Genomic DNA, 144179 nt, shown 5'->3' with positions numbered 1-144179 from the left:
ACTGTGTATAAAAAGGAAATTAATCTCAATTAGTCCTGCACACTGGGAGAAGTCTGTTCATTAAGGATAAGCTGACAAGTACGGATGTTATAACACCAGGGGCAGCTTGTGTGATGTCATTCTAGCATTCCGCTGCAAGTCTCTGATGTCTGACCTGTTCCTGTTAATAGATTCCTGCATCACACTCTCTAGAAGTCTATAACATTCTGAATTTACCTTAACTAGGAGGATGCAAAGCCGTCACTTCAGATATAGGAAGCTTTAGGCTGTTATGCATTGGCCTTCCCCACATTCCAAAGTAATACGAGCTAGACAAGCTCTACCAACCATAATTTGAAAACTTCCACTTAAATCCCAGGGTTACAATTAGTGAACCCACCTTGCAGTTAGTATTTGGCATTTGCACATCTGGGGTGTGGAGTCTAATGAGCATCTAATTTTTGCCACGAACCCCCTACAAGGAGGCAATGGGCTTCGCTGCAGGACACCAACAAGTCACAGCTCCCCAGGGTAATCCCACTAGGTAGTAGCTGATCATGTGACCATAGGACAAGACACAATGAGTAGCACTGGTTCAGCTAAGTAATATAGGCCACAGGTTTAATCGCATCACAATTCCATGAACCATCATCACGCCCCCCCCCATCCTTGCCCCTTGGACCTCGTCTTCGGGATTTCTAGTAAGGGAAGTAAAAAAATTAGAAATATATGCTCTCTGCTCACTACAGGTACCATGTGACTGTGGTTGCCATGGTAGTCCAGCATCATAAATCATTAACAGCAGCCTGAATAAATTAAACCAGGGAAAATGGTAAATACTAACATAGCCTGCAACAGTGTTTTATGTTAAACTGCTTTTTTTCATGGGATTGCTGCTTTAAAAACATAAATGTATGGTGGTATCATGTTTAAATAACTTTAAGCAGTTCAAAGCTAGATATAATGTTATATGAAATAAGTAATATCCAATTGCTATTTTCTAGAAAATATATTGGTAATGTCAGAATTCATAACAGTAGGCAAAGCGCAGAGCTCTGCAATAACGGCTTAGCCTGTGATTCCAGGAACCCAGGATTATAGTGATACAGAACGGATTATACCGAATGTGCAGTGCTACTGTCATCCTGAATGTAGATTCCTGTTGTCACCAGATTTGTAACTGATTGCTGACATTCTGTGCATCACTGAGCCACTCATAGAACGGCTGATGTGAGATGCAAGCTGAGTGCTACAGAACGGCACAGGGGATGGAGACAAGTGTGTCCAAACTGCAATATTTTTAAGAGGAAATTTTAAGAATATTCTACTTGTCAAAATGCTTTACAGTAGAATGCTCAATTAATATATTGTTTTCATTTATTGAATTTGTGTTATTTGCTTTTCATGTCTATAGCACAATATCGAGCAAAGGGTTAAGTGAGATTCAGCAACCATACATTATCTTCTATACATTTTTCACCCCACTCCTAAGTGGGGTGAAAAGCAGTTTCCTATAAGCTGCAAAGCTTTAAAACATGAGGACCTAGAAAATACATCCCTTACCTAGTCCATGTGAGATGTACCATGACAAACGTGTAATCCTGCCTGATTGTATCCCGGTGCAATAAGAGGAGGATTTCTATCCGCACAATGTACCTTATAGAGCTGGAAATGTTCATATTACAATGCGGCTCATGCTGAGCGGTTTCATCTGCACAAGCTGAATTTATCACACTGCTTTTATAGAATGAAAGACGTGAGGAGTCGCTGAAAAGAATGAAAGCTCTTTGATCCATTCTTAGGTCAAGTCACCAGGCATTATGTATGGACACCTCACTGGAAACCGAAAATAAAGGAGTTACCAACTTAGTATTTAAAACTATTATGGAACTCCTGCCATTTCAGTATTGAAGTATAGATTTCTTCTATTTACTGTTTACATATTCCGTCCTTACACCCTAAATGTTGGCTGAATGAATTCCTGAACTCCCAAGAGAACAGGTTGAGGTCCGCGCACCTCAGTGAACATTAAGTGGGGAGGGATGTGATGACCCAATTAGCATCAATATGCGCACTTGCCCCACCCACCTGATGAAGCAAGTGACATCATCAAGTCAAACCCACCTCCTGTATTCACATGTCCCCTGCACATCTCCCGGTGGATTCATCTCACTCCCTCGTCAGTATTTCCTGGCTGATGAACAAAATGGGTTTGAAACATGTACAGTGGGGGGGGGGGGGGGGGGGATGGGCTTGGAAAGTTGCTTCTCGTCCCCCACCAAATCCTATGCACTCTCCTCCTGTGCCTAATGGAAAATCCAGCCCACGGAAAGCCACTGAAAATACCATATCAGACCTGGAGACGTCCAATGTTTCCTAACACATAAATTTCTGCCACATTTTATACAAAACTTTTGCAGTGAGATTACTACCTTTAGATTGTAAGCTCCCATGAGCAGGACCCTCTTTTCCTCATGTCCTCCTCTGTTGCCTGTGCCATCGGCTCACCAGCTTCATTTTTGTACCTCGGCAGTAGACCCTGCCCTTGGTTCTCCTTTTCCTTCCCATCTGCGTCACTGCTCTGTCCCTGTTAGTAGCGCCTCATCGCTGGGCTCAGGTCAGCCTATTTCACTCCCTAACTTTCCTCTTCCCCTTTCCTTGCTTCTATGCTTCCTGGTACTCACCTATACCGCTTTGTCTCAGCTGAGTTGTCTTTTAATTGCACTCTTTTTGTAATGCCGTGTTTTGTACATGCTCTATGCACGGCACCGAAGACCTTTGTGGTACCATAGAAATAAAGCATAGTACTAACAATACCTGCTTTTTACTTCTTTTTATTCAGCAAAATGTGGACTTTTCCTTGGTAGGTAGAAGACAAACCTCTGGGCATGGTTACAAATAGACTGCAAAATTGTAAGGCTGCAGTCACATGTAGCAAATGAGAGTTTTTCCTGCAGTAACTAATACAAACTAGACTGACACTATTATGTGTGTAATGAGCACTGGAACTCACTCCCACCCTGGCCCTTGTTGAGCCTGTAATTGGCCAGGATCTATCAATGTCGCTGCTAAATAACGGAGCATTAATCACAGAGTACAAGGACGTACTGAAGTTCTGGTCTGTTGCGGGTCTCCTGAGGCCCGTTGTGACCTAAAACAATTCGGACTTTATCCACTACATTTACCAGAGCACTGAAAGGAGATGTCGTTAGTGGAGAAGCGGTCAGGACTTTAAAGGAAAAAATGTTCCCTGTTTACAAGCGCCGCTTATGATCATGTTCAATGATGTCCAGGAGACAGCGGCCAAGTTATTGAGAGACTGAGCTCTCTTGTAGTTTTCAAGAAAACCTTTTCCCAGGTAATTGAAAGTCCTGAGTAGCTGCCATACAGAGTGATCGCTTGAACTTCTCTCCCCAAGGATGCTCAACACCATTATCATCGCACCTTTTGGATTAATCTGACCAAAGACACTACCGCTATTGCCTGTATTGGGGTGGGGGCAGGGGACAGGGAAAAATAATCTAATACTGAGCCAATACCACACTCCCAAACACAGGGTGAGGACTGTAGTAGTTTTACTTATCAGATAAAGGTCAGAATCAATGGCTCTGGCTGTGTCCAGGAACCCTCAACACCACCCTCAACACTATTTCACTTTGAGGAGCCAATGAATGATTAAGAATGTAGTAATATTCACAATAGAGAAGGATCACACGATAGGCAACCTAAACTACAATTTAACCTGAGTGCTATCAGCTGCAATAAATAATGTCCACCTGCAATAAGGACACAGGTCTAAAGGAGCTGACTAAGTAGAGGTCCTTATCGGGCTTGTAGAAGAACACTATCATTGCATCAGACATATTCTTGGGTAGTGATCATGAATCTAGGGCAGGATTGTAAGAATGTAATAGGTGGGTAATTGGTATTTTTAGAAAAGATTTATAAATCTCCACTGGGATTCCATTGTTCCCAGGGGCCTTTACCCACAGAGAAAGATGTTATCTACAGCCAAGAGGACACAGCCTTTCCCTTGGGGATAGATTTATCAAACATTGTAAATAGGAACAGAGGAGGTGTTGCCAATAGCAACCAATCAGATTCTATCTATAATTTTCTAGAATCTACTCAAGACATGATAGGTAGAATCTGATTGGTTACTAGGGGCAACACCTTCACTTGTCCTTTTTTAGAAGGTTTGATAAATGTCCTCCATTAGTGTTTAAAGATATTGGGAGAATATAATTCAGAGTGAAAATGAGAGAATTGGTAGTAAAAGTCTTGCGACTGGTTGAAACAATGGTAGATATAGATGGGGGTGAATGCATAACCCCCGAGGGACAAGCCAGATTACCATAATGGTCCCTTTACTTATAGACAGAAGTTCTGATAAGGAAAACGTTGTCCTTGGCAGTGTCCTGTAACAGAACTGACTTTGCCCTCTTACTCTGAAGTCATTCGGGTCATTCTGGGAGGTGGGGATGGGGGAGGGGAGGGGGGGGGGAGAATCCACCAGACAGTTGGCATCTGCATCGAAAACTTCTGCCTTTATGGCATCATCCGACTCCAGAATGAATGCCCAAGGACAAGACCTCCTTGTGTATGCTTTAAAATCTTTCCATATGACTCCTGTGGTGCATCGAAAAATAAAAAAAGGTGTCCCATCTCTATAGGGGGGTCGATCCCCTCTGTGACACCCAACTGTTTGTAGAGCAAGAGTGGGGAATGATCGGACACTGACCTACCCAGGTGGTTATATTGCCCAGCTCTTGGCGCCCAAGAACAACATCAGAGCAATTCTCCAGAGAACTCTTTATGTTGTAGAGTGACAAAAGAATATCTCTGTCAATCAGTTTATGTACAGCGGCTATGGTTAAAGCACCCTATGGGGTACAGGGGAGAATGTTGGCGCTCTCAGGATTATACAAAGCGTCAGTCAGAAATAAGAAAGCATTTCCCAGACATAGGAGAACCACATTTTACTGAACAAGACAACAAGGCTTTGTTGTCTTCCCATTTTTTTTTCAAAAATGTCCCTTACTGAAAAACTTAGATAAAGTGTAATTATAATTCATTAGAAATTAAACAATGAACTTGCTACGCTCCGATTATGGCGCCGTGGGCTACCTGGCATGGCTCCTGGGATGTCATTAACAAGCGCCAACGTTACTGTGTCATTAGAATGAAACAAAACCGCCCAGGCAATTGTCATCAAGCAGGAGGACAATTATGTAAAGTCTTCTAGGGACTGAGAGGTGATGGATGATGTGGGACGGTGCCATCCACGGTGTTTATGATCAGGAGAGTAATCTGCTGGGAAAAAAAGATTTTTGCTGCGAAATCTGCAATTAGAGAATGGAAATGTATCATCTATCACGGAATTCATCCTGGTGTTTACTCCTCTCAGCTGTGGTTTCTACCCGCTTTCCCCTTGCCACATTATCTGTGTTTCATGCCCATGTAAGGGAACAAGCAGCACGGATATTAGTTGAGAGCTGGTACACGACACCGAACACAGGGCATATGAAGGTGGCACAGACATGGCAGAAGATGGGAACAGATGGAAAACTGTTTGGTTCATTGACTACCCTCCTGCTTAGTAGTTAGAGTCAATATCTGAGTATCGGGGTCTCGCCACTCAATAACTTCTGTTAGATCATCATCATCACCATTTATTTATATAGCGCCACTAATTCCGCAGCGCTGTGCAGAGAACTCACATCAGTCCCTGCCCCATTGGGGCTTACAGTCTAAAATCCCTAACACACACACACACACACACACACACACACACACACACACACAGACAGACAGACAGACTAGGGGTCAATTTGTTAGCAGCCAATTAACCTACCAGTATGTTTTTGGAGTGTGGGAGGAGACCGGAGCACCCGGAGGAAACCCACACAAACACAGGGAGAACATACAAACTCCACACAGATAAGGCCATGGTTGGAAAATTGAACTCATGAACCCAGTGCTGTGAGGCAGAAGTGGTAACCACTTAGCCACCATGCTGCCCAAACGTTTCAATCCCTTTAGAGGTCCAACCTAGGGGCTGGCTGGACTGGGGGCTGGCTGGCACCTGCGCACCGTGCCAGTTCCATATTGGGCTGCCTTGGGTGGGCTACCTGCATTTATTTCCCTTAAAATATACCTAATAGGCTACCGGGCTGAGTCTCGACTCCCAGGGCTAAACTTTGACAGCCAGCTCCCGTTCCAGCCCCTACATCCTAGAACTATATTCCCAGAGAGAGAACCCCACCACCTACCTCCTTTCCTTGGCAAATTACTGGTACCTGTAACAGTCAAAGTTATTGTCAACTTCATCGTCAATATCAAATAAAAATAATAAAAAATCAGGTGGAAAAGGAGCAGACTGGAAAAAATAAGAAACATATAAGTGCTTTGGGGTCTGTGCAATATGATTGCACAATGAAGGTTTAATTCTCAGTATCTGTTTTTTCTCTATTTATAGACAACTGTATAGTAGAGGCTGTGTGGTGGCGACAAGGGGCATTGTTGTGGTGACATGAAGACGTGATATGGTGAAAACGGGGTAGTGTAACCTAACATTTGGCAAGAGAACATGTTTGCATCCCTGGTTACAAGCTGCATTAGCTCTAACCAAATATACTGTATAGTTACAAATGCTCATTTAAACAGGTGACAGATTTGTGGGTACAGGAAAAGACCTGTTTCAGTAGAGAATTAAGAAGAGTCTCAGTCCTGCTGACCAACATTGGTACGTTCTGGTGTCTGACTGTGGCTAGTCCGCATTGGTTGAAGGCAAAACCCCGGGGTTAGAACTGGAGTTTGTTTTAAGCTCCCCAAATATCACACTTAGACCTGGCTCCACTGTAAACATTCTTGTACCGCGTCTGTACGAGTGACTGCAGCTGTCAGAACGTTCAACTCATTGCACGCTGCACAGACACATCGCTGAGCACAAAACACATGTAATTACACGGGACTCTTCTGGAAAAGGTCTGAAAACCCCCTCTTGTGGTTGAACTAATACTATCCCTCTGCCGGATATAAAATGCACAATCTATACAAAAACCAGAGAGTCTGCAGCTGGAGAATTGTACATGAAACCATCAGGCTCTATTAACAGCCAGTAATGCATTTATATTACAGCTCTGACATTAAGAGACTGATGATGAACATTAAAAGCACCAGCACCAATATTTAATATTATACAGTTTTCTCTAATAACTTATAAGGTGAAAAAGCTGTACGAAATGACGGTACTTGTGCTGGGAGTACCGATGATCCAGTCCAAAGATGGATACTTTAGATACAATTCAACAAACCGGTTCAAGAAAACCTTTTTTAAGAATTCGAGCATCACTAATTGTTACAATATCATTGTCCAATGCCCAGTTTTCTGGAGCACTAAGAGTTAACTTACACAGCATACATGCCTACTCTCCCGGAATGTCTGGGAGACTCCCGAATTCCGGGTAGGTCTCCCGGACTCCAGAGAGAGCTGGCAATTCTCCCGCATCTGCTCACTTTCTAGTGAAGTGGGCAGATTTCAAGCCTCTATGATGCGATTCTCCGTGAATCGCATAATTTTGGTCCGCCCCCTGTGGTAAAATTACGCATTTGCATCATTACGTCTCGGAGGCGGGGCCAAAATTATGCAATTCCTGGAGCCCCGCCCCCTCACCATACCAAGACTCCCGGAGGCCAATCTTCAAAGGTTGGCAACTATGACTTACCGCATCACCACGCCACTCTAAGGGGGACATACGCAAGCGTGATCCGGCTAGCCAGTTCACGCGTGGACAGTGGGACTGAAAACCCTTGATGTAGAGGGTATAGGGATTCTCACGTTATGATGATTATGCTCGTTTTTTTGTTGGTTTTTTTTTGTAATGTCGCTTCTGTACATAAAAGTTATCACTTTTTCTAAGGGTAAGTGTTTTTAGCCAAAAGAGTAAAAATTATGTACTACAAAAATAATCTATATGTATACGTTCTCTCACAATCTAAAGATACGTCTGCTGATGAATACAGATCTAGGTCCGCTCTGCTCCAACAGACAAGACACTGCAGGATACGTCCAATACCAATGTGGAATATCAAGTCACAAAAAAATGTACATTTAAAAAAAAATATTAAATTAATGTCACTTATTAATAATATAGTCATTAATGGCAAAACATTTAAAAAAAGTTTTTTCAATAAAGTACATTTCTTAGGCTGTTAATGTCTACTGTACATAAAGTGCATTTTTACAGTTGATACACATCCATCATCACTAGTAATCGGCACTTACACCAGACCTGTAGCTGGCAACAGAAAATCACGTACCTTAGAGATGCCCAAAACTTGTATCAGACGGTGCTGTGTGCGCTCCAGCTTGGCCCTTACTGTACACTGACTACGTGCATACGTCCAGTACCCTCCTTGATTTGCCCTTTAAATTGTAGGGTGTAGTAAGGATCTTTTGCGCTCAAAGATGAATTGGATATTTAAAGCGGAATACAGCACGAGTCGGCATAAACGTGCTTTAATAAATCAGGCCCACAATGTTTATTTTCAAACTAATTAATAAATAAATGGGGTAAAAAAAAGCATAATCCATACATGAGAATACTCTATTTTTACTGAAACAATATGTAATATTTGAGTATAATGTTTCTTTACAGGAATAATCCCCAGTGCACAGCGTTTATATAGACTTTGGAATCCATAAGTAAACAGTAAAATGTTGCTGCCAGGAATAACGGAGAAAAATCCACAACATACCAGACACACAAAGGAAAATGCTTCGTAGGAAACGCAATGTTTAGTTTCAGCTGAACCCATATAATTTAGGATCATTTCCCCCCCCCCCCTCATGCTGTGGTGACATAAAAACCTATAATTTCCATTCTAAAATCATGCATGGACGTATTTCACGGCGAGTATAGATCACAGCGCTGAGCTGCAGGAATCTGTCCTCTCGGGTGTACCTGGGTGTAATCCAGTTAAGGGGACAGTCTACGCTGGATTCTAACCCACCCACTCCTCAAACCTCAATACAAGAATAAGAAACATATCTGATGTGATATATATGTCCATATGAATGAGAAAAGAACAATAAAAAGAAACATTTGAGTTTAAGAAAAATGGTACAGAAATAACAGTCTTTGTACAATCCTGCTCCTTCCTGACGGCTAGCACATCTTACTGACGCATCTGCCTCAAAACTTTTCCTGAGCTGAAAATATATAGGTAGCATCAACATCAAAAGTCAGGGGTTAACAACGAGATACAAATCAAAGTTTGGACATTTTCACTGTGTTCCATAGATGGCCACAGTTTTGTATCACTGCCAGAATTTAAATTTCAAACTTAAAGCCAACAAAGGGTGCAAAATTTTATGGCCATCTGTAGATGAGAAAAATTGGGGTGAACTTTTGTGCATGTTTAGGGGCTAGATTTACTAAGCTGCGGGTTTGAAAAAGTGGGGATGTTGCCTATAGCAACCAATCAGATTCTAGCTTTCATTTATTTAGTGCTTACTACAAAATGACAGCTATAATCGGATTGGTTGCTATAGGCAACATCCCCACTTTTTCAAACCCGCTGCTTAGTAAATCTAGCCCTAGATCTATTTAAGGACGTGGAAGGTGCAAAGTTTTGCAGTTAAATGCAGAATATTTTGTGGAACAGATTTTCTTTTCTTTAATTTGTAGTCTGCCTGGAGGAGCAGTAATGGTTCTCCGTAGACCCCACAGAATTGTGCATGGGTACTATTTCCCACACCTTCAGTATGTTTGATGATTAATTGCAAAATCTATAGAAACCATTGAAAAAATCCTTCAGAAGTATGAATATTATTTTGTTTAGAGCATTTTTCACAAAAGGTAACAAGTCAGTTCACTTAACCAACGAGATAAAACCTCTCTGGTAGAATGTTCATAATATATAATGCTCACATCTGAAATCTCAACAATGGAGAGCAACGATCCACCCAGGGTGTCCATGCTCTGCTCTTCTGAGTACATGCGTGTGTGCCGGCGTATGCGCAGTGAACGTCACCACACTTCTGTCGGGCCTTTAGCAGGACGACCTCCAGAATGGATGGAGCCAGTTCTAGGGGTGGCTCCTTACACTTACCCGGAGCAGCAATATTATGATGCCCTATGTCAAACGAACACAATTTGAGATGTTTTACTGTAATTGAAAACAGAGCGAGGGAAATCGTTCTCTACCTGGCCACTCTGTGACCCTAACTCCAGCTGTCGCAATGTGCGAATTTGGCAGCTCATATAAAATCTTAAAATGGTATTTACTAAGTGCATGCATCCCTATTACATAAACTGTGCTGCCCTGAGAACTGGTTATTTGTATTGAGTAAAATAAATTGTATGACGATAAATATAGCGGAGAGAGCGACATATTTCTTTCTCCGTATGTGGCTCCTTGCGCCCCCTCGATAGGGGAGGGGGCTTTACAGCCACTGGGGATGTGTCTGGAGGAGATGGGTCAAAGGTAGGGGGCGCACCCCTGGTAGTTAGATTCATCATTGCCTGGCAGTGTGTGTGCAGATCTCTCCTCTATGTGCCAAAAATTCACCCCTGTTCTAAAACAGAGCACTGCAGCTCTCTACATGTCGGCACATGGAGCCAAAACAACCAGAACTGTAAAACGATGCCTCTAGTTGCCTGTGCGGTAATTACAGCCCTGATTATATTTGTGAAGCTTTTCCGCCAAGAGACGTAGATGCCTTAAGCTGGGTACAGACCTATGCAATTATTGTGCAGATCACATGATTCACAAACGTTTGTTCAGATATTGTGTGTACTCTCATCATGTTTTATCGTACTAAAACACATCGCAATCTTGTCATTTGGTTCTCTAAACTTCCTAAAAATCACCATCAACGATGGAATGATGTCAGGTAAATGTGGCAGTGTGTACGGACTCACAGCCAGCAGTGTAGGCAGATATCTGTACAGTGTTCAGATATTTTCAGCAGATGGTTATGAGAGATGAAGATCACAGATCTGAAGGTAAATTGTGTAGGTGTGTGCACATGAATCGAAATGATAATCAGGACTTTCATTCATTGCTGAAATCGTTACAGAAATCGCATATGAAGTAAGATTGTTTAGATGTGTACCCAGCTTTAGTGGGGAACTCAATTGGCCTGCGCACTATTACCGTTATTACGATAATAGTGCACGTAATTACCGTTATTACGGTAGTTTGAACACCGGCTTTTTGCTCGCAGCTCCGTGAGCTACCAGCAGAAACCCGGGTTAATATTACCGTAATAATGGCAATATGTTTAACGCTGCGGTACTTCAGGGGGAGTTGAATTCCCCCCTTAGTGTCACATATACAGTAGACGTAGTCAGGCTGCTCGCTGCTTGAGGATAATGACAATTGTAGTTAAATAGCTGACGTCTGCTAACTTCTACTTGGTTTTAGTTTCAAGGACTGAACAAAATATATTTTATTAAATACAGCTCCTAATCTCTGCCACCATTGTGTAGCTCTATGTGGACACAGCGTTGTATAAAGAACATACAAACGATCCTCTGACTTCTCTAGCCGTGACTGACAGAAGATTTCATCGCTAGTTCATAGGCTATAAACATACTGCACTTACCGTGTTCAAATATAGTGTCAGGAGCGTGTTCAGGGCATGACCTGCCCAGGGGAGCACTAATGGTTCTCTGCAGCCTCCGACATCTCCCCGATTCTCCATATCCCTTCCGGCTGAGGGTTGGGTAGACCTACAGGAATCACAAAGGGATTGTGAGACATTTGGCTTCTTATGGGTTAAACTCAAATACAAGAATGACCATCACATTACCCCGGGGGTGGCTCAGTGTGACCTTTCCACAATACAGAGAGGAATTAACGTTTTGTCACTTATTTTATTGCAGACTTTGCATCAGACGGTGAAGGATAAGATATGTACATCTTAACTGAAATGTATTTTTCTTATGTTTATGTAATATTATGACAACTTATATACATAGAAATGGCAATAAAAAATATTTTTACTAAACAACAAATCATATGGAGCTTAACCAGAAAATATACTGTAAGGTGAGGCTGAGGATGGGTAAACTGTAACACGTTGTCTTTTCATGACTGTTAGAACAGAACTAGTGAATAAGAACATTATTTTTCAAAAAAATGCCCTCTGCATGGTGCCATATTTATGTAACAGTTCCTCCCATTAATGAATCCTAGACTTGGATCATTATAGGACCACCTCAACCTCTACGGGCCTGAGTCCTTAAGAAGAGCAAAGCATAAAAAAGGAGTAATTAATAACTTATATAAACTGAGGACATCGCCTTTAGGAGGCACTGTGCTAGATTGTAAGCTCTTGCACCCAACCCACAGACTTGCCACAATATATATATGCACTATAGCAGCGGATTGATAAATAGTGGGTAATATTTGTGGATAGAGGTGACCTCACTGACTGTGGTGTCTGTTGCAGGCGATCCTGATAACGGGCTCGGATGTTGCGGCTGAATTTTGGTCATTGTATCGTTTATCTTCATCATCATCACATTTCCCATATCGATATGGATGTCCATCAAGGTGAGGAGCCGATTTCACACTAATATAGACATTACACGTACTTCCCGTATGACTACACGCTAAGGTACACAACATGCCTCCAACACGCGCAGAGTTAAACATATGTGGACCTGAGTCATTAAGGAGAGCAAAGCATAAAAAAGGAGTAACTTTGCACCTGGGCAAAACTATGTTGCATTGGAGGGGGGAGGTAAATTTAAAATGTGTGGACAGATTTATAGTTGGGGTAGGGCAGGTCCTAGATCAACTATAAAATTCAGTGTAAAAATAAAACTATTAAGTATTTGTGTGCTACATGGAAAAACAGTCAATATTTATCTTATGTGCAAAATAATAAACTAATTTGCACCCCTTGTATTGTAACATGGTTTGTCCCGGAGAACATTTATTCCTTTTTTTGCCATACTTTTAAATAATGACTCAAGTCCTACATTTATTTATTACACTTAAAAGACAAAGCAAAAAATAAAACATGCGCCAGATACAGAACATAATCTGAAAAGCAGGGTCCTCAGGAGGGGGGTCTGGAATTACCTGCCCCCCTCTTACCTGCGATTCCTGTAGCGTAGTGCTAGTGTCATCACTGCTCCGCCCCACCTGAGAGTAGGAATCATGGCCGCTCACAGCCAGTATAAGGTGAGACTGTAGAAATTATGTAAACCACTATGAAATACCCATTTATTAATTTCCCATGCAAGAATAGATGGAGTTTATTTCCACCCAATTCTCATAAAATCTGGCCTATATACAGGGGCGGGCTGGTCCGGTGGGCATCGGCCCCCCAAGCCGCTCAGTCCAACCGCTGTTAGGGTCGCCCCCCCCTCCTCAGCAATATTTCTTATTTATTTTATTCCGGCCGCATCACGACATGTGATGGGACCGTCATCAATGGCGCAGCCGCATCGCGTGTCACGCGATGCGGCCGCCTGTGCGCCCCCCGGGCTTAAACGTGCCAGCCCGCGCCTGCCTATATATAACCCTCTCTTCATAGATCCAGGCCTTTATACAACCCACTCCTCATAGAGGCAGGTCTATATATCACCTCTTCCTCATAGAACCCGGCCTAAATACAACCCTCTCTTCATAGATCCAGGCCTATATACAATCCAAACTTCATAGATCCAGGCCAATATACAACCCAATCTTCATAGATCCAGGCCTATATACAACCCCTTCTTCATAGATCCAGGCCTATATACAACCCCCTCTTCATAGATCCGGGCCTATATACAACCCCCTCTTCATAGATCCGGGCCTATATACAACCCCCTCTTCATAGATCCGGGCCTGTATACAACCCAATGACATAGAATCAGTCTTATTTACCATTCATTTATGTTAATTTATGTTTTAATGTACATGCTATTCATTAGTACATAATAGTTTTGCAACATGTGATCATGTTGTTGTTTTCTTTTGTTTTAGCGGGGTGATATCATGTTTTTTGGCAGGACCCCAAACCCTTGATCGAAGGCTTGGTAAACACTACAGAAAATTTCTCCCGATGCGATATCGTTAACAATTTTACCAACGACTGAAAGTCCCGATCAGCAGCCGTTTCATGTGTACACACTGTCCATGGTTTACAAGATTTACCTTCAGATCTGTGCTCTTCACCTGTCATAACCATGAAAAGATGGTGACTCGGTAAACTCTATGGAGATCTGCCTACACTGCTGGTCCATCGTTGCTTTTTAGTCCGTTTATAAAATCAAATCAAATACCATATGCTTTGGAATGATAATCGTTCATCGTTGGAGTGTACACACTAAAGAGACATCGGGCCAAACGGTCGTTTATCGTGTGATTGGCCAGATAATCGTGTGAAAAACTTGTGGTGTGTACCCAGCATTAGTTAAATTATGACTATTTTGCATCTAAAGAATAACAAAACTAAATAGCCAACTTGTTATTCACTTTTCAAATTGTGAGGCCTTTTGACTTTGAAATTTTAACAAATGCGTCATCCGCAGAGGTTAACGCTGTCTGCGCCACAGAGGCCACCGCAGAACAATGATAGTTAATGACGCATCCCCCCCTTGCAGCTCTGGAAGTTAAATCTGATTTTAAAGAGCAATTACGAACTTAAATAGTGTTATCAAAAATATAATAGAGAAGTAATGAGTTCTGACAAGTGGAACTGTGGTCATTAGCTGTTCAAAAAGCGACCTTGATCTCTTAAACCCCCCCTTAGGGAGACGGCTCATGTAAAAATAATATTTCTTTTAACCCGCTCTTATTATGGGAGATCGGAATCTGCCTGATGTGGACTGAAACGAGTGCGCTGCAGGTATAAGCAAAAGTAGCGACTACTTCAATTGATGCTTGAATTCCGGTGACCACAAGTGTAGTTTAGTATAAAAATATCAAATGACGCATATCCTACAAAGGTGCTGGATCTCAGGAGGGCTGACTTTGTAGAGATGGGAATATATGGATGAGATTCTTTGGTAGGAGGAAGGCTTTTGCAGGAATAATAGTAAAAACTAAAGATGACATTTCTAAAAGCAATAGATCTTTGTGCCAGGCACAATATCAAAACTACAAAATAAAAAAAGACGATCTGGTTCTCAAAGGAGTATGACCAAAAAGATAGAAATATTGTCAGGCTCAAGGGAATAAAGATAAAGTAATATAACTGGGTAAGCAGAAAGACAGCACAAAATGGCATTTACTGAGGAGGAAAGGGATCTAGTAGAAACAAACTGAGTTATATACTGGAAGTAACAAGGTTTCCCCCGGCAGCACAGAGTATATCAGGAGATGAGTGATATGTTAGTGAGGACAGAGCTGCATGTTACAGGGGCAGTGACATGATGTGAGGAGGGGAATGGAGGCAGCAGGAAGCCACAGACTGAGAGTTATTTAGTGGAAGGAGCAGGGTATCCAGCAGCACAGAGTATATCAGGAGATGAGTGATGTGTTAGTGAGGACAGAGCTGCATGTTACAGGGGCAGTGACATGATGTGAGGAGGGGAATGGAGGCAGCAGGAAGCCACAGACTGAGAGTTATTTAGTGGAAGGAGCAGGGTATCCAGCAGCACAGAGTATATCAGGAGATGAGTGATGTGTTAGTGAGGACAGAGCTGCATGTTACAGGGGCAGTGACATGATGTGAGGAGGGGAATGGAGGCAGCAGGAAGCCACAGACAGAGTTATATAGTGGAAGGAGCAGGGTATCCAGCAGCACAGAGTATATCAGGAGATGAGTGATGTGTTAGTGGGCATAGGGTTGCATGTGACAGGGGCAGTGACATGATGTGAGGAGGGGAATGGAGGCAGCAGGAAGTCACAGACTGAGAGTTATATAGTGGAAGGAGCAGGGTCTCCAGCAGCACAGAGTATATCAGGAGATGAGTGATGTGTTAGTGAGGACAGGGCTGCATGTGACAGAGGCAGTGACATGATGTGAGAAGTCGAATGGAGGCAGCAGGAAGTCACAGACTGAGAGTTATATAGTGGAAGGAGCAGGATCCCCAGCAGCACAGAGCATTGATGTTAGGCTCCGGTCACACAGATGTGGGAAAGTTATGGTGCCAAATGTACCTCTGTATAAGACAAAGTTCATACATTAAACAGTATCAAGCAGAGAGTTCTTAGTAAAGCAAGATCATCCAAAACCCTAGGACCAAATTCCTCCTTATTTATCTTTATACAGAATTGGCGTTTATCCACTTAGAGTAACATAACATTTAAGGTGGGCACGGTGAGATAAACAGCCCTACAACCCCACCCAATAATATTACAATGTGTCTCCTACATTATAAGATGTGTAGGGCATTTCGTTGTATCAAAACATCCCTGGCTAAGCTCCTACACTTTTAAATTCTCCAGACACTAGAGAATACAGTGGGTGAGGATTTCTACGAGTCTGTACAAGTTCAGAGGCTGTATATATCTCATCACAGAGGGATGAGAAGGTAACCCTATCAATGACATTCACAGAAATACACAGGTACATGGATAACTCACAAAACATCCCATTCATAACATGAGAGCGACATGATAAATATTCTATCATTAACGTATGGAAAGGTTCATTCCGTATGCATCACTTTAAAGAAAAAAAAACATTTATCTTTACACATCTGTATTTGTTATATCCATTATGTTTGTTCTTTTTCCCTTTATAAGCATTTTCTTTTACCAGGACTCTGGTAATACAGAGTATATCTTTATATATATAGAGAGAGAGAGAGCAATATTGTGAGCATTTAAATCCCCCGTGTGCCTGGAACAGCTGTTTCCCCATGTGTAGCCCCCACTCCTTACAGCGAGGAGCCCCTCTCAGAATCGCCCTGTGGTGATCAGCGCCAACTGTCGGATTTTATGTTCTTTCTATTTCAGCTTTGTGCACATTATAACTTTTATAAGAAGAGGCAAACCAAAAGGTATGTTATATAAACTGCCTCGTAAAACAGTTTTCTCATATTACCTATGGCTGGAACGCTCGCTGCGCCTGGATAGACTAAAGTATCAGTTTATCTTTGTTTTCACCCAAGTGTACATTATGGTGACATAATTCCAGTAATTCTTTATTACAAAAGTAACAAATACAATAGCGAATCCTTTGTTGGGTGTTTTTTTTTACTCTCCCTGCGGTTTCCGCTGCACTATTACCACATATTCTGATTCCTGACTCAGAATTAGAGTTTATCGACTATAATAGAGAAATCACACTTAGGGGGGAATTCAATTATTACCGTAATAGCGGTAATAGTGCGCAAGCCGCGCTACTTTTTCAAGTAACGCGGCTTGTGCACTATTACCGCTATTACGATCATAGTGCGCATTATTACGGTACACTTAACGCCGGCTTTCTGTTCGCAGCTGAAATTCAGGTTAGAAATACCGCAAAAACGGTAATAGTTTTAATGCCGCGTTACTTTTGCAAGTAACGTGGCTAACTGGATTCCCCCTTAGGGGCCTATGTAATAATTACCGGCTTTTTGCCCCATAAGTATCATCTGTCGTTGCAATGATTACACATGACCCTTTGGTGCAATTTACTTATAAAGTCGGGACAGCGCGTCCGATAGGTAAAACTTGGACAGCGCGTCCGATGGGTAAAACTTGGACAGCGCGTCCGATGGGTAAAACTTGGACAGCGCGTCCGATGGGTAAAACTTGGACAGCGCGTCCGATGGGTAAAACTTGGACAGCGCGTCCGATGGGTAAAACTTGGACAGCGCGTCCGATGGGTAAAACTTGGACAGCGCGTCCGATAGGTAAAACTTGGACAGCGCGTCCGATAGGTAAAACTTGGACAGCGCTGGTATAGAAAAAAAATCTGTTTCAGGTGGCAGGAGAGTCTGAGGACACCCGAGACCCAGAGCAATATATATTAAATAATAGCAATATATAAATGTACAATGGCACATGCAGTTAATATGACTATGTACTGCTAGGAATCAGGAGATCAGTAGATCATGGTAACAAGATCTGGGTTTGTAAATTACTCTGAGGTTTGGAGGTAGAAAACAACAAGCAGAGAACTTCTTTTATATTAAAAATTTCAAGATAATGTGGACTGTAGCTACTAAGACCCAATCGCAAAATGCTTAGCGATGTCTGACAATTTAGTGCCATTGTTTAAAGAACAAACTCCAATTTTCAGACCAGAGGAGGTCATTAAAAAAACAGGAATAAAGGTACAAATGCGGTCATGTGGATCTTTCGGTCTCGAGTCCTCAGGTTCTACAATCTACAAGTGCGTTCTACCATATCAGGTGCCGGTGCTTCAAGTCCTCATCACCGCCCGTACATCATTACAGGTCTTCTGCACGAGTCACCCCGTAATCACAATGTAATTACGCAGCGGTAATTGAGACACCAGGTTGACGTCCTTTATGTGTGGTTGAGAACAGTAACGTGGTTTTCGTAGAGTACAAAGTATCCGCTACAATGGGCGACAATTCCGAGAAAAAATAAAAATCTATTTTCAAAGACAATGTCGGAAAATACTCTGTGTAATTATCAGCTCCAGAGTTTGGAACGAGGCAGCTGAAGACATATTAGGAAATACAATGGCGTTATCCAGAAACAAGACGTTTATAGAAAGACCCCTGCCCCTGCAGATTGAATGTACTTTGCTGAAATACAGTCTAAACATTTTTATTTTCTACCTGAATAACAAAACAAAAAAAAGTGTAATTTAATCACAGATGCAAAATATCCACCGCTTGACAGCTAAAATATTCACGTTGTTGCTGATTTCACTTTGAAGAACAAAGAAAAGGTTTTACAATAAAACTTTTTACATTTCCATCTTGTTGCATGAAACTAATAAGCACAATATTAACAATATTTAGCCTGCAGATAATAACACAACGTGTGCAACAAAATACCGAGAATGGGGGCTTTGCGTGATCAGTGTGGAAAGACAAGATTGCAATTATTTATTCAAATGAGGTGCGTGCCTGGTTTGATTTCTACACCATCCCTGAGATCTGTTCTCATCCTATACTTTGAAAATAAGATGCATTTTGCAGCTTTCAGTGGCACCTTTTTGTGGAAATGCTTTATACTACCGTCCCCTAACTTGAGCTAGCCGGCAATTCGTAACCGTGACAAGTGACCCTTCAGAGCAATTTACTAATAATGTCATGTCGGGACGGCGCGTCCAATAGGAGGTCCCGGCTATGACTGTTTTGTACTGAACACTCCGGGTTCTGATCAGAGTCTTTACTACACATGCACATATGCTGTTGCCATTTGCGGAAAAAAGCGCAGAGAAGAGCAGCTACGTTGCCCGAGAGGGATCCGAAGATCCCTCTTCTGCGATGTTCTCCTCTAACGCCATATTTAGAAAAGCTAAGCTTTTCGGAGCTTTATAAACTTGCCCATTGAGTATTATGGGGACTGCGGTTAATGCAGTGATTTGCCTAATGTAGGAGTTATCTTCGATATCTCCTGCATGAGGTTTTTATTAAATGAATATTTTACTTAAAAATGCCTAAACCATACGGAAAAAGCAATTTCCACATGGTTCAGGGCTGTATAAATAGGCCCCTAACACTTTAGGGGAGTATGGTGGCTGTAGCGCAGTAACCTTTAGTTGCCTTGGAGATCTTTTTTTTCCAAATCCCCAGCAATAAGTAGCTATTTATCACCACGGTGGCGGTATGTTAATAAATAGACAAACGGTGTAAGATCAATACACCTGCACTATGGGTGCGCTGACAGTAATACGTCAGTCTCTGTTCTCCATTAAGAGGAGATATCTAACAATGAGCTATCGGATTGCAGCACACATCACTCTGCGGGAGGGAATTTTCTCATATTACTGACACTGGGTCACTTCAGAAATATTTTCTTTTATGTGGAATTGTTAGCTGTGCATCACCCACCTACACATTACACTGGCTGCTTTGGTCGTCAAAATCGTACTGCAGCGCCTAATGAGTAATATTTCAGCAGAAGATTTGCCGATTCTTTTATTAGTCCTGAATGCTGACTGACACACCGACACAGACATAAAGACTCACACAAACACATATACGTGTCTCACGCACAACAGAACGACGCAGACAGGCGCAGTGTTCCCATCAAATGCTTTTACCGGCATACTATTATATTTGTGACTATTATATTTGTGACTGCAAACCTGGTCCCTTATGTATGTAATAATTATCCAGCAGGACATGATGTCCGGGCCTCAGCTAACTACTAATATTCAGGTCGCGTCGGCCTCAGCTGGATAATGGCTGACTCCAGGTGTAAACGTCAGCTGGGTATATTCATCCTAATTATTGTTTATTGTTCACTTATCCAAGGAGAAAATGTGTGGAAAAGCATTGTCTGTGTCATGTGTTATGCCCATGAATGCACCGAAGCCAGCGGCCATTATGTTCATTGTTCTGAGGAGACATTATTCAGGTGCTGACCCCCCCCCCCCCCAGCACGCCCTGGACTGTATATAATATTACATATCACTAATAACTGTACTTACAAAGAAGTGTCAGCTCTTAAGATGCAGAACTGGTGCTTGTACTTGTCTTTTTTCGATGCAAAGCAAACTCCAGTGGTTATAAGTCCTAATTCTGACTAGTTTACAGTCTCCTAGCTAACAGAAATGCTCTGTACAGATTACTGGCTTCACATAGAGGGGTGTATCCGGTGAAGCTGCAGTTAGATTAAAAAAAACTGACATGCTTGCTTTGCCGTTTGAGCTTTTTATCATACGTCAGCAGCCTTTTAGTTGTAGCCTGAGAGCGCTGTACCTTGCTGTGTGGGAGGGGAGATGTAAATTGGCATTAAAAGAGGGGGTATTTTTCACCTGGGTCACAAATGATTCAAACAACGGCAGTGCCTCAAACTTTATATTTACTATTAGGTTGTCAAGGAAAAAGTCCACTGAACCTATTTTACATCATACGCAATTAGAAAATCTCAAAATTTAGGTTTGTTTAATATTTATCCTTTAAAGTGTGCTTATTATCATCTTTATTACTATTATTATTACTATAATGGATAACCAATCTGTGAGACCTACATTATACTAATGGCCGCATATAATTCCAGATATGAATATTGTGTCTTTAATAATCGCACGGCTGACTAGCTGAACACATTTTCGCCATTTTCATTAGAGTGGAACTGCAAAATGATAAGTAGATGACGAACATTGACTAATTCACTAATTCCCACAGTACAATATAGCCTGCAAATGACTGTAGTTAAATGAGAGAAAAAACATATATAATTGCAGGACTAGGCACACAGAGAACGGTGCTCAGACCTTGTATTATACACTCATTAACTAGTGATTCTTACCTAAATGTTCAATTACTGAGAAGAACATCAGGCGTCTCCTGTGTCAGGGTAGGAACGAGATCTTCTAAACTAGACAGCAATTAATGAACGGGAGTTTTACCTTCATAACGCGACATGTCATATGTGAGCAGACTTTGTACCACGTACTTGGATGATATGATCCACCATATGTGTTAGATTGCAAGCTCTTCAGACCAAAAGCCGCTTTTCTGTCATGTGATGAAATCTCAGCATTAAATGGGCAACACTTACAAGAAAATGGACTGTGAAAAAATGCTGACAAGTGTGACAAATTTATATCCAAAACTGTAACTTTCTTAACCAAATTTTGCAACTGTTTTTCCATTTCTTGCAGGAAAATTGCTCAGCGTTCAGATTTATTCACCCCAATTTAATATCTCTAATATTCCCAATGCCCCGATTTCAGAAATGTCTCTCACTGCACCTGACCGTATTTACATAGATTAGATTGTAAGCTCCGAAGAACAGGGCGCTATCTCCTCTTGTCTTATTGTCCGTTTCCACCTCGCACACCTGTGCATTCTTGTATTGTGCCTCCTGCATGTCCTGTTCCACACATGTTTGTTACATACCTTACCTATTACATCATATGTACAATATTATGCTTAATTGCATGCATTCATGCTACCTGAATGTCCTATAGTTTGCTTGTTGGACCTCTACATCCTTGTTTTTGGATGCCCCCCACTGTCTGGCACTGTAGAATTTTGAGGCACTCTATAAATAAACAATAATAATTTTAATATTTATATATAGATGAGATATGGTGCCCCCTTGTGGAAGCTGTAAGATATCACAAGTCACAATGGCAATTTATCACTACGCCACCTCTAATATTGAGGGCTCGTCTCTATGTACAAGCTGTGAGCAAACTTATCTGTCCCCCGTTATATTTTCTGACCCTATGGACCCAACACGCCCCAATTAGGGCACAACATGCCTACAATGACATTGCCAATGAACCACTTGCTAATAAAAAATGGGAATCATTTACTAAAGTGAGTGAAAGCTCACACGGCACAGTAACCCAGAGCAACACATCTCACCTGCACAAACTGATTGGTTGCTAGTGGTTACTGCACCTATGTTAGTAAATTGAGCCTAATGTTGATCTCTGCAGACTTATTAACAACTTACAGAAACCCTACAAAGTGTTGGAAAAGTGTAATATTATATAAAAGTATTCTCTAATATTTACATTACATGCAAAGTTAGGGTTAGCAGACCTCTAAGCATACACAGTCCCACAATCTGCTTTTTGGGGTTTCCTGGTTGATTGATATGCAGTATATTCAATTAGGAATCTGTAGGTTTGGGGTCCTAGGGCAATGACGCACTGACACACAATAACTAGAAAAAACAAAAACTAAAAAATAAGCAATAATAACCTGCACAGAAAACTACGCCACTGAGGTCAGTATACGCTAGTGTACTCCACTGAGGTCAGTATACGCTAGTGTACTCCACTGAGGTCAGTATACGCTAGTGTACTCCACTGAGGTCAGTATACGCTAGTGTACTCCACTAAGGTCGGTGTACGCTAGTGTACTCCACTGAGGTCAGTATACGCTAGTGTACTCCACTGAGGTCAGTATACGCTAGTGTACTCCACTGAGGTCAGTGTAGACCCTGTCCCTATTTCCCCGCGTGTAATGTTTGGAAGTAACAGAATTACTATAAGACTATTTGCTGGTCTTTGAAGTGGCGAACCAATGAACAGAAGTGTAATCTGATCGCTGTCTGCAATGAAAATATTATGATCACTGCAGCTCAGATGCCTCCGAAAAAAAGGAGATTTGTACATTCCAGCTCTGCATTGAGTATAGTGAATTATATAACAACTTAAATACATAACTAATAATAAGGCAGCTTGTATGGGGACCAAGATTAATAGAAATATAGGTTCAGAAAGTTACGTCAACTCTACAACCTCTGTCTGTGAAGTCAGGTTTAACCCTCCACAGTCTTCTATGTCATCTATCACTATCTAAAAATAAAATGTTGTTAACACGGCTGCAGGAACAGAGGTAGGAAAGCTGCGGATGTCCAGATGTTGTAGAACTACAAATCCCAGCATGACATGCTGAGTCCCACGACAGCTAGAGAGCTTCAGGTTGCCTAGTTTTGAGCTAGAGGGTTAAATCACTGCAAATTAGTGATGACATATCTATAAATAAGTTACAACACAGAACAGAGAATGCAGGCAGCAGATGATTAGTAGATTGTTACCTGGAAACAGGTAAGTAGATAAAGGCACTTACCTGCTGTGAAATCATAGCCCCCCCGAGCGACTGTGGCTCTCAGATCGCTGAGTGATGAGCTCTGAAAGGATTCAGCCACTGGAAGGATACAATGTTTGTGTCATTACGCTACACTGGATGCAGAACAGCTTATTACTACATAATGCAGACGCAATGGCCACTGAGAACAGTCGCTGACTAGGAGCCTGGCTGACATTTGGAAGAATGTTCAGACCTTCTGCACCACCGAGACTCATACACTGATTCCTGCTCAGCCCTGCTGCAAATTACACCCCTTACAGTGGATGAATAGCACGGCTGCTGCACAGAATCATGTCGCTCACTCTCATTCTGCTTCTTACTAATTGTGGCCACTTAACTGCCTGACCCCCGGGCATGTATCACCAGTTAGATTACCAACCATGCACAATATCTTTTACTGACAGCTAACATTTTATACCAAAATATTATCATGCTATACCAAAACTTGTCCCTTAAAGGGGGCTCAGGAATTGTAAGTAAGGGGTTAACCCCCACCACCACCCCCCATTTTGTTTTATCTGTCAGTAATCTTACAGCTGGCAACACTAATGGTTATTTGGTGTTATCCGCCCTCTAAACATCCAATTTATTTGAAATATAGTAAGTAAACAAATAAGTATAATATTTCTGGAAAATATTCCATGCCAGGTTCAGGTAATCTGTTGTTTTCCAGAAGTTGTGGAACTACAAGTTCCACCATGCCCTGATAGTAACTGGATGCTTATAAAGAAAAAAAAAGCAAATAAACCATTAAGGCAGAAAGCTAGCAGAAGTCACTGTCTGCAGCTGTGTGGGCATTACGATGTATATATGTGATTAATAATGTATGAGGGCATCTGTGTGGTGCCAGGAGAGATGGATGGTCCTAAAAATAAATCTCTGCAGAATAATATAGAAAACGTGCCTGAAAGTGTCTCTCCGGACATTGAGAAGGGGGTTGTGACAGATGACAGACAATGGGGTACATAGCAGAAGATAGGGGGTACAGTTGTGGCAGATAACATACATTGGGGTACATAGTACAAGATAAGGGGTACAGTTGTGGCAGAGGAAGGGAACAGAGAATAAACACAATGTACAGGTGGAGCAGTAGTTATCCCAAACAGCCCCAATAACTTCCGCTTATCCTGAGCCAACTCATCTAATTTTTTAAACTGGTCACAAATTGTTTGGGATGACTACTGTACTATCTATTAGCTGTAATCTGTGTGCTGAGGTGTTTGGACATTAGGGGGTATATTAAATTAAGCGTGAAATGCCTCCGGAACAGACCCGAAGGCAGATCGCGCTGCTGCAACACCGCGGATTTCCGTTCGCATTCCATAGAGTTTGCGAAAGGAAATCCGCAATATTGCGGTACCGTAATAACAAAAAAATGTGCAGCCGCGCGTAGCCGCAATGTTGTGGCTCAATTGAATATGCCCCTAAGGATGAGCTGTAATCTGTGTGCTGAGGTGTTTGGACAATAAGGGGCGTACTCAATTGTCGGCGGAAACGCCAAAAATCCCGCGGTCTGCGCACTCTTACCGTTATTACGGTTAGAGTGCGTGGAAAAACGTTAATATGGTAATTTTCTTGCTGGATTTAAGCTCGCGGCTCCCTGAGCCGCGAGCTGAAATCCAGGTAACTATTACTGTATTAACGGTAATAGTTTTTCCGCGGCGCGGAAAACAAACAATTGAATCTGCCCGGCCAGGGCTTAGGGAGTCGCAGGTAAAGATCTAGCGTTGTAATTACCATATTAACGGTTATTATGCGCAGTTTTACCGTATTAACGTTAAAACTGCTAACGCCGCGTTATTCCTGGCAGAATTGAATTGGCCCCTAAAAATAAGCTGTAAGTGTCTTTGGGCATTTATACATAAAGCAGTATCATAGACAATACATTGGATCTGAAATGGACCTGTCACCAATACACAGTGGAGGCAGCTATTTGTGGGCTGAGACAGTATGCAGACTATTAAATGGCATCACTGAGACAATGACTAATATTCATGAGGCACTGACTGATATTTAGGATGCACCGGCTAATATTCGTGAGGCACTGACTGATATTCATGAGGCACTGACTGATATTCATGAGGGAACAACTGATATTCATGGGGCACTGCCTAATATTCATGAGGCACTGACTAATATTCATGAGGCACTTACTAATATTCAGGAGTCACTGGCTAATATTAATGAGGCACTTACTAATATTTGTGAGGCACTGACTAATATTTGTGAGGGAACAACTGATATTCATGAGGTACTAACTATTATTCATGAGGCACTGACTTCATGAGCAACTGACTAATATTCATGAGGGAACAACTGATATCAATGAGGCACTGACTAATATTCACGAGGCACTGACTAATATTAATGAGGCCATGACTGATATATAGGAGGCACTGCCTAATATTCATGAGTGGCTGACTAATATTCATGAGGCACTGACTGATATTCATGAAGCACTGACTAATATTAAAAAGGCACTGGCTGATATTAATGAGGCACTGGCTAATATTAATGAGGCACTGACTAATATTCATGAGAAAACAGCTTATATTAATGAGGCACTGACTAATATTCATGAGGGAACAACTGATATTCATGAGGCACTGCCTAATATTCATGAGGCACTGCCTAATATTCATGAGGCACTGACTGATATTTAGGAGGCAGACTGATATTTAGGTATTTAGGGGGCACTGACTGATATTCATGAGGCACCGACTGATATTAATGAGGCAATGACTGATATTTAGGAGGCGCCGACTGATATTAATGAGGCACTGACTAATATTAATGAGGCGCTGACTGATATTAATGAGGCACTGACTATATTCATAAGACACTGACTGGTATTCATGAGGCACTGACTAATATTCATGAGGAAACAGCTTATATTCGTGAGGCGCCAACTGATATTTAGGAGGCGCCGACTGATATTTAGGAGGCACTGACTGATATTTAGGAGGTACCTACTGACTGATATTTAGGAGGCACTGACTGACATTTAGGAGGCACTGACTGACATTTAGGAGGCACTGACTGGCATTTAGGAGGCACTGACTGGCATTTAGGAGGCACTGACTGGCATTTAGGAGGCACTGACTGACATTTAGGAGGCACTGACTGACATTTAGGAGGCACTGACTGACATTTAGGAGACACTGACTGACATTTAGGAGGCACTGACTGATATTTAGGAGGCACTGACTGGTATTTAGGAGGCACTGACTGATATTTAGGAGGTACTCACTGACTGATATTTAGGAGGTACTCACTGACTGATATTTAGGAGGTACTGACTGATATTTAGGAGGCACTGACTGACATTTAGGAGACACTGACTGACATTTAGGAGGCACTGACTGACATTTAGGAGGCACTGACTGGCATTTAGGAGGCACTGACTGGCATTTAGGAGGCACTGACTGGCATTTAGGAGGCACTGACTGGCATTTAGGAGGCACTGACTGACATTTAGGAGACACTGACTGACATTTAGGAGGCACTGACTGACATTTAGGAGGCGCTGACTGATATTTAGGAGGCACTGACTGATATTTAGGAGGCACTGACTGATATTTAGGAGGCACTCACTGACTGATATTTAGGAGGCACTGACTGACATTTAGGAGGCACTGACTGACATTTAGGAGGCACTGACTGACATTTAGGAGGCACTGACTGGCATTTAGGAGGCACTGACTGGCATTTAGGAGGCACTGACTGGCATTTAGGAGGCACTGACTGACATTTAGGAGGCACTGACTGACATTTAGGAGGCACTGACTGACATTTAGGAGGTGCTGACTGATATTTAGGAGGCACTCACTGACTGGTATTTAGGAGGTACTCACTGACTGGTATTTAGGAGGTACTCACTGACTGGTATTTAGGAGGTACTCACTGACTGGTATTTAGGAGGTACTCACTGACTGGTATTTAGGAGGTACTCACTGACTGGTATTTAGGAGGTACTCACTGACTGGTATTTAGGAGGCACTGACTGATATTCATGAGGCACTGACTGATATTCATGAGGCAATGACTGATATTCATGAGGCACTTACTGATATTCATGAGACACTGGCTAATATTAATGAGGCACTGGCTAATATTAATGAGGCACTGACTAATATTCATGAGGCACTGACTAATATTCATGAGGAAACAGCTTATATTAATGAGGCACTGACTAATATTCATGAGGCACTGACTAATAATAATGAGGCACTGACTAATAGTAATGAGGCGCTGGCTAATATTCATGAGGAAACAACTGATATTAATGAGGCGCTGACTAATATTCATGAGGCACTGACTGATATTTAGGAGGCACTGACTGACATTTAGGAGGCACTGACTGACATTTAGGAGGCACTGACTGACATTTAGGAGGCACTGACTGACATTTAGGAGGCACTGACTGGCATTTAGGAGGCACTGACTGGCATTTAGGAGGCACTGACTGGCATTTAGGAGGCACTGACTGACATTTAGGAGACACTGACTGACATTTAGGAGGCACTGACTGACATTTAGGAGGTGCTGACTGATATTTAGGAGGCACTCACTGACTGGTATTTAGGAGGTACTCACTGACTGGTATTTAGGAGGTACTCACTGACTGGTATTTAGGAGGTACTCACTGACTGGTATTTAGGAGGTACTCACTGACTGGTATTTAGGAGGTACTCACTGACTGGTATTTAGGAGGTACTCACTGACTGGTATTTAGGAGGCACTGACTGATATTCATGAGGCACTGACTGATATTCATGAGGCAATGACTGATATTCATGAGGCAATGACTGATATTCATGAGGCAATGACTGACATTTAGGAGGCACTGACTGATATTCATGAGACACTGGCTAATATTAATGAGGCACTGGCTAATATTAATGCGGCTCTGGCTAATATTAATGAGGCACTGACTAATATTCATGAGGCACTGACTAATATTCATGAGGAAACAGCTTATATTAATGAGGCACTGACTAATATTCATGAGGCACTGACTAATAATAATGAGGCACTGACTAATAGTAATGAGGCGCTGGCTAATATTCATGAGGAAACAACTGATATTAATGAGGCGCTGACTAATATTCATGAGGCACTGACTGACATTTAGGAGGCACTGACTGACATTTAGGAGGCACTGACTGGCATTTAGGAGGCACTGACTGACATTTAGGAGGCACTGACTGGCATTTAGGAGGCACTGACTGGCATTTAGGAGGCACTGACTGACATTTAGGAGGCACTGACTGACATTTAGGAGGCGCTGACGGATATTTAGGAGGCACTGACTGATATTTAGGAGGCACTGACTGATATTTAGGAGGCACTGACTGATATTTAGGATGTACTCACTGACTGGAATTTAGGAGGTACTCACTGACTGGTATTTAGGAGGTACTCACTGACTGGTATTTAGGAGGTACTCACTGACTGGTATTTAGGAGGTACTCACTGACTGGTATTTAGGAGGTACTCACTGACTGGTATTTAGGAGGTACTCACTGACTGGTATTTAGGAGGCACTGACTGATATTTAAGAGGTACTCACTGACTGATATTCATGAGGCACTGACTGATATTCATGAGGCAATGACTGATATTCATGAGGCAATGACTGACATTTAGGAGGCACTGACTGATATTCATGAGACACTGGCTAATATTAATGAGGCACTGGCTAATATTAATGCGGCTCTGTCTAATATTAATGAGGCACTAATATTCATGAGGCACTGACTAATATTCATGAGGAAACCGCTTATATTAATGAGGCACTGACTAATATTCATGAGGCACTGACTAATAATAATGAGGCACTGACTAATAGTAATGAGGCGCTGGCTAATATTCATGAGGAAACAACTGATATTAATGAGGCGCTGACTAATATTCATGAGGCACTGACTGATATTTAGGAGGCACTGACTGATATTCACGAGGCACTGACTGATATTCACGAGGCACTGACTGCTATTCACGAGGCACTGACTTATATTCATGAGGCACTGACTGATATTCATGAGGCTCTGCCTAATATTAATGAGGCACTGACTAATATTAATGAGGCACTGACTAATATTTAGGGTGCACCAGCTAATATTCTTGAGGCACTGACTGATATTCACGAGGCACTGACTGATATTCATGAGGCACTGACTGATATTCATGTGGGAACAGCTTATATTAATGAGGCACTGACTAATATTTGCGAGGTGCTGATTGATATTCATGAGGCACTGACTGATATTATTGAGGCGCTCACTAATATTCATGAGGAAACAACTGATATTAATGAGGCACTGACTAATATTCATGAGGCGCTGACTGATATTCTTGAGGAAATTACTGATATTTAGGAGGCACTTCCTAATATTCATGAGGCACTGACTGATATTAATGAGGCACTGATTAATATTCATGAGGGGACAACTGATATTAATGAGGCACTGAATAATATTAATGAGGCTCTGACTGATATTAATGAGGCACTAGCTAATATTAATGAGGCACTGGCTAATATTAATGCGGCTCTGGCTAATATTAATGAGGCACTGACTAATATTCATGAGGAAACAGCTTATATTATTGAGGCACTAACTAATATTCATGAGGCACTGACTAATAATAATGAGGCGCTGACTAATATTCATCAGGAAACAACTGATATTAATGAGGCGCTGACTAATATTCATGAGGCACTGACTGATATTTAGGAGGCACTGACTGATATTCATGAGGCACTGACTGATATTAATGAGGCAATGACTGATATTTAGGAGGCTCTGCCTAATATTTAGGAGGCTCTGCCTAATATTAATGAGGCACTGACTAATATTAATAAGGCACTGACTAATATTTAGGGTGCACCAGTTAATATTCTTGAGGCACTGACTGATATTCATGAGGCACTGACTGATATTCATGTGGGGACAGCTTATATTAATGAGGCACTGACTAATATTTGCGAGGCGCTGACTGATATTCATGAGGCACTGACGGATATTATTGAGGCGCTCACTAATATTCATGAGGAAACAACTGATATTAATGAGGCACTGACTAATATTCATGAGGCGCTGACTGATTTTCTTGCGGAAATTACTGATATTTAGGAGGCACTGCCTAATATTCAAGAGGCACTGACTGATATTAATGAGGCACTGACTAATATTCATGAGGGTACAACTGATATTAATGAGGCACTTAATAATATTAATGAGGCACTGACTGATATTTAGGAGGCTCTGCCTAATATTAAGGAGGCTCTGCCTAATATTAATGAGGCACTGACTAATATTAACGAGGCACTGACTAATATTTAGGGTGCGCCAGCTAATATTCTTGAGGTACTGACTGATATTCATGAGGCACTGACTAATATTAATGAGGCAATGACTGATATTTAGGAGGCTCTGCCTAATATTAATGAGGCACTGACTAATATTTAGGGTGCACCAGCTAATATTCTTGAGGCACTAACTGATATTCATGAGGCACTGACTGATATTCATGAGGCACTGACTGATATTCATGAGGCGCTGACTGATATTTAGGAGGCTCTGACTAATATTAATGAGGCTCTGACTGATATTCATGAGACACTAGCTAATATTAATGAGGCACTGGCTAATATTAATGCGGCTCTGGCTAATATTAATGAGGCACTGACTAATATTCATGAGGGAACAGCTTATATTAATGAGGCACTGACTAATATTCATGAGGCACTGACTAATAATAATGAGGCACTGACTAATAGTATTGAGGCGCTGGCTAATATTCATGAGGCACTGACTGATTATTAGTAGGCACTGACAGATATTTAGGAGGCACTGACTGATATTTAGGAGGCACTCACTGACTGATATTCATGAGGCACTGAATGATATTCATGAGGCACTGACTGATATTCATGAGGCACTGACTAATATTAATGAGGCAATGACTGATATTTAGGAGGCTCTGCCTAATATTAATGAGGCACTGACTAATATTAATGAGGCACTGACTAATATTTAGGGTGCACCAGCTAATATTCTTGAGGCACTGACTGATTTTCATGAGGCACTGACTGATATTCATGAGGCACTGACTGATATTCATGAGGGAACAGCTTATATTAATGAGGCACTGACTAATATTTGCGAGGCGCTGACTGATATTCATGAGGCACTGACTGATATTATTGAGGCGCTCACTAATATTCATGAGGAAACAACTGATATTAATGAGGCACTGACTAATATTCATGAGGCGCTGACTGATATTCTTGAGGAAATTACTGATATTTAGGAGGTACTCACTCACTGATAATTAGGAGGCGCTGACTGATATTAATGAGGCTCTGACTAATATTCATGAGGGTACAACTGATATTAATGAGGCACTGACTGATATCTAGGAGGCTCTGCCTAATATTAATGAGGCTCTGCCTAATATTAATGAGGCACTGACTAATATTAATGAGGCACTGACTAATATTTAGGGTGCACCAGCTAATATTCTTGAGGCACTGACTGATATTCATGAGGCACTGACTAATATTAATGAGGCATCGACTGCTATTTAGGAGGCACTGACTAATATTCATGAGGCACTGACTAATATTCATGAGGCACTGACTAATATTCATGAGGCACTGACTAATATTAATGAGGCACTGACTGATATTAATGAGGCACTGACTAATATTTAGGGTGCACCAGCTAATATTCTTGAGGCGCTGACTGATATTAATGAGGCTCTGACTAATATTAATGAGGCTCTAATATTAATGAGGCACTGCCTAATATTAATGAGGCACTGACTAATATTTAGGGTGCACCAGCTAATATTCTTGAGGCACTGACTGATATTAATGAGGCTCTGACTAATATTAATGAGGCTCTGACTGATATTAATGAGGCTCTGACTGATATTCATGAGGCACTGACTGATATTTAGGAGGCTCTGCCTAATATTAATGAGGCACTGCCTAATATTAATGAGGCACTGCCTAATATTAATGAGGCACTGCCTAATATTAATGAGGCACTGACTAATATTTAGGGTGCACCAGCTAATATTCTTGAGGCACTGACTGATATTAATGAGGCTCTGACTAATATTAATGAGGCTCTAATATTAATGAGGCTCTGACTGATATTAATGAGGCACTGACTGATATTCATGAGACACTAGCTAATATTAATGAGGCACTGGCTAATATTAATGCGGCTCTGGCTAATATTAATGAGGCACTGACTAATATTCATGAGGAAACATCTTATATTAATGAGGCACTGACTAATATTCATGAGGCACTGACTAATAATAATGAGGCACTGACTAATAGTAATGAGGCGCTGGCTAATATTCATGAGGAAACAACTGATATTAATGAGGCGCTGACTAATATTCATGAGGCACTGACTGATTATTAGTAGGCACTGACTGATATTTAGGAGACAATGACTGATATTTAGGAGGCACTCACTGACTGATATTCATGAGGCACTCACTGACTGATATTCATGAGGCACTCACTGATATTCATGAGGCACTGACTATTATTAATGAGGCAATGACTGATATTCATGAGGCTCTGCCTAATATTAATGAGGCACTGACTAATATTTAGGGTGCACCAGCTAATATTCTTGAGGCACTGACTGATATTCATGAGGCACTGACTGATATTCATGTGGGAACAGCTTATATTAATGAGGCACTGACTAATATTTGTGAGGCACTGACTGATATTCATGAGGCACTGACTGATATTCATGAGGCAATGACTGATATTTAGGAGGCGCTGACTGATATTAATGAGGCTCTGACTAATATTAATGAGGCACTGACTGATATTCATGAGACACTAGCTAATATTAATGAGGCACTGGCTAATATTAATGCGGCTCTGGCTAATATTAATGAGGCACTGGCTAATATTAATGAGGCACTAACTAATATTCGTGAGGAAACAGCTTATATTAATGAGGCACTGACTAATAATAATGAGGCACTGACTAATAGTAATGAGGCGCTGGCTAATATTCATGAGGAAACAACTGATATTAATGAGGCGCTGACTGATATTTAGTAGGCACTGACTGATATTTAGGAGGCACTGACTGATATTCATGAGGCACTCACTGACTGATATTCATGAGGCACTGACTAATATTAATGAGGCAATGACTGATATTTAGGAGGCTCTGCCTAATATTAATGAGGCACTGACTAATATTAATGAGGCACTGACTAATATTTAGGGTGCACCAGCTAATATTCTTGAGGCACTGACTGATATTCATGAGGCACTGACTGATATTCATGTGGGAACAGCTTATATTAATGAGGCAGAGACTAATATTTGCGAGGCGCTGACTGATATTCATGAGGCACTGACTGATATTATTGAGGCGCTCACTAATATTCATGAGGAAACAACTGATATTAATGAGGCACTGACTAATATTCATGAGGCGCTGACTGATATTCTTGAGGAAATTACTGATATTTAGGAGGCACTGCCTGATATTTAGGAGGCACTGCCTAATATTCATGAGGCACTGCCTAATATTAATGAGGCACTGACTGATATTTAGGAGGCACTGCTTAATACTCATGAGGCACTGACTGATATTCATGAGGGTACAACTGATATTAATGAGGCACTGACTGATATTAATGAGGCGCTGACTGATATTTAGGAGGCACTGCCTAATATTCATGAGGCACTGCCTAATATTAATGAGGCACTGACTGCTATTTAGGAGTCAATGGCTGATATTTAGGAGGCACTGACTGATATTTAGGAGGCACTGACTGATATTTAGGAGGCACTCACTGACTGATATTTAGGAGGTACTCACTGACTGATATTTAGGAGGTACTCACTGACTGATATTTAGGAGGTACTCACTGACTGTTATTTCGGAGGTACTGACTGACTGATATTTCGGAGGTACTCACTGACTGATATTTAGGAGGCACTCACTGATATTTAGGAGGTACTCACTGACTGATATTTCGGAGGCACTGACTGATATTTAGGAGGTACTCACTGACTGATATTTAGGAGGCACTCACTGATATTTAGGAGGCACTGACTGACTGATATTTAGGAGGTACTGACTGATATTTAGGAGGTACTCACTGACTGATATTTAGGAGGTACTCACTGACTGATATTTAGGAGGCACTCACTGACTGATATTTAGGAGGCACTCACTGACTGATATTTAGGAGGTACTCACTGACTGATATTTAGGAGGTACTGACTGATATTTAGGAGGCACTGACTGACTGATATTTAGGAGGTACTCAATGACTGATATTTAGGAGGCACTGACTGACTGATATTTAGGAGGCACACACTGACTGATATTTAGGAGGTACTGACTGATATTTAGGAGGTACTCACTGACTGATATTTAGGAGGTACTCACTGACTGATATTTAGGAGGTACTGACTGATATTTAGGAGGTACTCACTGACTGATATTTAGGAGGTACTGACTGATATTTAGGAGGTACTCACTGACTGATATTTAGGAGGTACTCACTGACTGATATTTAGGAGGCACTCACTGACTGATATTTAGGAGGTACTCACTGACTGTTATTTCGGAGGTACTGACTGACTGATATTTCGGAGGTGCTGACTGATATTTCGGAGGCACTGACTGATATTTAGGAGGTACTCACTGACTGATATTTAGGAGGCACTCACTGATATTTAGGAGGCACTGACTGACTGATATTTAGGAGGTACTCACTGACTGATATTTAGGAGGCACTCACTGACTGATATTTAGGAGGTACTCACTGACTGATATTTAGGAGGTACTCACTGACTGTTATTTCGGAGGTACTGACTGACTGATATTTCGGAGGTGCTGACTGATATTTCGGAGGCACTGACTGATATTTAGGAGGTACTCACTGACTGATATTTAGGAGGCACTCACTGATATTTAGGAGGCACTGACTGACTGATATTTAGGAGGTACTCACTGACTGATATTTAGGAGGCACTCACTGACTGATATTTAGGAGGCACTCACTGACTGATATTTAGGAGGTACTGACTGATATTTAGGAGGCACTGACTGACTGATATTTAGGAGGTACTCAATGACTGATATTTAGGAGGCACTCACTGACTGATATTTAGGAGGCACTCACTGACTGATATTTAGGAGGTACTGACTGATATTTAGGAGGTACTCACTGACTGATATTTAGGAGGTACTCACTGACTGATATTTAGGAGGTACTGACTGATATTTAGGAGGTACTCACTGACTGATATTTAGGAGGTACTGACTGATATTTAGGAGGTACTCACTGACTGATATTTAGGAGGTACTCACTGACTGATATTTAGGAGGCACTCACTGACTGATATTTAGGAGGCACTGACTGATATTTAGGAGGCACTCACTGACTGATATTTAGGAGGTACTGACTGATATTTAGGAGGCACTGACTGATATTTAGGAGGTACTCACTGACTGATATTTAGGAGGCACTCACTGACTGATATTTCGGAGGCACTGACTGACTGATATTTAGGAGGCACTGACTGATATTTAGGAGGCACTCACTGACTGATATTTAGGAGGCACTCACTGACTGATATTTAGGAGGCACTCACTGACTGATATTTAGGAGGTACTCACTGACTGATATTTAGGAGGCACTCACTGACTGATATTTAGGAGGCACTGACTGATATTTAGGAGGTACTCACTGACTGATATTTAGGAGGCACTGACTGATATTTAGGAGGCACTGACTGATATTTAGGAGGTACTCACTGACTGATATTTAGGAGGTACTGACTGATATTTAGGAGGCACTGACTGATATTTAGGAGGTACTCACTGACTGATATTTAGGAGGCACTCACTGACTGATATTTAGGAGGTACTGACTGATATTTAGGACGCACTGACTGACATGTAGGAGGCACTGACATGTAGGAGGCACTCACTCACTGACATGTAGGAAGCAGTATGTCTATGAGATGCTCCATCCTAGTAGATCTATAGACTAGTACAGCCTCATGAATAAAGGACATAATAGGATCTACCTGCATCTCCTACACGAGGACTTTCTGCCGCCCTCGGGCTCTGTTATCTCCAAGCCGCCCCGGAGCAGCCGATAACACTGATTGTAGAGTCACGTGTCATCCACTGGGGGCAGCACTGAGCTGAGCAGCATTGGCCCCTCCCAGCTCCTGTCCCGCCTGAGGCAGGGGGCGTGGTCTGACATGTCTCCCTGTGTCACACCTGGCAGTCACAGTACAGGTGAGTCTCCTTCAGGTACCTGTGTGTCAGGTGTGTGTGTACCCCTGCAGGTACCTGTGTGTGAGGTGTGTGCTCCTGCAGGTACCTGTGTGTGAGGTGTGTGCTCCTGCAGGTAGCTGTGTGTGAGGTGTGTGTGTACCCCTGCAGGTACCTGTGTGTGAGGTGTGTGCTCCTGCAGGTACCTGTGTGTGAGGTGTGTGTGTACCCCTGCAGGTACCTGTGTGTGAGGTGTGTACCCCTGCAGGTACCTGTGTGTGAGGTGTGTGCTCCTGCAGGTACCTGTGTGTGAGGTGTGTGCTCCTGCAGGTACCTGTGTGTGAGGTGTGTGCTCCTGCAGGTAGCTGTGTGTGAGGTGTGTGCTCCTGCAGGTACCTGTGTGTGAGGTGTGTGCTCCTGCAGGTACCTGTGTGTGAGGTGTGTGTGTACCCCTGCAGGTACCTGTGTGTGAGGTGTGTGTGTACCCCTGCAGGTACCTGTATGTGAGGTGTGTGTGTACCCCTGCAGGTACCTGTGTGTGAGGTGTGTGTGTACCCCTGCAGGTACCAGGTGTGTGAGGTGTGTGTGTACCCCTGCAGGTACCTGTGTGTGAGGTGTGTGTGTACCCCTGCAGGTACCTGTGTGTGAGGTGTGTGTGTACCCCTGCAGGTACCTGTGTGTGAGGTGTGTGTGTACCCCTGCAGGTACCTGTGTGTGAGGTGTGTGCTCCTGCAGGTACCTGTGTGTGAGGTGTGTACCCCTGCAGGTACCTGTGTGTGAGGTGTGTGCTCCTGCAGGTACCTGTGTGTGAGGTGTGTGCTCCTGCAGGTACCTGTGTGTGAGGTGTGTGCTCCTGCAGGTACCTGTGTGTGAGGTGTGTGCTCCTGCAGGTACCTGTGTGTGAGGTGTGTGCTCCTGCAGGTACCTGTGTGTGAGGTGTGTGCTCCTGCAGGTACCTGTGTGTGAGGTGTGTGCTCCTGCAGGTACCTGTGTGTGAGGTGTGTGCTCCTGCAGGTACCAGGTGTGTGAGGTGTGTGCTCCTGCAGGTACCTGTGTGTGAGGTGTGTGCTCCTGCAGGTACCAGGTGTGTGAGGTGTGTGCTCCTGCAGGTACCTGTGTGTGAGGTGTGTGCCCCTGCAGGTACCAGGTGTGTGCTCCTGCAGGTACCAGGTGTGTGAGGTGTGTGCTCCTGCAGGTACCAGGTGTGTGAGGTGTGTGCTCCTGCAGGTACCAGGTGTGTGAGGTGTGTGCTCCTGCAGGTACCAGGTGTGTGTGCTCCGCCTCATCCAGAGGTCATGGACAAGGTTCACACAGTAGTTGTATCATTTTGCATTTCTGATCAATTATTGCCTCAGATGGTTTGTTAAATTGCCTGAGTCTGTCAGTATTAAGGGTCCTACTTGGCCATTCATCAATAGCTAAAAACATGTCACAGCTCTTGCTAGAATATTATACACCTGAAGTTGCTCCTCAACTTTGGAAGTTTCACAACTGTACAATAATCTGGAGTCTAATCAAAACAGGAACTTTTGATTATTGTACAAGTGTAAAAAGCAGAAATATATATTAATTCTTATAATAGCATTCCTGACCTTTAGAAAGAAGATAATTACACACACACACACACACACACACACGTATGTGTATGTGTGTGTGTGTATGTGTATATATATATATATATATATATATATATATATAAGAAATCCCAGCTCTAGCTCTATATTTACGGTAGATTGCAGGGACTTTGTTATAGATAAATGACTATGATTCACCACTTATAGCATCTTTTATCATAAACTTTCTTTTGTTACACCAGATGTATATTCATTCTTAGGCTTTGTGCCTTTTTTCGTATAATCTTCCTACAGCCTTGGCAATTCTTGCGATGGTAGAAACCTTTCCATTCCTCAATCCACATTTTCTTATTGTCCTGGTCCAATGCAAGATGACTACTTATTAATTTTCTAAGCAGATTAGATCTTTTTCTATGTGTTTTTTTAATATGATGTTTGCTTTTTGGCAATAAATAGTTGTTATAGCCCACTGGATTCCCGTCATATTATACACGGAGAGCCACACCTTTGGCAAGCAAACGACATACAGACTGCGCTTGCGGATTGCCATTTCGGCTATTGTAAGTGGCGACCATTTGAGACCTACAGACATCCGTATTATGGGGCTTATTCGTCATAATGCAGAGATAAAAAAAATGATTTTATATAGCTGCCTATCGTGGCACTAACATAAAATCGCGTATTGACGCAATATGTCAAGAATATAATGCTGGGGCAGTTCTCTTCTGTTGATTTATAGTCTATAAAACGGGCAGCATGGTGGCTAAGAGGTTAGCACTTCTGCCTTACAGCACTGGGGTAATGAGTTCAATTCCCGATCATGGCCTTATCTGTGTGGAGTTTGTATGTTCTCCCCTTGTTTGTGTGGGTTTCCTCTGGGTGCTCCGCTTTTCTCCTACACTCCAGAAAAACAAAAACATACTAGTAGGTTAATTGGCTGCTATCAAAATTGACTCTGATTAGTCTCTGTGTGTGTATGTTAGGGAATTTAGACTGTAAGCTCCAATGGGGCAGGGACTGATGTGAGTTCTCTGTACAGCGCTGCGGAATCAGTGGTGCTATGTAAATAAATGGTGATGATGATATCTTAGAGCAAGATAGTTAATTTTCACTATTACAATTTCTGTCCGTATATTTTATCTACTTATGTATAGTTTTATAACTTGTGTATACTTTATATTTCGTACTTTTATCTTATGATTTCAACGGTGCCTAAACTTTGCTTCAGGTTCTTAATAAAATGCGAATTGATTAAAAAAAAAAAAATCACGTTACCATTTCTGTAGCTGCAAAAGAAAATAAATTTGTTTTTTAATTCCTGTCCTCGGTGACACCATTTTATCAAATGTTCTGGTATACAGGACTATAAATAATCATAATGACAAAAACACACTCAGACAGCCTTAAAGAGCTAGCGTACAAGGCACTTATGTAAAATTGTTAGTCCATTAACATTTGCAACCTGTGCGCGGCGCCAATTTCTGATAATTTGTCAGCCGGCAAAGTTCACACAGCAGAGGATATTGTTCCAAAATTGCCTTAAATTTAGCTGCCGTGAGCCATTAAGATATATTTTACATAACTATACATATTGGCGTAGTTTGAGTTCTGGTAAAAGGCTGCAGAGTTGATAACTGACGTTTCAAGCATAAAAGTGGATTATTAGCTAGTGGCGTTAATGGCATCTGGAAATTAAAGTTTATTACTGCATGTTTTAGGGAGAGAAGTGGTGATATCACTAATAGTAACAAGAAAAACATTCATAAGTTAATATTTTCCGTAAGAGTGCTTCCAGAAATGGCAAATGGTTAAAATAACATTTAATATAAGTCCGCTGGCGGCTGCATAGTGGTTATAAGGTGGATTTATACTTTAGGAAATGGCTCAAGTCCCAAAATGCCCACAAGGCAACCTTGACACGCGCCCAGGGACTGGGACTGATGTAGGGACTTACTGACAGGTTGCAGGATTTTCAGCGCGGATTTTGTCGTGTCTAATCGGGATTTGTGAAGTATTAAAAAGACACAGTGTATTTTTCTATAATGATCTTCACTTTTCCACACTCCACCGTCTTCCATGTTTGATAGTGTTGGAGCCAGGGTGTGGGAGGGATATATAGTTATATGATATATATTCAACAACGTGCAAAATTAGCCTGATACAATAGACAGGAGAAATATTTTAGTAGGCAGTTTAACATGCATCCTCTGAGCTCTCACCAGAAAGTGAAAAAGATCACTATGACAAGTTCTATAACTATACTCACAGCAGGACATCTGTCATTTTTATTATTCTTTTTCATTTCTTTTTCTTTCTTTTTTTTAAAAAAAAAACAAACAAACGAGAACTAGCCAAATATATTAAGAAGTAAAATTTTAAGATTATTTTACATGAAATTGCTGCCACTAGGTGGCGATTTCCTGTACTGATAATTCTTTGCCGTTCTGCAAGGATTGAAAACCCTAAAGAGTCTACGAAGGGGGCAGCAAAGTGGCTTAGTGGTTAGCACTTCTTCCTCACAGCTCTGGGGTCATGAGTTCGATTCCCAACTGTGTGGAGTTTGTATGTTCTCCCCGTGTCGGCGTGGGTTTCCTCCCACACTCCAAAAACATACTAGTCATACTTTGTCACGTCCCTCCATGCTCCCTTACCCACCTAAAAGGATCTATAAGTCATACTTCCATGACAATGGCGGGAGATTGGGAAGGAGATGTCTGCAGGAAGCAGTGTATTTGGCAGGAGACGGCACATGTTCTGATTAGGCATGTTGTGTATATTTGTAGTTTCAGCTATGACACGTGTTGTACTATCCATAGTATGCACCCCCTCCAAAATCTGACCAGAACCCTTCTGGTCCTATGCCACCGATTCACTAGGGTCACTTACCGTTTTAACTTAAAATATATATATATATATATATATATATATATATATATATATATATATATATATACCGTGCGCGGGGGGAAACTGTGCGGAGGTGGTGCCCGGGGGTAGACCGTGCGGAGGTGGTGCCCGGGGGTAGACCGTGCGGAGGTGGTGCGAGGGGTAGAACGTGCGGAGGTGGTGCCCGGGGGATACCGTGCGGAGGTGGTGCCCGGGGGGATACCGTGCGGAGGTGGTGCCCGGGGGAAGACCGTGCGGAGGTGGTGCCCGGGGGAAGACCGTGCAAAGGTGGTGCCCGGGGGGAGACCGTGCGGAGGTGGTGCGCAGGGTGGGACCGTACAGAGGGGGGCATGGGATAGACTGTGCAGTGTTGTGTGTGGATGAATTTGTGCAGAGGTGTGAGTGGTTAGGATTATGCAGAGGTGTGAGGGGAGATGTGCGGTGCTGTGTGTGGGAGTATAGCAAGCGTAGTGTATGACTGTCGGTGAAAGGATACATGAAAGGTGTGTGAATGGTCAGTAACAATAGTTGAAGCCTTGGCGTGACGTTACTGCTCACATGGAGATGTTTGAAAAAGTGACATTGAGTAAATTTAAACTTTTTAGACAGAGGGTTTAAGGATTTATATGTTTACCACCATTCAAATGTTGTTCACCGAACCATGAGCACCTGCTAAGGATAAGAATATGGGGCCTGATTCATTAAGGATCTTAAATGAAGAGGTATATTATTTCAGTCTCCTGGACAAAACCATGTTACAATGCAAGGGGTGCAAACTAGTTTTCTGTTTTGCACATAAGTTAAATACTGACTGTTTTTTCATGTAGCGCACAAATACTTGATAGCTTATTTGTACACTGAAATTTAAAATTGATATTTGTGCGCTACATGAAAAAACAGTCGGTATTTAACTTATGTGCAAAACAGAAAACTAGTTTGCACCCCTAGCATTGTAACATGGTTTTGTCCAGGGAACTGAAATAATATACCTCTTCATTTAAGATCCTTAATGAATCAGGCCCATGAACTCTATTATCACACAGAGCTTCACTCACCGAACGTTTGCTTTGTCTTGGCGCACGCTGACATGCGATCTCGGCTGAACCTGGTGTAACTTAAACTTCCTTGCTCGGAATGGAATCCTTTGACAGGAAACCGTATGCTACAATCACAGTACAACAGACTACATCAGTATGGTGCAGAGCTGCATCATTAAAAATAATGTCATTTAGCGCAGTCTGCAAAAGAAAACTTTGAGGGCCACTGGCTGGCATATAATGGGAGGACTGAGAAACCCGAACAGAGGAAGGAACCCAAGATGTGTTTGTTATAGCGTGTAACACGTGTGTCAAATGGTGCTGATATGTTATTACAGATGGGTGTCTCTTTCTTTCATTAAATGTGTCCTTTTATCTCATTACTGAGATTAAGGGTAACGTGCGGCCCTTTTGTAGGTTAGAGTGTATCAGTTTGCTCATCACTGCATTAATATATAATAAAATCTTCTTTCTGAAATTGTCCAATTGGCATTTCATCTTTCATTATACTTTTATACTCCAATGGGCAAAAGGAAACAAACAAACAAATTGTAAAGAGCATATTCAGGAAAACACAAATCATTGCACACAATCGACGGTAACTCGTATAATGAATTGAATGTCTCTCTTTGTATAAGGAAATAATATGGACTCAGAAAGTAATTTCTCTGCTCCCGTTGAGAGTGAGAAAGCGGAGGAGGCACTGAATGTGATAAAGGTAAAAATGTCCCAATTTCTGTACTGCAGTATTTTCATGCACAGAAACGGAACTGAACATTCTCTGTTGGGTCATTTACAGGGATGAGCGAAATTTTCACTGCTTCACATAGAATGCTCAGCTATAGTAACTTGGGGGCTATTGTTCATGACCCCCTCAATGTCTGGGTGCCATTTGTCAGGAGACCCCAAGTGTCAGTGTGTCATTGTTCTAAGACTCCAAGGGGCATATTCAATTCCGATCCGCGGGATCGCGCCGGAACGGGCCGCGAACCTAATCCGCGGTACCGCAATAACGTGGATTTTCGTTTGCAGCCCACGGGGCTGCGTACGAAAATCTGCGTTATTGCAGTACCGTATTACCGGCAGTAGTGCGCATTTTCCGCGGTAACGCGCGTTACCGCGGATCGGGATCGGAATTGAATATGCCCCCAAGTGTCAGTGTGCCGATGTTCATGGACCCCAAGTGTCAGTGTGCCGATGTTCATGGACCCCAAGAGTCAGTGTGCCGATGTTCATGGACCCCAAGTGTCAGTGTGCCGATGTTCATGGACCCCAAGTGTCAGTGTGTCATTGTAAATGAACCCCAAGTGTCAGTGTGCCGATGTTCATGGACCCCAAGTGTCAGTGTGCCGATGTTCATGGACCCCAAGTGTCAGTGTGTCATTGTAAATGAACCCCAAGTGTCAGTGTGCCGATGTTCATGGACCCCAAGAGTCAGTGTGCCGATGTTCATGGACCCCAAGTGTCAGTGTGCCGATGTTCATGGACCCCAAGTGTCAGGGTGTCATTGTAAATGAACCCCAAGTGTCAGTGTGCCGATGTTCATGGACCCCAAGAGTCAGTGTGCCGATGTTCATGGACCCCAAGTGTCAGTGTGCCATTGTTCATGGACCCCAAGAGTCAGGGTGTCATTGTAAATGAACCCCAAGTGTCAGTGTGTCCTTGTTCAGGGACCCCAAGTGTCAGTGTGCCGATGTTCAAGGACCCCAAGTGTCAGTGTGCCGATGTTCAAGGACCCCAAGTGTCAGTGTGCCATTGTTCATGAACCCCAAGTATCAATGCGTCATTGTTCATGGACCCCAAGTGTCAGTGTGTCCTTGTTCATGGACCCCAAGTGTCAGTGTGTCCTTGTTCATGTACCTAAAGTGTCAGTGTGTCCTTGTTCATGGACCTAAAGTGTCAGTGTGTCCTTGTTCATGGACCCCAAGTGTCAGGGTGTCATAGTTCTGGGACCCCAAGTGTCAGTGTGTCATTGTTCTGTGATCCCAAGTGTCAGTGTATCATAGTTCTGGAACCCCAAGTGTCAGGGTGTCATAGTTCTGGGACCCCAAGTGTCAGTGTGCCATTGTTCATGGACCCCAGGTGTCAGTGTGCCATTGTTCATGGACCCCAAGTGTCGGGGTGCTGATGTTCTGAGACTTCAAAAGAGACAGTTACTAACAGAATGTATGGCAAATCTTGCAATTAGGGGATCCAAAATATAGGTATCCCCCCCCATACTCAGCAGGTTCCCACTCTCCACTTTACATGAGCATTTTTACATACTGGGACAATTTATCTAACATATCCTCTCTGGTCAATCGTTTTGTGTTATACGGCTATTCTTTGAAGTTTTCGCACATTAAGGTGTAGATTCAATTCGGCACGAAACGTCCTCGGAGACACCTCACGTCGATTTTATGACAGGAGTCGCCACTCATTTTCAGACGCACGGAAAAATGAGCCGTGATGCCGGCAATGTGCAGAGCCTAACATCGCGGTGATGTCTACGGGCCACATCACCGGCAATTGAATCTCCCCCTAAGACAAATCTTCCCTCCTCCCTTGATTTAGAGAAGATGGGAGTTTGTCTGTGCACGTGCGAAAGTTACATGATGTTTTTTAGTATCGGATCAGCTTTTATATTACGTTTAGTGCTCCTTGTAGAGTACAAATGCTCTCTAGCTGCTGCAAATGATGCGACTGAAACTCAGCGAACTTACGGGGAACCAAGGACTTGAATAATACGAATCTGCGTCGGAACTCGCTTAATTTATATTGTCTGTGTTACTCTGCCCCTTCCCTCCACCGTTCAGCCTCTCAAGCTTTAAACAGCCGTGTCATTTGCGTTCAGACATGCATTGCGTGTAAGGTCCGTTTCAGGGCATGCGCTGAGCCATTACATGCAAGATACAACTCTGTCACAGGTCCTTTTCCGTCCAGCTATAGTTAGTAAATAAAAGGGATTTATTGGTGTATTAATTAACTGCCTTGTGCGGCATTCTACAGAGACTTCACTAGTTCCTAGGGGATTGATATGCTTCATGATCGTGAATATTGGTTTGGCCAGCGAAATCTCTGAAGTTTCCTCTGGATGGCGCTGCTGAGTAAATGGCTTAGTGTGTGTGTGTTGGATTGTGGCTTGCCGCCTCTATTTCCAGCCAAGGGAACATCAGGATGGGATATTGGTTTGGATCTGTAAAAACTGTCTGTTACCAACAAAAATATTTAGCTGGATGCGGGATGGGATTTAATAATAGTCGTTGGAAAGGAGCCTGTAGCAGATCTGGCAGCAGTGACATATTGGAAGGAATGAGTTTAAGTAAGCTGAATATTTGCAGTTTGCTACACTACATCAACCTCCAAATGAGGTTTCTGCATGGTATTGCCCAGAGCCAGTCACTGGGAGCTGGTGCCAGACGCATTTCATATGAAGATCTGTATTTCTTCTGTTTTCAGCAATAGCAAGCTCTGTATACCAGGGGATAGACCAAAGAGCTTATAATCTAATACGCAGCGGTTTCATGTTTCAGCTTATGTTTATTACTTACTGCCTAGTGCACTATGTAAGTGGGGGAAAAAAATCCTGAGTTTTTCTAAGCTCCCAATGCTCCAGAACACACACACACAATAGCCCACTCTATATGCTAATGTGAGGACTTGGCGTAAGACATGTCCCTCATTCTGTGCTGTCCACTCTGCCATCTACAGAACGCCCCATTTTATGAACAATCTACTTGAGTGATTCAAATCTGCCACCTGTCTAAGGCAGTGATGGGCAAACTAATACACTTTGGAGACTACGTGGTATGACCCTCTGACCTTCAAAAGGGCCACACATTACCCTTAATCTCAGTAATAAATTAAACCAATACATTTAATCAGAAAACGAGACACCTCCCGAGGGTACCAGCCCCTACCCTATTGGGTAGGCACCAGACCGTGCACTGTTTTTGCCCCCTTAAGACTAAACATGACAATGTTAAGTGAAGACAGAGGAGTCGGCAGTAGACCGAAGAAGAAGTTGAGATGAGCCCCAAGATAAGGGGTATTTCAGGGCTTGGAGATAACTGAGAGGTGGGAGATAACCAAGGGATGGGGGGTACACAGGCACTGTAATCTAGTATATCACGGGGGTGCTGGCATAATATATAATATGTTATTGAATTCTTTATTATACAGAAGAGAATGTTACTATATACATCCCTGTCTTGAAAGCAATGCACAGTTTAATCATCAAGAAATATTTAAAAAAAAAAAAAAAGTTAATAAAAAAAAATATAAAAGAAAAGCAAAAGGCCGAGACATTTCCAAATTTTTATAGTGTAAATTAATCCTTTAAAATATCACCTATTCACTTATGTCTGCACAAGTTAGGGGGCACGTTAAATTAAGAGGATTAAGGCAATGAAGGATTTGTGCCTACAGGCTCTGTGTCGTATAACTATTAAATATTCAAGTTCGGGAACGATCCCTTGATTTACTGTAAATGCAGTTACTAGGTACTGCATGGTTCATTCAATAATGTTTTGTGGAGGGTTATTGTTACCATTTTTGCTTTAAAGACGCTCTTAATTTTGATGTTATTCTTTAAAAAATATTTCTTATGTTGGATCGACCAGGCCACTTTTTTTAATGATGCAAGGGGCAAGTGCGCTATTAATCTAGTGGTGAGAGTAAAGACTAGTCATTTAACAGTGGGTGGGAGATATTCATTTATTGGTGAGGGCAATTTATTTGATGGTCGAGGCTACTTAATTTAATAGGGGGGTGTGACTGGATCACTTATAAATAACTTATGGTATAAATTTATTTAAAGGATATAGCGCAGGGTGCTTATTTATATAATTGCAAATGTACTTATTTTTGATATTGTGTGTATTTTGGGTAAAGGAAATATCTTTATTTCTGAGACCAGGGGAGGAAATTCGTTTTTTTTAACTTTGCTAGAGGAAATGCATTATGTCTGATGTATATACCTCATGCAAAAAGCCTTTGTTGATTAAGTCTTTTGTGTATTATGGTAGGGAAATTACCTGTTTAGGGTTTTGTAACTTTTCTTTGGGAATGTGTATTCTGCAACTGTCTGAAGAAAGGACCCATGTTAATCTCGTGTTAATTAGACCTTTTAATGTGTGAGGGTCCAGCACCTGAAGGTACAGGAAGGTTTAATTAGACTTGCTGTTAGATTTATTGTGTCTAAAATAAGATGCAGGAAATCACAGCACGTTTTAGGATATCACAGATAAGTGTAAATATTGCTAGCTTTGCATTGCATGTAAATCCATGTTTGGGTAAACATACTGCATCCTGATACTAAAAATAACTCCGATCTCAGGGGGCTGGCTTGCTGTGTGAGGATGGTCCAAAACTGTATAAAAAAAGCACTGTTTTGTATTGAAAATTGTTCTTCTTGTTTCATCTGGCCTGCTCACTGGTACCTTCAACCAGGGTGAGCAAATAAACATCACTTGCTTCAAACACCTGCTTGGAAACTTCTCTTTCCCTGTGACCTCAGATTAGACCCAACTCTAATCCTTTCCTGGCTGTTTTGAGGTTTGGACCCAGCTTTCCGGAACCACCACTCTGCCCGCTACCCAGCAGCTCTGGCCAGTGTGGTAGGCCAGGGGGGACCCATCCACAGCAACCCTGATCCATAGGAAGAGATCAGGAGTACCAGCCCAGGTACACCAGTTACAGTAGCAGGGTCAGTTCCCCAGAAGAAACCCGGTACTGGATGCCGGTAAGGAGTCCAGTGGTGGCAGCATTTGTAAGCCCCTCCTACTGTGGTAAGAGGGCACTTTTGGGATACCGAAAGGAAACGGTGGCAAAGTAAGCCCAGCCGGTTCCCAGCAACATCAGACAGGGTGCATAGGCGGTCCATCCTGTCACAGTTGGGGTCACCGTAGTGCATATTAATTATATTTGGGTTGATGGGACTATTTATTTAATTCCGGAGGGAGGTGTTGGGGGTTAATAATTTCTGCCTAAAAGGGACCTCTGTCCTGTAAGTGCGTTATAAATAGGAAAATCAGGGGGACAAAAAGCGTGTTGGTCCCCCAGATTTTACCAATACCAGCACTAGGCTTTGCCAGCCAAGGGTCTTCCTGCCATCGTGCCAAACCAGCCTTTGTCCTGTCAGCATGGGGCTGGATTCCTTAGGAGTTACACCCCCCCAGGTATGAAGAGAACATGCAGACTCCACACAGATGGGGCCCTGGTTGGAGTTTAACTCATGACCCCAATGCTGTGAGGCAACAATGCTAACCACTGTGCCAACATTGTGTTTTGTGATCATAAACCAATTCTATCTAAAAGAAGACGTTTTTTTGTTTGTTGGCAAATATCTCTGACACCCCTGCACCGATTGGGATGAAACCAACGCGAGGAGATCCAGTTGGATCCTGGCCAGGTTTTAGGGGGGTTATGGTCCCGGTCAGACCTCCCGTTGGTATACGCTGAGCAGAACTTTCACCCAGGAAGCTTGTTATGGGCATTTCACTAGATGGATTTGGATGAAAATTTCACAGACTGGTAACATTGGATCCAAGAAGACAAACTAGGGGGTTGAGGTTCCAGTGGGACCTTGGTGGGCGCTGACCAGAACGTTGACTTGGGCAGCCATTTCTGGGCCTTCCACTGGATAGATTTGGATGACATCTAATGTAAAAACGAAAACTACACCGGGCAGCCACCTCATGGGTGTGTTGGAAGAGCTAATGACTTTTAAAATGTTGACAGTTACATCCAACTCATTTATAATATAATAACCTGAACATTTAAATCCGGGCAGCTCCGGGTGCATCTAGTGTGTGTGTGCATATATATATATATATATATATATATATATATATATATATATATATATATATATATATATATATATATATAAATAAAAAGATGGATGACATACTAACACACTATCATATATTTGATATGAATGATAAATATACAAATAATATACTGCAATTGAGGAATGTAAATGACCGTATGTTCCGTGTTTTGTGTAAAATTGATCTGTGCATGACTAAAACCGGACCATAGACCAGTGAATACAGCAACGTCCAGTTGATCTTCGAGTGCAAAGGTCCCTTACTACAGCCTACAAATACAGGGGCCGGAATGTGGATGAGGAAGGGGCGAATACCCATAGTCAGTGTACAGTAAGGGCGTGCCAATCTTGAGCACACGCAGAAGCGTCCAATTCAAGTTTTGAGCATCTCTCAGGTACGTGTTTCTTAGTCGTCTCACTTGCAGCAGCTACAGGTCAGGTGTAAGTGCTGATTACCAGTGATGACGGCTGTGTATACAGCTAGAACATGTGTTTGTATCAGGAGCAACTGTAAAAATGCATTTTATGTACAGTAGACATTGACATCCTAATAACTGTATGTTATGAAAAAACTGAAAACATTTTTTAAAAAAATGTTTTGTCACTAATGACTAAATTATTAACAGGTTCAACATTAATTGAATTTTTCTTTTTCTGTGCGTTCTTTTGGGACTTTATATTCCACATATGTATTGGACGTATCCTGCAGTGTATTGTCTGTTAGAGCAGAGCGGACCTAGACCTGTATTCATCACCAGACGTATCTTCACGTCCGATCCTAGTTGAGCTCCGGCGTGCGTATGTTCTATTTACGTGCGTTTTAAAAAGAAAAAGGCAAATTACGTTTGTTTTGCGTACCTTAATGAATCAGGCCCTGTATTATCATAATTATGTTCTCTTTACAAACAACACTAATCAGATCTTTGTATCCACATCTGTTAGTTGCAGTCAACACAAGAATTCAAATGAGTCTAAATAAAACAAGGTTTTCATTGCTGCGCTCCGTGACCCTCAATGTTCGAGGGTCTTACATAGAGATTTGGCCATCTTAGACTTTGCAGGAATACATTGGCTTCATCCCCAGGATCGCCGCATCCCTGCAATGAAGATCAGAGACATTGTCTGTGTTTAATACACAGCGTCAGGAGAGCAGATAACACCATATGTCTTGTCTCATTAATGATGCCATTTGTATGTCCTGGCGCATTGCAGAGGAAATATCACCGCAATTAGCGTCTGCTTGCAGACATAGGGTTTTATGTGGTTGGCGAGTGACATGAAGGCGATGCTTAGATTAATTTGGAAACATTTAGGGGCATTTTGTGGCTGCGGACGGCCTTTTTCAATAAATACTTAAATAGGCTGCTTGAAAGGGACAATATTCCCTGTTATTTGTAGTTCAGGGGTAAAAATAACTGGACAAAACATTTTCTATCCTTTGTTCTCTAAATCATTGTTATATTAGTGCTCCCTTATGGTTGAATTACAGCCCTTAGCAATGCTGTTCAAACACAACTTCTTTCAGTTATGAGTTATTGTGTTATCTATGCTCCAGGTTGATTGTTAATGCTGGGCAGTTGGGTGTGTGTGGATATATATATATATATATATATATATATATATATATATATATAAATAAATTTTACCTTGCCTGTTTGGCCTTCATAAGTATTTACCCAGAATCCCGCTGTATTATAAATGTTTCAAGTTGATAGGTCTATAATAATTAGGCTGAAGCATATGACTGCGAGGGAACTGTACCCAGCCACAGTCTTCCCCACGGTGCGGGTTGTAGATTATTATTATTTATATAGCGCCACTAATTCCGCAGCACTGTACAGAGAACTCACTCACATCAGTCCCTGCCCCATTGGGCTTACAGTCTAAATTCCCTAACACACACAGACTAGGGTCAGTTTGTTAGCAGCCAGTAAACCTACCAGTATGTTTTTGGAGTGTGGGAGAAAACCAGAGCACCCGGAGGAAACACACGCAAAGAACATACAAACTCCACACAGATACGGAATTGAACTCTTGACCCCAGTGCTGTAAGGCAGAAGTGCTAACCACTTAGCCACCGTGCTGCCTAATCTTCAGCTGTGATTAATACTTCTCAATTTCAGAATTCTTTCACACAATTGACAGTGAATCGTGTTCCTAGTCCTAGCTTGACACAAGCTATCAATACACCGCTATACTTGGCAATATCTACATAAGTTCCATGTAATTATTTTCGGATTATTATCTGTGACATAGGTCTTTTAAATGTACCTGATGTATGCTGCCCTGTAATATCGTATATAAATGTCCCCGGGGTATGCTACGTAGTAGTAATATAAATAATTACAACATTACATCACTATTTGTAGCTATGAATAGATCCTGTGACATTGTACCGAGCAGAGGCTGCAGCCTGCAGTCCAGCCAACAGGTGGCAGCATTCAGCAAACTAAAACTTTCGCTCCAAACTTTTCCTGTGCTGTGCAGTTCGAAAGGGTTAAAGGAATACAGGAGATGGAAATATTGCTTTGTATAAGTAGTTTTTAGGTAAATGTGCATGACATTACATCAGAGTTAGCACCTCGTTGTCACAACGTTATATAGGTATATATAGTTATTTTAGCAAAAACAAATTATTATTAGTAGTAGGTTTATTGTAATGGTATAGTTAGTGAAATGTCGGGACACGTTATTGTATAGGCAGAACTTTATACAATACAGCACCGCTGCGGACGCTTCTTTGACAGCGCCGCGGCTGCTGTATAGTACAGTGCCGCTATGTGGGGCACTTCGTTAGCGGAGGGGAGGGGCTTCTGGAGAGCCAGAAAATCCCCCCCCCCCCCCCTGATGGCAGCTGGTCCTTTTGTGGCATGGCTGAAATGCAGTGGAAATGTTGATTTTGGTATAAAGTTCGTTGTCATGGCAAAGACAGACTTTGAAATTAATTGCAATTCATCTGATCACTCTTCATGACATTCTGGAGTATATGCAAATTGCCTATAAAAACTATATAAAAACTGAGGAAGCAGACTTTGTGTAAAATTATATTTGTGTCATTCTCAAATCTTTTATGTCATGGGATTGGATAGCAGTGTTCTGTATTGCTTAGAACTCACCAGCAGCAGTGACCTGTATTCCAGGCTGTGGGACATTCCGAACTATTTTTGGATGGATGGAGCAGGGATTCCGCAGAGTTGTTGACATTCCCATAACTTGGGTGTTACAACAGAAACGCACTCCTCCGGACTTTAACACTGTGAATGCTGTGCAAAGCATTTGTTATATGGTTTTATGGTGTTATTAAGCGGTCTAGTCCAGCCGCACTGTGCATGCCAGCAATACATACATACATATACACACACACACACTGAGAAAGCCGGTAAACCGGACGATGTATCCGTTGTGTCTTCTATGATCCCGTTTTTCTTCCCCAGCATCCACATCAACTTTCGGCCCTTTCAGATTTGGATACACATGTATGTATGCGTACGGCCACATGTGACAGAGATCAGGTTGGATCTCCCTAAGTACGGGCACTTTACGTGATGTTGCTGAACGTCATGTACGAGATCGTGTAATTAAAATTATTGTAATAATTGTAAACTAATAAGGCCAAATCGTTCTCATCTGCATCCAAGGATTTGTAAGATTTATTCGACCATAAGACAACAGCGTGAAGGGAAACTCTGCTGCATCAATGTTTAAATGTATTAGATTTGTTTACTTGGAAAAAATGCAATGGTAATGATACTGTGACATACCAGTGCTAACAGCTAGGGGGTGCCATTCCCCACTGGATATTTTGATTTTTACTTGCCATAAATAATTTTTCAGTTAATGTTAATCTTCTGCTACATGAAACTGACCTGTGAATTTTTGTTAACTGTTGGCAAATAATAACAAGCAGACCCAGCCTCCCCCCCCACGCCCCGCCCCGCCCCAACCTCTCTTTCCTCTGTTACAAACCCCTTAGTATGACAGTGATTCCATATTTCCATTGCAGGAGACGGCAGGTTCTTTCCTCGTCTTATTACTTATTTTGTTCCTGCTAACAATTTAAATTACTGGTAGAAGCTACATGACCTCTGGTATAGCTGTCTACTTTCCTGGAATCTCCTAGAGGCTCCTGAATTAGGGGCAGCACGATGGCTCAGTGGTTAGCACTTCTGACTCACAGCGCTGGGGTCATGAGTTCGATTGCCGACCATGGCCTTATCTGTGTGGAGTTTGTATGTTCTCCCCGTGTTTGCGTGGGTTTCCTCCCACACTCCAAAAACATACTGGTACAGTGGTTCCCATACTTTTGCAGTCCGCAGCACCCTATGTGTCTCCATAATTTGTGCAAGGCGCCCCTCCAAAATAATTACAGAGCAGTCCCGTATTATAAAGTAGTTGGGTCAAAAAACGTAAAAAGTATTTAGGTCAGGACAGAAATACTTATTTAGTTATATGCAAAGATACACATAAATCTAAGGGAAAATAATATTTTTGTATTTTTTTTTTCAATTATATTTCTGTCAAAGAATAATTTACAGCTAATTCACTCTGTGCCCCTGCGTCATCATCCACACACACTCTGTGCCCCTGCGTCATCATCCACACACTCTGTGCCCCTCCATTATCATCCACACACTCTGTGCCCCTGCGTCATCATCCACACACACTCTGTGCCCCTGCGTCATCATCCACACTCTGTGCCCCTGCGTCATCATCCACACACACTCTGTGCCCCTGCGTCATCATCCACACACACTCTGTGCCCCTGCGTCATCATCCACACACTCTGTGCCCCTCCATTATCATCCACACACTCTGTGCCCCTCCATTATCATCCACACACTCTGTGCCCCTGCGTCATCATCCACACACTCTGTGCCCCTCCATTATCATCCACACACTCTGTGCCCCTGCGTCATCATCCACACACTCTGTGCCCCTCCATTATCATCCACACACTCTGTGCCCCTGCGTCATCATCCACACACTCTGTGCCCCTCCATTATCATCCACACACTCTGTGCCCCTGCGTCATCATCCACACACACTCTGTGCCCCTGCGTCATCATCCACACACACTCTGTGCCCCTGGGTCATCATCCACACTCTGTGCCCCTGCGTCATCATCCACACACACTCTGTGCCCCTGGGTCATCATCCACACTCTGTGCCCTCTCTGCATCATCATCCACTCTCTGTGCCCCCTCTGCATCCACTCTCTGTGCCCCATCTGCATCCTCACCCTGCCCCCTCCTTCATTGTTTTGCCCCTCCATTGCTTTTTCCTATCACCATTCCCCTCCGTTTCTTTACTTACAATACTTGACCTTCTTTCTTCTATTTTTTCTGTCTTTTCTTCTATCTTACCAATTTGGCAGTGCCTGGGATCCAGCATCCTCTCTCCTCCTCTGTCCTGAATTTTGGACGTGATGACATCACGCCCAACATTCAATGAGGAGGGAGGATGATGTTGGGTCCCGGGCGCCGTCGGATTGGTAAGTTGTTTTTTTTTGAGGGGGGTTTCGTCCCCTGGCTACGGCACCCCTGTGACAGCGCTGCAGCACCCCTGGGAGCCGCGGCGCACATTTTGGGAACATAGGCACTAGTAGGTTAATTGGCTGCTATCAAATTGACCTTAGTCTCTATCGGTCTGTGTCTGTGTATGTTAGGGAATTTAGACTGTAAGCTCAAATGGGGCAGGGTCTTATCTGAGTGAGTTCTCTGTACAGCGCTGTGGACTTAGTGGCGCTATATAAATAGCTGATGATGATGATTAGGAGGAGACCTAATGAAACGACATTGCAAGCTGCGCCATCGAGCCCTGCCCATCTGATCTACTCTTTTCCAAGCTCGTGTCTGGATTTCCCAGAATCAAGGTAGGAACAGCAGGCGAGTGTGGTCTATGGGAGGGGGTATGTTAGGGCCACGGAGCTCTAAAGCGAGTAAAAAAATATTGAACATGGGGCTGTTCAGATGACTGTGTTTTTCTGTCTGTTATAGGTATCGTAGTATTAATGAAAGCTTGACCAGCCCAATGTACTGGCGGGAGCATGCTCAGTGAGCGCCTAAGATACGTCCTGTGACATCATCACACCGACAGCTTTTAAGCTTTCAATTCACATGAGCTTAGTATGACAGCCAACAGGACAGCCCACACCAACGACCAAAATAAATAAAGCGCAAGAAATATTAACCGGAAGTGATAATCAGAGAGGGAGGGACAACGTTTTATTGTTGATTTGTCATGAATGACATGTGTCTTAATAACTACGTTGCAGTTAGACCTTTATTCCTACTTGGCACATCCACTTTAACATTTGTGATATTTAATTAAGTACAGCACATCCTGTATTTTATAACAGATCCATTTGGTGTCAGCTGTGGTGCTCTCCTTGTCACACATTATATAACCTGCTATCTGTGACTGTTGCTTAATAGCTCATTAGGCTGCAGTGGAAAAACTGTAGCTGATTACGACAGGTTATTAGCCGGGCTGCACCCATATGAATGTCAGTCGCTATCAGTATATTATCATACTGCAATGCGGTCACTGTCAATACGACCAGATATTGCTGGTATAATTACTTACACTTGAAATGTCAGAAAATAGATTCTGTAGCATTTGTTTGTAATAATTTTGTGTTTCGCTGCTTACTTTCTAGAATAACCTGTTTCACTTACCAAACATTTCTCTGGTCTACATACTTTTGTCACTTGACACAATCAGGGAAGGCGAAACAGAACCCTGAGGATTTCTTCAAGGCTGTAATATCCCATGTTTCTTCTTCTCGATGGCTTCCCTTTAGGTGCGCCATGTTACCTGATCGTCTTTTTTCGACTTACTGAACCATGGCTACTGTTGCAGCCTGTTACACACAAACATATCGCGCATCTCACTAGTTTCGCTCCGTGTGGTTCACTGGAGTCAGAGGAGATGCTTCCTATCGGGTAGAGAGACCTGATGATCTGACACCCATTAAACGGAGGAGGGCCCTTATATAGGGAACTGGCTGCAGATAATCCAATCACTGCGGAGCAGAGGTTTTGAAGGTTCCCAGGGAAGCGCATACCACTAGGCAAGATGGCGTCAGATGACAGGGAAATGCCAGACTGAACAGCAGATAGCGGTAACCAAGGGAAACCAAAGCACACAGTAAACCACACGAAGTGAAACTGGTGAAATGCGTGATAAAACTCTTCACTAAGAAGCTTCACTAAGTTGTGTGTGTTGCAACAACAGGTGAAGGAGCCACCTCTGATTCTCTCTGAGTCTCCTGTGTGTGTCCAGTGAGAAGAGGAGACAGAGCCTCTGGTGACACAGTATGGCTCTCCTGTCCAGTGAGAAGAGGATACAGAGCCTCTGGTGACACAGTATGGCTCTCCTGTCCAGTGAGAAGAGGATACAGAGCCTCTGGTGACACATTATGGCTCTCCTGTCCAGTGAGAAGAGGAGACAGAGCCTCTGGTGACGGACTATGGCTCTCCTGTCCAGTAAGAAGAGGAGTCGGAGCCTCTGGTGACACACTATGGCTCTCCTGTCCAGTGAGAAGAGGATACAGAGCCTCTGGTGACACAGTATGGCTCTCCTGTCCAGTGAGAAGAGGATACAGAGCCTCTGGTGACACATTATGGCTCTCCTGTCCAGTGAGAAGAGGATACAGAGCCTCTGGTGACACAGTATGGCTCTCCTGTCCAGTGAGAAGAGGATACAGAGCCTCTGGTGACACACTATGGCTCTCCTGTCCAGTGAGAAGAGGATACAGAGCCTCTGGTGACACACTATGGCTCTCCTGTCCAGTAAGAAGAGGAGACGGAGCCTCTGGTGACGGACTATGGCTCTCCTGTCCAGTAAGAAGAGGAGTCGGAGCCTCTGGTGACACACTATGGCTCTCCTGTCCAGTGAGAAGAAGAGACAGAGCCTCTGGTGACGGACCATGGCACTCCTGTCCAGTGAGAAGAGGAGACAGAGCCTTTGGTGACACATTATGGCTCTCCTATCCAGTGAGAAGAGGAGACGAAGCCTCTGGTGACACACTATGGCTCTCCTGTCCAGTAAGAAGAAGAGACGGAGCCTGTGGTGATGGACTATGGCTCTCCTGTCCAGTAAGAAGAGGAGACGGAGCCTTTGGTGACACATTATGGCTCTCCTGTCCAGTGAGAAGAGGAGACGAAGCCTCTGGTGACACACTATGGCTCTCCTGTCCAGTGAGAAGAGGAGACGGAGCCTCTGGTGATGGACTATGGCTCTCCTGTCCAGTAAGAAGAGGAGATGGAGCCTATGGTGACGGACTGTGGCTCTCCTGTCCAGTAAGAGCAGTAGACGGGGCCTTTGTGTATCTCTGTCTCTTTGTTTTTCTGTCCCTCTCTTTCCCTCCTCTTTGTGTATCTGTCTAATTCTGTGTGGGTTGTCTATGATGGGTGTATGATGTCCTTTATTGTACTTATGTCTCAATAAAAATATTTTGTTTAAAATATTTTTTATTCAAAACCAATGAAGTGATTTCCATGTGTTTTGGATGATAGACCTCACCGCGCTCTGTGGGTTTTACACTCATTTTAGATATATTACAAGCAAAATGAGCTGAGTGATTTCTCGCCTTCACATTAACAGTATAGGGTGTTCTGCTCGTTCTTTTTCCAACTCAGCACTGAACTCTTCATTTGCTAATACATATTTTTCCATTTATTAATTAGATTGGGTTCCTGCTTAATGCAATAAAGACACACTTCAAGTATCGCGTGCCTTAGTATGCACTAAAAGGCGGGAGGCGTGAATATCCTGTAAAGATATGGCATTGCGCCATAAATATACCAGGCAGGAACTAACGAGTGGGACAGGTCAGTTCATTAATATTAGTGATGACAACTGTCTAAAGCTTTACAACCTAATGATGAAGAGAATATCCGCAGCGCTGAATGACGACTTGTCCTCTAATTCTCCCTGGTCTGCCTGTATGTTTATCATTTATAACGTAATCTCTTCCGAACAGGGAACTTGCTCTTATCACAGATGCAGGAATTTCCTTTTGCTGTGCTCTTATATAAATAGACTTACATATACAAGCAGGGTTCATTAGTACATGCAATCTGAAAGCAACTTGCATTTTAAAAAAGACATGCGCAATTTGCACACACGTCTGCCGGTATTCAGGTACAAGTGGATCCGAAGAAACGGTTCCATTTCAATACGGGTTTAAGTACGCTGTGGCTCTACGTTACTGCGTATGCAGACAGAACACACTGCAGGATATGCACAATGCATATGTGTAGTATAAAGTCACATCTGGACGAATAGAAAAATAAGATTAAATACATTAACACATCTTTATACTATAATCATTAATACATTTAAAAGCAAGATTCATTTTTTTATCATTTTATTTTATCATGAAATACATATATCAGGATGTTATTAATGCCTACTGTACATAAAATGCATTTTTACGGTTTTTCTAAATTGCAAACACATGTTGTAGCATGTATACACAGCCTTCATCACTATCAATCGGCACTTACACCCGACCTGTAGCTGGTGCAAGTGATAGGACAGAAAATCACGTACCGTAGAGATCCCCAGAGCACTAACTTTTTCAGCAATTTGTGCTACAGTAGCTCTTCTGTGGGATTGGACTAGACGGGTTAGCCTTCACTCCCCATGCACATTAATGAGCCATAAGCCCCCATGATCCTGTCACCAGTTGTCCTTTCTTGGACCACTTTTGGTAGGTACTAACCAGTGCATACCGGGAGCACACCACAAGACCTGACATCTTTTAGATGCTCTGACCCAGTCGTTTAGCCAATGCGATTTGTCCCTTGTCAAAGTCTCTCAGATCCTTCCGCTTGCCCATTTCTCCTGCATCCAACACATCAACTTCAAGAACTGACTTCTTGCTCACTTGCTGCCTAATATATCCCACCCAGGACAGGTGCCATTGTAAAGAGATAATCAGTGTTATTCACTTCACTTGTCAGTGGTTTTAATGTTGTGGCTGATTGGTGTAAATATAAATATATATATATATATATATATATACACACACACACACACACTGTATATACTGTACGCACAGTATAGTATCCGAGCAGTGACTGAGGGAGGAGGCCAGGACTGATAAGGAGTGTAGCAGTGAGAGGACTGGTAAGAACAGGAGGAGGAGATCTGGGACTGGTAAGAACTGGGGGAGGAGATCTGGGACTGGTAAGAACTGTGGGAGGAGATCTGTTCCAGGGAGTGTCGCTCTCGTGAATGTTATGAGCAGTATTGAGGATTTACATTCTGCTCCAGCAGAAGCCGTCAAGTTAGTGTTGAGTCCTCGCATCATGGCTGAGAATCGGGAGGGTGAGATGAAGGGTCGTCGGATCACAGACAACACTGGTAACTTAGATAAGAATTGCTGCAATGTGGATCCTGTTTCTTTGTCTGTGCTGTAACTCAGGGACATTGTCTAACTTACATGGCAGCGGTCATACTGTCTGTCTAACATACATGTCAGCGGTCATACTGTCCGTCTAACATACATGTCAGCGGTCATACTGTCTGTCTAACATACATGGCAGCGGTCATACTGTCCGTCTAACATACATGTCAGCGGTCATACTGTCCATCTAACATACATGGCAGCGGTCATACTGTCCGTCTAACATACGTGTCAGCGGTCATACTGTCCATCTAACATACATGGCAGCGGTCATACTGTCCATCTAACATACATGGCAGCGGTCATACTGTCCGTCTAACATACATGGCAGCGGTCATACTGTCCGTCTAACATACATGGCAGCGGTCATACTGTCCGTCTAACATACATGTCAGCGATCATACTGTCTGTCTAACATACATGTCAGCGGTCATACTGTCCGTCTAACCTACATGGCAGCGGTCATACTATCCATCTAACATACATGGCAGCGGTCATACTGTCCGTCTAACTTACATGGCAGCGGTCATACTGTCCGTCTAACTTACATGGCAGCGGTCATACTGTCCATCTAACATACATGGCAGCGGTCATACTGTCCGTCTAACATACATGGCAGCGGTCATACTGTCCGTCTAACATACATGTCAGCGATCATACTGTCCGTCTAACATACATGGCAGCGGTCATACTGTCCGTCTAACATACATGGCAGCGGTCATACTCTCCGTCTAACGTACATGGCAGCGGTCATACTGTCCGTCTAACGTACATGGCAGCGGTCATACTGTCCGTCTAACGTACATGGCAGCGGTCATACTGTCCGTCTAACGTACATGGCAGCGGTCATACTGTCCGTCTAACGTAGATGGCAGCGGTCATACTGTCCGTCTAACGTACAGGGCAGCGGTCATACTATCCGTCTAACGTACATGGCAGCAGTCATACTGTCTAACATACATGGCAGCGGTCATACTGTCCGTCTAACATACATGGCAGCGGTCATACTGTCTAACATACATGGCAGCGGTCATACTGTCCATCTAACATACAGGTCAGGCAGATCATTACTTATTCGATGGATGGGTTCAAGTTGATATTTCTCATGAACATAACAAGTTTTAAAGCAGGTTTGTGTACCCTGTTGCTCTCCAGCTCTTGTGGAACTACAAGTTCCAGCACACCCAGGCTGGCGGAGAGTGCAGTTATTTCTAGTTCCTGGAGAGCCCCCTTTAAAGGGTGTGAGAATTCTTGCAGCTGCCGGAGTCAGAGACATTAGTGTCCTGGAGTCGTGTAAAGATTCTCTGTACCGTTAACTATTATAGTATTGAAAAGTGATTTTCACTCTTGTCTAAGTCTGTGCACTGTAGGGAACTGCGTTCATGGAATTAAACAGGGAGTGTGTGAAATAGATCCCCTCCATCCTGTTTATCTCCTCTGGTTAATAATACCCTCATTTACAATCCTATCGGTTGAGTTTAACCTCTTGTCTGCCTTCTCCGTATTGCAAGATGTGTTTAGTTCTGCTGGACCCTACAACCTTATCTCACAGCTTCTCCGAGCAGCTTAACTCTGTGAGACCCCTAAGTAAAAAATTAACTTGTTCAACGGTATTTATCAGATATGTGGTAGACTCTGTCCTCTGTCTGTCTGTCTAGAACTGAATATGTTAATATGTTTTATTTTATTGACTGAATACTCCATGATAACCGGGAATTACATTTCAGTGTATTTTGCAGCTAATGGACACGATCCGTAAGATTTTTCTCCTAGTTACTATGAGGAGCTCTGCAGTACAGGTGGCAAAGAAAGGAGTCATTGGTTTAGATGCAATTAAGTAGATTTTCGTCATGGTGCTCCAAAAATAACTTATCCAGATAATACATCCCTGTAATTATCACTATTAACATTAATCGTTGGGACCTTCTTTAGATACATTGTTTGTATCACGTTTGAGCACGGTGGCTCAGTGGTTAGCACTTCTGCCTCACATAACTGGGGTCATGAGTTTCAATTTCTGACCATGGCCTCATCTGTGTGGAGTTTGTATGTTCTCCCCTTGTTTCCTTGGGTTTCCTCCGGGTGCTCTGGTTTCCTCCCACACTCCAAAGACATACTAGTAGGTTTATTGACTGCTATCAAAATTTATCCTAGTCTCTGTGTCTGTGTGTATTAGGGAATTTAGACTGTAAGCCCCAATGGGGCAGGGACTGATGTGAGTTAGTTCTCTGTACAGCGCTGCAGAATCAGAGGCGCTATATAAATAAATGATGATGATGATATCTATAAAACACTTTAAAAATGTGCCATGCACAGCCTAGAGTGTATACCAAATGTCCGACGGATCGAGCGGGCACGTGGCCTGTTATCAGTGATGGGTACAAAGCACCTGGGCCTAGACATGCCTTCAGGGCTTTGAGGCACCACGGTGTTGGATTATAATGGGGTGGTGTCCATTTGGACTCTGGGTAGGGAGGAGAAAACAGCTTCCTAGGCTTTTGTGCGTTGGCGGGGCGTGCAGTCTTGAGATGGGCGACAAGTTGCCACGGCGGGGCCTGAATTTCTATTTAGCTGTACATTATCTGCGGCTCTCTCGAACTATTGTTGAACTACAGGTCTCAGCATGCCCTGCCAGCCTCTGTTTGTGACCTACAGTACAATGGGAAATAATGTCTGTTTGTTGACATGCACTGACGAGTGCGTGTACTTTTGTGTTTCATTGTGTCACGAGCGAGCTGAGATGTTTGCCGTGTATCTGTGTGTAAATAGATGAACCATGCGACAGTCTGTTTGTTTCTAACATACTGGTCACAACAGAACCACCTCCGCCTCCCCACGAGGTACGAAGCATCTTCTACCGCTGGGCTATGTAATTATCTTGTTTTGGCCGGGATCCGCTCCTGGCTGAGCAGTCGGATTTAATAAGGTTTTTCAGGAATAACAGAATTCCGCCATGTACATATGGAGGGCAGTGGGGGAGGTTGTTCTTTTTTCTTTACTATACTTAATGAAGTGTACGGTCTGCACCTATAATCTATACTCGCCAACTTTCCTTTCCAGGCCCATAGTGGGCTACCTTGGACTGGGTCAGTGGGCTACCATGCAATTTTTGTTTCCCCTCTAGAATGCTGCTGAGCCGAGTCTTGTGGCTGTTCCAAATTTAAAGGTATCCAACCAAATTCTCAAGAATTTTAAACAGCAGCATAATGTCAAGCTCCTTAGTGTCTATATTGGAGGTAACTCCTGATATACTAAACACAGTATTTTTTTTTTTATTCCATATATGCGGACAGCTAATCAAGCCCAGTCCTCTTAATGCTAAAAGTAATTATTTGCGTTCCGCCGTTCTGTACGCTTAATGTAACGCCTATTCTGCATCTATGGAGGTGAGCGGAACCGTCAAAGCTGACCCGCATAATATCCATCTTATTCCGCACTAGACCAGGGCCTTTCACGCGTTTTACCGGCATAATTTGGCCTTAAGTTTTGTACCTGAATACATTACACAGCAGAATGAATGGACCACCGATGTTCCAACTCTATCCATAGAGTATTAACTCAGTGAAACGTGAATTTATAAATACAGCTCGTAACAGCGTTCTGTCAAATGGACAAAGGATGGTGGCTCAGTGGTTAGCACTTCTGTCTCACAGCACTGGGGTCATGAGTTCAATTCCCGACCATGGCCTTATCTGTGAGAAGTTTGTATGTTCTCCCTGTGTTTGCATGGGTTTCCTCCCACACTCCAAAAAACATACTGGTAGGTATGGCTGCTATCAAACTGACCCTAGTCTGTCTGTGTCTCTGATCTAACCCCACAAACACTATTAATTCTTGAGCGTGAATGTTTTAGAAAATAAGCATTTAAAAGAAAAAAAAAAGTTATGTGACAATACAATTCTGAAATAGGTTGTGTAAATGTAGTCCAAAAATATACTGTTAGATTAATTTGCTGCTATTGAATTGCCCTTAGTCTCCCTCGGTCTGTGTGTGTGTGTGTATGTTAGGGAATTTAGACTGTAAGCCCCAATGGGGCAGGGACTGATGTGAGTGAGTTCTCTGTACAGCGCTGCGGGATTAGTGGCGCTATATAAACAAATGATAATAATAATAGTAAAAGCAAAGGCAGAAATCAAAGGTTATATTGAAGAAATCAAATTTTTGTGCCGAGAAAGTTGATTCATGCAAAATGTTTCAGCGTTGTTTAATCATTGTGTGTATGGATTACTTAATAAGCTAATTTCAGTTTTTTTCCTACTTCCTCTATTGTGACATAGTTTGAGGCTTACGGGAAGCAGGTATGAAACCCAAGTACCAGTATTAGGTGAAATCCGCCCTCCTGAGTAGCATAATGTCCCTGCACGTTCGTACTGTGGTTGTGCAAGGTGGGGGTTGTTTACGCAACAAGCACGTCTTATAATCACCGTAAGAGGAGCTGCAGCTTCCGTTTCACTACTTTACCAAACCAAAGATTTGAGATTATAAGGTTGAAGTTCCTTCTAAAATGGAAACATTTTGGGGTATATTTAAGAAAGCACGGTAGTGCACTATCGTGCACTTACCGTGTAAATTAGGCCAGGATGTGCAAATTTATTAAAGGTGCATCGCAGCAGATATCATGGATATCTGCTGCTTTACACTCCTGATCGTTTTTGCGAGCAGTCACCATTCAACAGAATGGTGACTGCTCCTGGCCGCAATCTAACAAGTCCCGAAAAAATATTTTTTTCTGGAACTTGTTGTGTTAATGTACCAGCTGAAGCTGGCGTACATCATAGGAATTACTTGTAAAACTTGTGTTCTTCGGTATGTCCAGCTCTGCTCCGGAGAGCAGAGCTGGACAGCGCATGCGCAGGGAGTGATCTTGTGATCCCTCCCTCTCACAGCCTCAAGCTCTCCGGTCGGCACATGCGCAGTAGCATGAAGAAGATAAAGTAAGCCGAAGAGGAGGAGATCGGGAGACAGCGCGACCGAAGATGCAGTGGTGAGTGTGGGTTTTTTTATCACAGAAACAGCAGTTTTTCGGAACTGCTGTTTCTGTGATCCATTTTTAATAAATTTGAGAAATACATCAATCCTTATCCATGCGATAAGGATTGATAAGTATTTCTCGTTTTGCCCGATACATGATAAATGTGCCCCTTTATCCGTTAACCTCCATGAACGGTCTGTGAAATCATCTCATTTGCAGGGGCTCTAAGATTTGTAATAATCTTACACACTTACATATAGGTAACAGGGGCATTTACGAACTGCAAAAATGGAAAACGCAGCGCAAATTCTCTCGCCGGACATCGGGTTTGATCCCTTGTCCGATATAACGGGATGTATTCTGCGCCTTGTAGTTGTACTTCTGCGGAGAAGCAATTCCTGTGGCAGTAAGATTTGCTGGCTTTCGCCTACGAAGGCTTCCCTGTGTAACAGATATCACACCGTTACTTGCTCCGCCGCTATACCTGTTCTGTTAACGCTGCGTTGGCTGAGTCCAGGCGATATAAGATTCGTAATAACCATGTAAAGGATAAAGATGGTCTATACGTTGGTCAACAAGTTAATGAGCTGAACAAAGCTGACATATGACTGCGGTTTATTACACATGTGTCCAGATTTACTCGGATGATCTGGTAACACTCGCCATGGCAATCAACGTGATCCAAGTGCTGCAATAAAGGCTGCTCCACCTGTTCATCTCCTAAGGGCTAAGGGGGTCTGTACATGTCTGTGTAAATAATGAAATATTCTAATTATCGAACGTTAATATCCAGGGTTGGGTAAATACTGTATTTTCCTTTAAGCAGATTCACTACAGACGTGTTCTGTGTTTTGTGTCATGACAAATTAAACTGTTGAATGGACAGATTGCAGCCCTGCACGGATTTACCTCTCTGCAAAACCTTTGTCTTCATCCTGTGATGTCAATACATAACATATTATACCATTGTCTTGTCGATTGTAGGGAGTTTTAACCCCTCCAGTGCTGTTTAGTTTTGTCTTCTGTCAGCTGATTTTCAGGTTCTTCTATATATATATATATATTTAAGACTCCTGGGGGTATATTTACTAAACTGCGGGTTTGAAAAAGTGGAGATGTTGCCTATAGCAACCAATCAGAATTTAGATGTCATTTTTAGAAGCTAGACTCTGATTGGTTGCTATAGGCAACATCTCCACTTTTTCAGTCCAGCAGCTTAGTAAATATACCCACTTGGTGCTTGGTTCAATATTTATGTTTAAAAATTAAATCAAAAGTATACATTTATAAAAATGGGTTCTTGAAAATAAAACAGAAATGTCGGTTTATTCTTAAAATAAGAATCATCTTCTAAGGCCAACTCCTACTCTCGGCGGGAAGAAAAACTTTTTTTCTGTCGTAAGGCTGCGTCATTCCAGTGTAAACCTCACAGGACGGTTTGTAAATGTAAAAACAAGGCTAAATGGAACATTTTAAGACCCATTTATAAAAAGTACATAACATTTTTTAAGTTGTGATACCTTCGCTCTGCTATCACACCCACGTGTCATCGCCAAATCGGGCACTTAAGGATTGTTAGGAAACCTTGTGTTCCGCGCCCGCGCCGCGGTCCCGTTTTCCTGGCTACAAGCCGCACAAAAACCCAACAACATATGCACAGTCTACAATATAAATGTTATTAATGGATTTGTTATTACAGATCTATGAAGGAGAGGGACAGTGGAAGAAATAAAGGGACAGGGAGCTTGGGTCCAAAATATGGCCCAGAAAAGGGACCTGTGAGATATTTTCCATAACGATCTTTATCAGAAGCGCAGCTGTAATAATAGGAATACGTCCGTTCCTATCACCAGGATATGCCTAATAATCTTGGTGGACTTTCAGTTATGGATACAGTAACATCGCTGTCTCTTACTAAATATGTTTCTTAGAAACTGTGATCTCCAAACGGCCACTTTGTTCCTCTGCGAGGCTGACGTCTCTTCCCGTAATCTAGATTTCCCAGACGACGGAGCTTTGTTTGTTCCAATCAACAAAATAAACGCCCGCCTGGAATTCTAATTGAAGTCGAGCAGGCGCCCTGGGAATATAATGCTCATTAGAGGCCTTGATACAATTTGCATTCTAATTCTGAGTAATGTTTAATTGTGAGCATGACAGGAAATCGAGTCTGCTTAGTGCCGCTGTCACTTCCATTTTGTTTCTGTAGCAGGAGAAGATTAGTTGCATACTCGGTACAGAGGAGGCCTCTGGGAGGTGAACAGACTGTTTGTGTCGGTTTCTGCATGACCTGAATATTCAAGTGTTGCTGTCACCTACTCACCTTATCTCAGCCATAATCACCTGAACACAACCTCTCAACCCACAGAAAAGTGCCTCGTGCCTCAATATTGCCCATACTTGCCAACTCTCCCTGAATGTCAGGGAGACTCCCTGAAATCGGGGTGATCTCCCTCAATCCCTAAAGAGTCTGGCATTCTCCCTGATGCTGAGCAAGACGTGGTTGACTTCGCCATCTGTGGCATTATGAAACAGTTCAGAAATTGTGTCCTATGTCCATGTATTGATGCCTATGGAGGTGGCCATTTTCATGGAGACCAAGATTTAACCAAAACCTGACAGGTAAGACAACATGACTTCAGTAATAAAGACAGAAATGTAAAAGACACTTCAGTCTCTAGAGATCTATTAGCTACTTTTCTTCAACGCATAGTTGCCTACTCTCCGGGAGACTCCCGCAATTCTGGGAGACCTCCCAGTTCTCGTCCCGCAATAGATAAGTGGTGGGGGGCGGGGCTTATTGCGGAAAATATCGCGTCATCTTAGCACCGCCATCTGCTGTATTTGGCCAAAATTGTGACAATCGTTTAGGGGCGGAGACAAAATGATGCGATTCATCAAGCCCCGCCCCCGCATACCCACCTCCCCGGGATCTTGGAAAAGTTGGCAAGTATGATATTGCCACTAGTTCCTAGTGAGTTGGTGGGATGACATCTAGGCTGTAGTAAGTGTCCTTGGCGTCCTTAGATGCAGTGAACATTGCTGCGTTTAGTGGCGTATGACCTGGTTGTAGGTATGTGCAGAATGGTTTTGCGTGCTCAAAGTCGGCAGATACGTGTCTTAATAAATCAGGCCCATTGTTTTATTGCACCCTCCCCAACTATTTCCTTGCTTCTGTATAAATGTAGCACTGTCTACAATAACATATACTATATACTAGGATGTGACTCTCCCGCTAGCCACATCCTGTGCACTTTGCTTCTGTACAGTTCCAGCTAGTGATTACGGCTGTGTATGCAGCTACAATACGTGTGTGCGTGCAGTCAGGAGCAACTGTTAAAATGTATTTTAAGTACAGTAGACATTAGCAGTCGATAAATATATTTTATGGGGAAAATGTATGTTTTAATGTTTTGTCAATAGTGACTATATTATTAACAGGTGACATTAATTGCATTTTTTTTTCCCTGTGCGTTCTTTTGGGACTTTATATTCCACATATGTATTGGACGCATCCTGCAGTGTATTGTCTGTTAGAGCAGAGTGGACCTAGACCCGTATTCCATACTTGTCAACTTTTTCTCGTTTGCTTCACAGAGATCCTGGGGGAGGTGGGAAAGAGGGGGCGGGGCTTGACAAATTGCATAATTTTGCCCCTCCCCCCTAAACGATTGTCACAATTTGTGGCCAATTACAGCAGGGGGCGGGGCTAAGATGACAATATTTGCATCATTAAACCCTGCCCCCCTCCCCCGCTACTTATCTACTGCGGAGGTGAGAACCGGGAGGTTGCCCAGCTCTCTCGGGAGGTCTCCCAGAAATGCGGGAGTCTCATGGACATTCCGGAAGAGTAGACAACTATGCGTTGAAGAAAAGCAGCTAATGAATCTCTAGAGACTGAAGTGTCTTTTACATTTCTGTCTCCATTACTGAAGTCATGTTGTCTTACCTGTCAGTCTTTGATTAAATCTTGGTCTCCATGAAAATGGCCACCTCCATAGGCATCAATACATGGACATAGGACACAATTTCTGAACTGTGTCATCATGCCACAGATGGCGAAGCCAACCACGTCTTGTACTGGCTCAGCATCAGGGAGAATGCCGGACTCTTCAGGGAGTGAGGGACATCACCCCTAGTTCAGGGAGTCTCCCTGACATTCAGGGAGAGTTGGCAAGTATGCCGTATTCATCACCAGACGTATCTTCACATCCGCTCCTTGTTACATACGGGCGTGCGTATACACGATATATTTGCGTTTAACAAAAAATGCAATTTCCGTTTGTTTTGCGTCCCTCAATGAATGAGACCCTGTATTACTACCCCATGGAGAGTCATAGTAATACTACACGTATATCTTACAGCTCAGCTTGCTGTCCATGTTATTCTGTTACTAGATACGATAAGCTGCTGTGTGCGGGTCCCTATCAGTTCCGTATAGTAAGATACCATTATGCTCCATAAACAAACATTTGTCGTTTAGTGCCAAGTAATGAGGCGTGAAGTATGGCGTCGTCGCTTTGGTTCTGCCCGGTGCTTACACTTTATGTGATTTGTAATGACATTTTATGGTGCGTTCAGTTATACATTATTTCAGGTAAACAGCCGGACATCAATCACATTTTCTGGGGTGTTTCTGTATGTTGCAAACTGAGCTCAGGAATTGTGTATGTTGCAGATACATTTCACAATTGAGGTTACGACAACTGCACGTTTGCTAATCGTTTTGTGAATTGGAGGTCTTGCAGAGTTTCTTAAGGGTGAATATATGAAATATTGCAATACTATGTATCCATGATCTGAAGGACGGGAACTGAGACTGTTATCTTCAGCTGAACTATGACCGTCTTGTAAATGATACAATATATTACATCCTTACATCCGTTAGAACTTTCAGAACCTTAAAAAAAACTGAGCAAGTCCATAACAATTATATCATTAAAAATAAATTAATATCCTTTAAACATTAACACTTCCAGTATGTCTGAGAATAGCGATAATGCTGCTTATTCCCTCTTCTTTTTTCATCATCATCATTTATTTATATAGCGCCACTAATTCCGTAGCGCTGTACAGAGAACTCACATCAATCCCTGCCCCATTGGAGCTTACAGTCTAAATTCCCTAACACAGACACACACAGACAGACACAGATTAGGGTCAATTTTTATAGCAGCCAATTAACCTACCAGTATGTTTTTGGAGTGTGGGAGGAAACCGGAGCACCCGGAGGAAACCCACGCAAACACGGGGAGAACATACAAACTCCACACAGATAAGGCCATGGGAATCGAACTCATGACCCCAGTGCTGTGAGGCAGAAGTGCTAACCACTACGCTCTATACATACATATATATAGATATATAGATAGATATATATATAGATATATATATATATATATATATATATATATATTCACCAAAGCTGTTTAGGACACCTCTGGTTGCTATAGCTTACAGTACCTTTGTGCACACAGTGCCGTGTGATTAGAACCTGCCTAGTATGTGTACATATTTGTGCTGTAGTGACTGCATTACCTGCCCAACACCTCATCATTTCCAGTGGAATTGTAAACATTGCTTGTTCCACTCACTGATTATTGTGTAACACGGAACAATGAAGGGACAATATTTGCTGTTGGAAACACTTTTGTCATCCTCATGTGCTGGGGGAAAGCCCTGATACAGTGACCTGTCAGTCACCTGAGGCAGCCTTCTGAGGTCAAAAAGAACTGACTCAGACGTGATTTTGTGACACAGGAAATTCTGGCATCTCGTAAAGGAATGTGTCTCCACTGTCCTCTAAACAGCACAATTTCTCCGTGTCTTGCAGGGTATAACTCCAGCAGTGATTGTTCACTTATTAATATATTATATACACACCAATGCAATATTGGCCCGAACGGTCGTTTATCGGTAGATTGATCCGATAGTTGGCTGATAAACCTGCAGTGTGCACCCACCTTACTAACATGGTGCACAGGGGAATCCAACGACATTCCTGGGCTCCACATTGACACCTAGCTAAGATCCCAGCGACACCGCTATAGCCTCCCGGGGCCCCGTTCTGCTCTTTTGCGAGGCCTTGGTTATTTTTAGGAGAACAAAAGGGGGTGGATTAGTGTTTCTGAATCAATTCCTGGGGGAATTTGCAAACCATCATGTTATGTGGGTACCTCGATTTGGACAGTGGAAATGTTTAAAGTTTATATGTAACCTTTATGTATACAGCCGGGTGTAAAAACCCTACAAATCACTGTACCCTGCAAGCAGGAGCCAGTACAAGCAGTGTCTTTTCATATTGAATCAATCTAGAGGAGGGGTTTCCCAGCAGCTGTCATCCCCCTTCCTATGCCTTTTGTCTCCTGTATTCTAGGTATTAACGAGGAAGAAGATAGATCTGTAGGTACATTCTCTTTGCACAAAATAGGGCAACCAGATCCTGAAAATATAATAAATGAAAAGTACACAAATATATATTTTTATACTATTTTAAGGCTAAGGGCCAATCCTACTTCAGTTAGACATTGAACTCTTGTGTCAGTTTGGGACATTCTTCCATTGTGATCGTAGATAAGATATGGGGGGGTCTGTGGAGGGGTATTATCAGCAATAAAGCATTTACTAATGCACAGAACACAATGGCTATAAATGGCTGTTTGATTGCTGTGCAGTAAAACCCTTATTGGTACATTTTCTTGCCCACTAACTGCGCCATTCTAGAGCTGGATGTTGTGGAACTGATTTGTGGCTCTGCCAGTTTCACTCTATTGTTCTGTTACAGGAAGGAACAGTGTTTAAAATGTGAAAGAAATGTTATATATTTGGAAGAAATGTTAGATGTATTATATTGTACTGTAGGGCCCAGTGTAATTGTTTCCAGAGTTTGTGTTATATACTGGACAGAGCAGCATAAAGCCTTTGTCAACGTGAAGCCCGTGCCTGGATGCTGGACAGTGCAGCCTGAAGCCCATGCCTGGATGCTGGACAGTGCAGCCTGAAGCCCGTGCCTGGATGCTGGACAGTGCAGCCTGAAGCCCATGCCTGGATGCTGGACAGTGCAGCCTGAAGCCCGTGCCTGGATGCTGGACAGTGCAGCCTGAAGCCCGTGCCTGGATGCTGGACAGTGCAGCCTGAAGCCCGTACCTGGATGCTGGACAGTGCAGCCTGAAGCCCGTGCCTGGATGCTGGACAGTGCAGCCTGAAGCCCGTGCCTGGATGCTGGACAGTGCAGCCTGAAGCCCGTGCCTGGATGCTGGACAGTGCAGCCTGAAGCCCGTGCCTGGATGCTGGACAGTGCAGCCTGAAGCCCGTGCCTGGATGCTGGACAGTGCAGCCTGAAGCCCGTGCCTGGATGCTGGACAGTGCAGCCTGAAGCCCGTGCCTGGATGCTGGACAGTGCAGCCTGAAGCCCGTGCCTGGATGCTGGACAGTGCAGCCTGAAGCCCGTGCCTGGATGCTGGACAGTGCAGCCTGAAGCCTGTGCCTGGATACTGGACAGTGCAGCCTGAAGCCCGTGCCTGGATGCTGGACAGTGCAGCCTGAAGCCTGTGCCTGGATACTGGACAGTGCAGCCTGAAGCCTGGATGCTGGACAGTGCAGGGTGAAGCTCGTGCCTGGATGCTGGACAGTGCAGCCTGAAGCCTGTGCCTGGATGCTGGACAGTGCAGCAGAAAGATGATTTGATATACATTTGTGCAGAGCACTGCACAATACAACAGGTTTGCCTTTGCCTATTGCTCCGGCATTGGGGATTACTTCCATCAGTCACGTCTCAGCTTGTTGCCTGTTTACACCTCGTCCCAAGACACAAACCATAGATACAGCAAAACAAGCCGGGGATCCTGCCCTCAGATCTGGTCTGTACATGAGCACAAACCTCCGGAGACCCTCTACCTGCACCTGTCTGGGCACCAGCAGCTGTCTCCTAGTTGGCCTGGTATAAACTAATAATTTTAATTATCCATCTTGCCGTATGAAACCCGTGGGATTCTGGATGTGGTCACACGCTGCAACTGCTGTATTGGCTCCCAAATCTACATGTCTGTTTGCGGCACAAGCCAGAGGAAAGTGACCCTAGGTCCGTATGACCCACCTATCTTCACTTATCTGGGGTTGGTCCACATTGGACGACAGTCACCATTGCAGGTGGTGATTAAGAATGATACAGGATCTTGTGTCACACATTATATTAGATGGTTGTGTATAAGAAACATCTGTGAGACTTAGTTCTGCTCCAGTTGTGTGAGTTCTACTATCCCCTCCAGCTTGTTACTACGTCTTCTAAAGTTTGGGTGGAAAATACCAGGTACGTAACGTTCCCCATCCTGGTATCTGAACGTCCTGGATATATCCTGATATTGGGCACCCAATCTTGCTTCATCTATGGCTCGACTGCACTTTATGGGTTGTGTGTCCTATGTTAATTAGCTGGCTGCAGGCGGTACTCTTTACACATTGCCTCTCATATCACTTCTCTATAAAATATTGTATTTATGTTGTCTGTATTTCTCCATAACTATATCACATCGGGGCCTCCTTAATCCTCATTTTCATTGAAACAGACACAAATCTAAGTATAATGCAAATGTATTAACACTGCATCGCAGCGGATATCATAACGCAGATATCATAGATATCTGCTGCTTTGCATTTTGTTTCGAAATATTGAGCAGTCCCCTTAGATGTCTATGGGGACTGTCACAATTTAACAAGTAATGAAAGTCCATTTACACATACGCTAATTACGTCAGTTCAGGCACATACAGCTCACGCTGCCGTACATTACTGTATGTGTAATTTTTCAGGTTTGCTGTATGGGGAGAGCATTGTGGTAGAGGGATCTTCTGATCCCTCACCACATCTTACTGCTCTCCTCTCCAGTCACTAGCGCTAAAGGTGGGCACTGCGATACTGACCATACAGGAGAGGGGTCTTCGCATGAACAGCAGTTTTCCATGACTGCTGTTTCTGTGGAAGTTTTTTAATAAATACACACGATCTTTCGAACCTTGTCTTTGCAATAAGGATTGAAAGGGTTCCTCTTAAAAAAGCAACCACGAATAAATAGGGACCATTGGGGCATATTTAATAAAGCACGATAGTGCTTTTAACGGGTAATTAAAGTCCCACAGTGTCCTCCGCAAATTTATTAAGGGGGCATCGCAGCAGATATCGTGGATATCTGCTGCTTTGCATTCCTCTTCGTTTTTGGGAGCAGTCACCATTCAACAGAATGGTGACTGCTCCTGGCCGCAATCTAACAAGTCCCGAAAAAACATTTTTTTCGGGAACTTGTCATGTTAATGTACCAGCTGAAGCTGGCGTACATCATCCGAATTGAGGAAATCTAATGCTGTCAGCTCTGCTCCGGAGAGCAGAGCTGGACAGCGCATGTGTGGAGGGATCACATGATCCCTCCCTGTCACTCACTGCTCTCTCTCTGCAACTATCGTTGCAGAGACAGAGAGGGGATCTGTGTACTGGACATGCGCAATTGAAGAGTGAAGAGAAGACCCGGAGACAGCGCTTCCGAAGAGAGGGGTAAGTATGTTTTTTTTTATCACTGAAACAGCAGTTTTTCGGAACTGCTGTTTCTGTGCAGGGCTGTACATAAATGTGAGAAGTAGTTCAATCCTTATCATTGCGATAAGGATTGAAAACTACTTTTCACTTTATGTGAATAATGATAAATATGCCCCATTGTCTCTTATTGATTTGAATGTAAAAGTCTTGATGAGGTGGACAGTGTGTGAGTAATTCACCTTACAGCCATGTTATCCAAATACCATAGAACTTTGCAATAAATTTGTTTACAAGTAGAATTGTGCTATTGTCTTGTGTCGTTTTTGTCATCAATAACAGAGGTCGTCACACAACATCTGTAGAACCCTACTCCTAGGTCTCCTTCATACCATTCGCTTGAAAAGTGCATTATAAACAATGCAAGTTTCTTGGGTTTGATCCTAGCATTGTAATACGGTTTATAGAATGTAACACGTCCCATTTGTCTTGTAAACACGCAGTGCGCTAATGGATCGTGGAAAGCACCTAAAAATGCCTGTTAGTGTTCATGCAGTTTTACTCATTGTTCCTGCATATATGTGTGAAGGAGCCCTTAATCCCTAGAGATAATATTACATTGTGTGTATCTTTCAGAATTGTGATGCAAACACTTTAAATCTACATCTTTGGCCACATTGAAGGACTTGTGTACTGAGGGCCTCGCATTTAGGAGGCAGTGTGCTAGATTGTAAGCTCTTGCACCCAACCCACAGACTTGCCACAATATATATCTGCACTATATCAGCGGATTGATAAATAGTGGGTAATATTTGTGGATAGAGATGACCTCACTGACTGTGGTGTCTGTTGCAGGCGATCCTGATAACGGGCTCGGATGTTGCGGCTGGATTTTGGTCATTGTATCGTTTTTCTTCATCATCATCACATTTCCCATATCGATATGGATGTCCATCAAGGTGAGGAGCCGATTTCACACTAATATAGACATTACACGTACTTCCTGCATCACTACACGCTAAGGTACACAACATGCCTCCAACACGCGCAGAGTTGAACATATGTGGGCCCGAGTCATTAAGGAGAGCAAAGCATAAAAAAGTTGTAACTTTGCACCTGGGCAAAACCATGTTGTGTTAGAGGGGATGGTACATTTTAAAATGTGGGGACAGATTTATAGTTGGGATAGAGCAGGTCCTAGATCAACTTTAAATTTTAGTGTAAAAATTAGCCACCAATTATTTGTGCGCTAGATGAAAAAACAGCCGGTATTTTCCTTATGTGCAAAATAATAAACTAATTTGCACCCCTTGCATTGTAACATGGTTCGTCCCAGAGAACATTTACTCCTATTTTGGCCTTACTTTCCTTAATGACTCCGACCCATATATGTCTGGAGGTGCTGTGTTCTGCGCGTGAGAGTAGCTGGGCGGATCGGACGCTCCTTGCTGAGTGTTTTGTGGGGTGTAATTATTTAGGTGAGATTTGTGGGGTGGGGGTGTGGCCCTCAGAGAGTCTTTGGATCTGGGATAATATTCGTTTTAGCGTCTTCTAATATAGGGAGTCATTTGCGGGGTTACATTTTGCGCAGCAAACGGAATATGACTTTGTTGATTGACAGCAATACAAAGATAAAATACCCTTTATAGTCCAAGACAACTCCTTGACCATTGTACATGATTAAATCACGTGTAGCTATCACAAGTTCTCCTGTATACTCCCTAACTCTGATCCGGACATTATCCTGTCCATACTAGGCCCTGATTCATTAAGGAAATTAAGTAAAAAAATGGAGTAAATATTCTCCGGGACAAACCATGTTACAATGAAAGGGGTGCAAATTAGTTTATTATTTTGCACATAAGTTAAATACCGGCTGTTTTACATGTAGCACACAAATACTTGATAGCTTTATTTTTACACTGAAATTTAAAGTTGTTCTAGGACATGCCCTACCCCAGCTATAAATCTGTCCCCACATTTTAAATTTAACTCCCCATCCAATGCAACATGGTTTTGCCAAAGTGCAAAGTTACTCTTTTTTTTTTTTTTTTTGCTTTACTTTCCTTAATGAATCAGACCCCTAGGGCTAGATTTGCTAAGCTGCAGGGTTTGAAAAAGTGGGGATGTTGCCTATAGCAACCAATCAGATTCTAGCTGTCATTTTGTAGAAGGTACTAAATGAATGAAAGCTAGAATCTGATTGGTTGCTATAGGCAACATCCCCACTTTTTCAAACCCTGCAGCTTAGTAAATCTAGCCCCTAGTGTCTAAAATAATATTATTTGTATTAAAAATATAATTTTTTTTACATGATAATTTAAGTTATATTTAAAAAAAAATAAATTAAAATTGCCGTCTCGTTGCTCGTCACTGATTCACCTCTGTAATTCTTAATATATTATAACAAGTTGTCCCCCTGGTTTCAGATTGTGAAGGAATACGAACGTGCCATCATTTTCAGGCTGGGGCGTATTCTCCGAGGCGGCGCAAAGGGACCAGGTCAGTTTCTGTTAGATTAACGTATAGTTATCGTTATATCGTTCTATAGTTATCGTTTATTTATAGTTATCATACATAATGTTATGTGATGAGGTCCGAACTTCCAGCCTGATTATAATAGTGATACATTCTATCAATTCAAATGGGAAGTGGAGGCGTTGCCCATAGCAACCAGTCAGATTCTAGTTCTCATTTACCTTGTACATTCTAGAACACGTTAGCTAGAATCTGATTGGTTGCTATGGGCAACGCCTCCACTTTTTCATTCAAGAACTTTTAGTAAATCTTCCCCGTAGTGTGTGAGATTTGTGGTCTATATATTGTCACTTCTTGTTACGTTGTTTGGTTGTGTTGGTCTCTCACCCGTCAAAAAAGTCTCTGTCCCCATAAGTAAACCAGCAGCTATATCCATATATGGTGTATTGAGCCATCTCACCCTGAAATTGTCTCTCTTCAATTAAAAAGTCACCAATCTCTTTGCTGTGACATTCCTGGGCAGCTCGGTAATTTGGAAGCCGGACCCTTTAATCACTGAGCCGCCGTCTTCATTTCCCTCCAGGTCACTGAACTCAGTTATTAACCACATGACTTGTTCTCAGGTATGTTCTTCGTGGTCCCCTGTACGGACAGTTTCATCAAAGTTGACATGAGGACCATCTCGTTCGACATTCCCCCCCAAGAGGTAATTACCCTCCTCCCTGGTTGACGCTCCGGGTATGAAGGACAGAGGGGGTCTGGGAGTTTGCCTGAATAATTAACAGAATGGCGCTAAGGATTTTATTGACTTTAAGAGACAAAACTTCATTAACATCTGGTATCAATTACATCCATTAGCTGAAAACAATCACAGTCAGGAGGATGGACTCGGTTATATCTCTAGTGTCTTCTGTGTCCTTAGGGTAACGCATTTGGCCGAGTTTTACCGAGTTTTTATTTTACATCTTACGGGAAAACTTTGTGTCTTTTCCATTTCCAATTAATCTCCAGAATCTGAAAGATATTTTTTTTAATGTGTCTATTTCACTTTCCCGGAATTAGGTCTGTTGTAAACAAATCCTCGTTTGCTCCTAGAATTAATGGAATGAAAATAGATTTCCATTTTTCCCACCAAGAGCGCTCTTAGCGTTGGTCTCCTGGGGTTTCTGGTGAGGTCGTCGGTATGTGGAAGAGATAAAACGCGGTGAAACTAGTTGCGTCATTTAAAGTGAAGCCGTCACCTACGCACAGTGGTGGAAACCAATTCATGGGCTAAACCAGTATTCACCTTGTCCGTTCACTAGGGGCTTGTGACATGATGCATTTTGTGCCTCCCGCCTCAGTGATGTCACTGGAACCCAGTGAAGTGATTGGTGCATTCTCATAATAGGCAACAGTAACATTTCAGCCCTAATTTTGGACATTTGTACGTCCTCGGTACACTGACACGCGATAGAAGATTGGGGACTATGTAAAAAAAAAAAATCTTACAGGACGTTCTCTGTGTCTCTTCTCAGATCCTAACCAAGGACTCCGTGACCGTTAGCGTGGATGGCGTTGTCTATTACCGAGTTCAGAACGCCACTATGGCTGTGGCTAATATCACTAACGCGGATTCCGCCACCCGCTTGCTGGCTCAGACCACTCTGAGGAACGTGCTGGGGACCAAAAACCTGTCCCAGATCCTCTCCGACAGGGAGGAGATCGCCCACAGCATGCAGGTATGTAGGGGTCTGTGATACCTCCAAAAAATGCTTTAACCTCACTTACACAAGGGCTACAAATGAGTTTGCTTTGTAACAATGTATCACAATTTAATTTGACGAGTTTCTTGTATCACCTTCTGTGACAGCGACGCGTTTCGCTATTGCATGAGTTGAGACAATCTTTAATGAAGCAGTAAACACAGCTGTCAAGGTATAATTATTACTCTTAGTAATACAGCCCATTACCGGGCATCCCGCCATCTGGGTTACATGGATGGAAGAGCTGCAAGTCACGTTCCTTGTTAATATTTCACATCTCTACCTAGGGAACTTTGAGCTGTATCTGTAAACTCTCAAGTGCTCTGGACAAAGTTCTCAGCATGTCAAGTCCCCGGGAGATGTTTACAGTACAATAGAGCAACCATTTGTTGCCGACTGTTTTCCATTTTTCTAGCATCAGTATCACATAAAATAATTATTTTTTGATTGCGATTTGTTGTTCATCTGTAAACATTACGCAAATGAACTTAGAATTAAAAAGAAAAAAATATTTTTTTGTAAAAACATATGTTTGGTAAAGGTAGCCCAACACCTATGGTGGGCATAGGTGTTGGGCTACCGTGTGTAGTCCTGCGATCTCCGACCCCTTTTCCGTTTCCGCAGTGAACAGCAATACAAGAAAAGACATTTCACTCTACGTTTTATGATTTGCAAACATTATTCATTTTTATACTGCCTTCTGGTTGGAAAACAGCATCTAAACGTATTGGTTTGCCTGCACCACTAACAGACAACAACAACAACAACAACAATACTGTTGTAACAAAGTAATGACTTTGACAGTAAGTTGTGTTGTAGGGAAGAGGGGAGGGAGGAGGAGGTAGGAGCTCGGACTGACGTCTTCTCAATCTCACTTCTTACAGCTCAGCTGAAATCTCATATATGCTTATTTCCACACCGCAAGGCAGCAAACAAGTAATCATTAGCAAATCATCATCTCATTTGGGGGATACGAGTCCTAAAATAAAATGGGGGGATTCACTTATAATTAATTCAGGAGTGTGTAACATTTTGTCTTTGTTCTGTAACACACTTGGAAACGGTAAATCTAGATAAGGAAAACAGCCCTCTTATTGCTCTTGTATTACAGTCTTCCCTGGATGTTGCCACAGACGATTGGGGTATCAAGGTGGAGCGTGTAGAGATTAAAGATGTCAAGTTGCCGGTTCAGCTCCAGAGGGCGATGGCCGCAGAAGCGGAGGCCTCTCGGGAGGCAAGAGCCAAGGTAAGCGCTCTACAACCATAACCACATTAGGCTTCAGCTGCATAGACCCTGACGTAACAGACTATTCTCTGTGTCTGTTCCACTCCCTCTGGGGGCACAGAAAGACTCCCGTATGGTCCCTAGAACCACGTAGAGACCCAGGAACATTTAAGTGCTGCTGCCCAGTGTTACTTTCATATAAGGCCCCACATAGAGGCAACAGAGGCTGGTTTTTAATTTCTGCAGCCAGGCAGGGCTTCATAATGCCCTATAGACCTATAGTGTCCTATACTGCTGCCTGTACTATATACTGGCGTACACTGCTGCCTATACTGTATACTGGCGTACACTGCTGCCTATACTGTATACTGCATTTGTGAGACGATTACAGAATTCTCTGTGTTTCCTGATATTGGTGAGAAGCGTTGGTTCTGTGTCTCTCTGTTTCCAGCAGATTCTGGTCCATTAATAGCGATATATATAATGTAGACTTTTCCCCGGTGTACGGGTGATTATACGATTATAATCTAGATTTTTCCTAGATATCTGGATGATTATACAATTAGAATGTAGACATTTCCCTGCTGATCTGATAATTATACCAGTATAATGTAGATATGTCCCCGCTGTTGGGATGATTAGAACGTAGATCCCTGTGCTATTGTTGGGTATAATTCCCTTCTGATTTTTTTATTAGAAAATTGTAGATAAATATTTTTATACAATGAACCATTTACGGTGGATCGTACTGCAGTATAATTGCCTCTGCGTATATATTTGTACCTATTATTTAAATAGAGGCACCGTATTAGACAGCGCTGTACAGAGAATACAACACTCTACATACAGTCTGTCAGTGTCTCCTCGCCTGCAGAGCTCACAATCAATCTGCTATCTGAATGGCTGTAAAGTTTGTGTGGTTGTTTGAGGAAGTCCTGATTCTCTATCTGTCATATGATTGTGTTTTGTTTTTGTGCAATGTTAGGGAAAAGTCAAATTTCCTGTTGCCAAAGTGTCATCCCGGTTGATTGCACAATTTCCTGACATTAACCAGCAGTAATAACGCACCGTATAACCAATAGCCGCAGTCACACTGGTTGTACTTAGCGCTCAGCCAATCGCACAGCATAAATCGAACAAAGAAGGGTCTAGTTGTGTTTTCTGGGTACAATGCAGTAAGACAGATATTAAACATAGGGGGCCCCCAAAGCTATAGGGCAGTAATAATGGTCAAAGCACCCAAGTTATACTATTATATTATAATAATCACATTAGATGCACACAGGACAATGTCTGCAACACGTGAGCAACATGAGACTTAAATACAGTGCGTTTGTTTTTTCCCAACCTGACTTATTATGTAACAGACGGGTCAAGGAGCACAGTGCAAGGATTGTGTAATCTATTCTGCTGTGTCATATGGGACAATATGTTACTTAATATAAAGGCGGTGACAATGCAAGTTTATAAGTAATCCTGTGAGACGGACGGTTGTGGTAGGATGTCTCCATGTACACCAGGGTACGAGGCTGTAGGTCTAGGGCTGGGTACAGGAGGGCAGAATATACATCTATAACATTGTGGGCACAGGTCATTTATTAGGAGATGTCGGCTCTCGTGTACATATAATACTGTGTGTGTGTGTGTGTGTGTGTGTGTGTGTGTGTGTGATAAATGGAAGGAAATCAAACATTGTATTGGCCACAATAACATTTCCTGCTTCTCCAAATGTGTCTACACTCAGCCGTGCAAAGTGCTTCTCAGCCGTGTGTGTGTTCACCGTATTACTGGGCTGTCTCTCTCTCTCTGTGTATTACCGATCAGTCTGTTTGTCTGTCTGCTAAGAGCTTCATAGGCAGCAAAGTGAAGATATTGGACCAGTTACTGCACTTTGCATATAAATACAGTGCAGCAATCACTGTATATTATACTATATTATTTATATAGAATATAATACATAACAATGTATCTTGGGGGACGGCCCCTCTCTCCAGCTTAGGCGTCTAATGTTAGAAAACATTGTCTGTGCGTGCAACAAGTAATCAGATGATACCATGCAATACGCAAGTTCCATCACATAATCCGCTCACTAAGAAGTTCTGCAGCAGCTGTTACCAGACAGATATTGTACATGGTTACTCTAAAGGTGAGATCTATACGGTGCAGCCTGATCAGTCTGTCCCTGGCCCAGCTCACGCTCTCTCCTCCCTGGAGTGTGTCTGTCCCGTGACTGCGCTATTTCTAGCGCCATCCTGCTCGGGCATCGAGCCAGCACACATCTCTCCGGCCTGACACTCTGCTCTAGTTGTTGGGGCAGACTCCGCTTCCAGGAAACTCCCCCTGTACCAACATGTTCATTCACAACCCAATCCTGTACTATCAGCCATTGCCCTAATACCGTTTCCACGGCCTCCATATTTACATAGCGCCACCAATTCCGCAGCGCTGTACAGAGAATATTTGTCAATCACAGATCCTCCCTCTTTGGAGCTTACAGTCTAAGTTCTCTAACAAAGACGCACAAGGGTTAATTTTGTCAGCAGCCAATTAAAAAAAAGCAGGACATTAAATTGTGATATTTTCTACCCCAGGTTATTGCCGCAGAGGGTGAAATGAACGCTTCCCGGGCTCTGAAAGAAGCTTCAATCGTTATCTCAGAGTCCCCGGCCGCCCTGCAGTTGCGCTACCTCCAGACGCTGACCACTATCGCTGCGGAAAAGAATTCCACCATTGTCTTCCCTCTGCCCATAGACATGCTGCAAGGCATTATGGGAAACAGGAAGTAGTTCTCTGTCCTAACCAATAGGCCTTCTGGATGTCAGATGTTCTACCTATATATCAACGTTTATGTATGCCAGAGATTACTACAAGAGCCATAGCAGATCATCTTCTGTTATTTTAGGTAATGTCAAAACGTATAAATAGTTTTGTATTAGACCAGTCACTGTGGGCCACTAGTTGCTAGACCACACATCCCACAATTTTGACAATTGATTGTTATAGCTATAAATTGTTTTTATACTGATCCAGCCAAATAAAAACCTGGAGTTCGCTAGATGCGCAGAATGTCCGACGTCTTGTCCCCCACCATATCGGCCGAGCGCTAGCTCATATCTGGTGTCAGTATGACAAAATCTGATTGGAAGATGGCCAAGTGTGCATGGTCATTGTCCTATAATATGCATGGGGTCCCTTCCATTTTTGGGCCTAATTCTGCCACAGACTACTAGTAAAAAAAATAATAAGTTATTGTGCCCGGCTTCCGTACTCTCAGTAGGCCAAGGTCCATACTTCTAGGGTCACAGGGCGCCTGTCTGACCAGTCAGCAGAAGCCACCGCGGCAGATTTGCGTCTACATGACAGACACAGATGGCGGCTCTGGGTAATTGACATCTGATCCTGCCGCTTTTGAACTAATTACACATTTCCTCACACAATGCTTTATGTCACGTTAGGAGGAGTCTGTTTATGGAGTACATAAAACGGCGCAGAAAATATTTGCTCACAACGCTTACATATAAAAAGCCATAATGGTTTCTGGCGTAAAGACTGTTCCTGTATATCCCCAACTCCCCACAAACCCAGAATGTTTTCATGATTCAGTTTTGTGGACATTTGTTTTTTTAATAACATTTCTATTGCCGCTTTTAAATGAACCGTGGAGCCTTTTATCTCTAAACTTTGGCAAACATATTCTTACTAACACAGATTTTGATATATTTTGGCTAACAATTTTTTTTTACTAGGTTAATAAGAAAACAGATGGTTTTCATGCTTTGTTTTCTATGGAAAAACAAAAACACAATTGTTATTTTGTTGTTGTTGATTGTACTGTAAAGCCAAACTGTATCCAACTTAAATCAATGTGTATTTTGCATAATATTGTATTATGAAATAAACGTTTTCGTCTGTCTTTCATGACGTTTTATCCCAGGAATTTTGCGAGCAGGGTGAACAGTAGTTACTAATACGCCGCTAGTGTCCCCTTTATCCAGGAGAGATGTCGCTATCACAGTCTACGTACCAAGTTCTGTCATTAGTGTGTCTTCTGTTAATATCAAATTGGCTGCAGTGGTTTAAACAGCCCCTTGAACCATTTTAATCAGAAGTGTAAGCAAAATATATTTTCCAATTAATTCTGCAACAATCACCTTAAAAGTAAGTTGCCATTGATTGGTCCCATTAGTCTGGTAAACAACCCCCCTCCCATCGCACATGGTATGATCCTGCTTCTCGGCAAAGTGCCGAGCAATAGGTTCAGAACCAATTGTGCACACAAGGGGGGTGGTTCCCAATTCCTGTTCAAATTAGCTTAAGGACAGACCTGCATTAAAGGCCGATTTGTAAATCCTATAATATTAATCTATTATAACCTTTAAAGTGAATTATGGTGTCTTACTTACATTCAGAGGCCATAGACACAATCTCTTCAAGCTTTATTACTTTCAAAATATCCAAAAGTAAAACCGGAAGGTGTAACAAATGTTTTGGTTATTATTGCACAGCTAGTGGGAAAGGGGGGCTATGAAAAGTCTCTGGAGGGCTAGAGCAATTTTCATAGGCAGTGAAGGCACCAGGTCCACCGAAGGCTCAGCTCAGGAATCACATGTTCAGCTCCGCCAACGCTTTCTCCAGAGGGTCCACATCCCAGAAATCATTGTCCCATCCAAGGAACCAGCCTGTGAACGTGGGGGGCTCGAATCCTTGTTTGATGACAGCAATGGGGGTCCTCTTGTCTCTGTTGGCGGGGTCACTTTCAATGTACTTGGAAGCTGAACAAACAGAAAAAGGTCGGCAGTTATAATCTTTGTTCCAGGATTGGCCAAATTTAGAAAGTGTAGAAATAAGTCACTTGGTTATAAATCTCGGTGGTAAGCGCATTCACGATGGTGGCAAGTCCAACACTCACCGAGACACGTTCCGTCCAAATCCTCAAGATTCCGACCCATTGTTCTGCACGATTGTTCACTATGACGACTTGCAGTATATGCGATGAATTAACATCCCGGCTGCACAGACTGACATTGATGCCGACAGTAATCTTTCTTCTAGGTATTATATAACCGCCCCCTTCTACAAGGGGGCGGTTATAGAATACCTTAAGGCTACATTATGTAAGCCTTACCTAAAAACATTGAAGAGGTGGCGCCTCTTTCAACAGCCCCCTTAAGTGTAAGAAGATTAGTCGGCGTCCACAGACGTCACCCTGTGGTGCCGGCCCGTTCATTCATCGCATGTACTACAAGTCAGTATAGTAAACAATCATGTAGAATAATAAGTCGGACTCCTGAGGATTCGTACTGAACATGTTGCGGTGAGGTGGTGGCTTGCCAGCGTCATGGTTTAGAACCCAACCCTACAAATCTCTGGTAGGTTTAAATATAGGATAATCTCAGTGTTAAAGTACTGATCGAGATAATGGATCGTTTGTAACTGCAGACCTGAAAGGAAAAACAACAGAGTGGCGATAGGGACAATATGTAGCCAATCAGATCTCAGGAGCTGATCTTGTGACCAGTCAAGTTGTGCGATTGCGTTAGTGAGGACAGGGCTAGTGACATGTGAGGAGGGGAATGGTGGCAGCAGGAAGCCACAGACTGAGAGTTATATAGTGGAAGGAACAGGGTCCTCCAGCAGCACAGAGTATATCAGGAGATGAGTGATGTGTTAATGAGGACAGGGCTGCATGTGACAGGGGCAGTGACATGATGTGAGGAGGGGAATGGAAGCAGCAGGAAGCCACAGACTGAGAGTTATATAGTGGAAGGAGTAGGGCCCCCCAGCAGCACAGAGTATATCAGGAGATGAGTGATGTGTTAGTGAGGACAGGGCTGCATGTGACAGGGGCAGTGACATGATGTGAGGAGGGGAATGGTGGCAGCAGGAAGCCACAGACTGAGAGTTATATAGTGGAAGGAGCAGGGTCCCCCAGCAGCACAGAGTATATCAGGAGATGAGTGATGTGCTAGTGAGGACAGGGCTGCATGTGACAGGGGCAGTGACATGATGTGAGGAGGGGAATGGAGGCAGCAGGAAGCCACAGACTGAGAGTTATATAGTGGAAGGAGCAGGGTCCCCCAGCAGCACAGAGTATATCAGGAGACAAGTTGGACAATTTTTTGGGAGGCAGTGACTTATGTTTCAGATTGGGAGCTTCTGCTCCATAAGTGCCTCACCCAGCTGTGCTAATCTGAGTTTCACTGTACTTGGTGCCTGTTCTTACCAATAGCGGTCATCTTCATCCAGTATTTACTAAGACACTCCATAATAATCTGACCAATTTTGATCCAATTACTAACTGGCGTCGGGGTCTCTCTGGGTCAGACACAATGTGGCAGCCTATATAGCACGTGGCCACCCTCACACAAGTCACTCACCGGATGATACGGCTTCTTTCTTCTCTTCCTCTTGTGCGTCGTTACCGATCCAGACAAACACCTGGAAAAAGAAACGTTTTATAGACCACCAGGATTTACCACACTATTAGTTGGCAAGAACAGAGTTGAATGGTTTTAGAAAACACTGAAGTAAACCAGTGCAGATGTCAGCCAACAGGCCATATCTTAAGGATGTCCCAGGTGCAGATTGGTTGGCACCTCTGGTTCTGTGCAAACTAACAACTTAAATGCTCCACGAAGGACTATACATCAGGAAATCACTTCTAGAGCAGTTAGCCAATGAGTGACCAGAGATCTGTTACCATTTGGATCTCACTGGCTTCAATCTCAACGTACCTGATCCCAGGCGTCAAGGAGCATCACGTCATCAGTGGCCAGATCATCCTGCGTGATCTCTCCCGGAACCTCCTCAATCTAAAGAAATATGGGGGAGAGAGAGTAAGAAAAAAAAATGGATAAGGCGTGACCAACAACCTGAATATTTCCAAGGTTTCTTCATTTCTAGGTTTCACTTACAATAAAGCGGCCGGTTTTATTGGAACAGGCAAACAAGCGAGGTGGGTGGGCGTTCAGCTTGTCCTTCAGTCGGCCTGAGGTGCGGTACGGAGCCTTCCCGCCTAGAGCCCCCCAGAAGTCATCTGCAACAGTAACAATGTAAATTAATGCCAGAATGCCCATGTCCACCAATGAGAGCCAACTATATGAACCAATTACCCCTGGTTATAGAGACAGGGTTTAGTCTATGGCAGCACAGAGCAGTACAGTGATAAAACATGTAAAGAACAGGATATAATGGCATGGAACAGCACAGTCTAGGACAGGCCTAGCCAACACCTCTCCAGGTCTTGTCAAACTACAAGTCCCAGCATGCCCTACCAGCTGTCAGCTAGCCGTCTACTGGCAAAGCATGCTGGGATTTGTAGTTTCGCAATACCTGGAGAGCCACAGGTTGCCCAGGACTAGTCAATGGTTTCATAGAGCTGTAAACATTGGAATAGAGCGTCAGTGAGCTACAGATTTGGCACCAGTAAGAGCTGCAGGAACTCCGGAAATTACACCCCTGGTTGATGCACTCGAACGTGGCTTACAAATGAAACACGCCTGCAATATGCAAGTGGATCTCTACAAAACATTGGCTATTAGTTTGCAAATACAGTGCTGGATCCAAGCGATAAATATAATTATGGGATCTGATATATTACGATAAAGCACTAATCTGTGCTGCACTGCGTCCTCTCCCCCTGCCTGCAATGAGGAGGTGGGAGCTGCAGGTGGAGCGGCATTCTGTGAAACGGGTTCACCCACTTACTCCACAAGCACACAAGAAGATAATTCACAAAAGAATTAGCTGATGCCGCTTATGAATGACAGTAATTATAAGACAATAATCAACACAACAGGTCACCTTCTATATTCTTTGGAGACCTCTCCAATCCACAATATCTAAATCCTCCCTACACTGATAGATATGAATTCTGGAACCAGATTAGCTCTAAAATCCACATTTGATCTCACCCATCCAATCAGGTGTCTAACAGGGATTCTGCATCAGGGACTGCTGTGCCAGGGACTATGCTATGCAGTTTGTGTAATAGTTTGTGAAACGCGTTGAGTGCTCCAGGTGGAGAAGTTCCGGCACTATGAACAGACTCACGTTGCACAGGTTTAGGTCTAACAGAAATGAGAATTTACCGGTCTCTCTGCCTTCTGCGATCTGTGACCCAGAGACTCCGAGGACCTTTAATAATTCCTGGGCACCTTTCTTCTCGGGATCGCTAGCGCCCTGTCCGACCCACAGGTAGGTAGCAGAGGGCGTCCTCAGGACAAAGGCGTCATTGGAGTTTAGATTGCCGGCCGTGGCGTCCACCTTGAAGAGACGGAGTTATTAACTCTAAACCTCAGCACACGGCTCTCTCTATCGTTTACATTAAGATTGCTTTAGTCCCCACACTTGGAGGGCGATTATGTAACATGATTTAAGAGACGATTAGAACCTGCTCAAAACTATCACAAGCAAACTATCAATTCACGTATTACGGAAATGAAGATCATTGTCTAAAATTTGAAGATGCCGCTGTATAAATACATATAGTTAACAGGAATCTTTGATTAACAAGTCATTATTTGATGTTTAAATAGAACAAGTATCACTTTCCTTAAAAAAAAAAAAATTGAAAAACTGAGCAAGAATAAAGTATAGGTTACCAGTATTCAGGCATTAAATTTCCGTTTATATTCCATGAAGACTGAGAAATCGCCTCCAGTGTGAGCACAAGAATTTTGCTGTTACAGTAAAGACTCCTTACCTCTACTGCTCTTGAGAACCCAGAAGACGACGCACGGACTTGGAACAGACGTGTGTCCGCATCTGCCGTCTGACCGCCATCTCTAGAAGTGCCCCCTTTGTAGACAATCATCGGTTTCCCACCGAACAGGCTCAACAAGTGAGCGGGTTCCTTACCCTGCACGACTCTGACCTGGAAACAAGGAACAGAGATGATGATTTATAATAAAACGCCCTGGAAATTAGGACCAAGTGTTCTCCAACATCGGCTTCCATCTTTGATGGGATGCTTTTCAGATAAATACACAACACTTATTTAGTACTAGAATCCGGTTTAACACACATGCTGCCTATATCGGAAACCTCAGGACGTTCATAATATTTAAGGGCGCAGACACTTCCTGTTCCTTAAACAGCTACGCACATTGAGACAAGATGCCAACAGCCCATCCACATTCATTAACATCGTATAGACAGTGCCCCTAAATCAGGGTCTACCAACCGGTGGGATCTGTACCCCTAGATTCAATGTTTTACTATTTACCTATTGTAAATTGGGAGACCAAGTGATCGCTTATCTATTTTGAAGCTTTAAAAATTCTCATGGGCCAGTGAGAAGTGAACGGGAAGTTCGTATTTAACATTCAGAGGTCTTTGTGCATCAACACAAACAAAACATGCATTCTCTCATTATACAGGTCGATCATATTTACAGAATTTCGTGTGCGTTCGATCGAAGGATGCGGCACGAAAACACAGACAATACCTGGACCCCAGAATACAGCTTCGTGTTTTAAAATTCTGCTCATCTGACCAGTTCCCTCACAACAATAATCAGAGTCACAAGTTATCATTTAAAGCTTCAACTTCTTTAACGAAACCAGTCAATTAACCAGGTCATCAGGAAATAAAAAAAGAGGAAACATGGAAGAGGGGGTGGGGGGGGGGGGTTGTGTATCAAGTGAAAACAGCGCTGTGGATTGTAGTGGAAACTTCGTATTTACAAGGCGAGCAGAGGACAATATTGTGAGATTAGAGCAGGAGACAGACTTCCAATCCTCACTCAGTGATCACGCACATGACAACACGCATGCTCAAACTCCCGTGTCAAGATGCAAGAGGAGGGGTTTTCGAACGAGCCCCTAATATATGCAAGATACTGGGGGAAGGGAGAAACGCAGTAACGTGCAGTATGTACCTGGGATCTTGAACCCTGTATGGAGAGAAACGTGGAGGAATTTAGAGCAGAACAGAACAGCACGTTCAGGGCGAGACGTGGAGTTAGACCAACGCACTTTAACTTGGCGTCACACGAGATTGCGGCTTGACTTTATCCGATTAAGAAAAATAAAATGAGCAATGGGTCCATCTACAAAACCGCTCACCCCCCAATCAGTGATTCCAGGGTGCAAACTCCTTTACAGTTATTAGATTCCTGTCTGCTGTCCCGTTAAACACAGAAAGTGAAGACATCTCAAAACGGACTATAGAACTGTGCAGCGTCCCAGGGTCACCGGAACGTTATAGGGTCTTCAAGAGAACGAATACTGACTCCTGACAGACATATATCAAGGAAACACTTCTGACTTATTAATTACATCCCAGAGTGTACTCTGTGCCATCAATCCAGATTCAACAAGGAAGTCACAATATAACCTAATCCCCCCTATAGATACACCTCCGATAAGTCTTCATAAATTATATGTAACCAAATCTATTTCCTAAGGGATTGTCAAACAGAGATCTCCTCGTGAATCACCCAGAAATTCATTAACCCTTTCAGTGCTGGATTCTTCTACAACAATTGGTTTCTACTAAGCTCCCTCATTTGAATATTTTTTTTATAGTATGAGGGGGGGAGCAGGGGACACTTGTGACATCTTTTAATTTGCATAATTATGAAAATGTGATCAGCCGTTAGCATTTATTTCTTTAGGAAGTAATTTTCTACAAACTACAGTTAGTAATTATACTCCTGTTGCTCAGTATGTAATGTGTATTTGTGGGGTTATTAGATCGGTCACCCTGAAATTAAGTTGCCGTTCATTACACCTGCCCAATTTATTAATAAGGGGTGGCACACCCCCCCCCCAGATTACCACGGTTCCTGGGATAAGGGTCTCTTATGCCTAGGCTGCCACAGTTACAGACATCCGTGAGGAGTCAGCGTTTCTGGGTGAGGAGGTTCTTGGAGTCGGGGGCAGTGAAGAACAGCGATCTGATAAGAGGACAGAGGGTGAACCCTGACGTAGGTATAGAACACCCTTTATATTGTGTAAAGACCACAATAAGTTGATGTATTACAGTGAATTCAGGATAAGTCACTAACACTGCCCTCCCCATACACACACTTGCGATGACAATATCAGTGTTTACAGAATGTATTGTAGGTCAGTTTATCACACGGTTATCAGTAATCACCTGGACCGGTCCACCACCCTGCTCCTCGTCCAGCTGGGCGCTCAGGAAGGCGGAGGCCGTTATCTCGTCCTTTGTAGAATCCAGCCCTTGCCTGGAATAGAAGAGACATTGTGACCACACCGTCCCGGCCGAGCCGCAATTACACAAACGTGACACAACGAGTAAAACAATCACGGTTCTGTCTGAACTGAAAACTGCAGCAGATTCTACTTCCTACATCGGTGTCTGAGCCGAGAGACCACATGACGCCTCTAAACCTCCCAAAATGTCACTTTCAGCATCTCTGGCTTCTCCCTTTGGTTCAGTGTTTAGCAAAATATTGATGCAATTGTCAAAGGCAGATCATATAACAGATCACTTATTGGTAACATCGGGCCTATATGTAATCATACCCCTCAGATGATGCCCCCCTAATATTGTTGCCGAAGTCCAGCTCCCCTCATTTTGGGGATAATCCCAGCATTCAAAAAAGTATTTCTTACTGGCCACATACTGTACGATTTTGGTATTTCATATGCAATTACTGCTTAACTTGCGCAGTTGTAGACCAATGACCCTCTGATTTGTAGTATCTATAGGAAACAGGGCGTAGACGTTGTCTCAGTGTAGGGTGTGAGCTGATCACATAACCATACCCAGATCCTTCTTTTCAGCCTAGTACCCCCCACTACCGCCACATTCCCGGCTACAGAGATAAATACTGTGCAATGTGACCGGGGGTCTCCTTACCCCCAATAGCAGAGATTAAAATATAAATACTGCAGAGGATGAGAATTATTGCCATTTAATACAAAGCGTGGGAGCAGCCATATTGTGTCGCGTATTACTAAACAGCCATCGTTTGTATTTCAACAAGACAGATAACAATTTGTTCAATTAGTTTTGTATAATAAGGAGAGGGGGGGGGTCTACCTACAAAGTCTTATTTAAACATTTTTTTTTCTCAAGTTCCATATTTTAGAATAGATTTACCAGGTGTAGATAATTTGTCCTTTTTTCCCGCCGTGGCTGTAACTGTATAAAATGATGTAACTGTCTCCACCGTAGAACTGGCCGTAAAGAGATTTGGATACTGGCACTTTCTCCGAAGCTTCAATGCGCCAAATCTGCAAAACAGGAGGAGTCACCCCATGAGGTTAAATACCCCAAAACACAAGAAAAATAAAAAACACAAGAAAAATAAAAAGGGGGGAGGGGCGGGAGGGATTCAAAGTAGGAGGGATTGTGCAACAGTCAGGAAAAAACGTAGCCAAATGTTATGTTTATGTAGACATGTAAATCAGTAAGAAATCTACATAAATCTCAGATAACGGGGCAGCATATTTATTGAAAAAAGGGGTAATTGAAATGTGGGAAGGACTTAGAAATCATTGTAATGCGCTACATAAATAAATGTCGACGATGATAGGTAAATGTTCAGTAAGAAAGCATTAATGTCTGTAAATCTGATTTAATCCAGAAAGTGAATTGAACGGAACGACCAGGCCCCCAAAATGTATTTTTTAAAAAAAAAAAAAAAAAAAAAAAAAAAATGAAAAAAATCCTGTTAAACGTTACTATATTTGGGGATTTGCTGCCCTCTAGTGGATAGGAGGAGAACTGCATTCAATCAAATTTTATTATAAAGAGACTTTAAAAAGGGGATATTTGAAACAAAAAAATAAAAAATAAATTCTCATCTAAAAACCCTTAGGGGGGTATTCAATTGTTCCTCTGGGCGCCGCCGGAACGAGTGCGTTAAAACTATTACCATTTCAGCGAGTAAACTACCGTATTAACGGTTTTTAAGCACAAGTTTACCGTATAAACGGTAATAGTTTTAACACGCTCGTTCCGGTGGCGCCCGGAGGAACAATTGAATACCCCTATTAGTGTCCAATTGGACCCTTGTACAGTTTTACACCAAATTCTATTTTATTGTGAACTTAATATTCTGCCATTAAGCATTGGAACAAGTTGACAGTCTCCACCGATTCCACCTGAATATACTCTTGGAAAATGCAGTTTATCTATATAAAATCGGCACAGATGTTTATAGAGCGATCGTTAGTGGAACCACCCAGTCATCCTCCATGGAGGACCCCAGTCACACAGTCTGACCCCTCTCCCCACCTGTTTCTCTCCGGTACCGTCATCCACCATCCCGTGCTGCGCCGCCATGGCGGTGGAGTCGTGCAACGAGCTGACGTCAAAGGGAACGTTCTCGATCTTGGCAATGTGGTTGGGAATATAGGCCACGCCCATTCCTTCCGTTTGGTCCCTGTCCCGCCAGTTCTTGAAGAACTGTTTGAACATCGGCGTCTCTCCGGTCTCTGGGAGAACTTGTACCTGAAGCGACAGAACACAAGAAAATGGATAAATAAAAAAAGTCCTTATCCCAGGGGCAAGGAGGCTACTCCTAATAAGAGACCACAAGCTCATTGCTGGACACCGCCCACTTAGGCCCTGGACACTAGCAGATTCTATATTGACTGATGCCGGACGGGTTTGGATTTTCCAGGATGCCTTTGACCGATGCCTCAGTCTTCACCCACTGGTGCACCCTTAAGGCAGTCATGAGAGGAGCTGTAATCAGGAAGCCAGTAAGAGGTACAGCTTCTTATGAGTCACAGTGTTACTAGGAGCCAGACATAAACGTACCCCCTTAGATCATAACATAAAAGCAGACCTAGATGCATTGAGCAGGAAAATTAATGAAGTCTCTTTTACAGATTAATAACGCAACAGCTAGACTCAATCCGCGCTTCTATACCTTAGGTAATAGAGCAAGTAAATTAATGCCTTGCAAACTCTGGAAAGAATGTTATCAACCGAATTAAGGTTCTACGTAATGCTCAGGGTTCCCACATCTATAACCCCCTTCCACTATAACAAACAGATTTGCATCCTATTACGAAACCCTATATGACATAAAAGGAGACATATCGCTAATTCACCCATCCACCGAGTCTATTAACGGGTTTCAGACATCTCGCTCCAGTCCGTCTGCTGACGAGGCTGCGGCCTTGTGTTCGGACTGGTCGTCAGAGGTCAAAGGTGCTATAAAATCCATGAAGTGTGGCAGGGCCCTGGGTCCCGATGGCTTTACACGATTTCTATTCCTCCTCCCAGCCCACATTGGCGCCTGTCCTTACCATGTTATTCAATTCGGCTACACAGGACACGTTTCTCCCCGCAGAAATGCTTGAGGCACGAATAACCATTCCCAAGCCAGGTAAAGATCCTTCCCACTGTCATAACTACCGTCCCATAGCGCTCCTGAACTCTGACCTCAAAATCTTTGCTAAACTTATTGCTAACTGGCTAAACCCAATTCTACCCCAATTGATCCATCTGGATCAAGTCTGGTTTGTATCTGGAAGACTGGCGCCAGACAATACACGGAGTGTATTAAACATTGAGACTCACATTGCTAGTTCTGTACCTCTGCCGTTACCACCACTACGACACCGAAAAGGTATTTGATAGGATTCATTGGGATATGGGTCTGCTGTCTTAGAATCCATCAAAGCCAAATGTGGTTTTCTCCAGCCCATCTCCACCTTGTACACTACTCCATCTGCAGGGTCTCCAGCAATGGGTTCCTTCCCTCTTCCTTTCTGATTACTAACGAAGACAGGGCTGTCTCCCCTCTCTCGATTAATCGTTGCATTGGCTACGGAACCCCGGATGCCATTGGTGGGTCCATCATCGGTACCACTCACCACAAAATATGCCCCTTTGGTTTCGTAACAAACAGGAAGTCATTTGCAGAGTCTTCACTGCCTGCACTGTCCCAAATCCTACAGAAGCTATGGGGGTGGCCCTTTCACAAGATTTCTCACAGATCCTAAAGTCACACAGTATTCTCCCCCCCCCCCCCCCCCAGAATACTTCTTTGGTTATTGAGAGCAATTACCTACCGCTCGAGACATTTTTACACACCCAGTTTTTGGTGAGTAAACTACGAAATTTCTTGGCTGGGAAGAGTAGCTTCCCTGAAGATGTTACTTCCGAAGGTCCTGTATTTGTTCTGCTCGGAACTCTTCTAAATAAATTTGACACTATGGCGTTTCAATTTACCCGGCGAAATAAACACCCTAGACTTTCTAGAGATCGAATGTTTCGTTCTAGGTTGAGAGGTGGCCTAGCTACGTCTAAATTGGAAACTTACCAACATGTGGTCTTGCTAGATCAACACAGAGATTGGCAGGCTCCTCCCCCTGTTGGGAGGCTCCTCCCCCTCCCAAGCCTTGGGTTACCATTGAACTTTACAGTTCTCCCCCACTCCCATCTCCCCTTTGGTTAGACAAGCCTAGCAGGCCAATTCCTGTAACTCCCCTCTGGAGTATCAAAGATTCCTTTACTGTTTGGGACAAGATGATGCTCTTCTCTCCAGACTCTTCTCTCGTCCTTTAATCCACCAACCATTGCCCGGTCACTGATTTCAGGTCTCCGCCTAGATTTTTGGACAAGGGGCTGGACAGGACCTTCTGGAGGGTGGGTCACTCCCCCCCATTCTCTCACCTTCAAGCCAAGTACAACATAGCAGCTCGTGAGTTTTACAGATACCTCCAGATTAGACATTGGAGACAATCTAACCTGTCACATCCCCCGCCTGACCCCTCCTTAGTAAGAAGGTCATTCTCTTCCCATGCAGGTGGCATCTCCGTATGGTACCAGACCCTCATGTCCCCTAAGGACTCTCGGGGATATCCCAGTCCAAGCTACTTGGGAATCCGATTTGGGAATTAGTATCTCAGAAGACGAGTGGGACAAAATCTTTCAGAACACCTACAATATGTCCAAATGCATTAATCATTCAGAGATTATAATTAAGTGGATACATCAGATATATTTTACCCCAGATAAGCTACTCAGAATCTGGCCCTCAGTATCAAAAACTATGTTGAAGAGGATGTGGAGATACCGGTACCCCAATGTATATATTTCTGGGCATGTCCCAAAATCAGGTCGTTATTGGCTGAAGTTCTCCATCGGATATCCCAGGTTATCAAATCTAATATCCTACTGTGCCCTGAAATGGCATTACTTCATCTATACCCACTTCAACTCCATAACCATTATTTTATTGGTAATATTGCTACTACAGCAGCATTAGCCCAAAATTGGAGGTCACCCCTTCCTCCGTCCCTTTCCAAAATCATTGATAAAGCGCAACGTAGCTACGAGATGGAAACTGTCAGTTTTAGATACTCCACAGCCGTGTCCTCCCCCTTGATCAAGTGGTTTTCATGGTTCAAATATTACTCAGAACATAGTTACTAACGAAGGGTCCTGTTGGAGTCTAACCTAGTCTCCCTGTATACAATGGTTTGAAACTTTATAAAATGTGCCTCTTAGATATGTTATATCTCTGAACAAGTCTCCTTCCTTTCGGTTCTCATTTTTTGTATGGTGTCTATTATATGTTAACAATGTTAATTATGCAAACCTTGGATATTATTGATTGTAACCAGTATACATTATTTTGTCTGTTTTCTACTACTGTATAAATAAAAATAAACTAAGTTGAAAAATAAATAAGGGACCCACTCAAACTTTTGAATACTGAAGGCTCTTTAAACCTGCAGCGCCATCATGTGGATTCTCTGAACATTGCAGACCATAAACCAGAAAATTGTGCAAACACATGAAGTCATAATTTGCAAATCATATCAGTTTGTGGTTAAGATTTTGTTACATTTCTCCCTTTGAATTATTCCTTAAAAAGTAGAAAAGCCTCCAGTTTACTCCAAAATGGTTTGTTGGGTTCTATATGCACAGTACAAGTCGGGATGTATTATGCACACGAGAGCATTGTTTTGTGGGTTTATAGAAAGCTAAAGTCTATAGTAAACTGTATTCCAAAAGTCTAGAAGAAACCGCAAATTATTTTGCAATATTTTCGAGATAGGAGTTTTTCCGACACATTATTAAAAGTCGTCCATTAGAACCACATGGATATAAACGTATTTGTGTGTATATGTATATTCTCTCCGTTGGACGAATGCTGTACAGGGACAAACGTTTGAGCTTGTAAAAGGTTTTAAGGTTCTATATTCACAGGTCACAACAAGTCTTCTTACCTGAGTTTGTTTCGGATACCCCATCTTGGAGATAAACTCGGTGGCAGTTTTCAAAGCCACTTTCTTTTCTTCCAAGTTGGCCTTTTTACCTGGACAGGAGATAGAAGATGAGCAACACGACAATAGTGCAGAACTCTGCGATGTAGAGACGTATGAAGATTTACAGTCAGATAGGCAATTATCATTGTGGTTCAGGTCTGATATGTACAGTTGATGCAACAATAAGAATCATGAATTAAGTGATAAGTGGCTGCAGGTTCCCCCGGTCTCTCAATGTCACAGCTCCGAACAAAACCCCCCCGGGGTGCTCGATCCCTCTAACTATCCAACAATGATTCGCTCTAACTACATTTCAGTGCTGGATGCTGTTCTCGTTAATATTTATGTGTACATCATTTTAGCTGCGTCAAGCTGTGGTCTGGATTACAAACAGGGAAGGTTGTGGTAATATTCACCAACTCACTAAACATGAATTCAATCAGAAATCCTATCAATGAGCATGTTACATTTCAAACTAGGTAGAGTCTACGCATGACTTAAGGCAAATACTTTCCAAGCAACAGCAACTATCGAAGACCCAAGGAATCACCTGACTGGTTGGATAGGGAGGGGGTCCAATGTCTGTGGGTATACATATATTTATATGGTGAAAGATGCCAACACATAAGGAGCAAAGTTCCTTTATAACGGCCGATATACAGGAAGTACGGATTCACTATACAGAGTTCTGGGGCTGTTCCTGGCTTCTGCATCCAAGCAGGGTTGGGGGTGCAGGCCAGACTTTCCAGGTCTATCAGATTTTATGCCACCTGTCAGTGTACACAGTACGTTGCTCTTAGGCAGCAAATACGTAATCATGTGATGCGGGAAGGAGGGGAATTGGTAGTTATGCATCAGATGCAAAAACAATGTTTATCGCTTATTTCTAAGACAAAGTGCAAGGGAGGTGCAATAATTTAAAAAGAATCCAAAACTCCCCACAACGAGGGTGCAAAATACAAACAAAAAAAAAACAACACGTAGCCTCCTCCTCCCGCTGTGGACAAACCTTTCCATACGAATATCTTTCCATCAGAGCCGTGGTCCAGGATGAAGCAGTCATCAGAATTGAGGGCAGACTGCGTGAACGGGTTTTCATCGGCCACCAGAGACACCGCCATAGATCCACCGCCATTGGAGACCTAGGAATAAAGAGGAAACTAAATAGGTGGCCAGCAATATCAGATGTACAAATAGTAGTGCAAGACCGCCAGGGGCCGAAAGCCTCAAATTTAACGGATTACCATAGTCAGAATATTCAACTAGTGCGTGGATATTATTGTTCCTTTATGAGAATAAGTAGTTTTCTCCATAATAGGAGTTTATTAAAGACACCCCTCAAAAAAAAAAAAAAAAAAACATTTGTAAATCATTTTCCCTACCCCTGCACTATGTTCCAGCTCTCCTTTGCATAGGTAATAATTTAGTAGAATGGGCTAGATGTTCCTATAAAAACAGATGCACAATCCAGTTGGTGTCAGTAGTGGGATAGAATCGGCTGCAGTGTATCTGGTACCATGAATAAAAATAGGACCCTAATCCCAGTACTCTAAACCTATATTATTCTATCGTTTCCATTTTGAGGATCTTTTACGCTTCCTATGAACAAAGAATTATACAGCCACTAAAATCTCAGCTTGTAAGGACTATAAATGGTCGTTAACTTAATTGCAATGCTGTAGATGTGTTGATTAAAGAAAAAGCTATGACAAAAAGAGTAACTGTTACAGCGATACTTTGTTGCAATTACCTTATAAAGCTTCGCAAGTTTCCTATTGGTGGAATCCGCTTTAAGGTCGTCAGACAGTCCCTCCGGCAGATCTGGTTTGTCTCCCAGAACCTGGAACAGAGGAAAGGGTTAATTACTTCCACCTCACAGGGTCCCTTCTGCGCTACTGATGCAGATACACAAACGGCACCGCGCAGTACACGGGGTGGGGTTCGCAAGAAGTGTTATTTCTTCACAAAACTATTGCAGGACACCTGCAGCTCTGCAGCCATTGTTGAACTACATGTCCCAGAAATCCCATGACGTCGGCAGAGACCACATTCCTGACCGCTAACTGCATCTAGCTTTGGTCATCTCATACGGATCGTTCATTCATCCACAGCCCAATGTCCTAAAATGTAACAACGCCAGATACTAGAGGAACCCCCGACAACTGCTGCGGAGCCCGAAGCAGACAGATCTCCCTGACAAATCCGCAGGGGTCGGGGGAAGTTGGAAGCAGCGCTGTCCCAAGGTGCCATCTGCATTGGCGTTTATTGGGGCTTCTTTTCTGGAACTCCCACGATCCATATTAAAATTATTAATAAAGAATATTAACGATGGGTGAAGAGGAATCTAATCAGGGGAGCTGTACAGAGAGTAGATTCTCATACACAGGTTTAGCATCAATAGAAGTGACCAGCAGGTGTCTCACTTCCTGAGCACATCTTATGAGTATAAGTATATATATATATATATATATATATATATATATATATATATATATATATATATATATATATATATATATATATATATATATATATATATATATCTCTATCTATCTATCTTAGTTATGGCTTAACTTTATCATTGGAGTGAGGGGACATTGGGGCTTTTAGGTGCATGAAAAGGTTTTTCCTGGAAACGCACTCTCGCAAACCTAAACAAGGTACAAAAAAAAAATGTCCTATAATAGAAGACAAACCCCCCTCCCGAAATGCACTCGCGTCTATCCCTCAATTATTCTCTACCCACAAAATTAAATCTCATGTGAGCTCAATATTAAGGCACCCAATATGAACTCATGAAGGGACGCCCCTGATCTGCACAGTACGATCGCTGTATGCGGAGCTACAATGCTCCATCGTGTATGATCCCTTCTGGTCTGTAAGATTCTCAGTACCTGTTCCTATTCTGTATAGTAGCACTTCTCTTGTGCTGTATGCTATTCTCAGTATCTGTCCTTATTCTGTATGTACGGATACATGGTACCACTTCTCCTGTACACTGGATGACATTCTGGCGCAGGATTCGCTGCATGCGAGTCCTAGCAGAAGCGTGTTCCTGAGAATTTGTCAGCTGAGGGTCTGTGTACCTAGGAGGGGGGGGGAATTATATGAAGTCTTCACATAAGTGAGGATCAGAGTTCGTACATTATAAATATAAAACCATTGCTGCCTTTAAAAAACAGACGAGGGGGAGAACTGAAAATTCAGTTTTTCACATTGAAATATTCAAGGACGTTTCCTGTAATAGGACCTGACCGCAAGAGGCCAAATCACTTCAAGATGCAGGAATTTCCCCCCAGCCCTGCAGGCACTATTATATTTGGAGTATGTTTGTTAAATCAGCCTCTTAGCGGTCACCCACACGTGGCGAGAACGTTTCAGAACCACCTTCTGTGTTCATCTGTACGTCTCTGGTGTCTCCCTCCTTATCTCTCTATTCGGTGTCTATTTGACCCCATTTTAGGTTTGTATACAGAAGACTGTAAGCCTGTGAGCCAAAGTGTGTTAGAAGCCACTTGGAGATTCAGAGATCACCAGATCTCTGAAGCAACTGGTTTAGTGATGAATCTTTCTGGGAAGGATTCAAAATGTTAAATGACTTGAAAGATTACCAAGCCCACAATGCAATATCAAAGTTTAAAAGATGTCCCTTTTAAAATGTTTTATGTTTAAAAAAAACCAAGTGAAATATTAATAAATCAACATGGACTATATTCCTATAAGAGCGGACTATATTCCTATAAGAGCGGACTATATTCCTATAAGAGCGGACTATATTCCTATAAGAGCGGACTATATTCCTATAAGAGCGGACTATATTCCTATAAGAGCGGACTATATTCCTATAAGAGCGGACTATATTCCTATAAGAGCGGACTATATTTATGTAAGACAACAGGAGATTTGTGGAAGAGAAGTGACCTGAGAATTAACTTACAGGACATAAGCCAGAGATGGAAGTTGGTTTGGACACCGCACATTATACAGACAGCTATGAAACCTACAGACTGCTGGAAGACCAGGGAGCCACACATGATCACTAGTGTGCCCAGTGTATTGCTTGCTGCACCATGCCACATATACAGCTCTCACACAGATAGGTCGCAGAGCGTTAGGGAAGAAATTACGGGAACTCCGTTTCCGGCCGCTGTTAACCCCTCGTATAGCACCCAGGCATTTCTACAGCAACTGAATCATTTGTAGAACAGCACCTGAATCATCTTCTCTCTCTCCATCCCCTCGTCCACCACGTAGACTTTGGCGCGTCCGTGTCGCTCGTTATCCCGGATATCTTTGGCGACACTGGTGGCTTTCAGCTTCTCAAAGCGGTTTGACTTCGATCCGCACCACTGGTAGATTTCCTGCAATCAGCAACGGACAAGATTAATTCTTGGCTGCGATGTCCCCACATAGGACCACGTGTTGCCCATAGCAGCCAATTAGATTCTAGGTAGCATTTATCTAGTACTTTATGGGAAGTGATAGCTAGAATCTGATTGGAGGTGCTGCCCATAGCAACCACTTATCCTTTTCAGAATGTTTGATACATCGACCCCATAGTATCCGATCTAATGGTAACAAATGTATCCGTTCCTATACTCAAAATATTGTCTGGAAGCCTTAGAGCGGCTACGTTCAATCTCTTCTGCCACAGATAGACCAGAGCGATACTGTCTGATCAGCAGAGTTCCTGGTTATATAGGTGGATGGCGGTACCCAGCCAAATACAGACCTCGTACGATTACTGAACATTTTAGATGCAACATTAATATTTTTGTATATTCATCTGTTAATATTTAGATTAGTCAAGTAAAAAAGGAGATAGAAATATTGTTAGTGCTCCGTGGAATATTGAACGGACGGTTTCAGTAACTTGTAGATCTTCTTGCAGGTGATGTACATAGAGTTTAATTAGACATCAGCCAGGAACAGGGATTAGAGACTTGTTGTGAAAGACATGTGTATAACACGCAGTAATTACAGCTTTAGAACAACCTCTAATTAACAACCTGCTGAATTACAGAGAGGAAAACACTTACATCACCCAGATCCAGAATGAAGCAATCTCCTTGGTTGAAGCTGTCCCAGGAGACCTGGACCTCGGTGGCTCTGGCCAAACGGCGTCCTTTCACCTGGAGCAGACGCTGTATATTCACATCGTTGGGAACGACGTGCGTGAAACCGGAAGCTACACCGCCAGCCTGGGAGGAGAGTACAAGACAACATGGAGAACTGCGACACAATAAGCGCATTAGGAGCCTCATATTACTGCTCTGTGCTGCTGGGGAACCTGTTCCTTCTACTATATAACTCTCAGTCTGTGGCTTCCTGCTGCCTCCATTCTCCTCCTCACATCATGTCACTGCCCCTGTCACATGCAGCCCTGTCTCCCATGAGACCAGCATACATCTCCTGAAATACCCTGTGCTGTTGTGACCATAATGATGATCTGATTGGCTACAGGTTATTCTATCCCTATTCACCTCTGGTATATGAAGGCAGAGAGGATTGTTCCGAAAAGAATGACAAATTAGTACTCAAACAAAAACCAATCAGATAAAGCTCCTCCCCCTTCCCCACCAATAAACACTTCGAAAACAGAGTCAGATTACCTTGTATTTGATGCCAGATTTAAAGTAGCCCATGAAGGAGGACGACTCGTACCCTTGTACCTCGCGGTTTTGGATGGGTTTCCCCCCCAGATGATCGTCCATTTGGACCGTGAAGATGGCAGCAGATCCACTTTCATCCTGAGTACACTCATCACCTGCCGGGACAAGCGGGGAAGTCATAACATGTATGAAGACAGGAACACGTTAAGACCAGTCACTGTGTGACGGAATTACCAGACATGCCAAAATAAGAAATCTGTCAAATTTAAAAACACATGTAGAAGACCCCATCTCCTAAACCCATGACATTAAATACCCTACGTAGAATACAAGCTACTTTTCCCTTATCAGCCACTGTTTCCTACGGCGTTTTGGTCTGGGACCCTTTTGATGTACAGAAAACGTTGGCTTCTGCACGATCAAACCTTTTATTAACGTATCTTCAGGATGGAGACACTGAAACGTTTAGAAATAGATTTTTAAATGTTATGATTGGTAGTTTATGTTTGGATTTTATTTTTCTTTATATAAAATGCAGTTTTTATTTCTGGCTTAAACAGTTGGGTAATAATCCCCACGGTTATAACAGATAGTAAACGGTGGACGTCTACTGTACAGCAGACAGAGGAGCAGATGGAGGATTTGTCTGACATCGCCACCCGCAGAGGGTGTATCCGCACAACAGGGGGCAGAAGATTTGGAAAATGCGTGACAATAAAGAGATTAAATACAAGAGGATAACTCAGCAAAGTCGCTCGTCTGGTTTTCCTCCCAACTTAGTCAGGGCTACTGTGATAGATGGATACTGATGCATATGACTATGTACCAAACGCGCTGCGATACCACAACAGATCTCTTGTAACCAGCCCCATAGGGCAGTAGGTGTTGTCTTAGACATACCCAGATACCCTCTATTGATCTTATAAAAATTCCACCAGATCATAATTGTGCGACTAACTTCAGCACAAATGTCAGAGGCGCCAAACATCTGGATCCCATCCAACGTGGTCACCTGTGCGTGGGCACCATTAGACATCACGCAGTCACCTGGTTGGCGCACGATTCGCCACAATATCACGTATAATGCGCTGAACGCAGACAAACGGAGGTCACTGACCCAGCCAGTAGTGCAGGTCGTACTGAAGGTTCCCGGAGCGCTGCTTGATGGTGTTCAGGACGATGTAGGCGTCTCCGGTGAAGAAAGATCCATATTGATTCTTCGGCACGGCCACCAGGTCAAACTTCTCGATCCTCCAAATCTGGAGGCCCGGCTCCCTCCCGGCCTTCTCGAACTCTGGGTGATCAACCACCATTTCTGAATGCTACACGGAGAAAGACAGAGGAAAGGAAGGAAAGGGGGCGTCAGGAAGGTGCGGGGGCTCAAAACTAAATCAAAACCAGCAATAAACAAACAAATATATACATCTCCTTTCTGCTATACAGAATGATACACAGCGTTATACTGTATATTAGCACTGGTGTATATCACTACACGTAACTTATAAGGAGCCATCAGGGAGGACACAGAACGGACATTTGATTTGCAATATCCTTAAAAAGCTGCAATAGAGAAAGGACAGAACTTGTAATACCCGAATTGTGTCACTATCCCCAAATATTCATCCTTAAAGGTCTCTTCAGGTCTCCAGAACTCCTTGTTATATAAATGGGAATAAATGTACGTTCCTTGGAGAAAAGTTTAGGAACTCCCAGGTAATTTCTAAAATCTATTTTATTGCACAGTAGGGAGAACGTTCTTATCTATACAGGTTCCAATCTGAAACAAAAAAAATAAATAATTTTCCTGATCAGAGCCAATTCTCATACAGGGATGCAATTAGCAGATACCAGGCACTATAGCAAGATGGAGGGGTAATGTGCATCTCCTCAACACTCCACAGGCCCAGTGTCTGACACATGCGCAGTGTTTAGAAGAGCACAGCACCCCCCCCCCCCTCTCCATCACTGCCGAGCCCCAGCGCTGCCATGTTCTACACCATCAGGAAACTTTCAGAGTAAGTCATGTGACCCCGTGACATCACTACCTTCCAAATACAACACCTCAGGTTACAGGAAAAAAAAATTATATATATATATATATATATATATTACAGGATACTGCACTGTAAGTTATATGGATGTTAGAAGTCACCGACAGAAGGCTGCACAGTGTGTTTTACAGGTCTCAGAATTCCAAGATGATTGGTAATATCTGTAATAGTTACAGTAGGTTGTGTAATATTCCCTTTTAAATCAAAATGATTCTACTGAACACTGAAGTGATGACATCAGAACGCAATGTTTATACAGATATAAATGTTCTAATACAAAGTGTTACTGTATGTTTACAGGAGTTATATACAAGATGCTGTTCTCAAAGCTTTCCATAGAGCAAGTACCAGAGATGGACAGTAGCCTGTAAAGAGTTAATCAGCTACAATCAGATTAACCCACTATGAGGATTATGGGGAGATTCCAGCCAATGACTGCACATTGCTTTGTGTCAGTAACTAAACCTTCAGGTCTGCATTCCATGTAATACCGCCACCTAGTGTCACACAGAGGTATTACCACCCCACAGGCAGGATAGAACACACAGCAACCTGCTGACACATTGTAACCATTGTGAACGCTGCAGAGCGGAGATTATCTGTACAATGTAACAATTGTCACAGGAAGGGAGACTGAATATAGAGCATTAGAGAACTAAAAATATGCAGCATCAGGGAGATAAAGCAGCTTTCTATGAGGGGGGTGTAATTATAACACACATACAAGTCCTGCATTACATAGATCAGGGCCCAATAAACAGGGTACAGGACATTAATCGTTCTCTGCATTACTATCTATAGGCGGCATCCTCATGATTAGTCCAGCCCACAAACCATCACTGTTTCCGCCATGACACGTTAGGCTGCGTTTGCGCTTTAAGACTTTGTAGCAAAACCAGGACGTCCGAGGACTCCCATAGACACAGAAATAGCCAAAATCCAATAGTCCCCAGAGGAAATTAAGTTTCCAGCACATTGAGGTCAGGGGATACTTAAAACACACAAATACTGAAATAACTGAGTGTTTGGCAATAGTCAAAAAATAGAGTAACCAATAACAGTTTGTTTACTGATTATTTCTTTATGAAAGGGACTATCCATTTAAAAAATAAAAATAAAAATCTCCATGTCTTTCACCCCTGGGAACATCTTCCTCCTCTCAACACTGCAGCCCCCACCACTCAACCCGGGGCCATCATCTCATCCCCTTGGGGCCCTGTCCCCCGACACCCATTTACCAATTCCCAGGATAGAAGGAAAAAACAAAACCCATCACACACTGCCCCAAAGAAAACATCTTTAAAAATAACTGCTATATTAGAATTATAGCTTAGTTTTTAAAGTGGTAACTGCTTTTAAATAGGTTTTGCGTTCCAATTCTTCTACATATTCCAGACAGAGCAAGTGCTTCATACATTGTGAAACTCTAAAAATCATTGGGAGTTTAAAAAAAAAAAAAGTAAAAAAAAAAATTACAAGTTTATTTTAGTTTTTTCAAAATCTGAATCCAGACTCCAGAGTCAGTTTACTGCTCCGTGGGAACAGATCATTGGATAGAGAAGTGCTGCTGTGAAGACATACAGATTAAGAACAGATACAGACGACTGAATACAGAACAGGAAGTTGTACTGTGTAATACCCATTACCTAAAAGCTGTAGAAAGCGGAGAGACAACAACTGCAGTTACAGAAGACCGCCCAGTCCATGTGTTGACTAGTGAGCGGGGGTCACACTCCCGGCAGTGCACCAGTCACACCAAATCCGGCTTGTTCTATATAATCCCGGTCACAATGCTGCTCCCTAACACCGAGGGGGATCATATGATGGCAGTTGTCTGGCGCTCAGTCAGATGGCATCTTCCAACACACGTGGGCAACCCTGATCTAATAACATTCAGCCAGATACTGCTTCTTGGATGGTGAGAAACTTCCCACTGTAGGACAGCTTGGCACAGCACGGCTGGTAACCAAATGGCTTTACTTGGCTAAATATCACACTGCCTCCGCCAGCTTGCCCTCTTCCCATAGAGCATCCCGGTGCCATCTCTTCCCCAGGTAAACCACACACATGCACCCGGCCATCCACATGTAAAAAAAAAAAAAAAAAAAAAAACGTGATTCAGAGCAGGCCACCTACTTATATTGCTCCATGATCCAGTTCTGGCGCTCATGTGCCCATTGTTAGGAGCTTTCGGTGGTGGACAGGCGTCAACATGGGCACCGATTTGTGCTACAGTAGCTCTTCTGTGGGATTGGACCAGACGGGCTATAGCCTTCGCTCCCCATGCTCATCAATGAGCCTTGGGCACCCACCACCCTGTCGCTAGTTGTCCTTCCTTGGACCACTTTTGGTAGGTACTAACCAATACACACCGGCAACACCCCACAAGACCTGCTGTTTTGGAGATGCTCTGACCCAGTCACCTACCATCATAATTTGACCCTTGTCACAGTCGCTCAGATCCTTACACTTGGCTATTTTTCCTGCTTCGAGCACATCAACTTCCAGAACTGACTGTTCACTTGCTGCCTAATATATCCAACCCCTTAACAGATTCCATTGTAACTAGATAAGTGAAGTGAATAACATTGGTTGTCAGTGGTTTAATGTTGTAGCTGATCGGTGTATACATTGCCATATACCAGGCAACACAATGATATGAGGTTACTTGGCCTTTAATTTCACATCCCTGTAAACTAATGTACTAGCAAAAACAATCCAGATGTCTCCCGCTGTGTACACCCACATTACATGTGTCTGGCCTCGTGCCGCTTTCCCTGCGGAGATCTATCTGCCATAATATTATAAACAGTAATTCTACTGAACACCAGGAAATACAACGTATTGTGACTGAGCCTTGTTCCATCACTCACTGTAACTAATGGTTTCACCCTACAGTAGATACAAAGGATCATTTTATAGCTGTTCTTATTCAGCCTCCGTCACCTATTACAGAGTGTTGTGTTTTATTCCAGTTTGTGCTGTAACTCCCGGGATGGGAACAGAGAGTTAATTATACAACACATATGTAACCCATGACACAACGTTTTATATTGGTTTACACTGCAGGCAGCAATACTACATCAATTAGAGAAGGAATCACTAAACCAGAATATATCAGTTCTCGTAAAGAGCTTATATTCAGAAAAGTAGAAGATCACAAGTTAAACTAGCAGAGAAATGATTCGCAATACGATTGGCTCTATGTAGCAGATTATAAAACATTTCTCCTATGCACACCACCTTTTCTGTGTGTAAAGTTGGCCACACAAGTGCCGATATGGTAGTTTTTGATCACACTTGAAAAAGCCACAATCTGATCTGTCTGATCAAATTGTGATTGGATGTGATTTGGCAGACCTGGAATCTTTGAAAAGCCCCTTCCCCAAAATGTCAGTTCTGGAAAGCACAATGTACACAGGGGGTTAGGAGAGAGCACAACCCAAGATACCGATAAACAAGAGCAACAAGATAAAACCAGTGCAAGATTTACTAATAAGCGTCATACACAAGATCCCGTTGTGACAACATTGTACAATCGAGGCGACAGAAGACACCGTACAACGTCATTACAGACCATGTTCAAAACTCACTACGTTTTGAGCTCCTCTCACCTACTCATTTTAATCTCTTACTAGAAAATTGCGTTCATGTCGTCTTTTGATGGGTAAATGACTTTATTCTGTAGAGCACTTAAATGTTATTATTCCAGTAACTTCTCCACATCAAAGGGAAGAATTACTGTTTTCCGAGAGTAAAGACTTGTGACTATTACTCGTGAGACATAAAAGGCTCTAATGTTATTCACAGCTACAGTGGGACCCGTGGCCCCCTCCCCTAAATCATCTATCACTTGTAGTATATACACACCCACAATGTGTACCCCAGGGTGCAGATTAAGGACTAGACTCACTACAATCACGTGACTTCAAATGTGTAAGCATGGCGCAGCCACACCCTGATTATTTCAGTTGGTTTTCTTAATTTGTTTGTTTTTTAAAAATCTTTATTTCATTTATCATTTTACACCCATACTAAAAAAAAAAAAAAAAAAATTTTTTGTTTCTCTTTAATTTTTGTATTAAAATAGAAAGTAGATTTCTTTTTTTTGGACTAGCTTGTGCCTGCCAGGCTCCCCGGCGGTATCTGGAGGCAGATTAAGTGGAGCAGCGCCGGCACGTACACCCCCGAGGACTCCCCTGCGGGTTATAGGACACCAGCAACATGATAGACTGAGGCTATGGGGGCTTATTTTAACTAACTGGTGGCACGTTGTGGTCGTATGAAGCTATAGACATAAAAAGGACGGCTAGGTCTGACTTAGACAGTATTTTGCCATATTGTGTATGTGAAATATTGACATTTCCTGCTCACTATAAAAACAAAATATTTAAACTTTCACCTGGAACAAACAGGGGAAGTCAAGACTTTTCCCACAATCAGCCGTTCATTAGACGGTGTGTAGTGTTAGCAGCTATGAATACATTGCACAATGCAGCAGAGAAACCAGGACAAGAAGGATATTTTGTAGCAGGTTTTATGGAGCTCTGAACTAGGAGGGATTGAAAGACGGGGATTATACTCCTGTACGACCCTTAGTTTACAGCCCCAGATGTATGAAGCGATAAGTCCATTTTTGGGACTTCAGTTGAGGCCTCGCCGACACCTCATTCAACAAACTGATTGGTTCACAGACTCTTGAAATGAATGGCACGAAAGTACCTTGTGACCAATAAAAAGTACTTATTGGTGAACTAGTACTCAGACTATTCATTGTGATAATGCTGCCTCAATTCACTGGGCCTTGCTGACATCAAAGTGCCTCATGCCTCAACGACATCAGAAATTCTTAACATGCTTAATATTCCTTTGACAGTCATGTCTGTAGACATCATCATCTATTTATATAGCGCCACTAATTTCACAGCGCTGTACAGAGAACTCACTCACATCAGTCCCTGCCCCATTGGAGCTTACAGTCTAAAATCCCTAACATGCACACACACACACACACACACAGGGAGAGACTAGGGTCAATTTTTGATAGCAGCCAATTAACCTACCAGTATGTTTTTTTGAATGTGGGAGGAAACTGGAGCACCCGGAGGAAACCCACGCAAACACAGGGAGAACATACAAACTCCACACAGACAAGGCCATGGTCGGGAATCGAACTCATGTCCCCAGTGCTGTGAGGCAGAAGTGCTAACCACTAGGCCACTGTGCTGCCCCAGACAGACATGACTGTCTACAGACAAATTACACCCTTTAGTGTAGTTAATACAGATTATTTATCATATTTATCATGTGGTCTAACAGTTTACAGATAGGGGGGGTAGATCCCATCTATAAGCAAGTTTATAATAAATACATTTATCTACAAATATTCAACAGATTAGAGCTGTCAGATCATTTGTGCTGTTGAGTTGAAAGTAGTTATTACAACAGCGCCACCCAGTGGCCATATAATGGAAATATTTGCACGATAGCAATAACTAAGCATCTCTCGTCCTTGTTCTTTACAGAAGATATTATATAGCTTTATATAATAAGTCGTTTCCAACATACACAGGCAGCCGACTCAGCATGGAAATCAGATCTCCGTCTGCTAGATCCACACACTCCTCCCGGGAAGTTACGCAATGACACATTTTCCATTTCTATATTTAGCGATCAGAGTGGCTGCAGGGCTCAGAGTGTCCGTCATAGGAACAGACAGGAGCCAGATATCTCAGCAAGAAAACCACTAACACTCGTATTACCAGAGAGAGGCTTCTCCTACATCAATCTAATACGATAAATGTGGTCCTAGTATTTAATAACATGATACTGGATGGCGCCAGCTGACCGACAGGGAGAAGTGCTTATATAAATGGTGGCCTGATTGGGCAGCACGGTGGCTCAGTGGTTAGCACTTCTGCCTCACAGCACTGGGGTCATGAGTTCAATTCCTGACCATGGCCTTATCTGTGTGGAGTTTGTATGTTCTCCCCGTGTTTGCGTGGATTTACACCAGGTGCTCCGGTTTCCTCCCACACTCCAAAAACATACTGGTAGGTTAATTGGCTGCTATCAAAATTGACCCGTGTGTGTGTGTGTGTGTGTGTGTGTGTGTTAGGGAATTTAGACTATAAGCTCCAATGTGGCAGGGACGGGTGTGAGTGAGTTCTTTGTACAGCGCTGCGGAATCAGTGGCGCTATATAAATAAATGGTGATGATGATTGGGTCCATGTGATGCTAGTAGGTAACTATAGTGTAATTAGTTTATTTCAAACATGGAGAAAGAGGATGTTGGGAGATAGATCCTGTAAAACTTGTTAAATCTCTTCTGTGCTTGTCCCCCACTTTGGGCACCCAAAATGTTTAGACGATGTTTTAAGTCAGCCTTGCAAAGGCGTCAAATATCAGCGACTTGCAGAACACGCAGATTGATGCATTTACCCCTTGGAATCCAGCAAAATACTCAGATATATCTCTGCTGTATACTTGGCTTTAGACACCAGTTTTAGTGACCTGATGAGCGAGCGATAGAAGGAACACCGATTCCTAAAGCTTCAGATAACACATAACATTTCTCCCATAGTAGAATGATTTCCCCTTTAAAATAAGAATTCTTCATCCATTTGCTATAAACATCTCCTGACTGCCAGAACGTCTGGGGGTGAATCACTCGCTGCAGGCGAACGAGCATTGCTCGGAGAAATAAAACCCAGGAATATTTTCACACAACAATGTAAACAATTTATCGCAACCATATGGACGGTTATATCCGTTCCAGACTCTGTAAAAAGGACAACAAAAAATAAATAAATAAATAAATCCGTAAATCTTAGGATTCTCGGAGCCGCTGAAACGTTTATGCAACAGCAGTTTTTGGGAGGCAAACTAATACTCAGCCATACAATTCATTGATAACTAGCCGCCTCGTGCCTCACACCTCAGAGAGGTCCAGGGGTCCCAATGCCCAAACAGAGAGCAGTGTCATGAATATGCATTTAAAATTCAAAATGGCTGCCTCCACTGTGTGAAGGAGAACGCCGCACTTTAACTAGCAGAGTTATATCAGTATCCTGACGACTGAAAGAGGAAGTCGTTCGTCTGAGCGGCTCGTGTCAGAACAGTTGTTCTCCGTATTTGCCAGACGGTTCTTTTAATTCTTCCTCTTTTTAGAAAAAACAAGATGCTGTGCATTAGGCCGATTATCCATTGGTATTAAAACAAAACACTGTTACTGGCGTTTAAGCGCCAGCTGACGCACAGACAGGACGCAGAGGGAACGCTGCAACCACGGGCGTGAACGGCGGTGGATTTTCAGAGGCTGCATATTTTGGTTATTCCCGTTAGCTAAGTGAACACAAAGTAGAGTTTGATGAGGCATCCAACACTGACCCCTGCCCACCAGTCCCTTATATGGGCTCGCATGCGGTGACACTTAATTGGGGAGGGGGATGATACCAGTGGGACACCGGCATACAGCCTTACAAACAGCCCACAGTACAGATACATTTTTAGTTTAAGAGGACAAACCAATCTAAGTTTGGGGTACAACATGCGCTGTACTGTCACCTTGTATGCATGTGGCATTCACAGTGGTGGAGTTTAACGCCTTCTATAAAAACGCTTTCTATTGGAGATCAGCAAAACATCAGCTGTTTATTTGGGGTGCTGCCAGTTTCTCAGGTGGCATTTGACCCCCTCTATTTATTTAAATTAGTTGGGACATCTGCAACACAACCACTTGCAGAATAGAGTCATCATATCAGCAACAAAATTATATATATATATATATCCACTAATTCCACAGCGCAGAGAACTCACTCATCAGTCCCTGCCCCATCGGAGCTTACAGTCTAAATTCCCTAACACACACACAGACTAGGGTCAATTTTGATAGCAGCCAATTAACCTACCAGTATGTTTTTGGAGTATGGGAGGAAACCGGAGCACCTGGAGGAAACCCACGCAAACACAGGGAGAACATACAAACTCCACACAGATAAGGCCATGGTCAGGAATTGAACTCATGACCCCAGTGCTGTGAGGCAGAAGTGCTAACCACTGAGCCACTCACCCTCAAAGGAAATATAGGAGATTATCCGATTGGCCGAGTGGGACATATCTATCATTACGTTTTCTGTCTTTCCCCGCAGCCAGTATACACCCTGTGTACACACCAGGGAGCTCCCAAATATAGATATAAACAGAGGCTTTGATGGAGTCATTGTTTGACCTGGAGTTTGGCCTACACTGACAAAAGGCAGACATTGTTGGCACAAGGAGTCTGCTATCATCAGAGGATAGAAATAGGTAATGAGGTGGTGGAATCTTACATCCCAATGTACACCCCTATAACTATTTTGCCACAAATACAGAGGGGTTGTAAAATAAACTTTACTTAGATGCCTCAATTTCAATGGGTAGGCTTTTTGTTTTGTTTTTTTTACAGGGACAGTCAGGCACCATTCAGAGCCAAGGCTATAAAAATAATTGCAAATTGAATAAAAAAACAAAAAAAAAAAAAAAAACAAAACGGTGGTACTCCTAGATGCCAGTGCATAACTCAGACAACTTAACAGATCATACTCATGGCAAGATATCTAGCGCCCCCTAGAGTACAGATATATTATATGTACATATATTAAATCATATCCTCAGACAAGGTTAATATTAAATCCCAGACTGCTAGTGGCACCCAAGGAAAGGAGTGCCTATCAGACCACATTTCACAGCTGTGTAAATGAATCATCAACCAAAAGATTTTTAGGATAAGCAAAGATGATTCATTCTGACTCACCCACATATGTTAAACAGGGATATCCTGTTAGGAGGGAGTAACAAACACTTCCCTTGAGGGAACATAAACATTGTTTGTTGGGGGGTCCCCTCATAGTAACGAGTATATTATTTCTTGTTATTAGTTATTTCTAAGGCTCTTAAGGACTGGACAGTAAAAACAGGGAGTTGCAGGATAAACAACATAACATGAAAAGAAAGGGTAGGGCAGAGAGCTTACAATCTAATTGGAGGAAGAAGCGGAGACAGGAAGAGCGAGATTAGCCGATAGTGGAGATTGAGACAGAAGTTAGCGGGTACCAATGTGACTTGGGAGATGCGGACATCCATTAATTAACGGACGTTACCCAAAGATGTTTTTAATAATCTTTGGATGTGGCCAGAACATCTCTCTCCTGATTGCAAGAAAATAACTAGAGAAGCTTAATGTGAATAATGAATAGTGATGCTCCAGGAGTCCAAACAATAGTTTTTATCTTAAACCTATGTTTAAAGAGCATAAAGAGGAACAAAAATGTTGTTACCATTTTAGATTAATACTAAGCATGCAAAGTATTTTATTTATTTAAAAACAAAAACCTTAGTGCAGGCTGCAATTAATTGATCTGAAAGTTTTCTGTGCAGCACTTGACAGTTCCATTGATCTTATAATAAACATGTTTTAATGTATAATACAAATATGTATTTGGACATTGTCATTGCACCTGCCCTCCAGTAGAGGGAGTACATGCTACCCATTCTTCAATACTACTTACATTAATAACCCTGATACTCAGATACTCCCCCTAGTGGAGCACAAATAAGTCAGCAGTCTCTTCTATAGGGAGCAAAATGGTAAAAGGAAAAGTATTAGTTCAGAACCAAAATGTTGGCTTCATAAACTATGCAGCAATCACACAAGAGGTATTGTAGCCCATCAATATATCTCTAGCAAAAATCAGCAACTTAGGAGTCACCTCCCAATAAATTTAACCATCCCTACAAATTAAACATAACATGTCATACTATGCCTTTAATGCAGAGTTTTCCCCAACAGGCCATGTTTTCAGGCTATCCTTAAAGCACATGTGCATGATTCTTTTGCACCTGGTCAGGAATTTTTCCTCTATGTTCCCATAAAACATGACCCACTGGAGTAACGCAAGACACCTGGATTTAATGTTATTACCACAAATCAAACATCATTCTGCACGTTTAAGTTTAATGTAGATATCATATGTGTAGTGACCTAGACACACAAGCATTTGGGCTTAGCAGTTTCTTTTTCCTTTTGAAAGAAGCAGTAAAGGAAATAAAAAAATTAATAAAAGGGACATAGCATAGACTAGTTCGTTGCAAGCTTCATACAAATAAGAGTCTCTTAGCGCTATCCTCAACACACAATAACTGCCCGCAGGTATAGGACAGACATTCTAAACGTGGCAACAACCCCTAATTTTTTCAGTGCGTTGACATCACCCTCTCCGACCAGTGAGGGCCTCAATGTCAGCCGTGACGTTCTCTGCGTTATAAAACAAACTGCTAAATAAAATAAGTGCTGGTGTGTCTAGGTCCTAATACAAGTGGCAAAGTGATCATGCATCACACAAGCTTTGCATACAGGTGTTTGGTGAAAAAAAAAAAAAAAAAAATAGAACACACAATACACTGGATTCTAAACACAATAAACATTATTCCACAAATGTAAGATAAATTAAAAATGCACACACCCGTGGTACACAGCATGCTCCTGCCGCATTGGTGTTCCCCATTTTTTTTATTTTTTTTTTAAACAAAACAAATAATTATTATGGTTTAGCTGTTATTCATGCCAGGCGGTCAGAAATCTCTCCGGGAGGTGTGCGTCTGTGTAAAGCAGTGTTTTCAGTGACTGAATCTTGCCGCTAGCTGGTGATCATCCATCTGCCACTAAACCACTTGGGAGGGGGGACAGACCTACTACAGCAATACAGCAACACAACAAAAACAAAACAAAAAAACAGACTCGCAATTCAGCAGATAAAAAGTCAAAGGTGGATTTTCAAAATTGCTTTTTTTAGGGAAATGTATTTTGTAAACATAGGAAACTAGAAGCGTCCTATTTTTATTTTGATAGGGATATAAAACGTTTTGCAACAATGGGAGAATTAGCTTTTTTTTTTTAGAGTCAAATCCAAGTCTTTCACTTTCTGAAACGAATAATTGTCTAGAATAAGTGGGACACAAAGGCCAGTGGAACAGAGCACTGCCTGCTTGATGTGTTTGGTTTAAATAAAACAGGAAAGAATAAAACACATTAAAGATCAAATAACAAAACATTTGTCTCTCTTTGGTAATAAACCGGAACAACCAGTTTGTGCAAATGGACAAGTATTATCCTAGGGATTATTCTAAATATAAGTCACTTACAGATCTGTTATGAAGACACAGGAAGGGACCAGTTAGACATGCTTTGTGAGGAGGGGGGGATATATAGCTACAGAAGTGAATTAGTGTTACCCATTAGTGCATCTGTTGCAAGCATCACTAATTAGCATTCATTAGTGCTTCAAGACCAACCTATCAGTCCACACATGCTCCAATCTGTATATATTATGTTTATTATTGTCAGATCTTAATCAAACTAAGCTATAGGTCCAGCGATCATCACAGTAAACATTTGAATCTATTCTAAAATGAAATGTAATCAAATATCGCATTTCCTTTGATTATGAAACGATTGTGTGAATATATTTTGGGGTATTGGCTGTTAACAGGTTGTTACCTGACACCAGAGCTGCTCAAACCTAGTCCTCAAAAGCTAGCAACAGGTCATGTTTTCAGGATATCTGTCTACAGAAACAGGTGGGATAATTACTGAGCCAGAAAAATAGATTAAGTTAGCTGTGCAGGATTACAGAAATGCTGAAAACATGAACTGTTGGTAGCTCTTGTAGACTGTGTTTGACTTACACTGATAGATATGGATATGCAGGAGGGGGGGAGGGTCTATTGCAGACCCTGGATGCAGGGATGATTTATAAGGTTTTTTTTTTTTATAGTTTAAACTTTTAAAGTTTTCAATTTGGTGATTCTACCAAAGGAAACGTTTCTTTAGGTAACATTGAATTTTTTTTTCCATGTCCATTAAACAAAATCAGAAAAAAAAAACCTACTTCCCTAATTTTTGCAATGTGGCTTTTTTCAATACCAGAAATGACCCCGTCTAGTTCTCCCCAGTACAGGGATACAACAGGCGTGTACTTTGTCCCGCCAACTGCCGCTGTTCGTACTACTAAAGTCTCGTCCTCACAGATTTCCACCTCCGTGCAATGGGTAAAAGTATTAGATTGTATCAATCTGATGATGAATCCACTGCTGCTCCTGGGAGGTAATCCAGAAAACATGCCCTGCTGAGCAGTAGGCACAAAACTGATAACAGGACATCACCTGACTCATTCTGCCCCGAGATATATTTGTTTCTGTGTTTATCAGTGGCTGAAGTAACCTGCACTAGACATATGAACCTGTTTTACATCATATAATCAAGAATATCTCCAAACTGTCCAAATTTTTGGACCTTGAAAGGGGTGGGGCTTACATGGAAGTGTGCGGGCGTTTCTGGGTGGTTCGAGGTTTGGCACGAGTGAATATCACAACGCGGGTAAGATTCCAGATTGGCAGCGAATGCATGTTTGATATTTTATTATTGTAGTTGATCTTTTATTTATGTTTTATCTTTCGATTTCCCCTGTACTCACTGTTATCAGAGCAGAGTAGGGGCTTTTAAAATGTAGAAATATATTTGGTATTAGGACATTTAATATTATTCTTATAATATTATGTCAATATTTTTATTTTCTCACTTACTGCAAAGTCTCGGACCTGTCATTTAGACACATGTGGGAGTCACGTACACGACTCCTCTGCGATTAGCTGGAATCCATTCTGCGTGCATGCAATCGTTGTAACGGCGGTGCGCGTCTGTGTGTGTACACGTGGCGTTTGTTTCGTGTGCCCAGTTTCAGGTGGCCGGAGTGTAGACATCAGCTGTTATGACGTCTGATTATATGTTCTGAGTATAGCCTCTAAAAGTGTTACAGCTGCTGATGACAGATACAAGGAGCTCTGTGCACAGACGTTGGCGGATGTCAGATAGTCTGATGCCAGCAGCTGCTTCTACTCCGCCCTGCTCATCCAGCTGACAGCCCGAGGACCCGGAATGACACGAGGGGCTGATTCACTAGATAACTTTATAGCTTTGATCACTGGGGAAATTAAACTGACTACAACTGAAGAAACTTTTACACAACTTCTGTTGATGTCAATATTCTCATTTACACGCTGGTTTGCGGCACAAGTTGGGGCAATTGTCGACGTCTCCTCGCTGTCATGTTTAATTTAAGCCAAAACTGTAGATTAACCGGGCAACACTTCAGAAGAAAAAGTTGAATGAATGAAAGGGGTGGTAATAAAGTGGTAGGAGGGTGGACCTTGGAACAGAACTAGTCAGCCTAAGTATAATACCTGACATAAGGCTGTGATACAAACCTCTGATACGTTCTACTACTGCTCGGGAACTTCTATAACTTAACGTGTGTACAGTAAACGGCTTTTTAGAGTGCTGCTCGGTGCTTTTGTGGCTAATTTTGGAAACTGTACTAAAGGGTTAAGGGTCAGCCCCTTCCTGAAAGTGATTCTAGTTTGTGCCTGTTGCAATGTTTGGATGCTGGGTGCATGGGAGCCATGTCTGCAAGTGACGCAATGAAAACAAAGTATGCTGACCACATATCACAGCAGCGTGGCCTGAAAGACAAGACTTAGTGACAGGCCCACACGTGTCTGCTGCTCAGATTACTATTAAAGGCAATATTAGAAGTGGCATCGTACAGACGTCACGAGCGTGATAGCAATAATGTTTTACCGATGCGTGAATAATGCATCTCACTACTTGTCCCTTTCCTGGGCTGCATCACAGAGCTCTCCAGCTGCCGTGGAACTACAAGTCTCAGCACGCTGGCTATTTAATCATGGAGTTCTTGTTGTTCCACAATGGTAAGGGGGTGTGGGGGGCAGTATGGTGGCAACATTATTAAGGGTGACCTTACCAAGACTTCCTGCTGATAAAGTTTACTAATCATCTCTCGCAGCATCACATGTATTAGATAACTACGTTGTTCCCCGTTGTGGTGTTAGGAGCTTGCGTTCTCTGAAGCACAAATGATCCTTTGGGTAAGTGGATTTGGTATCGGTCCCACATCCTGGAGCATCGTGGATGAGATGAGTCACCGACACAAAAGCCTAATTGAAATAATCTCCCTCTCCCTTCCTAGGGGGACCTGTTGGGCAATTATTAGGAATCTTGCTGCAGCTGTTCCACATTTTACAAGCAGCTCTATAATATGTCACAGGCAGCTCTATAATATGTTACACACAGCCACGAAAACTTTTTTTTTTTTTTTTTTTTTTCATTTAGTGAGTGACAACAGAATCTCAGAGACTGAATGTTCTGATAATCTGTGTATTCTGGTCCTAACCTGCGATGCTTTATAATCTTATTTAATCATTTAAGCTTCGTTCATTACCAAGTTTCTAATTTTAGAGTGGTGCAATCTATTGTCATTAAAGTTGTCCCTCGGGGCACATTACAATGTATACAAGTGTGCAATGCAAGACTGGACATGATGATCCTGGAAGCAGGGACAGGCTGACTGTGGTACTCTCTCCCTGCCACGGATTGTACCCCTGTCTGCTGCAAAACTGCTTGTGAAACACAGCTGTCAATCATTCCTGCAGCAGCCATGTCACATCAATGTCCCGAGGCCCTGGGGATTTCCAATCACACATAGTGCCTGCTGGTAGCAGGCCAGGTATGTGAGCTTGCCACATTAATTTGCCCTCAAGCCACAAACCTGCCCTTGTTCCTGTAGTTGTGACATATACACACACATGCATGTAACAAGCTTAGTTTATCAGCTCCTATAGCGTCACACACAGCAGCCACTTTCATGCCTATATATGGAGCAAGTTTCAGTGCATGGGAGAAAGTTGATTTTGTGCAGCGTAAAAGCTTCTTAAAGTCGGAGATTGCAAATAATAAACCATTAGGAATCGGCGCATGTGTCACAAACAGGGGGGGTCTGCATGCGCCCTATACCCCACCCCTGTGCATGCATCAGTCCATGCAGTGACGGCGGAGGATGCTGCTAGATCTGCCCCTGCAGACACCTCCCTGGATGCAGATGTGCCTGGAATTAGGATGTGCCCCCACCCCCTCCCAGGCTCAGAGTCGGTGCATTGAGAGAGGGAGAGAATGACAGTCCTGGAGATGAGCTGGAGAAGTGAAGGCAGCAGGGGGCTGGTGCACTTACCTGATGGGATTCTTCTCTTCACTGCGACTCTGAGCTGAATGCAAGAGAAGGACTGAGATCTGGGCTACAGGCAGGAAGGTTAATCCCCCCCCCTCAGCCACCACCCTAGTGATTCATCCAGTGTAGCGCAGTGCCCCGCCCTGGTGACAGGAGGTACTACACTGTAAGGAGGGGCTGGCTGCGGACAATGGGACAAACAGTTCACATCAAAGCAGAACAATGACTCGGGGAAGTTTAAAGACCTTAATTATGGTACTTCACCTCCTCCTACCTGCAAATCTGCATCAGCAGCACCCTCCAGAGCCTGGCACATAAAATCACCCAGACTGCAACTAGATTTCAGTGCCCGAAATGAATGTATATGTGTGTATATCTATTAATACAAACATTGTAGCAACTGATCACCATGCTATGATAAATATATAAAGTCTGTTATCATAAAAGTACATTTACTATTTATATTATCATAAATATATGTTTACTATTCCTATTATCATCGTCAACTTTTGTTTATGTTATACCCATGTTTATATTTTGCAGCTGATCAGAGAGACTGATATGAATGTATCCTGAGCAGCAATAAGCTCAGGAAGACATCATCATCATCATCATCATCATTTATTTATATAGCGCCACTAATTCCGCAGCGCTGTACAGAGAACTCATTCACATCAGTCCCTGCCCCATTGGAGCTTACAGTCTAAATTCCCTACTATAGACACACACTCACACACAGAGACAGACAGACAGAGAGGGAGAGACTAGGGTCAATTTTTTTTTTTTTTGATTGCAGCCAATTACCCTACCAGTATGTTTTTGGAGTGGTTTATTTAAGGCTATAAAATTACTCTTTTTATCCATTGGACCAGGAATCACACAGAGCAGGATTGTTACCAAGCACAAAGCACTGTATTAATGAAGTGATCAAAATTTATATATCTGCTTTATTAGTCTAAGCTGAACAGACAATACATAGAGATATTACTCAAAGCTGGAAATAAAGAAAGCCCAACTCAGGGAAGGGGCCTCATGACGCGACTCACATTGCTCTCCCGGATGCTATAGTTTAATTATCTACTGATCATGTCAAATGTATTTTGCAACATTATAAAAGCCCCTATATTTATTAAGCAGGTGGGGGAGATCTCTTATTTAGCATGAGGTTTCTATGTCAGATTGCTCTCTGGTGAATTCACCTGTACTTTGCTTTTCATAAAGGTACATCAGATCATTCAACAATTTAACATGTCTTTGGTAGCTCGTTTCCACGACAGTCTATTATACATTTCTGCACATTTGCAATCTTAGATTGTTAGTGAATAGTCATTATGTATTTTATAATGGGCACTTATGCAATAAATTCTATTTTTCTTCTATGTATTAAATAATAAAGTGGTTAGGAATGATATTTTTCAGATTATTAAATGTTTAAATCACTGTTACTACTGATCATAACCTAATATAAACATGCATAGTATAATGATATCATTGACTTCAGATAGTTCAGTTTGTTAGGAACAAGGACTGATCAACGTTAGATATTTAATGAAAATGAGGAACAAAGGTTGAAGTGATTCCTCAATCTCTGATTACGTTTGTTACTTTGGGTGTGAATCACACAAGACAAATAGTCCCTCAATAAACTTTGGATTATACAGAAGTTACCTTGTAGTATTTATTTTTAAACATTTGTTTCTTCCCAGTAAATTCTCTGGAAATAACTAGTTCAAATGAAATCAAGATCAAAACTGGAGCTGCTACTGTGACATATTATGATATAATCTGCAAAACACATGACAAATATTAAAGTGAGGGTTTCCATACATTGCTACAATGCAATAATTAAATTTGTTATTTCTGCCACTGTGGAAGCAATTTGCTCTCTGGCAAAATTGACGCTTTCAGTGAACTAATTTATGTCACAGCAGTCGTTACATGAAAGGGTGAGTCACAAACTCCCCTTTCCACAATTACCGTAACTGTGGGGTCCTATTCCGGAATTCGGAATTACCAATTGTTATTCTACTGGACCATCTCACTGTACCAACAATACAAACCTCGCTGCTTTCATTTCACATACTGATATTGCTCTGGCTGGACGAGGCCGCGGCTCTATGTAGTTACAAACTAATCCAGGCGATGTGTGAACCCTGTACCTGCAAGCGCTTCATTCCTGAGCAAGGTATTAGTACTGAGCATTAGCTGTGAGTACTCCGTTCCTGAGCAACGTATATTAGTACTGAGCATTAGCTGTAAGCGCTTCATTCCTGAGCAAGGTATTAGTACTGAGCACTAGCTGTGAGTACTCCATTCCTGAACATGGTATTAGTACTGAGCACTAGCTGTGAGTACTCCATTCCTGAACATGGTATTAGTACTGAGCATTAGCTGTGAGTACTCCGTTCCTGAGCAACGTATATTAGTACTGAGCATTAGCTGTAAGCGCTTCATTCCTGAGCAAGGTATTAGTACTGAGCATTAGCTGTGAGTACTCCATTCCTGAGCAACGTATATTAGTACTGAGCATTAGCTGTAAGCGCTTCATTCCTGAGCAAGGTATTAGTACTGAGCACTAGCTGTGAGTACTCCATTCCTGAGCAAGGTATTAGTACTGAGCACTAGCTGTGAGTACTCCATTCCTGAGCATGGTATTAGTACTGAGCACTAGCTGTGAGTACTCCATTCCTGAGCATGGTATTAGTACTGAGCACTAGCTGTGAGTACTCCGTTCCTGAGCATGGTATTAGTACTGAGCACTAGCTGTGAGTACTCCGTTCCTGAGCATGGTATTAGTACTGAGCACTAGCTGTGAGTAGTCCGTTCCTGAGCATGGTATTAGTACTGAGCACTAGCTGTGAGTACTCCGTTCCTGAGCATGGTATTAGTACTGAGCACTAGCTGTGAGTACTCCGTTCCTGAGCAAGGTATTAGTACTGAGCACTAGCTGTGAGTACTCCGTTCCTGAGCAAGGTATTAGTACTGAGCACTAGCTGTGAGTACTCCGTTCCTGAGCATGGTATTAGTACTGAGCACTAGCTGTGAGTACTCCGTTCCTGAGCATGGTATTAGTACTGAGCACTAGCTGTGAGTACTCCATTCCTGAGCATGGTATTAGTACTGAGCACTAGCTGTGAGTACTCCGTTCCTGAGCAAGGTATTAGTACTGAGCACTAGCTGTGAGTACTCCGTTCCTGAGCAAGGTATTAGTACTGAGCACTAGCTGTGAGTACTCCGTTCCTGAGCATGGTATTAGTACTGAGCACTAGCTGTGAGTACTCCGTTCCTGAGCAAGGTATTAGTACTGAGCACTAGCTGTGAGTACTCCGTTCCTGAGCATGGTATTAGTACTGAGCACTAGCTGTGAGTAGTCCGTTCCTGAGCATGGTATTAGTACTGAGCACTAGCTGTGAGTAGTCCGTTCCTGAGCAAGGTATTAGTACTGAGCACTAGCTGTGAGTACTCCATTCCTGAGCATGGTATTAGTACTGAGCACTAGCTGTGAGTACTCCGTTCCTGAGCATGGTATTAGTACTGAGCACTAGCTGTGAGTACTCCATTCCTGAGCATGGTATTAGTACTGAGCACTAGCTGTGAGTACTCCATTCCTGAGCATGGTATTAGTACTGAGCACTAGCTGTGAGTACTCCGTTCCTGAGCAAGGTATTAGTACTGAGCACTAGCTGTGAGTACTCCGTTCCTGAGCATGGTATTAGTACTGAGCACTAGCTGTGAGTAGTCCGTTCCTGAGCAAGGTATTAGTACTGAGCACTAGCTGTGAGTAGTCCGTTCCTGAGCAAGGTATTAGTACTGAGCACTAGCTGTGAGTACTCCGTTCCTGAGCAAGGTATTAGTACTGAGCATTAGCTGTGAGTACTCCATTCCTGAGCAAGGTATTAGTACTGAGCATTATTTGGGGTTCTTCAATTCCTGAGGAGAGTATTAATACTGAGCATTAGCTGGGATCAGTCACTTTCATATAGTTAATCTGTTGCTTAACTTTGTCTATGTTACCACCCTCCAACATGTGACCTCTGCTATTGACCGTGACCATTGTGCCCTCTCCAACCCTTGACTTGGCTTATGAACTTGACCATCCTCCCTTCTCAGGTTCCTGACCTCGGCTATTCTTCTGTCTGAATCATCAGACACAGTCTCCAGCAGGTCCTACTCCTGTCTGCAGCATCATAATCGCAGGTAGCACCAGCAGGATGAGTACCCCAGATCTATGAGATATCTGCCACAGGACCCCTACAGTTGTGTTAGATGAGGGGAGGAGACCAGATAAGAGATAAAGAAAAGAGAACAGCGCTGTGTAGATGCAGCTATCTAAAGCCTAATTACATAACTGAAACAACTAAATTAATTAATTTACTGACCCATGAAACTGTCTTAAAATAACAACTTTTAATTTATAACATAATCCACTGTATACCTGATAAGTAAAATACAATCTTAATAAATCCTAAACAGTTTATCGATGAAGTTCTTCTATAAAGCTAAAAGTGTACAAACATATAAAGCTAAAAGTGTACCAACTTATAACAGCCAAGCAGTAGGAATAGGTAGTAATTAGGAAATAAAAGTCCGATAACAGCAAGAGACTCATTGATATTTATCCTACGGAAGATATAAAGTTAGAGCGATAAATCCACTTAGTTGTCAGCTGCCAAGAAAATATTCTCAATTCAAATTAAAGAGCAACATTAACATACAAATATGCTGCTCCTGAAAACATTGCGCTTACAGAATTATCAACACTTGTCGATGTCACGTTCTGCCTCTTACATTCAGGTTATGTAAATAATACTGGTAGCGTTAGTATGCAAATACAGTCTCAGCTGAAATGTAAGTGGTCATCTTACAGAAGAGTTCTGTTCACACTGAGCTGGATCAAGGCTTTAGGGGGCCCGGGTCAGTTAAGGTCAGGGGATCCCTATGGTCTAAAATTAAGAGTATGGAAATGTCGTTAACTTGCTCTGAAAAGCAAAGCTTTATGTCTGCATTGCAGAACTTTGCAATCCCCATATTAAGCTATGGGGAGTACGTTAAGACACGGTAAGTGGGTAATAGCAGGTGAAATCTTTGCCATAAACCCTTCATACATTTTGCGATTGCCATTTTACGGAGAAAGCTGCTGTTTCCTACATATGGCTGACCGTACTTGAATACATAGACCCCTGTATGTTTTTAGCAACTTTTCTACATTATTACATGGCTGTGCTCCAAGACTTAAAATAAATAAGCTCTAATCCATTAATTCAGTAAAATTACTAATTGGTGACGATAAAATAATACATTTTTAGCATTTCTAAAATAGCAGATAATTCATCGGAGCAAAATAGTTCATGAATATCATGTTAATATGAAGATTTAAAAAGATGTTAGAACTAGGAGGATGTTTGCGAATTTAAGTGTGCACATTACACACTCATTGGTGGGAACCAAGGTATAACAAGGTCCAAGGTCTCTAGGTAGGGACGTCCTTCCTCTCCTCCCCTCGCCCACCGCCAGGGCACAGTTACAGCTTCTACCCCGGTCAATAACGCCCTAAATGTATCTTGTACAAATCAGGTGTTACACTAAGGCTCTGAAGCACCTAGGTGTCTCCTGGACTTCAGGGACACTGTTTGTAGGACGCCAGCGGTTTATCCGGATGGGGGTTGGAGTTTCTCCTGGGTGAATATCTCCTATAATGCAATAACTATTTATAAATAGAACTGCTGGAACCACAAAGAAATCGAAACTTTACTGTTTACTTCCTTAAAAAGGCAGTTTATAGGTTGCCAAGAAACAGCAAAACAAACATAAAAGGTATTTATAAAACTATATTTTATGTTTCTCAAAAGGGAGTTTTTATTTATTCTTTAATATAAATTTAATTATACATGAATTTCAGAAACCAGTTTATAAACATTCCACGTCTGCACTTTCAGAGCTTACTCAACAATCTTATAAAGATTTAAAGACTCGTTATATTTAAGTATTAATGCAGCTCTATAAACACCTAATAAAATGCTAAAAAAGTACAAGATTAGTTGGAGGGTGTGTATGAAAAAAACTGCTGCGGAAGGTGCTGTAACCCATAGCAACCTGTCGGATTCTGTCACTTTATAGTGGTTGTTGTGGTGACGCAGAGGAAGCACGACGCCAGCTGGTTAGTGTATCTTGCGTGAAACCGCTCTTTGCGCGCCCCTTGACCTTGGCTTGTGAACTTGACCATCCTCCCTTCTCAGGTTCCTGACCTCGGCTATTCTTCTGTCTGGATCATCAAACACAGTCTCCAGGTCCAGGACAGTGCTCAGCAGGTCTTACTCCTGTCTGCAGCATCATAATTCCAGGTAGCACCAGCAGGATTAGTACCCCAGATCTATGAGATATCTGCCACAGGACACCTACAGTTGAGTTAGATGAGGGGAGGAGACCAGATAAGAAATTAAGAAAAGAGAACAGCGCTCTAACGTAGGCAGAGTACTGTAAGGGTGTGTCTGCGCAATTGTGCACATATGCAGACACATGAACGCCTATCCAGCCCGTATTATTTGCGGGTGATCAGGATCCCGTGCAGAGAGCGGAACTGTTTGTGACTGACCGCTTGTGAATGCTCCATTGTTCTTTTTTTTATTGCACCTTTATATATTATGCTCGTGTGTGTTTAAGCAAATTTTTAAAATATTTTTTCCACGTATGCGTGACAGGGGGCTGTTTATCCTTTATTAGAGAGCTTTTTGAACCTTCATCGGTGCCTGAAAGCGAATACGTATTTTGCAAACAAAACGAACGGCTATAAATTCTTAGGGTCCCAATCTTTGAGTTAACGCAGCCCACGCGGTCCAGCAAGGCTCGGACTAGCCCCCGTTCTTTTCAGCTCTGTGCTGGTGGCCTCTGAGAAGGGGGGGGGGTGCTGTTATTTGCGGGGGGCCCCACCATAGAGGCACCAGTCCTGTTAAGCCCCACCCGTGGTTTGTAGCACTCGGACTGGTTAAGGATTCGGGGAATGAGAAGTCGTTTCACATGTGTTTTGTTTTTTAACCCTTGGATTACTTTTGGACGGAATAAAAGTTTAAAGATTTTAAGGATGGAATTGGGGAGTGTTTACTTACTAGAGAAGGACCTTTTCAACCGTGTTGTGTGTTAATTTGCTATTTGTTTTCTGTTTGCAATTACAGGTTCCAGCAGTCGGTGACAGCCATGGGCAAGGCTGGCACTTGTAGTTCTACAAGCACCAGCATGTCCATGCAGTTAATGGCTGCTACGTCTTGCTGGGACTTGTAGTTCCACAGTAGACTAAATATTTTCAAGGCAATACTAAGCTGAGGCTGGTTCCTTCTACGGCAGGGGGACCCACGCTCTGGGCTTTCCTGTTATCAAAATTATTAGTAAAATATCTATTATTTTGATGCACTGACCTAGAGAGGATCGTGCGAGTTGTGTTCATTTATCTCTAGATGTCCTCGTCCTCTTGACATTAGGAATTTTACGAGCAGAACTCCCAAAACAGACACGTAGAAAGGCGGATTCCTGAGTAATGGACACCCAGCTGTACTCCGCAAAGGGTATATTTTAGAAGTTATTATTTAACGCTGATTACAGAGTACGTTCCCACATTCAGAGGGTGTTTCCAACAGTGTCCTTCTGGCTGAAGGAGCATTTTACAGCTTACTGATTTCATTGTGCCTGTGAGGGACAAGGTGAGAATCAGAGACAGATACAGCGTAAGTTTTATAGTTATATATAAGGTGTGTCACGTAGACTGCCGGATGTCCCAATCACAAGATAAAACCCAATAAATACACTGTCACGTGCTACGAAATACAATGAAACTCTCACGTGTCACAGGCAGTAAATTATTAGATCCTCAGCTACCAGATTCAGGGGCATATTTAATAAAGCACGATAGTGCTTTTAACGGTTAATTAAGGTCCCACAGTGCCCTCCGCAAATTTATTAAGGGGGCATCGCAGCAGATATCATGGATATCTGCTGCTTTGCATTCCTCTTCGTTTTTGGGAGCAGTCACCATTCAACAGAATGGTGACTGCTCCTGGCCGCAATCTAACAAGTCCCGAAAAAACATTTTTTTCGGGAACTTGTCATGTTAATGTACCAGCTGAAGCTGGCGTACATCATCGGAATTGAAGAAATCTAATGCTGTCAGCTCTGCTCCGAAGAGCAGAGCTGGACAGCGCATGTGTGGAGGGATCACATGATCCCTCTCTGTCACTCACAGCTCTCTCTCTGCAACTATCGTTGCAGAGACAGAGAGGGGATCTGTGTGCACATGTCCAGTTCTTGGAACTGGACATGCGCAATTGAAGAATTAGGAGAAGACCCGAAGACAGCGCTTCCGAAGAGGCAGGTAAGTATGATTTTTTTTTTCACAGAAACAGCAGATTATCGGGACTGCTGTTTCTGTACTCCGGTTTTGATAAATTTGAGAAATGAATCAATACTTATCCGTCCGATAAGGATTGATAACCATTTCTCTATTTCAACGATAAATGATAAATGTGCCCCTCAGACTCTGGATCACCAGAGATGTCAATCAGACCCAGTTCATTCAGGAGATACTTTGTAGCACTGACGCAACCTTGGGTTGATTCATTCATTCATGTAAATGACCTCCTTTATGTCCGGTTTAAGGGGTCAGGGAAAACTTGCCTGTAAAGACATTGCCGTTTTAAATCTGCCGCCGAATATAGGTGACTTGCTGAACGCTCAGATTGATACATTTACCCCCTAACATTTGTATTTGGATGCAACAATGTGAATAAGTACATACAAACTGAAGGTACAAACTTAAATATACACCAGCTAGATGCCACTATTTTAATGCTCGGATCTATAATACAAATGGGCTGATGTGTTTCAAATCTGGGACACGTAGCGGGCACACGCACTGTAGTTCCATCCTTGGTTGCTGGGAATTGTAGTTCAACAACAGACCCAGCTGCAAGTTTTCTATCCCTGTCTAGCTATGCAGCAAACGTACTAACGCCGGATCATTGTCCGCTTCACTATCTCCTCCGTACAGTTGGTGTTCTATGAATAGATGTGGTATGTGAGGTATGCTGACTTCTGGAAGACAGGAGAGGCAAATTACAAAGGACAAAACAGCTGCTAACAGCGCAAATGCACCCACTGGGCCTGATTCATCAAAGCTCGGATCCTGAGCGCACGGACCCACGTATTTAGGCTTTGCATCCGCTTGAATTCAACAAAGCACAGATCTCAAGGTGCGTGTGTTACTGATATCGGGGGCAGGTCTGCTGTGCTCTACTACACCGGACGCAGGAGGATGTGTCCAGTACCTATGTGGAGTATAAATTTGCAAAAGAACGTACAGGAAAATAAAAAAAATCTTGCATTGCATCTTGTACTGTTACCTGATAATAATAAAGGCATTAATGTTAAAACAGCAAAAAATACATTTATTAGAATGTTGTTAATGTCTACTGAGCATAAAATACATTGTTACAGTTGCTCCTGACACATTTTATAGTATACATAGGAGACTGTCATCACTACTGATCAGGACTTAGACTAGCCCTGGAGAAAGAGATACGGCAGAAAACGTTTGCGTGCATAAGGTTTAATTTGCACATGGCCGCGAGCGCTTGCGTTTAACACCCCTCTACTGTAAATTCACTACAGCTAAACACCATTCCCAGCCCAGTTCACTCTCCGAAATCGTAGGCTGTAGTAAGCGTCCTTTGCGCTCGCAGGCGCACGGATCAGAACTGCGTTCACGGACGTTTGTGCCAATTCTGGGCATGCTCAGAGTGATTTTGTGCATGATACACTCAAAATCGGCAGATACATGCCTCAATAAATCAGGCCCTCTGTGTACCGACTGCAAAAAGTGTGCCTAGATTTCTGCTGGGGGGCACAGATTTGTGGTGCTGAACGGCCACAGGGATGGAGGAGCAGACGTTTGCACCTATTCACCTTCTATTTTAGATTTGATCCCACTTTAAAGGAATGTTTAAAAGAAATAATAATTATAAATGTTTAAAAGAGTGCAATTAATTTATTTTTCTTGACCTGAGCACCTATATTTCTGGAGTTGTGCAAAAATTAGATTTCATTTTACAGAGCGAGATTACAGAAAGGAAAGAGAAAGTGCGTCTCATGGGGCGTTTGAGTAGGGGCTCACAGCCCTTTATTCTCTGTAAAAGGACTTTAAATTTGAACCAGCTATAAGCTAGACATCTGAGTCTCCTCTTGTCCTTCTAACGGGACAGGGTTTGTACCTTCCAGTGACTCTCTCTGACACACACACGTGTAATAACAAAAATGACAAAATGCTTCATTATTTCAACAAATAATTTTTTCATTCGTTAATGACATTAAAATATTTATTCTTTTATATATTTTTGGAATAATTTTTTTATTTTTTTATTAGTGAAGTCTCGACTGACAGTATCGCGGCACCTGCGCGATCTGACTAGCCGGACACTGCGTGGGCACATCCATGAATCACTCATTTATTAGTAAATTGTGGTAATAATTTATTTTCTATTCCTTTGAAGAGCCGCAATAGAAAATCAGTCTTATTGACGCAGAACGACAAATGGGCCGTAAATTAGGCTAAGCCAAGACGTATGGTAGGAGAAAGTTTGACGTCTTGTCTAGTTAAAGTGTGGTTGTATAGTAGATGGACTTTGAAGTGACGTTTACACTTTGGCCACAGTGAGCTGATCCATCCAGATACATTGTGTGTACACAACATCGCAGCACCGAGTGTCCTTCATAAATGACCTTTTCTTGCTCCGCTTCCACGATGGTGACGAGGGGCTCGTATCCATTGTGCGTTTGGTCATTAGAAAGTCGTAATGATTTCTGTTGGCACATGAAGATACGGGGCTGATGGTTTTGTCAGTCTCAGGCCGTTTTGACCGTAAGGTCTCTCCTCCGACAATATTGGGATCAATAGTTATTCTACTTTAATAGATATTTTTCTTGCCTGTAACAAATGAGATCTCAACCCGTGTTTCATCCTTCGGATGTAAATATTTATATCGCATTGTGTAACTCAATAAAGGCAAATTACCCAGGACATTCCAGTATGTAACAAGAGACTATTGTGTGATCAGACGTACAGAGAATGTTTGAAGAATGTCTGTCTGGCTGCGTTACATTCTCTGTACCGGCTGCGTAATCAGATCACGTCTCTGTGACCTCCGCGGCTCTGAGGATGGATATATCTCCTCTTCTTTCTGATGTTGTTTTTCTAGGTGTCATCATTACCTTTAATCATACTTGACAACTTTTCCTCGTAGGCTTCAGGGAGATCCCAGGGGAGGTGGGCGTGTGGGGTCGGGGCTTGACGAATTGCATCATTTTTGGTCCCGTCCCCTAAACGATTGTCACAATTTTGCCCATTTACAGCAGAGGGCGGGGCTAAGATGACGCGATATTTGCGTCATTAAGCCCCCCCCCATCACTTATCGATTGCAGGGATGAGAACTGAGAGGTTGCCCTGTGCTCCCGGGAGGTCTTCCAGAAATGCGGGAGTCTCCCGGACAATCCGGGAGAGTAGGCAACTATGCGTTAAGGAGAAGCAGCTAATGAATCTCTAGAGACTGAATTGTTTTACATTTCTGTCTCCATTACTGAAGTCATGTTGTCTTACCTGTCAGTCTTTGATTAAATCTTTGTCTCCATGAAAATGGCCACCTCCATAGGCATCAATACATGGACATAGGACACAATTTCTGAACGGTGTCATCATGTCACAGATGGGGAAGCCAACCACGTCTTGTACTGGCTCAGCATCAGGGAGAATGCCAGACTCTTCAGGGAGTGAGGGAGATCACCCCTAGTTCAGGGAGTCTCCCTGACATTCAGGGACAGTTGGCAAGTATGCCTTTAATGCTGGGGCTGGCTGGCAAATTTTAGCCCGGGGGGAAGGGGGACTCGGCTCAGCGGCCTATTAGGAATATTTTAAAGGGAAACAAATTCAGGTATCCCAGTGACCCAGCCCATGGTAGCCTACTACGGGACCGGCCCAGGGGGCAGAAGCCGGGGGGCCCTAGCTCCTGAAGCTTTGGGAAATTTGATAGATTTAAATTGACTGTAGCCCTAATTTGAGATGCTTTTTAACACTATTTAGTAAATAGACAGACACATGGGACACACACATGGAACATACTTGCATACTCACCTCCCGGACACTTGTGGAGGCGGGGCTTAATGGATCAATTGTGACATTAAGCTACGCCCTCGCTATTCAATGCTGTGAATTTCGGCTTTTTTAATATCTAATAGTACCACCGCGCCCTCCCTTCACTGGTCACATAACCTGTCCTCTAGGATCTCCCAGAGGATTGAAGTAGAAGTATACAGAAGTATAACATCCAGCATGCAGAAATGGCTCTCTGGGCCATCTTTTCCATTGGGCACGATGGGCAGCTGCCCGGGGGCCCCACGGGCAAGGGGGCCCCATAGGCATGGCTCTTAATGAGAATAAATAATCCTGCAAAAGAAAAAAACCTGCAAAAAAAACCTACAAGGGTCACTGAGCAAGTACATCTATCTATCTCTATATATTTATATCTGTATCTGTTTACATCTATATTTCTATATCTAGGGGCCCCGATGCACTGCTTTGCCCGGGGGCCCATAATGTTGTTAAGATGGCCCTGCTGGCTCTACCAGTAAAGTACCTGTAATAGATGGTATGAATGGTGTTGGGTAATGAAGTAATACATAGTAGAACTGCTGGTTTGTTCATTATGCTGAGAAATTCCTAAAGTTTTGCCAGAATATCAGTTTCAGGTGAATTAACTTTTATTTTAAAATGTGTCCCTATTACTGAGTTATACAAATGGCAGCCATTTTTCTGGAGGCCGAAATGAACTTAGGCCTATGTAAATAAAATAACTCACTAGGTGACAGTAAGCTCCAATGGGGCAGAGACTGATGTGAATGATAACTACTGTCTGTGCAGGGCTATAAGAGCAACAGCCTGGTGTCCGAACAGAGCTACCAGGACCTGCCTATACGGATGCACAGCACGAACATTTTTATGCAGATTGTACTGAAGGTTATTTACAAAGGTGCAACTTAAAGTAGTATATACTAAAATAGTGAAAAAAGACACCCAAAATGAAAAAGTAAAATCATATTTTCTTTTTACTTGATCCATTAAAAACAAAAATATCCCATAAAAAAGACCCATCTGCGCACTACGGTCAACCGCTAGAAAACGTCCTTCACCGGCAAGCCAATCACGAGCAGGCAGCGTGGGGAAACGCTTGTGATTGGCTGGCTGGTGGAGGGGAGTCCTGGTTACTCTCAGCTATAATAATTCTACCTGTTCACACGGTTTCTCCTCTAACCTAGGTGCATTTGCACAAATGGAGGTGCACACCGACTCCAAAGCTGCATTTGCGCGGTGAAGCGACAATTTCAAACTTACAAAATTCCACCGACACAAAATAATAAGATTAAACCGATTAAAAATAGTTGTTGACAGTTGCAGCCAGGCCCAGATAACGGTTAGCAGTGAAACCAGTCTTTATACAAGCCTTAGAAAATGTTGCATAACAGCAGAACATGAACCTTGCAGAAGGACGAGTGTGGGCTAAGGGAAGAAGGAATCCACTTATTGGCAGCAGGGACTGGAAAAATACTTGTGGGAAAGGATAGAAGAAAAATCTGCAAAAGCAGGACAAGGGAACAGGGATTGTTCTACTGGTTACCACCACTCACTGGTGAGTCAATTCTACACATAATAAAGCACAGCTGCCTCAGAGTAACCATGGCATAGAATTCACCAGACTGTATAGTGTGACTGCCCCCTAGCTGCCACAGTGTGAATAGCATATATTGGTAGACAAAGGAGCAATAAACTGGAATTCATTATAAAATGCTGATTTTCTTGCAGCACATCTGATCTAGTGGTTTCCAGCTGTTTTGTAGATCTAATAGTGATGGGAGTGACACGAATGGTCACTTAGAACAGCGCTTGCTCCTACTTATACATCAAGATTAATAAACAGGATTTTGTTTTGCAGAACCAAATTATTTAAATGAGAACAAGTGAGAGGGCGTTCCATGTTTTGTAGGGGGGCTGCACAGCATTTGCCTCTCTGTTAAAGGACGTGAGGTTTATGGGTACACAGGACGCTTTGAAGGGGAAGCACATTTCTACTCATGTAATAATAGCATGCAAACACAAAAATGTGTAATACACTCCCACAATGAATTTAGGACAATACCAAGCAGTAATAATGAGAAAAGACAAAGCAACATTGCTGTGTGACTGGATCATATAGCTCCACCTAAGCACTTTTTAGCATCGGACCGATATGTACAATGCAGTATCATGCTCTTATTTTCCTGTAGACTGGTATCTTGCAAGCAGTGCCCTCTTACCAGTTTGTTTGTTAATACCCAGTGTTGTTTGACTACTGTGTCTGCAATGAATGTTAAAAATCTATATATATATATATATATATATATATCTATATCTATATATCTATCGCTGCTCCTCACCTTTATATGTGTGTTGTGAAACACTAGGTGGCAGTAAAGAGCTATAACACAACAGATAACTGTACTGAAATGCATTTGATGTAACTATATATTACTATCTATATACAGTATATAGACAAAAGTATTTGGACTCTTGACCATTACACCAACAGGGACTGTAATGACATTGTATTCAAATACATATACTTTAATATGGAGTTGGTCCCCCTTTTGCAGTTATAACAGCTTCCACTCTTCTTGAAAGGCTTTCCACCAGATGTTGGAGTGTTTCTGTGGGAATTTGTGCCCATTCATTCTGTAGAGCATTTATGAGGTCAGGCTGTGATGTTGGACGAGAGGCCTGGCTCGCAATCTCTGTTCCAGTTCATCCCAAAGGTGTTCAATGGGGTTGAGGTCGGGGGTCTGTACGGGCCGGTCAAGTTCTTCCACACCAAACTCATCAAACCATGTCTTTGTAGTCCTTGCTTTGTGCACTGGAGCACAGTCATGTTGGAATAGAAAAAAGCCTTCCCCAAACTGTTGCCACAAAGTTGGAAGCATAGCATTGTCCAAAATTACTTGGTATGCTGAAGCATTAAGATTGCCCTTCACTGGACATAAGGGACCTAGTCCAAACCCTGAGAAACAGCCACGTACCATTATCCCTCCTCCACCAAACTTCACAGTTGGCATAATGCATTCAGGCAGGTAACATTCTCCCGGCATCCGCCAAACCCAGACTCACCCATCTGACTGATAAACAGAGAAGTGTGATTCATCACTTCACAGAACACGTTTCCACTGCTCCACAGTCCAGTGTCAGGGTGCTTTACACCACTCCATCCGACGCTTGGCATTGGTCTTGGTGATGTGAGGCTTACATGCAGCTGCTCGGCCATGGAAACCCATTCCATTAAGCTCCCGCTGCACAGTTTTTGTGCTTACATTAATGCCAGTGGAGGTTCAGAGCTCTTCAGCTATGGAATCAGCAGAGCGTTGGTGACTTTTGCGCACCATGCGCCTTAGCAGTCATTGACCCCGATCTGTCATTTTACGTGGTCTTCCGCTTCGTGGCTGAGTTGCTATTGTTTCTAAATGCTTCCACTTTCTAATAATATTACTTACAATGATCGTGGAATATCCAGCAGGGATGAAATTTCACGAACTGTCTTATTGTAAAGGTAGCATCCTATCACAGTACCACGCATCCTATCACAGTACCACGCATCCTATCACAGTACCACGCATCCTATCACATTACCACGCTGGAAGTCACTGAGATCTTCAGAACGTCCCATTTTGTATCACAAATGTAATGTTTGCAAATGGAGACTGCATGGCTAGGTGCTTGATTTAATACACCTCTGGCAACTGGTCTGATTTAAACACCTCAATTCAATAATTAACAGGTGTGGCCAAATACTTTTGTCCATATAGTGTATATAAAAGGCTAATGCTGCTGCTCACCTATACATGTGTGAAACACTAGGGGGCAGGAAAGAGCTGTAGCACAATAGATAAATAGCTAATATGAACCGCGCTCAAACCTCAAACAACCGCTTGTGTGGTGCATCAAGACGTTAAATTCAAGGTGCCACTCCTTGAGAAAATATAAATAAAACCAGATATAACTGCGCTCACACCATGTGACCTGCATTTTGGACCACTCGTACTCCCACCCCAACCTGAGCTGCTTTTACCTATCGCTGAGCTCTGGAGCCGAGTGCACCGCCCTGAGGGGGTTGTAGCCACTCCCTCTGCTGCATGGCCACGCCCTGTGCACGTTGTCCGAGATTCCCCAAATTAAAACATTAGGAGGTATGCTAGTTAGTAAAGAACAGACAATCATTCTTAAATCTGCTACTGAAACAAGGACGTCATACATATCGAGATTAACTGTACAAAATGCAGCTTCTGTTAAAACCAGCGTATGATTATGTTCACCTAATCTTTACAAAATAGGAAAAAGCTTCATAGTTGTACATGTGAGATCTGAAACGCGTCGCCCCCACGATCAGCTGACTGACACTTATCAAAGGTCACAGGATATTTCAGCTTACATTCAGATAAACAGCTGACATATGAAAGAGTTTGCAGAAATGTCATTCACAGACGTACATTTGTATAATGAGCTTGTGAGCAGGGCCCTCTTACCTCTCTGTCTGTAGTACCCAGTGTTGTTACATTACTGTGTTTGTTCCCAATTGTAACGCGCTACGGAATTTGCTGGTGTTATATAAATAAATGTTGATGATGATGATGGAATGCACAGGCTATATGAGTGTAAGGTAGTTTGTACAGATGCAGGCATCTGCATTGCATTAATTTTAATGTAACCATGGTTAGCACTTCTGCCTCACAGCACTGGGGTAATGAGTTTGATTCCCGACCATGGCCCTATCTGTGTAGAATTTATGTTCTCCCCGTGTTTGCGTGGGTTTCCTCCGGGTGCTCCGGTTTCCTCCCATACTCCAAAACCATTCTAGTTGGTTAATTTTCTGCTGAAAAATTAACCCTAGTCTATAGGGTGTGTGTTATAGGGTATGGACTAATGTGAATGACATATGTTCTCTGTACAGCGCTGCGGAATTGGTGGCGCTATATAAATGATTATATAATCCCCACGCATTTTTAAAAGACATTGGACATAATCTTCCACTCAATGCGTACCACAAAAATACCTTGAAATCATGGCTCACGCCTATTCTCCGCAATCTTTAAGTGCGGAGGAGTCTGTCTTTATTATAATTGTCACTTTTGTGTGTGAAACTTATTATTAATGACAGCACTACGAAACGCGTTTCTCCGTCAAAGTGCAAAATGTGTCTCATCGATTCGTCTGGGTTCAGAAAATGATCTGATTTCAAAATCATGAAAAATCAGGCCGTGTGCCCTCCTCAAAAAATTCTCTACCAGCCTAGGCTGACTTCCACTACAACAGGGTACCTTTATGGGGGTACCGTGCGTGTGTGGGTTGGGGGGCACAAAAACAATTGTGTTCCCTGACACCAGAGATTTCCAGCCCCGCACTGAAAAGCACAAGGGGGACTTCCTGATCTCGATGAGCTGTGTGTCAGACGCCGTCCCCACTGATTCCCTGTCAGACGGGGAACGGACGTCTGACTTCTCTGTCGGCTGCCGCGGGACTCACTTCCGGGTACTCGGGCACAATCGCCCTGTCCTCAGTCCCGTTGCTAGGCAACGGGACGCCGCTTCTCCTTCCTGTGACGCCTCCTTCTCTCCGCCAATCACTGCAGTCAGCCCTCTATTTAAACCTGTCTCTGGCGCCATTAGGGTGCCAGAGTAACAGGTTCATCACCAGTGTTCCTGGCTTCCACACTCCCTCGTTTTTTCCCTGAGTATCCTGCTTCCTGTTTATCGTTGTGACCCGGCTTGGCGACCATTCTCTTTCTCTGTGTGACCCATTCTGTACCGTGACTTCGGCTTGGCGACTACTCTACTGGATTTCCCTTTTGTACCTGATATACCTGATTGCTGTGACCCGGAACCGTCTGACCTCTCTACGCTACACTGGTAACTGGCTAATAGGACCGCGACCTGCGTGCTCTCTGCTGCGAAGTCCAAACCTTGCAGGGGTCCCTGGTGAACACCAGGGGTACGTTAGACTCCGCGCCTGTTTGACCAGTTGCGCTAATACCGGTTGGTGTCTATTTATCTTCAGCCTTCATAGGCCTACAGAGTGACACTGTGAGGGTCGTGGTAATGAAGCAGATTGGGTTCCCTACACTCCGGTGGTCACAGTATAATGGACAGGAGTTTCTGAGACCCCCTTCCCATTATGCCAAAAGAGTAAAATAACAAAATTAAACGCACATACAATTTAAAATAAGTGTTAATTGAATAGTAGTGATGTGTGGGGACTTTGGGTTAGAAAGTGACCCAACACTTTTCAGCTAAGAGCTAGCAATGCCATTTGTTAAGCCGTCCCCATCCATAGAGACAAGCGCCCTGCGCTGACCGGTCTGGAGGAAGTTTTCCCTATGGCAGGGTTTTTATTTAATTTTTTTTTTAAATTTAAACAGAACACTGAGCTTTTTGTCATTTTTACCGGTGGCAATATAGTGTGTGATGGTATTTACAATGCATAAAATAGGTCCCACTAAAAATATAGGGTGGGCTGTTGTCGAATTCAAATCCTTTTGCCGAGTGGGAATGGCCGTACAAAGCAAGGAACATTTTGACTTGCCAGTCGGGGTAGAAATGGACTTTGACAGCTGCATTTTGCACTAGACCAGTGGTTCCCAAACTGTGTACCATGGCTCCCTGGGGTGCCTCAGCGATCCCACAGGGGTGCCACGGACAGGGTTGGTGGTAAGCAAGGCGGGGGACTACTTAGTAATTATATTGGCTTAGGGGTGCCTTGAAAAAATTATGGTGACCCTAAGGGTGCCTCGAACTGAGAAAGTTTGGGATCCGCTGCACTAGACATTAGACATTTCTAAACAGTACATGGTGGGTGCAACGATTAAAAACAAGTTGCAGAAGAAGCATTACAGGACAAATGTACTGCTACCAGGGTGGAAACTAGGGGGGTAGATTTACTATATCTTCTAAAAAGGAAAAGTGGAAGTGTTGCCCATAGCAACCAATCAGATTCTACCTATTATTTATCTGGTTCATTCTAGGAAATGACAGCTAGAATCTGATTGGTTGCTATGGGCAACACCTCCCCATAAGTGCAATACAGCATTTGGATAACATGACATATCCATGTGTGAGGCGTGATCACTGTCCTGCCATTATTCCTCAAGTTGTGTAATGGAAGAACGGGGGAAAAACAAACAATATTGCAAATCTGTTTATGTCTAGCAGAATGAATATGAGTTTTGGTTCATATTTTAATCAAAACATTTAAGTTCCCAACCCAAGGTCAAGAGTCCTGATTTTTTTTGCATCCCTACACTCAGAATTCTGCTTCAGACAACAGTGAAATTAAATTAAAACATGTAGTCTCTCTTTTGAGGTGAGGAGGCTAAAATGAAACCAAAAGACTAGATTTCAAACCACACCTAAATGACCTTTAACAGTCTGGCAGGACAGTAGCTACGACAGTATTAGGCAATATCTGGAAACAAAATAAAAATATAATAAGCCAACTCTAACAATAATAATATATATTACACAATAATAATAAACACTATGCGGATACAAAACTTAAGTACCATCTAGCATAATATTATATTTTAACATTATATAGTTGTTTTTTTTTTAAATTATGCTTGAGATATCCACTCTACTGCGGGGAGGCCTAAATACCTCTCTCCGAGTTCTACTTGTGTTAGAATAAATATTCTATTCTATTATATACAACAGAACAGAGAAAACTTCTAAATTACCTCTTCTTAGAGATTGTAAGGAGCAAATCAGTAGGTTCTCAGAAGGCGTAGATCGTGGAAAGTCACAGATCTCTGCTAGGTAGGAGATAGGTCTACCAGTCAAGCCATCTATGGTTGTAAACAAGTTCAGGTCCAGTCTTTTTCAATATAAAAGCAAGAAGAACCAAGGGGGGGGGGGGGGGGGGAGTCCAGATTATGGTGGCTCAGTGGTTAGCACTTCTGCCTCACAGCACTGGGGTCATGAGTTCAATTCCTGACCATGGCCTTATCTGTGTGGAGTTTGTATGTTCTCCCCGTGTTAGCGTGGGTTTCCTCCGCGTGCTCTGGTTTCCTCCCACACTCCAAAAACATACTAGTAGGCTAATTGGCTGCTATCAAAATTTATCCTAGTAAGTCTGTGTGTATTAGGGAATTTAGACTGTAAGCTCGAATGGGGCAAGGACTGATGTGAGCGAGTTCTCTGTACAGCGCTGCGGAATCAGTGGCGCTATATAAATAAATGGTGATGATGACGATAATTGAATTATTGTATCTTCCGGGTTACCCAGAGTAGAGGCTTCTCCTGACAATATCAAACACCAAAACCAGGGAGGTAACTGCGGCAATGCTTTTATTAGTAACCAAGCATCAGTAAGGGAGGAAAAACAAACCACCAACTGGCACAAATGAATCTAATACAATTATTTAGCAATATCTATCCAGCAGGACTCAGAAGATCTGGTTATACGTCCCATCCGAATGAACTGAGTAATGTCTCTGTGGACTAGAGGATGCTCCCTGGAACATGCACCTAGATTGTTTGAAGGAAATACAACATCCTGGAAAGGACGTTCATATTAATGTCTGCATCCCGAATCGCAAATAATGTGCATGTGTATATTTTATTTATTTTTGTAACCGCAAAAAGAGATGGAAAGTTCTTCTTGCATTTGCTGCAAAATAATTGCCTAAGTATTGTATGTTCTTGGTTTATCTTCCAGTTGAAATGAAAACATTTTGATAGGCCCCGTCTCTTTAACCTGGGATGTATAGAGGCAATGGCTTCAGACTTAGAATAATTCACATTATAGCTCAAAACATCCGACTAGGAATGTAAACTAATTACAGGAAGAGGTATGAGGAGAAGAGTGAGAAGGATGTTGTCAGAGGAATAATTTATATTCTATTTTACTAATTTTATTCCCGTTATGTTTCGATTTTGTTTAATTAAATCTGCAAGAGGTTTAATCGTAAGAGCAAAAGAAGGAGAGGAGCTACAGACAACCCATTTCTAATATGTACGGTTGCAGAAGACCTGTTTATCATCCATTTAGCCCTAGGGTTTATGTACAGAGCTCAACAGCTGTACAGACATCACCACCATATTTCTCCAATGTAACATAAATGGCCACAGGATCCGGTACCTAGCTCAGGAGCTCCGATCCTTACCATGCTTATGTATGAGAGAAATCTTAGCTTTAAGGGATTGTAATGAGGATGTTTTACCTTATTAACTGCATTAAAAAGAATACAGAATTGGGGAACTAATTATTGCTAGAAGGTTTATAATAAGCAGACGAGAATTGTGAGCCAGGGGTCCTACTAAATCAGTGGTCAGGGAACAGGGGTAAATTACCCCAAATGGGGTAAAAATAAAATTCCTGGGGGTAATGCTGCCGATTCACATGCGGTCAGTTGGGTTGTAGACCCTTTTAAATGTGAAATTGCTGTTGTACCAGAAGAGCCTCAAGGGTTGGCAGAGGCACTTCTTGAGCTTCGATGCAATAATGAAGCACGTATTGCATTTGAAAACAAAGCAGATCTGTCATATTTTTGGATGTCAACAACTGCAAAGGGATCAAAATTGCCCATGAGGAGGCAGTCAAAAAGCTGCTGCCTTTTACAACAACCTACCTTTGCGAACGAGGATTTTCCACTCTAACGAACAAAAAACAAAGCAGAGAAATCGATTGGACGCTGTAGACTGTATCCAAATTGCTCTGACATCAAAGTGCCCGAATATTTATGCTCTCGTATCAAAAATGAAGCAACATCATTTCTCCAAAACCTGAAGTTTTGAAGTTGAAGCTTTCAAAGAAATTTTTAATTCCAATAATTAATAATATACGATTTCCTTTCTTTCAAATCAAGGGGGTAACGTTAGTGTATCTAAATATATTTGGGGGTAAAAGGTAAAAAAGTTCCCTGACCCCTGTACTAGATGAAAGGCTCTTTGTAACGTGACCAATCTCTTCTGTTGTAATCTACTTTCCCAGATTCTCTAGGTCTCCAGTCTAGGCAGATGGTAGTTGGAGGAAAAACAGGTAACTGTATGGGATCTGGTGTTAGATTGTAGTTTATAGAATTTTGAAATTCTTTAGAATTTTAACAGGATGCCCCTCTGGCATTTTAGTCGTTGGGCTATTTGTCTGGGCTAGACGAGCTGTCAGTCTATGTGCCAGTAGCCGATAAACTTTATCTCCCTTTTCGTGATATTTCGGAATGAGCCACTTAAATATTCATTCTGTATGGACTGACAAAAGCAAATTTAATTCACCTAACTTTTAATAACTCATTGTGAGTGTATTTAATTAGTGTAGACTTATGTAGAATTTCCATTTTTTGCAAATGGCTTCAGACTCTATTTTTTTAATATGCTCTTGTTTGTGGCAGGAAGCTACTAGAATCTGCCGTGCCCCTCCAAGCTTCTAGAGAGACTTGCCTACAACCGCCTCACACGCTTCCTTTCCGCTAACAACCTGTTGGATCCTCTTCAGTCTGGCTTTCATTCTCAACACTCCACAGAGACTGCGTTGACCAAGGTTGTCAATGATCTGATCACTGGTAAAACTGAACGCCATTACTCTCTCCTAATTCTCCTGGATCTCTCGGCTGCATTTGACACCGTTGACCACTCTCTTCTCCTACAAACGCTGCAATCCCTAGGTCCTTAAGACACTGTTCTATCCTGGTTCTCATCCTACCTCTCTAATCGCTCTTTCACTGTTAATTTCTCTGGATCCACCCCTGCTCCGCTTCCCCTATCAGTTGGAGTTCCACAAGGCTCAGTGCTAGGTCCTCTGCTGTTCTCTATCTACACCACTTCTCTTAGAAATCTAATAAGTTCCTTTGGCTTTCAGTATCATCTCTATGCGGATGATACACAATTTATCTATCCTCTCCTGATCTCTCGACATCTGTGTTGTCTCGTGTAACTGACGGTCTTTCTGCCATTTCATCTTGGATGTCTTCTCGCCAACTCAAACTTAATCTTTCTAAAACAGAGTTAATAATATTCCCACCCACCAACAAGAGCATACCTGACATTTCTATCTCTGTTGATAACATGACCATAAATCCCACCCCACAAGCTCGCTGCCTAGGTGTAATCCTTGACTCACACCTATCTTTTGTTCCCCACATTGACTCTATATCTAAATCATGTTACATACATCTAAAGAACATTTCCAGAATTCGCACATATCTCACGCAAGACACTGCAAAAACCTTAATTCATGCACTTATCATCTCCCGCATTGACTATTGCAATTCCCTCCTTACTGGTCTTCCCAAAAACAGACTTAAACCTCTACAAACTGTTTTGCACGCTGCGGCAAGACTGATTTCCTTGCAAACCGCTATTCCTCTGGTGAATCACTCTGTATGTCTCTACACTGGCTGCCTGTTTTCTACCGAATCCAATATAAAATACTTTTAATAACCTACAAGGCCGTCAACAAAGCTGCACCAACATACATCTCCTCTCTTGTCTCAAAATATCTCCCAACTCGGCAACTCCGTTCTACACAAGATCTGCGTCTCTCATCCACCCTCATTACATCCTCCCATTCCCGGTTACAGGACTTTTTTCGGGCTGCACCCACTCTGTGGAATTCTCTCCCTCGCACAGTAAGACTCTCCTCTGGTCTACAAACTTTCAAGCGTTCTCTGAAAACCTATCTCTTCAGACAAGCTTATAATATTCCTCAGCCACCCTCTTAACCTCGCTACCTTTAGCCTGTTACACAATTTCACACAAGACAACTACCCCCTGACCAACATTGTTGTGTGACGGGATCATTTAGCTTATGAGTCACTTTTACCTTTGCAGTCTGGCTGGGCCAAAATGCAAATTGTAGACTTAACCTCATGTGTCAAACTCCCATTGTCCCATAGATTGTAAGCTTCTGAGCAGGGCCTTCTCACCTCTTTGTCTGTTCTACCCAGTTTGTTTATTAGTTTATTATGTTTGTCCCCAATTGTAAAGCGCTACGTAATATGTTGGCGCTATGTAAATAAATGATGATGATAGAATCAAACGACCTCTAATAATCACTTCATGAGCATCCCAAAGAGTCATTATTCCTAGACTCTTGGCCTTGATTTGAATAAAAATATTATTCAAAAATCTTAGAAAGATGAAGCTTAATATCATGATTATGAAGGGGAGACTCATTTAAATGCAAAGAGAATGAGGAGACAAGGGTGAGGGGCTGCACAGCCTCACGGATACAGACGTGAGATCCGACCAGGTGACTGGAGAAACATGTCAGTAAGTCTGGATCTACTTACTCAACGTAAAAAGATCAGATTAATCCTTGTGTACTGGACCAAAGCCCCTGACGCTAACTCACTGGGGCCCCTGACACTCATTCACTGGGGCCCCTGACACTCACTGGGGCCCCTGACACTAACTCACTGGGGCCCCTGACACTCACTGGGCCCCCTGATGCTAACTCACTGGGGCCTCTGACGCCCAATGACCAGAGCTCCTGATGCT

At 42.7% G+C, this 144179-nt stretch overlaps 3 protein-coding genes across 5 annotated transcripts in view; 1 reads left to right on the top strand and 2 right to left on the bottom strand.

Annotated features, from left to right (window-relative positions):
• The window catches only part of DAB2IP (DAB2 interacting protein), a 544763-nt gene extending 523327 nt beyond the window's left edge, over window positions 1–21436 (bottom strand). The window contains 2 exon segments of the mRNA XM_075185680.1: window positions 11594–11720; window positions 21422–21436. Of these exon segments, the coding sequence (XP_075041781.1) occupies window positions 11594–11720; window positions 21422–21427 (133 nt within the window). The 5' untranslated portion in view covers window positions 21428–21436.
• Window positions 21437–59452: 38016 nt separating this feature from the next.
• On the top strand, window positions 59453–83473 carry STOM (stomatin). The gene is made up of 7 exons (XM_075185679.1): window positions 59453–59604; window positions 74997–75100; window positions 76571–76643; window positions 77243–77325; window positions 78137–78340; window positions 79476–79610; window positions 82181–83473. The coding sequence occupies exons 1-7, from the start codon at window positions 59481–59483 to the stop codon at window positions 82373–82375; spliced, it is 918 nt and encodes a 305-aa protein (XP_075041780.1). The 5' UTR covers window positions 59453–59480; the 3' UTR covers window positions 82376–83473.
• A 535-nt stretch (window positions 83474–84008) lies between these two features.
• Window positions 84009–119691, bottom strand: GSN (gelsolin). 3 transcript variants are annotated; one of them, XM_075185678.1, is made up of 18 exons: window positions 119586–119691; window positions 103529–103733; window positions 102412–102566; window positions 101839–102000; window positions 101011–101160; window positions 98550–98639; window positions 97809–97941; window positions 96761–96849; window positions 92805–93020; window positions 91665–91798; window positions 90693–90783; window positions 89470–89484; window positions 88294–88464; window positions 87680–87854; window positions 86504–86625; window positions 86324–86401; window positions 85967–86027; window positions 84009–84361 (listed from the first exon to the last, which is right to left on the bottom strand). In XM_075185678.1, the coding sequence occupies exons 2-18, from the start codon at window positions 103722–103724 to the stop codon at window positions 84192–84194; spliced, it is 2208 nt and encodes a 735-aa protein (XP_075041779.1). In that variant the 5' UTR covers window positions 103725–103733; window positions 119586–119691; the 3' UTR covers window positions 84009–84191. The 3 variants fall into 3 exon arrangements, with proteins under 3 accessions (XP_075041779.1, XP_075041776.1, XP_075041778.1); XM_075185675.1 differs by lacking the exon at window positions 119586–119691 and adding an exon at window positions 114966–115187; XM_075185677.1 differs by lacking the exons at window positions 89470–89484; window positions 119586–119691 and adding an exon at window positions 114966–115185.
• Between the last annotated feature and the right edge of the window lie 24488 nt (window positions 119692–144179).

Source organism: Mixophyes fleayi, chromosome 9 (assembly GCF_038048845.1).
Source record: "Mixophyes fleayi isolate aMixFle1 chromosome 9, aMixFle1.hap1, whole genome shotgun sequence".
In the NCBI taxonomy this organism is placed as follows: domain Eukaryota; kingdom Metazoa; phylum Chordata; class Amphibia; order Anura; family Limnodynastidae; genus Mixophyes; species Mixophyes fleayi.
The sequence above is the reverse complement of the archived record's forward strand: the minus strand, read 5'-3'. Positions and strand labels throughout refer to the sequence as shown.

Excerpts from the sequence above, each read along its gene's own strand:
- GSN (XM_075185675.1), bottom strand. The coding sequence starts at position 115,007 with ATGGGGAACACCAATGCGGCAGGAGCATGCTGTGTACCACGG. Across the intron at positions 103,734-114,965 it reads GAGCATGCTGTGTACCACGG|CATTCAGAAATGGTGGTTGA; the intron begins GTGTGTGCATTT and ends TTCTCCGTGTAG. Across the intron at positions 101,161-101,838 it reads TCATTCTGGATCTGGGTGAT|GAAATCTACCAGTGGTGCGG; the intron begins GTAAGTGTTTTC and ends TGCTGATTGCAG.
- STOM (XM_075185679.1), top strand. The coding sequence starts at position 59,481 with ATGAGCAGTATTGAGGATTTACATTCTGCTCCAGCAGAAGCCGTCAAG. Across the intron at positions 75,101-76,570 it reads CGATATGGATGTCCATCAAG|ATTGTGAAGGAATACGAACG; the intron begins GTGAGGAGCCGA and ends CCCTGGTTTCAG. Across the intron at positions 76,644-77,242 it reads AGGCGGCGCAAAGGGACCAG|GTATGTTCTTCGTGGTCCCC; the intron begins GTCAGTTTCTGT and ends ACTTGTTCTCAG.